At 46.0% G+C, this 123191-nt stretch overlaps 1 protein-coding gene and 1 long non-coding RNA gene across 3 annotated transcripts; one reads left to right on the top strand and one right to left on the bottom strand.

Moving 5' to 3' along the window:
* Positions 1 to 14217: 14217 nt before the first annotated feature.
* Positions 14218 to 29161, bottom strand: LOC138671315 (uncharacterized). Of its 2 annotated transcripts, none has more exons than XR_011319451.1 (3): positions 29050 to 29161; positions 16578 to 16713; positions 14218 to 14239 (listed from the first exon to the last, which is right to left on the bottom strand). It is a non-coding gene; the product is annotated as an uncharacterized lncRNA (long non-coding RNA). The 2 variants fall into 2 exon arrangements; XR_011319450.1 differs by lacking the exon at positions 14218 to 14239 and adding an exon at positions 16193 to 16270.
* On the top strand, positions 29028 to 117002 carry MOGAT2 (monoacylglycerol O-acyltransferase 2). The gene is made up of 6 exons (XM_069759393.1): positions 29028 to 29536; positions 44716 to 44894; positions 93015 to 93219; positions 93412 to 93586; positions 95210 to 95409; positions 116597 to 117002. Exons 1-6 carry the CDS (start codon positions 29443 to 29445, stop codon positions 116749 to 116751), a joined length of 1008 nt encoding a protein of 335 aa, XP_069615494.1. The 5' UTR covers positions 29028 to 29442; the 3' UTR covers positions 116752 to 117002.
* The last annotated feature ends 6189 nt before the right edge of the window (positions 117003 to 123191 follow it).

Genomic DNA, 123191 nt, shown 5'->3' with positions numbered 1-123191 from the left:
GGAGCAGAACAATATTGTATCATACAATTATTAGGTTCTGTAGAAGGACGTAGATCTGGGTATTTATTATGATGGAATATAGGCTGAACTGGATGGACAAATGTCTTTTTTCGGCCTTACTAACTATGTTACTATGTTACTATGTTACTATGTCTGCTTAGGTGATGTAAGGTAGACAGCCAACCTATAATTAACTGTCCTGCGGAGTTTTAAGTAAGGCATAGTCAGTTACTTCCTCGGTGTTCCGGCCACCGGCTACGCGCCTCAGTAGGATGTTGCCGTTCTCCGGGCACGACTCCTACTGGCTCTCCTTTGTGCTCGATCTCGTTTCTCACTGTCCACAATATCCTTCGCTTCGTGTCTCTTTCTTAGGATACCGCTGCGGGTAGTGCAGGCGTGGTTCCGTAACATTCTGTTCTTGTCGCTAGGTACCTGCCAGGTTCCCACACCTGACAGGGACCCCCCCTGAATCTTCTCCCTGCAACACCCCCTGCCTCGGGATGTTGCCTGAATCCAACCCAGTCAGCTTCTGTCTAACTTCCTATCCAACCCCTAGTTTTACCAGTGTGAGGAGGGGCCTAATAAATAAAATCTTTTGCTCCCCCTAGTGGCCGGAGTGTGAAGTGTAATGTGTGCTGGTGATACCTGGTCAGATGAACTCCTTTAGTGCCATCAGACGTACCATCACTCCCCTTAGCGGCAGAGTGACGTTACTGCAACGACCAGATCTCTGGGGCGCTGCACACTGTATACAGAGGTGTTATCAGTCATTGTACAGGAGGAGGAGGTGAGCTGTGACATCACCTATTGTGAATGGTGAATCCTGTGTTATCTACTGTATATAGAGGGGTTATCAGTCATTGTACAGGAGGAGGCGGGGATGAGCTGTATTATCACACATTATGATTGGAGGATCAGCTGTATATAGAGGTGTTAACAGTCATTGTACAGGAAGAGGCGGGATGAGCTGTATTATCACATAGTATGATTGGCGGATCAGCTGTATACAGAGGTGTTATCAGTCATTGTACAGGAAGAGGTGGGGATGAGCTGTATTATCACATAGTATGATTGGCGGATCAGCTGTATACAGAGGTGTTATCAGTCATTGTACAGGAAGAGGTGGGGATGAGCTGTATTATCACATAGTATGATTGGCGGATCAGCTGTATACAGAGGTGTTATCAGTCATTGTACAGGAAGAGGTGGGGATGAGCTGTATTATCACATATTATGATTGGTGGATCAGCTGTATACAGAGGTGTTATCTGTCATTGTACAGGAAGAGGTGGGGATGAGCTGTATTATCACATATTATGATTGGTGGATCAGCTGTATACAGAGGTGTTATCAGTCATTGTACAGGAAGAGGAGGGATGAGCTGTATTATCACACATTATGATTGGAGGATCAGCTGTATACAGAGGTGTTATCAGTCATTGTACAGGAAGAGGAGGGATGAGCTGTAATATCACACATTATGATTGGAGGATCAGCAGTATATAGAGGTGTTATCTGTCATTGTACAGGAAGAGGAGGGATGAGCTGTATTATCACATATTATGATTGGTGGATCAGCTGTATACAGAGGTGTTATCAGTCATTGTACAGGAAGAGGTGGGTGTAACGGGGTCTACTGTGCTGTAGTACCTCTTTCAGCAACCCCCGTGTTTCAGGAGGTCCATTCTGCTTTTGCTGGATTCTGAATGTGGTAGGCCGGGTTTCTAGCTGGTCCCCCTACAATCTTCCGGGATATCTTGTCCTCTCTGCCCAGGGATGCAGCCTGTGGACTGATGCATTTCACATGGAACCTATTATACATAATATATATATATAGCATAACATATTCTTGGTGCTGGGGGTTCTGTAACACGGCTCCCCTTTTCAGCGAAGCGATCGGCATACACAGTCTGATCCTTAACGGATCGGTTTGGGGATGACCGAAGTTTATGGGGTTGGTACAAGTTCCGTTTGTCGACTTAGTCCATCGGCATTACCGTTTTGTTTGCTGGGTCTGTAGTGGATGGTGAAGTCCAGAGGTTGTAGGGCTAAACTCCACTGCAGTAATCTGGCGTTGTCTCCGGAGATCCGATTAAGCCAGACTAGGGGATTATGGTCCGTTAGGAGGGAAAACTGTCGTCCATACAAATATGGTTGTAACTTTTTGAGTGCCCATACTATTGCCAGGCACTCCTTCTCGATGGCCGCATAGCTCACTTCACGGGGCAGTAGTTTCCGACTCAGGTAAGCTACCGGGTGTTCTTGGCCGTCCGGCCCGACTTGGCTTAGTACTGCCCCCAATCCAAACATAGAAGCGTCTGTGTGAACCAGGACACGTTTAGTTGGATCGGGTGCGGCCAATACAGGGGTATTGGTGAGGGCGTCCTTTAGCTGGCGGAAGGCTTCCTCACACTCTGGGGTACAGGTTACCTGGCGGGGTTGGTTCTTATGGGTCAGATCAGTGAGGGGCTTGGCCACGCTGCTGTAATTGGGAACAAATTTCCTGTAATACCCCGCTGTCCCTAAAAACGCCAAGACCTGGGTTTTAGTGCATGGGGTGGGCCATTTAGCTATGGCCTCAATCTTGGCTGGTTCTGGTCTCTGTTTACCACTTCCCACCCAATGCCCTAAATACTGAACCTCTGCTTTGCCCACGTGACACTTGTTTGGGTTCAGGGTGATTCCGGCCTTGTGGATCCTGTCTAATACTGTCTCTAAGTGATTTAGATGCTCTTCCCATGTCGCGCTGTAGATGGTGATGTCATCCAGGTAGGCACACGCATAGTCCTGGAGACCATCCAGAAGCCGGTCAGCCAGCCTCTGGAAGGTTCGCCGGGGCAGTCTTCATCCCGAATGGCATAACTCGAAACTGGAATAAGCCAAACGGAGTGACAAATGCCGACCTGGGAATAGCATCAGGACTAAGGGGAATCTGCCAGTAGCCTTTGCATAGATCGATGGTGGTCAAATACTTTGCCCCGTCAGCCGGTCTAACAAGTCATCCACACGCGGCATGGGATACGCATCCATCACTGTTTTCTCATTGAGCTTACGATAGTCTACACAAAACCGTGTAGTCCCATCCTTCTTGGGCACTAACACTACGGGGGATGCCCAGGGACTATCTGACTCTTCAATGACCCCTAAACGCAACATCTCTTGTATCTCTTGTCGCATCCCTTCTCGTACAGACTCAGGGACGTGGAAGGGGATTGTCGCAGGGGGGTCTGATCCTGGGTCTCAACCTTGTGTTGTGCCAGGTGAGTGTACCCGGGTTTCCCCGAAAACATCCTCTGTCGCTGCCTCAACAACTCCTCCGCCTGCTGTCTCTCCCGGGGACCTAAGTCTTCACCCCAGTGTACCTGGTCCCATGTTTTAGACTGAGTCCTCTCCCCTAAGACATCAGGCAAGGGAAGTCCGGCTAAATCCTCTGCTTCAGGTGCACACATGGCCACTACCTCCCGATAGGGCTTCAGCATATTCACGTGGAACATGTGGATAACCCTGGGGTCGTCACAATCGGCGACATTATAGGTGGTGTCAGCTATTTTCCCCACTACCTGGTAGGGCCCCTGCCAAGCAGCTTGGAACTTGTTCTGCCTAGTGGGCTCTAACACCAGGACCTTCTGCCCTATTTCCAAGGTGCACTCTCTGGCCCTCCGATCGTACCATACGCACTGGTGCCGCTGGGCCACCTGCATGTTCCCACGTACAGCCTGGGTCAGCTCCTGTACGCGGTCCCGGAATTCCAGCACATAGGGTACAATAGGAACCCCTTCTATGATGCCCTCCCCTTCCCAGTGTTCTAGCACTAAGTCTAGGGGTCCCCTTACCCGTCTCCCGTATACCAGTTCGAATGGGGAGAACCCCGTGGATTCTTGGGGCACCTCTCGATAGGCAAACAGGTGGTGAGGCAAGAATTTCTCCCAGTCCCTGTAGGTCCTGGTAAAAGTCCCAATGAGTTGTTTTAACGTCCCATTAAAGCGTTCACACAACCCATTGGTTTGCGGGTGGTACGGGGCGCTTCTAATGGACTTTACGCCGCACAGCTTCCACAGTTGGTTGGTCACCTCTGCTGTAAACTGGGTACCCTGGTCTGAGATAATCTCCCGGGGAAATCCAACCCGTGAGAAAACCTGGAGCAGGGCAGCCGCCACCGTTTCTGCCAGTATGTTAGGTAACGCAACCGCCTCTGGATACCGTGTGGCATAATCTACCACTGTGAATATATACCTTTTCCCTGATGGACTGGGTTTGGCTAATGGCCCTATCAGATCGACCGCTACTCGGCTAAATGGTTCCTCCACAATGGGGAGGGGGCGTAATTTGGCCTTGCATCGATCTCCCCTCTTGCCAATGCGCTGGTAACTGTCACAGGTCTGGCAGTATTGACGGACATCATAGGTTACCCCCGGCCAAAAGAAGTTTTGTGTCAGACGATGCCTGGTGCGACTGACGCCGAAGTGCCCTGCCAAGGGTATGTCATGAGAGATTCGCAGTAATTCCTGCCTATACTTCTTGGGAACTACCAGCTGTCGTTTTATAGTGGGGCTCGTCCCTGTGTGGTGCTGCTCTGTGATCCGGTAGAGGAGTCCCTGCTTCCATATAAACTGTTCCCCTTCCAGTATCCCTCTCCCCTCCTGTGCCTTCCCACGACATCCCTCCAATGAAGGATCCTCAAGTAACTCCCTCTTAAATTCATCTGGGGTGGCCCAAGAAATGTGTCTGGCTATGGGAATACGTGTAGGGCTGGGATGTCTTACCTGGGCCTCCTCTGAGTGTGATTCCGCCTCCGCAGCTCGAGCTTGTCTCCGGGTGGTCACAGGATATGTCTCAGCCAGAGGGGCAACCGAGAAGGCAGACAACATGGGCCCCAAGTCATTTCCCAGCAAGACGTCTGCAGGCAAATCCTCCATCAAGCCGACCTCAACAAGGCCATCCCCAACTCCCCAGTTCAGGTGAATCCTGGCAGTGGGCAGTCGATGTATGGCTCCCCCTGCTACACGGACTGCCACTGTCCGGTCCGTCTTCTCTTGGTCCCGGACAAGATGAGGCTTCACAAGGGTCAAAGTTGCTCCGGAATCTCTTAGTCCCTGCATGCGTTTCCCATTAACCCACACGACCTGTCGATGCTGTTGTCGATTATCTGCCCGGGCTGCCTGCATGGGGTCTACTTCATGCAGCACTTCCTCCATGTCTTCCACCCCTTGGTTAGTTGTAGCCCCCAATGCCGGGTCAGCTTCGCCTTGGTAGCAGTGTACAGCGGCCCGGCGGAAGGTAGCTGTTCCCACCTTTGGCCACTGGGTATGCCGAGTCCGGTTGGGACATTGTCTTTGCAGGTGGCCCATCTGACGGCAGGTGTGGCATCGCGCCCCAGGGGAACTGTGGTAGGCCGGGTTTCTAGCTGGTCCCCCTACAATCTTCGGTGGTTTGGGGCCCTCCAGGTCCATGGGCGGACCCCTAGTGACCATCTTTGATCCGGACAACTGAGGCCTCCTGGCATCATGATGTTCATTGGCCAAACGAGCGGCTTCCTCAAGAGTCATTGGCCGCCTGTCCCGAAGCCATTCCTGTGTCTCGGGGTTTAGTCCATTAAAGAATCGTTCTAACAAGAAGAGCTGGAGGACGTCCTCCTTAGTGGTTGCTTGGCTCCCTTGTACCCACTGTAGCAGTGACCGCCGTAATTTACAGGCCCATTCAGCGTGGGTATCGGTTACTCGTTTTATAAGTCCGCGGAACTTTTGGCGGTATGCCTCTGGTGTCAGCGCATACCGGGCCAAGATCACTTCTTTGATCCACTCATAGTCCATACAGTCCTCATCAGGTACCGTGCGATAGGCGTCCGCTGCTCGGCCTGTCAGCTTGCTGGCCAGAATTTGAACCCGTTCCTCCGGCTTCACTTGATGAAGGGCACACTGCCGCTCAAAGTCCTGCAAAAAGCCATCAATGTCTTCCTCTGCCTCCCCCAACTGTCGGAAGGCATTATACTGGATCTTTTTGTGGCTTACTGTTGAAGGTACCTGGTCGGAGGCCAGAGCTCCCCTTGCTCGCTGACTCTCCTCTCTCCGCTCTGCCATCTCCATCTTGGCCAGCTCCACTTTGGTCCGCTCTGCCATCTCCATCTTGGTTAGCTCTATCCTGGTCCGCTCGGCCATCTTTTCCTTCAGATCAGTACGCACATCAGCCATCACCTCTCGTATGATCTCTACTGCAGGGTTTGGGCCATAGAACGCCAGTCTGTTCTTTACCTCCCTATGGAATTCAGTCTCCTCCACGTTCACATTGGGGGGCGCTGCACTGTCATGTTCTATGATGGCTGCTATCAAATCCGCTTTTGTTTTGTTGCTGGCGATTAACCCTCGGGCTTCCACCAGATCTTTTAGTGTAGTCCTCTTTAACTTCTGGTAGTTGTCTTCCATTCATTCCTTTCCTCCTGTAGAAGGGATATCACATCCCGCTGTCTGCCACCAGTGTAACGGGGTCTACTGTGCTGTAGTACCTCTTTCAGCACCCCCCGTGTTTCAGGAGGTCCATTCTGCTTTTGCTGGATTCTGAATGAAGGACGCTGGCTAGGATTTCTTGATTACATGGGAGCATATAAAAGCTGACTGCTACTCCAGGTATTTCCAGTCTAAAAGAACACACTTTATTTACAACACACAGAATATATATCACAGATACACAAGGCAGGCCAATAGAAAAAACAGGCAGACATACGTTACAATAGCCGCAGGGGGCCGGAGCCTGCTGGTATTTACTGGGGGAATTACAAAGGTGGGGGAGGACAGAAGGGGGATATCTTGTCCTCTCTGCCCAGGGATGCAGCCTGTGGACTGATGCATTTCACATGGAACCTATTATATATAATATATATATATAGGATAACATATTCTTGGTGCTGGGGGTTCTGTAACAGTGGGGATGAGCTGTATTATCACATATTATGATTGGTGGATCAGCTGTATATAGAGGTGTTATCTGTCATTCTAATCCTGCCTCTGATGATAAGGAAACTGCAGTAAACGCTTAAGGTACCTTCACACTGAGCAACTTCACAACGATAACGATAGCGATCCGTGACTTTGCAGCGTCCTGGATAGCGATATTGTTGTGTTTGACACGCAGCAGCGATCAGGATCCTGCTGTGACATCGCTGGTCGGAGCAGAAAGGCCAGTACTTTATTTCGTCGCTGGATCTCCCGCAGACATCGCTGAATCGGCGTGTGTGACGCCGATCCAGCGATGTGTTCACTTGTAACCAGGGTAAATATCGGGTTACTAAGTGCAGGGCCGCGCTTAGTAACCCGATATTTACCCTGGTTACCATTGTAAATGTAAAAAAACCCAAAACACTACATACTTACATTCCGGTGTCTGTCGCGTCCCCCGGCGTCCGCTTCCCTGCACTCCTCCTGCGTCCCCCAGTGTCAGCGCCGGCCGGCCGTAAAGCAGAGCACAGCGGTGACGTCACCGCTCTGCTTTACGGCCGGCACTTACACAGTGCAGGGAAGCTGACTGCGAGGGACGCGACAGACACCGAAATGTAAGTATGTAGTGTTTTTTTTTTTACTTTTACAATGGTAACCAGGGTAATCATCGGGTTACTAAGCGCGGCCCTGCGCTTAGTAGCCCGATGTTTACCCTGGTTACCCAGGGACTTCGGCATCGTTGGTCGCTGGAGAGCTGTCTGTGTGACAACTCTCCAGCGACCACACAACGACTAAACAGCGACGCTGCAGCGATCGGCATCGTTGTCTATATCGCTGCAGCGTCGCTTAATGTGACGGTACCTTTACTGAAAAGTCAGAAGGAATCTAAAAAGTTTGGGATTGCTCATTTTGTTTTGTTTTTTAAATAAAGATCATAATAAATATATTACAAAAAATGCCAAACATTAAAAAATACATGTAACACAATAAATCCGATTCAACCAGATCCCGTTTCAATTCCAATCACCGAGTTCTGTTCCTCAGTGGCGTAGGAAGGGGGGGGGCGGGGGGGGCGGTCCGCCCCGGGCGGCACAATGCTGGGGGCGGCCGGCGCTGCAGGAGAAGAAGATAAAAAAAAAAAAGACGCCCCTTTAAATCTTCGGGCGGCGCCGTCCGCCGCCACGACCAGGGCCAGCTCCCCCCACCACCGGACCCCGCCCCCCGCTCTATACTCACCTCTCCTGGTTCCTGCGGCGCCGGCAGCTGCAGCGTCCTCTGACTCTGCGACGTCTCAGAGCAGAGGGCGCGATGACGTCACTACTGTGCGCGCCGCTCTGCCTCTCTGTCCTGAGCGTCGCAGAGCCGGAGAGACGCTGACTGCACCGGACCTGCGCTGGGAACGGGAGAGGTGAGGATTTTACTTTTTTTTTTTTTTTCTTTATGTCTGACTGTCTGGGGCTGGGGCAATGCTGGAGACCATGGGGCAGATTGCTGGACACACTGGGGCAATACTGGAGACCATGGGGCAGAATGCTGGACACACTGGGGCAATACAGGAGACTATGGGGCAGATTGCTGGACACACTGGGGCAATACAGGAGACCATGGGGCAGATTGCTGGACACACTGGGGCAATACAGGAGACCATGGGGCAGATTGCTGGACACACTGGGGCAATACAGGAGACCATGGGGCAGATTGCTGGACACACTGGGGCAATACAGGAGACTATGGGGCAGATTGCTGGACACACTGGGGCAATACTGGAGACCATGGGGCAGAATGCTGGACACACTGGGGCAATACTGGAGACCATGGGGCAGAATGCTGGACACACTGGGGCAATACTGGAGACCATGGGGCAGAATGCTGGACACACTGGGGCAATACTGGAGACCATGGGGCAGAATGCTGGACATACTGGGGCAATACTGGAGACCATGGGGCAGATTGCTGGACACACCGGGGCAATACTGGAGACCATGGGGCAGAATGCTGGACACACTGGGGCAATACAGGAGACCATGGGGCAGATTGCTGGACACACTGGGGCAATACTGGAGACCATGGGGCAGAATGCTGGACACACTGGGGCAGTACAGGAGACTATGGGGCAGAATGCTGGACACACTGAATACTGGAGACCATGGGGCAGATTTCAGGACACATTGAGGCAATGCTGGAGACCCTGGGGCAGACTTCTGGACACACTGGGGCAATGCTGGACACTGGGGCAGATTGCTGGACACACTGGGGGTAATATACTGGACACACTGGGGCAATGCTGGACACTGGGGGTAATATGCTGGACACACTGGGGCAGACTGCTGGACACACTGGGGAAAGGCTGGACACTGGGGCAGATTGCTGGACACACTGGGGGTAATATGCTGGACATACTGGGGCAGATTGCTGGACACACTGGGGGTAATATGCTGGACACACTGGGGCAGATTGCTGGACAACATGGGGGTAATATGCTGGACACACTGGGGGCAGGACTTGAGGCATGGGCAGAATGTAGATACGGGGCATGATTGGAGACACGGGGCAGGATTGGATCATGGGGCAGGACGGATACGATGGAGGCTGGTGGGGCAGGATGGGGAGATCATATGGGGTAGAATGGATACTCATGAGGGCAGAATACGACAACATATGGCTGGAGCCAGGAATGAGATAAACGGGGCCAGGGTGGGGAATATTATTACCATAGGGGATAATTAAGGGATATTGTTACTGCAGTGATGTATTTATTTTATTTTTTGAGTATACTGTTTTAAATGGGTGGGCGGTCCTGTTACTGTGCAGAGTGACACTATATCACCTTTTTTTCTTCATGTGGTGTAATGTAGAAGTTGTGAAAAATTAAGTAATGTGTTCTGCAAGCGGAGCTCGAGATAACTGTGTTATTTCCTGCAGAAACGAGTCCTGGCTGGAAGGAATGATGGCGGTCTGTGCTGGATGAAAGATGAAGGACTTCACCTAGAGACGTCACTGGTGAGTCAGTGTTACCTATACACTGACACTATACACTGTATACTATATAGAGGTCCTGTGTATAATGTCACCAGTGATCTCTGTATTACCTCTACACAGACACTGCATACTAAGTACAGATCTCCTGTGAATACTGGCACTTATGGTGATAGTATTGTGGTTTTTTTTTTATTACTGATCAGTATTGTAGTATTCAGTCACTATGTGGTGGTAATATGTGGTCTGGAAATGGTGTTGTGGTATTTGTCCCTTGTATGTAGTATTATTCGGTCACTATGTGGCCTGGTCATGGTGTGGTGGTATTAAGTCACAGGTGTGGCATGTGGGGGTGACACCATTAGGCCCAGTTTAAGTTCTACAAAACAGGAAAACCATTTTTGGTAACCTTTGTGTGTATTGAGCTGGGGGGGGGGGGGGGGATGGGGGGGGGGGGCGCCAAACTCGGGATCAGCCCCGGGCGGCAAAAGCTCTAGCTACGTCTCTGCTGTTCCTTCGTACCTTTGTGCGTCAGGTCCTAACCATTTTCAGCATCTCCGCTTGCTGTCAGTTAATAATAACATCCCTGTTTGTATCCCGTCTGTACTTTTCTTTTGTGGAGTAAAACGATCAGCATAACTTTCTCCGACTCTGGTGGTTTGTTACAATGTATCGGTGCAAATAAAATGTACTGATCTGGGCTAAACAGATTTCCATTGTCTATAATTACAAAGCACCTGTAAATACATCTATTTCCCCCTGTTATCAGCCATTCTTGGGAGGGGGGACACATCTACTTTTCCATGTAATTGACAAGGACTAAGACCCCCCCACCTCACACCTCCGGTAACAGCATTGGGAATTGGGTGGGTTCCAGCCATTGCTTTACCCCTATAGATAAATACTATCTATTGCTCCCTGTTATCAGCCATCTTAGATTGGAGAGGTGCAGGGCATAAGCATTGGTAAATACGGCTATTGCTCCCTGTTATCAGCCATTTCACTTTAGAGAGTAGGACAGGTTGAACAACACATCTATTGTTCCTTGCGTTGGGTATTGCAGCCCATGGGTGGTCTCCAGCCCCTGTTGTGCCCCCACAGCAGTAACCTACCCTTATGGTTAGTAATAAAAGTATTTATTCATAGGGAATCTAAGACCATATATTATGTGCCGGGGTCTCGCCCACATATTGGGGGCGGCGGGGCTGGTGCTCGCGTGTCACTCATTGCATTACGGGACCCTATAAGCTAATTAGCCCTGGACTCGCTGACGGCCCGGCATCATTGACTATGGCGCGATGCCTCTGCTGCATGACAACCTCGGAGGTCTGCGTTGCTATGTGCGAGCCGCTCCAGTCTGCGTGCACTGCAGCCATTTCTATAATTAACCCTTTACTAGATATGGCATTGTCCCTCACCCTGTCTTATGCAAAGAAATCACCCGTTGCGCCTCTTTCCTTAGACCCCCAGCCCTGGTTTAAAGTGGGGGCATAAAGGCACAAGTGCACATCAGGATGGGAAGCTGTAGCCTCACCGTACGTGTATGTGTCTGCATTAATATCTGCCGTTACCAATGCATACAGTGGATCATATATCGTGTATCTACTATATAATTGTCTAAGGGTCACTTCCGTCTGTCTGTCACGGTTATTCATTCGCTGATTGGTCTCGCCACCTGCCTGTCATGGCTGCCGCGACCAATCAGCGACGGGCACGGTCCGGAAGAAAATGGCCGCTCCTTACTACCCGCAGTCAGTGCATACTCCTCTCCGGTCACCGCTAACACAGGGTTAATGCCGGCGGTAACGGACCGCGTTATGCCACGGGTAACGCACTCCGTTACCGCCGCTATTAACCCTGTGTGTCCCCAACTTTTTACTATCGATGCTGCATATGCGGCATATACTACGTGGCGGGGCAATATACTACGTGGCTGGGCAATATACTACGTGGTTGGGCAATATAATACGTGACTGGGCAATATACTACGTGACTGGGCAATATACTACGTGGTTGGGCAATATAATACGTGACTGGGCAATATAATACGTGACTGGGCAATATACTACGTGGTTGGGCAATATACTACGTGACTGGGCAATATACTACATGACTGGGCAATATACTACGTGACTGGGAAATATACTACGTGGCTGGGTAATATACTACGTGGCTGGGCAATATACTACGTGACTGGGCAATATACTACGTGACTGGGCAATATAGTACGTGGCTGGGCAATATACTACGTGACTGGGCAATATACTACGTAACTGGGCAATATACTACGTGGCTGGGCAATATACTACGTGGCTGGGCAATATACTACGTGGCTGGGCAATATACTACGTGGCTGGGCAATATACTACGTGACTGGGCAATATACTACGTGGCTGGGCAATATACTACGTGGCTGGGCAATATACTATGTGGCTGGGCAATATACTACGTGGCTGGGCAATATACTACGTGACTGGGCAATATACTACGTGACTGGGCAATATACTACGTAACTGGGCAATATACTACGTGGCTGGGCAATATACTACGTGGCTGGGCAATACACTACGTGACTGTGCAATATACTACGTGGCTGGACAATATACTACGTGGCTGGGCAATATACTACGTGACTGGACAATATACTACGTGGCTGGGCAATATACTACGTGGCTGGGCAATATACTACGTGGCTGGGCAATATACTACGTGGCTGGGCAATATACTACGTGGCTGGGCAATATACTACGTGGGCTGGGCAATATACTACGTGGCTGGGCAATATACTACGTGACTGGGCAATATACTATGTGGCTGGCAATATACTATGTGGCTGGCAATATACTACGTGGCTGGGCAACATACTACGTGGCTGGGCAATATACTACGTGGCTCTGTGCCTGGCAATATACTACGTGGCTGGGCAATATACTACGTGACTGGGCAATATACTACGTGGCTGGGCAATATACTACGTGGCTCTGTGCTGGGCAATATACTACGTGGCTGGGCAATATACTACGTGGCTGGGCAATATACTACGTGGCTCTGTGCTGGGCAATATACTACGTGGCTGGGCAATATACTATGTGACTGGGCAATATACTATGTGGCTGGGCAATATACTACGTGACTGGGCAATATACTACGTGGCTGGGCAATATACTATGTGGCTGGGCAATATACTATGTGACTGGGCAATATACTACGTGGCTGGCAATATACTACCTGGCTGGGCAATATACTACGTGGACATGCATATTCTAGAATACCTGATGCGTTAGAATTGGGCCACCATCTAGTGTGTGTGTATATGTATATATATATATATATATATATATATATATATATATATATATATATATATAGTATATATTCATTAATTTCAAAATATATCTTAGTGGAATATATCTCTGCTGCTTCCATTCATACGGACGTAGAGAGAAATTATGAATTTCTGTTTCTCTTCACCACCACTAGGGGGAGCTCAAGAACTTAGCAAAGACAGATATAAATGTTTGCATGCAGTGAGCTCCCCCTAGTGATGGCTGACAGAATTTTTTTTATATAGCAATCTATATAAAAGGTTGAACCCTATATTCCTGCCATAGTTTGGGACACTAAAGGGTGCCATCCAATATAGAATTAATATGATACAATTACTGCTACCCTATTTGCCTATTCTATTCTCATACAGATGCATGGTTATGATCCACCTTGGATCAAACGGTCAGATTAATGCGCTCCCAAATTGGACCCCAGATATTCCGTACTTGCAACCACTTGACGCACCATAAAATCTGAGTATTACCCATTGGCTCCAGGGTGATGCAGTGGAGCCTACCAGGTCCATAAGGGCAAATTATCTAATAATAGACTGCAACCTCAGACCACCTGCTCTTTCAAAAGGGGCATTGGAAATTTAGAATTTAACAAACATCCCCTTTAAAGTCTACTTCCAGGTGGTCCTGAAGCCTCCTTGGCCACATACGATGATGCATATTCTGCATTGAGCATGCTTGCCTGATGGGGCTACTTTTGGGATGCTTGTTGGACTTAAAGGGAATCTTTACCTTCGATCACCATGTTTTTATGTAAAGTATTTTGTGCTTATTAATTATGTAATATCCCTTAATACTGGTTGGTTTTCAGTTTTTTTTTCTGATACAAAGCCCCAAATCTGCTTAATGGACACAAACTTACATTCAAAAATCTGTTTCCTGCATTCACCACTAGAGGGAGCTCAGGAGCTTGCTGCGTACAGATTATACATTAACCCTTTCTGTATGAATGTATCTGGACATCCAGATTGCCGGTGATGACTCGCAATCCGTCTGTTTTGGGTAATCAAAAATAAAAAAAAAATAAAAAGTAATCAAGAATTTGTATTTGAAAATTATAGCAATAAAACTACAGTTTGATACCTTAAAAAAAATAAATTCCAAACTGTTCCATAAGCAGAAAAATGTAACAGTAAAAGCTCTAACAGTATGAAGACCAAAAACAGATATATATATTTTTTAAGTGACCTTTCTTGTAAAAAAAAAAGTAGTAAAACGTAAAAATAGAATATCACCGTCATTGAAATTAAAATCATACCGCACGGTAAATGGTAAAATATTTTAATTTAAACCAATTCCGGATGTAATTTTTTTTGCTCATGCGTAGTAAAAATAAATAAGTAAAAGTGATAAAATTGATGAGCAAACTAAGTAAAAACTACAACCTGTCCTGCAAAAAAAGCATCTAGGGAAAATAATAAAAGTACCAGAATATTAAGACCCCCAGAAGTAATTTCTTCTGGAAAACTATCAAAACATTTAAAAAAAAAAACTCTATAAATTGCTGGGTTTTTTTTTATTTTATTTTGACTTCCAAAAAGTGTAATCAAATGATAAAAAAATATTTTTCAATAATAAAGATAATAATAATATAATTGTAATAAAAAAAGAGCCCTGCTGATGGAAAAATTGTGAAACTTATGGCTCTCAGAAAATGGCAACCCCCCAAAAATGTTTTTTTTTTTCATAGTATTTATTGTACAACAGTAATAATAAAGAAACAAAACCTTAGAAAATTGGTGTCGGCGTAATTATACTGACTCGCGGGATAAAATTAACATTTTATTTGTGCTGCAAGATGAATAGCTTAAAAATTAAACCGTAAAAAAAAAAACAACAACAATGCCAGAATTGCTGTTTTGTTTATATTCCTTCCCATAAAGAGTTGAAAGGAAGATGTGGACAGGAACCGCAAGTGCAGACAGGAACGGAACCACAGGAACTGCAAGGGAAGAAAGGAACAGAACTGCAGGTGCGGCAGGAACGGAACCAATGTGGAGAAAGTGGACAGCAACCGCAAGTGAAGACAGGAACGGAACCGCAGTGAGGACAGGAACGGAACCACAGGTGCAGACACGAATGGAACCACAGATGTGGACAGGAACTGAAAGTGAGGACAGGAAGGGAACCGCAGGTGCGGACATGAACTGCAAGTGTAGACAGGAAAGGAACTACAGATGTGGACAGGAACGGCAAGTGCGAACAGGAACGGCAAGTGCGGACAGGAACGGCAAGTGCGGACAGGAACGGCAAGTGTGGACAGGAAAGGCAAGTGCGGACAGGAACGGCAAGTGCGGACAGGAACGGCAAGTGTGGACAGGAAAGGCAAGTGCGGACAGGAACGGCAAGTGCGGACAGGAACGGCAAGTGCGGACAGGAACGGCAAGTGCAAACAGGAACGGCAAGTGCGGACAGGAACGGCAAGTGCGGACAGAAACGGCAAGTGCGGACAGGAACGGCAAGTGCGGACAGGAACGGCAAGTGTGGACAGGAACGGCAAGTGTGGACAGGAAAGGCAAGTGCGGACAGGAACGGCAAGTGCGGACAGGAACGGCAAGTGTGGACAGGAAAGGCAAGTGCGGACAGGAACGGCAAGTGCGGACAGGAACGGCAAGTGCGGACAGGAAAGGCAAGTGCAAACAGGAACGGCAAGTGCGGACAGGAACGGCAAGTGCGGACAGGAACGGCAAGTGCGGACAGGAACGGCAAATGCGGACAGGAACGGCAAGTGCGGACAGGAACGGAACCACAAGCAAAAAAATGTTTGTTTTTTTTACTTTCCAAATTCACCACTAACAAAAACTTGGATAGCTATGTAACTGTACTGACGTGGGGAATCATATTACCAGGTCAGTTTTATCATGTAGCGAACATAGTAAATGAAAAGCCCCCCGAAACAATTATGGAATTGCACTTTTTTTTTTGCACTTACGGTAGATTTTTTTCCCCCATTGTCCCGGGCATCAGATGATAGAATAAATTATGCCATTCAACTCATCCCGCAAAAAAGAAGCCCTCATAGGGCTATAAGGAAGGAAAAATAAAGAAGTAAAATAAGGGGAGGAAAAAACAAAACTGCTAAAAACTGAAAATTGCAAGGTGTTGAAGGGGTAAAAGCAGACTCAAATAAAATCTACAGAATTAAAAAAAAAAAAAAATTACTCAGTACATAATTTTTTAACTATAGAAACATTTAAACTACTAATATAATATAGAATTAATAATCATATTATTATCATGTGTTTCTTATCATACATGCATCTACCTGTATCGTCTACCTCATCTCTCCTTCCATATATCATCCTGCCCCCCTGCTCTTCCGCTGTCTTACCTCTGGCTGCTATCTGGAGCAATATTAATCTGGTCAGCACTCTGCCATCTGTCACAGCTGTGCCGCCACACGAGTCCCAGAAAACCGACCGCTCCTCCAATAATGTCCGCTCATACATAGAGGAAGAATAACCAAACTACAGGATGCAAGAAAGAAGAAGAATAACATGGAACTCAGTATGTCAGCATAGCATCAATAGTAGCCCAGCATTACTACTACTAATATTATTATTATCTGGGGGCAGTATTACAGTAGTTATATTCTTGTACATAGGGCAGTATTATAGTAGTTATATTCATGTACCTAGGGGGCAGTATTATAGTAGTTATATTCTTGTACATAGAGAGCAGTATTATAGTAGTTATATTCATGTACATAGGGGGCAGTATTATAGTAGTTATATTCTTGTACATAGAGAGCAGTATTATAGTAGTTATATTCATGTACCTAGGGGGCAGTATTATAGTAGTTAATTCTTGTACATAGGGCAGTATTACAGTAGTTATATTCCTGTACATAGGATGCAGTATTATAGTAGTTATATTCCTGCACATAGGGGGCAGTATTATAGTAGGTATATTCTTGTACATAGGAGCAGTATTATAGTAGTTATATTCTTGTACATAGGAGAAATATTATAGTAGTTATATTCTTGTACATAGGGGCAGTATTATAGTAGTTATATTCTTGTACATAGGAGCAGTATTATAGTAGTTATATTCTTGTACATAGGGGGCAGTATTATAGTAGTTATATTCTTGTACATAGGAGCAGTATTATAGTAGTTATATTCTTGTACATAGGGGGCAGTATTATAGTTGTTATATTCTTGTACATAGAGGCAGTATTATAGTAGTTATATTCTTGTACATAGGAGCAGTATTATAGTAGTTATATTCTTGTACATAGGAGCAGTATTATAGTAGTTATATTCTTGTACATAGGGGGCAGTATTATAGTAGTTATATTCTTGTACATGGGAGCAGTATTATAGTAGTTATATTTTTGCACATAGGGGGCAGTATTATAGTAGTTATATTCTTGTATATAGGGGCAGTATTATAGTAGTTATATTCTTGTACATAGGAGCAGTATTATTGTAGTTATATTCTTGTACATAGGAGCAGTATTATAGCAGTTATATTCTTGTACATAGGGGGCAGTATTATAGTAGTTATATTCTTGTACATAGGAGCAGTATTATAGTAGTTATATTCTTGTACATAGGGGGCAGTGTTATAGTAGTTATATTCTTGTACATAGGAGCAGTATTATAGTAGTTATATTTTTGCACATAGGGGGCAGTATTATAGTAGTTATATTCTTGTACATAGGAGCAGTATTATAGTAGTTATATTCTTGTACATAGGAGCAGTATTATAGTAGTTATATTCTTGTACATAGGAGCAGTATTAAAGCAGTTATATTCTTGTACATAGGTGTTATGACCTGGTGGTTAGGAGCACCCGACCTGATAGTTAAACTCATACAGGACAAGCTCTGGGATGTGGGAGCTCTGCTGACCGCAAGCCCTAATCCTATCGCACACACTAAAAATAGCCGTGGAGCGCTCCTGACGCTCCCTAGGCACCTCGTCACAGCCTAAGGACTAGCTAGCCCTAGAGATAGAAAATAAAGCCTAACTTGCCTCAGAGAAATTCCCCAAAGGAATAGGCAGCCCCCCACATATGACTGTGAGTAAAGATGAAAGTCACAAACGCAGAAATGAAACAGGTTTCAGCAAAGGGAGGCCAGACTTACTAAATAGACAGAGGATAGGAAAGGTAACTTTGCGATCAGCACAAAAACCTACAAAAACCACGCAAGGTGTGCAAAAAAGACCTCCGCACCGACTCACGGTGCGGAGGGGCCACTCTGCATCCCAGAGCTTCCAGCTAGCAAGACAAAATCATGATAACCAGCTGGACAAGAAAACAGTGAACAAATAATGACTATCAGGAACTTAGCTTCTGCAGGAGAAGGCAGGTCACCAGAGAGATCCAGGAGCGAACTCAACCAATGCAAAAACATTGACAGCTGGCATGGAGTAACGATCTGAGAGGAGTTAAATAGAGCAGCCAACCAAAGGATAAACCACGTCACCTGTGTAAGGAACCTCAGAAGCAGCAGCTTCACTCATAGCCACCAGAGGGAGTCCATGGACAGAACTCTCCGAAGTACCATTCACGACCACAGGAGGGAGCCCGACAACAGAATTCACAATACATAGGGGGCAGTATTATAGTAGTTATATTCTTGTACATAGGAGCAGTATTATAGTAGTTATATTCTTGTACATAGGAGGCAGTATTATAGTAGTTATATTCTTGTACATAGGAGCAGTATTATAGTAGTTATATTTTTGTACATAGGGGGCAGTATTATAGTAGTTATATTCTTATACATAGGGGGCAGTATTATAGTAGTTATATTTTTGTACATAGAAGCAGTATTATAGTAGTTATTTTTCTGTACATAGGAGAAGTATTATAGTAGTTATATTCTTGTACATAGGGCCAGTATTATAGTAGTTATATTCTTATACATAGAGGGCAGTATTATAGTAGTTATATTCCTGTACATAGGGACAGTATTATAGTAGTTGTATTCTTGTACATAGGGGGCACTATTATAGTAGTTATATTCTTGTACATAGGAGCAGTATTATAGTAGTTATATTCCTGTACATAGGGACAGTATTATAGTAGTTATATTCATGTACATAGGGGGCAGTATTATAGTAGTTATATTCTTGTACACAGGAGCAGTATTATAGTAGTTATATTCTTGTACATAGGGGGCAGTATTATAGTAGTTATATTCTTGTACATAGGAGCAGTATTATAGTAGTTATATTCCTGTACATAGGGACAGTATTATAGTAGTTATATTCATGTACATAGGGGGCAGTATTATAGTAGTTATATTCTTGTACACAGGAGCAGTATTATAGTAGTTATATTCATGTACATAGGGGGCAGTATTATAGTAGTTATATTCCTGTACATAGGGACAGTATTATAGTAGTTGTATTCTTGTACATAGGGGGCACTATTATAGTAGTTATATTCTTGTACATAGGGGGCAGTATTATAGTAGTTATATTCTTGTACATAGGAGCAGTATTATAGTAGTTATATTCCTGTACATAGGGACAGTATTATAGTAGTTATATTCATGTACATAGGGGGCAGTATTATAGTAGTTATATTCTTGTACACAGGAGCAGTATTATAGTAGTTATATTCATGTACATAGGGGGCAGTATTATAGTAGTTATATTCCTGTACATAGGGGCAGTATTATAGTAGTTGTATTCTTGTACATAGGGGGCAGTATTATAGTAGTTATATTCTTGTACACAGGAGCAGTATTATGGTAGTTATATTCATGTACATAGGGGGCAGTATTATAGTAGTTATATTCCTGTACAAAGGGGCAGTATTATAGTAGTTATATTCATGTACATAGGGGGCAGTATTATAGTAGTTATATTCTTGTACATAGGGGCAGTATTATAGTAGTTATATTCTTGTACATAGGGGCAGTATTATAGTAGTTATATTCCTGTACATAGGAGCAGTATTATAGAAAGTTATATTCTTGTACATAGGGGCAGTATTATAGTAGTTATATTCTTGTACATAGGGGGCAGTATTATAGTAGTTATATTCTTGTACATAGGGGCAGTATGATGTGGACTACCAGTATATAATAGCGGATCAGTATGATGTGTGATTGGCGGGATGGGTCTGATTAGTGGGAGATATAATAACTATGTGGTCACTCCATCGTTTGCACTCTCTGGTTATATTGTTACTCTTCACGTCCCGATTCCTTCTCTTTGCATAGAGGATTCTTGTGGTCAGAGCTGGTAAGTAATGAATGGATCCGCTCATGCATGAATTGATTATCCTGGGAAACTGCAGACTTGAGAAAGCAGGGTCTTTGTTTCTTGGGGCCTAGGAGAGGATTCTGGGGGTGCGCAGTCTGCAGTTGCTGTAGTATAGACGCGTCTATAGAGCCATATCATAGATTCGCCAGCAGGTAATATATAAGGTCCCACGTATAACATAGGAATAAGAAAAGATGAAATCTGAAATAAAACCCTCTGTGGAGCAATGTTCACACTATGATGTCTGTACCTCGCTGGGAACTGTAAGCAGATGATCGCGGTGACCGCTTGCAGTCCCAGTGCGTTTTTTGGACCGGTCACATGATCGCTAGATTTCTGCAAAGCATAGTAAATCTCCTGGTCCTACAAGAATCATATTAGTCCTAGCTGTTACTAATGTCAGGAGGACGGATCCCATAGACTCCGCAGCTGCAGGGGAAGAAGTGAACAATAAAGGAAAAAAAAAAAATCATAATTTCCCTAGATATTTTTTTACGATCTCTTTATTTATTAATAAAATATTGGAAACATTTATAAAAAAATCAAATAAAAAAAAAAAAACAGGATGCAGCCAACCAATATAGTAGAGAGGGCGGCAACACAGGTGCAAAATACTGATCAAACAATCACTCACAGCCTATCAATCCATGGAAGGGGCATTGCTCAATACATGAGGCATGAATAGGGCGCTGGTCACACCCAGGCAGGGCCGCCATCAGGACAGTACTGCCATTACAGGCGCATGGGTCCCGGACCGGGTGAGAAGCGCTGCGCGGCCTGTGCAGGGGTGGGGAATCTTTTTTTTTGCAAAGGGCCATGTGGATATTTATACCGTCCTTCGGGGGCCGTACAAACTCGGCCCATAAAGTGCATCCTGACTCTGGCGCTGGTTTCAGGACGTAATCTTTCATTGCATGACCTTCAGTGTTCAGTAGTGAACACTGTGTGTGTCCTAACAGAGCAAGAAGAAATGGAGCTCCCCCTTGGGGCGGCTTCCGGTAGTGAAATTTCAGTAATCATTGCTAGGATTTCCTCGCTATTGACCCCATAACAGTTGTGTCTTCACTCTCTGTGGCAGATGCACCTTTGGGGATAGGACGTCCTAAAATAAATCTTCAAGGTTATCAGTGTTATTATTATCCTTCTGTATTATGTGCCCTGTATCTGATGGAGGGAGGAGGTGTATGGGCCACGTGGGTCATTTCTATTACTGACCTCCACACATTAATGATTGTCAGCCACAAACTGATAATTTATAAAGAAAATGACAGAATCGTGCTGATCCTGATACACAAGTGCACTGACAAGGTAGAGACCCCCTAAATTACATCACGAGATGCCCCCGTGACACAGTCATATGGGAAGTCAGGGGCCCAGAACCACTGGCTACATTATTAAGGCCAGGTTCACATTGCGTCAAGGCAGTCCGTATTTTTAGTATTTTTTAGTGCTCGGAGATTTAGTTTTCATCGCCTCAGCTGGATGATTTACATCTGTTAGCCAGCATAAGTACATGTGGGGATTCCCTAGCAACCAGGCAACCCCCACATGTACTCAAGCTGGCTAACAGATGTAAATCATTCAGCTGCGGCAATGAAAACTAAATCTCCGAGCACAAAAAGATACTCGGAGGACCACTGAGCGTGCACGAGAAATCTCGAGTAACGAGTATATTCGCTCATCACTAATCATTAAGCCTAGCCTCCGTCTCTCTCATGCTGCTCTGCTTCTCTCCACCATGTCTCATGCCTCCCGTAGAGCCTGGACTTCTCCTCACTCGTTCCTCTCACAACCTGACGGTTCTGCTCAGCTCTTCTGATTACCTCAGGGAGACGCTCCTCGCGCCACTCCTTGGCCCCCGCCGCCTTTCTCAACTGTCACTACTCTGACTGACACCAGTCCTGAACCTAACTCAATCTAATCTCCTACTCCACAGTGCCCCCCAGTGTTCTATCACCTAAATCACCCCTAATTAATACTAAACCTTACTCTATTACTATATCTATCCCTAGCCCATAAAGATATATATATAACTTACTCAGTACATATACATAAGCACGCTGTGTACATGTTAATGCACAATAAAACAATATCACTTCACGTGGGAAATGTACCCACTTTATTAGGAAAGTGTGCAAAGGCACCCTTCATACACCCCTTACATATGCACTGTATGGCGATTATGTACATACTGTGTGGCGGTTATGTAGATACTGCATTCTGGTTATGCATGCACTGTATGGTGATCATGCATGCTATGAATGGCAATTATGTATGCACTGAATGGCGGTAATATATGCACTGTATGGTGGTTATGTAGCATGCACTGTATGGTGGTTATATGCACTGTATGGTGGCTATGTATGTGAGTCGCCCTGCCAGGGCCGTGGAGTACCCGGTACCGGGTCTGGTGTTCACAGGGGGGGATGTCACGATGGTGACCCGGTCCGTGGCCCTGGGCGCCCATGTAAAAGGGGAAAGTCTTTAAAAGGGATTTGGTGAATAAAGTTTATGTTCGTGACGCCACCTGTGGTATTCGGTCAGTGGGGACCGACGCTGCTTTAAGGGGTCCGCTGGCGTGATGTTATGGCAGCTAGATGGTGTACCTTCCCACAGGTCAAGTGTGTCCCCAGGGCTCCCGGTGTGTAGGTGGAAGATGGTGAGAGGCGCAGTAAAGAATGAGGACACAGGTTTACAGTCTCTTTACCTGTTTACTGAAGACTTCAGGCAGCCACAGTCCAGGGCACCAGATCACAGGGCAGGCAGGGTCCGGCCGGCTTGGAAGCGAATCCAGAGTCCCCCTTACCAGGTGAAGTTCAAAAGCCTTACTCATGGCGCGGTGGTGGTGTAGTTCCTTACTGCCTATGGATTCAGATAAGGTCCTCACAGTTCGTCTCTCTGTCCCCATATAGGATAGGACAATACCTGTATGACAGGTAACTCGAGCCTTTTTACAGGGACTCTAGCACCCCCGGGCTCCATGTGTTACTGTGTCTCAGGTGTGTGTGGTGGACAGGTAACTGTTCAGCTGTTCTGCCAGTCTCTGATGTAAGATGTGGAGTCCCTTACAACCTCGGTGGTCTGGCTACGGTTATCTGCGCCTCACAGGGATCAGCCTGCTCTTAGCTGGTCTCCCCTGATGCTACGCTCCTGTGCTTCCCTCTCCTTCACGCTCACTGAACAATGGTCGGCTTTCTGTATGTCTCTTTCCAGGAGTTGTAGGCCCCTTCAGACCTTCTGACACTCTGTCGGTCTGCTCTCTTCTGTCTCTCTAACAATCTGATCTCTCTTTCCCTCCAAACCACAATATATAGGGGAGTCACCTAGAAATAGTGGTGGTTACCTGATAAAAGATATCCTTCATTGCTTCCAAACGTAACATCACTCTCCCAGTGAGGAAAGCAATGCTACTGTGATGACCAGGACCCTGTGTGGTGGTTATGTATTCACTGTATGGCGGTTATGCATGTACTGTGTGACAGTTATGTATGTAATGTATGAAGGTCATGCATGCACTGTATGGAGGTTATGTAAGCACTATGTGACAGGTATGTATGTACTGTATTCCGATTCTATCTGGATTCTGTGGCAGGTATATATGCACTGTTGCGGTTATGTATGCACTGTATGGTGGTCATTCAGGCACCGTATGGCAGTTGTGTATGTATGTACTGTACGGTTGTGGAATTTAAACACCGTAGGATATTATTGTGACTTTACTCTGTGGTGGTATCTCATTTGCACTGTATGGCGGTTTTATACATTATACATTATAGTAGTGCTATTGTTTTGCACAGTATGGTGGCAGCCTATTTGTGCAGCACTTTATACATGCACTTTATAATACTATTGTATGGAATATGTAAATCAACATGATATAATACTACATGAAAAATACAAACTAAATAGGTGCCTTCAAGATTCCAGCGACAGTGGTCTTATAACTGGCAACCCTGGCCCAAATGATCAAAAAATACTATGAACTGAACCTGATGTATAATAACATAGATTATATTGTGATATTAAAAGTATAGTTAGAAAAAAATTGTTCAGATGACTGCCATCTTGTGGACACCATGGTGAAGTGCAGAAAACCTGAAATGATACTGAACCAGGACCCTTTTTTGGCTCCTTGAATATCCGCACCACAAACTTCCAGACTGTTTCTAGAACTATAAATATTTACTGGGTAAATACTTATTTAATCATCTTACCCCATAAAACAATTTTATCATATATCTCTGTATACAGGGAGCTCCCCCTAGTTGTGGCTGCAGACAGGATCTTATCATGTATCTCTGTATACAGGGAGCTCCCCCTAGTGGTGGCTGCAGACAGAATCTTATCATGTATCTCTGTATACAGGGAGCTCCCACTAGTGGTGGCTGCAAACAGGATCTGATCATGTATCTCTGTATACAGGGAGCTCCCCCTAGTGGTGGCTGCAGACAGGATCTTATCATGTATCTCTGTATACAGGGAGCTCCCCCTAGAGGTGGCTGCAGACAGGATCTTATCATGTATCTCTGTATACAGGGAGCTCCCCCTAGTGGTGGCTGCAGACAGGCTCTTATCATGTATCTCTGTATACAGGGAGCTCCCCCTAGAGGTGGCTGCAGACAGGATCTTATCATGCATCTCTGTATACAGGGAGCTCCCCCTAGTGGTGGCTGCAGATAGGATTTTATCATGAATCTCTGTATACAGGGAGCTCCCCCTAGTGGTGGCTGCAGATAGGATTTTATCATGAATCTCTGTATACAGGGAGCTCCCCCTAGTGGTGGCTGCAGACAGAATCATAACACGTATCTTTGTATACAGGGAGCTCCCCCTAGTGGTGGCTGCAGACAGGATCTTATCATGTATCTCTGTATACAGGATGCTCCCCCTAGTGGTGGCTGCAGACAGGATCTTATCATGTATCTCTGTATACAGGGAGCTCCCCCTAGTGGTGGCTGCAGACAGAATCGTAATACATATCTTTGTATACAGGGAGCTCCCCCTAATGGTGGCTGCAGACAGGATCTTAGCATGTATCTCTGTATACAGGATGCCCCCCCTAGTGGTGACTGCAGACAAGATCTTATCATGTATCTCTGTATACAGGGAGCTCCCCCTAGTTGTGGCTGCAGACAGGATCTTATCATGTATCTCTGTATACAGGGAGCTCCCCCTAGTGGTGGCTGCAGACAGAATCTAATCATGTATCTCTGTATACAGGGAGCTCCCCCTAGTGGTGACAGCAGATAGGATCTTATCATGTATCTCTGTATACAGGATGCTCCTCCTAATGGTGGCTGCAGACAGGATCCTATCATGTATCTCTGTATACAGGGAGCTCCCCCTAGTGGTGGCTACAGACAGAATCTTATCATGTATCTCTGTATACAGGGAGCTCCCCCTAGTGGTGACTGCAGACAGGATCTTATCATGTAACTCTGTATACAGGGAGCTCCCCCTAGTGGTGGCTGCAGACAGGATCTTATCATGTATCTCTGTATACAGGGAGCTCCCCCTAGTGGTGGCTGCAGACAGGATCTTATCATGTATCTCTGCATACAGGGAGCTCTCCCTAGTGGTGGCTACAGACAGAATCTTATCATGTATCTCTGTATACAGGGAGCTCCCCCTAGTGGTGACTGCAGACAGGATCTTATCATGTAACTCTGTATACAGGGAGCTCCCCCTAGTGGTGGCTGCAGACAGGATCTTATCATGTATCTCTGTATACAGGGAGCTCCCCCTAGTGGTGACTGCAGACAGGATCTTATCATGTATCTCTGTATACAGGGAGCTCCCCCTAGTGGTGGCTGCAGACAGGATCTTATCATGTATCTCTGTATACAGGGAGCTCCCCCTAGTGGTGGCTGCAGACAGGATCTTATCATGTATCTCTGTATACAGGGAGTTCCCCCTAGTGGTGGCTGCAGACAGGATCTTATCATGTATCTCTGTATACAGGGAGCTCCCCCTAGTGGTGACTGCAGACAGGATCTTATCATGTATCTCTGTATACAGGGAGCTCCCCCTAGTGGTGGCTGCAGACAGGATCTTATCATGTATCTCTGTATACAGGGAGCTCCTCCTAGTGGTGGCTGCAGACAGGATCTTATCATGTATCTCTGTATACAGGGAGCTCCCCCTAGTGATGGCTGCAGACAGGATCTTATCATGTATCTCTGTATACAGGGAGCTCCCCCTAGTGGTGACTGCAGACAGGATCTTATCATGTATCTCTGTATACAGGGAGCTCCCCCTAGTGGTGGCTGCAGACAGGATCTTATCATGTATCTCTGTATACAGGGAGCTCCCCCTAGTGGTGGCTGCAGACAGGATCTTATCATGTATCTCTGTATACAGGGAGCTCCCCCTAGTGGTGACTGCAGACAGGATCTTATCATGTATCTCTGCATACAGGGAGCTCTCCCTAGTGGTGGCTACAGACAGAATCTTATCATGTATCTCTGCATACAGGGAGCTCCCCCTAGTGGTGACTGCAGACAGGATCTTATCATGTATCTCTGTATACAGGGAGCTCCCCCTAGTGGTGGCTGCAGACAGGATCTTATCATGTATCTCTGCATACAGGGAGCTCTCCCTAGTGGTGGCTACAGACAGAATCTTATCATGTATCTCTGCATACAGGGAGCTCCCCCTAGTGGTGACTGCAGACAGGATCTTATCATGTATCTCTGTATACAGGGAGCTCCCCCTAGTGGTGGCTGCAGACAGGATCTTATCATGTATCTCTGTATACAGGGAGCTCCCCCTAGTGGTGGCTGCAGACAGGATCTTATCATGTATCTCTGTACACAGGGAGCTCCCCCTAGTGGTGGCTGCAGACAGGATCTTCTCATGTATCTCTGTACACAGGGAGCTCCCCCTAGTAGTGACTGCAGACAGGATCTTATCATGTATCTCTGTATACAGGGAGCTCCCCCTAGTGGTGGCTGCAGACAGGATCTTATCATGTATCTCTGTATACAGGGAGCTCCCCCTAGTGGTGGCTGCAGACAGGATCTTATCATGTATCCCTGTATACAGGGAGCTCCCCCTAGTGGTGGCTGCAGACAGGATCTCATCATGTATCTCTGTGTACAGGGAGCTCCCCCTAGTGGTGGCTGCAGACAGAATCTTATCATGTATCTCTGTATACAGGGAGCTCCCCCTAGAGGTGGCTGCAGACAGAATCTTACCATGTATCTCTGCATACAGGGAGCTCCCCCTAGTGGTGGCTGCAGACATAATCTTATCATGTATCTCTGTATACAGGGAGCTCCCCCTAGTGGTGACTGCAGACAGAATCTTATCATGTATCTCTGTATACAGGGAGCTCCCCCTAGTGGTCGCTGCAGACAGGATTTTATCTTATGTATCTCTGTATACAGGGAGCTCCCCCTAGTGGTGGCTGCAGACAGAATCTTATCATGTATCTCTGTATAAAGGGAGCTCTCCCTAGTGGTGACTGCAGACAGGATCTTATCATGTATCTCTGTATACAGGTAGCTCCCCCTAGTGGTGGCTGCAGACAGAATCTTATCATGTATCTCTGTATACAGGGAGCTCCCCCTAGTGGTGACAGCAGACAGGATGTTATCATGTATCTCTGTATACAGGGAGCTCCCCCTAGTGGTGACTGCAGACAGAATCTTATCATGTATCTCTGTATACAGGGAGCTCCCCCTAGTGGTGGCTGCAGACAGAATCTTATCATGTATCTCTGTATACAGGGAGCTCCCCCTAGTGGTGACTGCAGACAGAATCTTATCATGTATCTCTGTATACAGGGAGCTCCCCCTAGTGGTGGCTGCAGACAGAATCTTATCATGTATCTCTGTATACAGGGAGCTCCCCCTAGTGGTGACAGCAGACAGGATGTTATCATGTATCTCTGTATACAGGGAGGTCCCCCTAGTGGTTACTGCAGACAGGATCTTATCATGTATCTCTGTATACAGGGAGCTCCCCCTAGTGGTGACTGCAGACAGAATCTTATCATGTATCTCTGTATACAGGGAGCTCCCCCTAGTGGTCGCTGCAGACAGGATTTTATCTTATGTATCTCTGTATACAGGGAGCTCCCCCTAGTGGTGACTGCAGACAGGATCTTATCATGTATCTCTGTATACAGGGAGCTCCCCCTAGTGGTGGTTGCAGACAGGATCTTATCATGTATCTCTGTATCCAGGGAGCTCCCCCTAGTGGTGACTGCAGACAGGATATTATCATGTATCTCTGTATACAGGGAGCTCCCCCTAGTGGTGTCTGCAGACAGGATCTCATCATGTATCTCTGTATACAGGGAGCTCCCCCTAGTGGTGGCTGCAGACAGGATCTTAAAGGGAATCTGTCACCCTGGTCGATTTTTATCTATTACTATGGGCATACAGGTAATTGAATTGTTAAACCCGTCTTACCTTTTTGCGTTATTGCTATGGTGTAGACAGTGAGAAATTGATTTATAGTCTTTTATGCTAATGATTTCTTCCATTCTCTGGAGTTTCGGGTCCCTAGAAGAAATCACTGCCTCCTCGCTTCATTATACTATCGCCTCCATCCCATCAGTGTCATACTGACCTGGTCGGCGCTGTGCGAATCCGCGGTTACACGAACACTGGCCGCTCTTGTCTGGGCAGTGTCGGAATTGATCTTCTGTGCAGATACATTGTAGGAAACAATCAGGAAAGAGACCCGTTCATGACCCGGCAGAAGTGTGGACCTGTTCTGGGCTGTGGTGGGTTAATTACGTTGGTTGTGGCTCATCCACGGATGGGTGCGGGGTGCATGGATCTGTATAATCTCCGCTGATAGCGGTAGGGCTGATATCGCACAGATCCGTGCAGCTTATTACACTTCATCCCACAGAGCGAGGCCGACGTTCACATTGCAACACGTCGTCTCGTCCCGGCAGACTTTGGACCCCGATATCCAGCCTGCAGGACACCATTCTCTGCAGCCCGGGCTGACAGCATGGCGATCGAATTTGCCTCTCGGTCCGTTCCCTTACAGCGGAGGCTGCAGACGGCGGCCGTGCTCCAGTGGGTGGTCTCCTTCCTGGCGCTGGGTAAGAACGGACCGATTTTGTGTTATCAGGGAAAAGTTGTATCTAAGCACATTGGGCCCCAGGTATTATTGCATTTGCCTCTTGTTTGCCAAGTTGTTTGTGTTGTTTGCTTTTTCTTGAAATGGCGCTATTTGTTAATCTCTATTGTATATGTGATGACTTTTTTCCTTCAAATGTTTGTAATTGGTTTCTGCTATTTATCAATTGCAGCTTTAAAAAAAAAAAAAAAAAATATGCCCAAATGTTTTTTTTGTACTCGAGAAAACTTCATACAAATCTCGCGTGCTTTTAACAAACATACGACTTTTTGTACTAAAAAGTCATAAAAAAATAAAATAAAGAGCATTTTTTTATTTTGCGCAAAAAATGTAAGAATAATCCGCACGATTTTGAAGAATTTGTGCAAGAAAAATGCGAGAAAAGTGACTTAAAAAGCGCAAATGACGAATTGGGCCCATTGCTTGAGTAGTCTGAGAATTGTATCTAATCCTCTCCTGTGTGATACTGTCTGCTGAGCCGTGTATCTAATCCTCTCCTATGTGATACTGACTGCTGAGCCGTGTATCTAATCCTCTCCTCTGTGATACTGTCTGCTGAGCCGTGTATCTAATCCTCTCCTGTGTGATACTGACTGCTGAGCTGTGTATCTAATCCTATCCTGTGTGATACTGACTGCTGAGCTGTGTATCTAATCCTATCCTGTGTGATACTGACTGCTGAGCCGTGTATCTAATCCTCTCCTGTGTGATACTGTCTGCTGAGCTGTGTATCTAATCCTATCCTGTGTGATACTGACTGCTGAGCTGTGTATCTAATCCTCTCCTGTGTGATACTGTCTGCTGAGCCGTGTATCTAATCCTATCCTGTGTGATACTGACTGCTGAGCCGTGTATCTAATCCTATCCTGTGTGATACTGACTGCTGAGCCGTGTATCTAATCCTATCCTGTGTGATACTGTCTGCTGAGCCGTGTATCTAATCCTATCCTGTGAGATACTGTCTGCTGAGCCGTGTATCTAATCCTATCCTGTGTGATACTGACTGCTGAGCCGTGTATCTAATCCTATCCTGTGTGATACTGACTGCTGAGCTGTGTATCTAATCCTATCCTGTGTGATACTGTCTGCTGAGCCGTGTATCTAATCCTATCCTGTGAGATACTGTCTGCTGAGCCGTGTATCTAATCCTATCCTATGTGATACTGTCTGCTGAGCTGTGTATCTAATCCTATCCTGTGTGATACTGTCTGATGAGCCGTGTATCTAATCCTCTCCTGTGTGATACTGTCTGCTGAGCCGTGTATCTAATCCTATCCTGTGTGATACTGACTGCTGAGCTGTGTATCTAATCCTATCCTGTGAGATACTGTCTGCTGAGCTGTGTATCTAATCCTCTCCTGTGTGATACTGTCTGCTGAGCTGTGTATCTAATCCTCTCCTGTGTGATACTGACTGCTGAGCTGTGTATCTAATCCTCTCCTGTGTGATACTGTCTGCTGAGCTGTGTATCTAATCCTATCCTGTGAGATACTGTCTGCTGAGCCGTGTATCTAATCCTATCCTGTGTGATACTGTCTGCTGAGCTGTGTATCTAATCCTATCCTGTGTGATACTGTCTGATGAGCCGTGTATCTAATCCTCTCCTGTGTGATACTGTCTGCTGAGCTGTGTATCTAATCCTCTCCTGTGTGATACTGTCTGCTGAGCTGTGTATCTAATCCTCTCCTGTGTGATACTGTCTGCTGAGCCGTGTATCTAATCCTCTCCTGTGTGATACTGACTGCTGAGCTGTGTATCTAATCCTATCCTGTGTGATACTGACTGCTGAGCTGTGTATCTAATCCTCTCCTGTGTGATACTGTCTGCTGAGCTGTGTATCTAATCCTCTCCTGTGTGATACTGTCTGCTGAGCCGTGTATCTAATCCTATCCTGTGTGATACTGACTGCTAAGCTGTGTATCTAATCCTCTCCTGTGTGATACTGTCTGCTGAGCCGTGTATCTAATCCTATCCTGTGTGATACTGACTGCTGAGCTGTGTATCTAATCCTCTCCTGTGTGATACTGACTGCTGAGCCGTGTATCTAATCCTATCCTGTGTGATACTGACTGCTGAGCTGTGTATCTAATCCTCTCCTGTGTGATACTGTCTGCTGAGCCGTGTATCTAATCCTATCCTGTGTGATACTGTCTGATGAGCCGTGTATCTAATCCTATCCTGTGTGATACTGACTGCTGAGCTGTGTATCTAATCCTCTCCTGTGTGATACTGTCTGCTGAGCCGTGTATCTAATCCTCTCCTGTGTGATACTGTCTGCTGAGCCGTGTATCTAATCCTATCCTGTGTGATACTGACTGCTGAGCTGTGTATCTAATCCTATCCTGTGTGATACTGACTGCTGAGCTGTGTATCTAATCCTCTCCTGTGTGATACTGTCTGCTGAGCCGTGTATCTAATCCTCTCCTGTGTGATACTGTCTGCTGAGCTGTGTATCTAATCCTATGTGATACTGTCTGCTGAGCCGTGTATCTAATCCTATCCTGTGTGATACTGTCTGCTGAGCTGTGTATCTAATCCTATCCTGTGTGATACTGACTGCTGAGCCGTGTATCTAATCCTCTCCTGTGTGATACTGTCTGCTGAGCAGTGTATCTAATCCTCTCCTGTGTGATACTGTCTGCTGAGCCGTGTATCTAATCCTATCCTGTGTGATACTGACTGCTGGGCTGTGTATCTAATCCTATCCTGTGTGATACTGACTGCTGAGCCGTGTATCTAATCCTATCCTGTGTGATACTGTCTGCTGAGCCGTGTATCTAATCCCATCCTGTGTGATACTGTCTGCTGAGCCGTGTATCTAATCCTCTCCTGTGTGATACTGACTGCTGAGCCGCGTATCTAATCCTCTCCTCTGTGATACTGTCTGCTGTTCTGGCCTCTTAGTGATACAGGAAAGCTGTGACGTCTTCTCTTGTAATGGAGCATTTTAGGAAGGGTCCTGGTGGGGTAGTGGGCGGTTATGGTGGCTCTGTGTCTTCCTTCACAGTCTCTGGAGTTTTCCCTTAATCCTTCATTTATTTTATTGGATGATTAAATACACGGAGCATCGCCTGTATGACCCGACACCGTCTCCTGTACAAGGGCGACATCAGGGGGTCAGGACTCTTCATGAATAATACATGTAATAATGTGTCTGAGACCCCGCACTTATCATGTGGCTGCACCTGCACTCGACCGCATGAGGTGAACATGAAGCCAATCTGCTTCTAAGGTCTCAAATAGTGAAAATTTGCTCGTTAGCAAAATGATGATAAACTACAGTATCTTGGTGTTAGAGTCACACAGCTAGGATTTACCACTAGGGGGAGCTCCCTGTATAAAGAGATACATGATAAGATCCTGTCTGCAGACACCACTAGGGGGAGCTCCCTGTATACAGAGATACAGGATAAGATCCTGTCTGCAGTCACCACTAGGGGGAGCTCCCTGTATACAGAGATACATGATAAGATCCTGTCTGCAGCCACCACTAGGGGGAGCTCCCTGTATACAGAGATACATGATAAGATCCTGTCTGCAGTCACCACTAGGGGGAGCTCCCTGTATACAGAGATACATGATAATATCCTGTCTGCAGCCACCACTAGGGGGAGCTCCCTGTATACAGAGATACATGATAAGATCCTGTCTGCAGTCACCACTAGGGGGAGCTCCCTGTATACAGAGATACATGATAAGATCCTGTCTGCAGCCACCACTAGGGGGAGCTCCCTGCATACAGAGATACATGATAAGATCCTGTCTGCAGCCACCACTAGGGGGAGCTCCCTGTATACAGAGATACATGATAAGATCCTGTCTGCAGTCACCACTAGGGGGAGCTCCCTGTATACAGAGATACATGATAAGATCCTGTCTGCAGCCACCACTAGGGGGAGCTCCCTGCATACAGAGATACATGATAAGATCCTGTCTGCAGCCACCACTAGGGGGAGCTCCCTGTATACAGAGATACATGATAAGATCCTGTCTGCAGTCACCACTAGGGGGAGCTCCCTGTATACAGAGATACATGATAAGATCCTGTCTGCAGTCACCACTAGGGGGAGCTCCCTGTATACAGAGATACATGATAAGATTCTGTCTGCAGCCACCACTAGGGGGAGCTCCCTGTATACAGAGATACATGATAAGATTCTGTCTGCAGCCACCACTAGGGGGAGCTCCCTGTATACAGAGATATATGACAGGACTGTGTCTGAAGCCACCACTAGGGGGAGCTCCCTGTATACAGACACATGATAAGATTCTGTCTGCAGTCACCACTAGGGGGAGCTCCCTGTATATAGAGATACATGATAAGATCCTGTCTGTAGCCACCACTAGGGGGAGCTCCCTGTATACAGAGATACATGATAAGATCCTGTCTGCAGTCACCACTAGGGGGAGCTCCCTGTATACAGAGATACATGATAAGATTCTGTCTGCAGCCACCACTAGGGGGAGCTCCCTGTATACAGACATACATGATAAGATCCTGTCTGCAGCCACCACTAGTGGGGAGCTCCCTGTATACAGAGATACCTGATAAGATTCTGTCCGCAGCCACCACTAGGGGGAGCTCCCTGTATACAGAGATACATGATAAGATCCTGTCTGCAGCCACCACTAGGGGGAGCTCCCTGTATGAAGAGATATATGATAAGATCCTGTCTGCAGCCACCACTAGGGGGAGCTCCCTGTATAAAGAGATACATGATAAGATTCTGTCCGCAGCCACCACTAGGGGGAGCTCCCTGTATACAGAGATACATGATAAGATCCTGTCTGCAGCCACCACTAGGGGTAGCTCCCTGTATGAAGAGATATATGATAAGATCCTGTCTGCAGCCACCACTAGGGGGAGCTCCCTGTATACATAGATACATGATAAGAGCCTGTCTGCAGCCACCACTAGGAGGAGCTCCCTGTATACAGAGATACATGATAAGATTCTGTCTGCAGCCACCACTAGGGGGAGCTCCCTGTATACAGAGATACATGATAAGATCCTGTCTGCAGCCACCACTAGGGGGAGCTCCCTGTATACAGAGATATATGACAGGACTGTGTCTGCAGCCACCACTAGGGGGAGCTCCCTGTATACAGACACATGATAAGATTCTGTCTGCAGTCACCACTAGGGGGAGCTCCCTGTATATAGAGATACATGATAAGATCCTGTCTGTAGCCACCACTAGGGGGAGCTCCCTGTATACAGAGATACATGATAAGATCCTGTCTGCAGTCACCACTAGGGGGAGCTCCCTGTATACAGAGATACATGATAAGATTCTGTCTGCAGCCACCACTAGGGGGAGCTCCCTGTATACAGACATACATGATAAGATCCTGTCTGCAGCCACCACTAGTGGGGAGCTCCCTGTATACAGAGATACCTGATAAGATTCTGTCCGCAGCCACCACTAGGGGGAGCTCCCTGTATACAGAGATACATGATAAGATCCTGTCTGCAGCCACCACTAGGGGGAGCTCCCTGTATGAAGAGATATATGATAAGATCCTGTCTGCAGCCACCACTAGGGGGAGCTCCCTGTATAAAGAGATACATGATAAGATTCTGTCCGCAGCCACCACTAGGGGGAGCTCCCTGTATACAGAGATACATGATAAGATCCTGTCTGCAGCCACCACTAGGGGGAGCTCCCTGTATGAAGAGATATATGATAAGATCCTGTCTGCAGCCACCACTAGGGGGAGCTCCCTGTATACATAGATACATGATAAGAGCCTGTCTGCAGCCACCACTAGGAGGAGCTCCCTGTATACAGAGATACATGATAAGATTCTGTCTGCAGCCACCACTAGGGGGAGCTCCCTGTATACAGAGATACATGATAAGATTCTGTCTGCAGCCACCACTAGGGGGAGCTCCCTGTATACAGAGATACATGATAAGATCCTGTCTGCAGCCACCACTAGGGGGAGCTCCCTGTATACAGAGATACATGATAAGATCCTGTCTGCAGCCACCACTAGGGGGAGCTCCCTGTATACAGAGATACATGATAAGATCCTGTCTGCAGTCACCACTAGGGGGAGCTCCCTGTATACAGAGATAAATAAGATCCTGTCTGCAGCCACCACTAGGGGGAGTACCCTGTATACATAAATACATGATAAGATTCTGTCTGCAGTCACCACTAGGGGGAGCTCCGTGTATACAGAGATACATGATAAGATCCTGTCTGCAGTCACCACTAGGGGGAGCTCCCTGTATACAGAGATATACATGATAAGATCCTGTCTGCAGCCACCACTAGGGGGAGCTCCTTGTATACAGAGATACATGATAAGATCCTGTCTGCAGCCACCACTAGGGGGAGCTCCCTGTATACAGAGATACATGATACAATTCCGCCTGCAGCCAACACTAGGGGGAGTGTTATGGACCTGGTGGTTAGGAGCACCCGACACTACCTGATAGTTAAACTCACACAGGACAAGCTCTGGGAAGTGGGAGCTCTGCTAACTGCAACCCCTAATCCTATCACACAACTAGAAATAGCCGTGGAGCGTTCCTGACTCTCCCTAGACGCCTCTTCACAGCCTAAGAGCTAGCTAGCCCTAGAGATAGAAAATAAAGCCTACCTTGCCTCAGAGAAATTCCCCAAAGGAAAAGGCAGCCCCCCACATATATTGACTGTGAGTAAAGATGAAAGTCACAAACGCAGAAATGAAACAGGTTTCAGCAAAGGGAGGCCAGACTTACTAAACAGACTGAGGATAGGAAAGGTATCTTTGCGATCAGCACAAAAAACTACAAAAGACCACGCAGAGTGTGCAAAAACACCTCCGCACCGATTAACGGTGCGGAGATGCCACTCTGCATCCCAGAGCTTCCAGCTAGCAAGACAAAATCATGATAACCAGCTGAACAAGGAAACAATGAACAAATAATAACTATCAGGAACTTAGCTTCTGCTGGAGTAGACAGGTCACCAGAAAGATCCAAGAGCGAACTGAACCAATGCAGGAACATTGACAGCTGGCATGGAGTAACGATCTGAGTGGAGTTAAATAGAGCAGCCAACCAAAGGATAAACCACGTCACCTGTGTAAGGAACCTCAGAAGCCGCAGCTCCACTCACAGCCACCAGAGGGAGTCCATAGACAGAACTCACCGAAGTACCATTCACGACCACAGGAGGGAGTTCGACAACAGAATTCACAACAGTACCCCCCCCCTTGAGGAGGGGTCACCGAACCCTCACCAGAGCCCCCAGGCCGATCAGGATGAGCCAAATGAAAGGCACGAACTAGATCGGCAGCATGAACATCAGAGGCAAAAACCCAGGAATTATCTTCCTGAGCATAACCCTTCCACTTGACCAGGTACTGGAGTTTCCGTCTCGAAACACGAGAATCCAAAATCTTCTCCACCACATACTCCAACTCCCCCTCAACCAACACCGGGGCAGGAGGATCAACGGAGGGAACCATAGGCGCCACGTATCTCCGCAACAACGACCTATGGAACACATTATGGATGGCAAAAGAAGCTGGAAGGTCCAAACGAAATGACACAGGATTAAGAACTTCAGAAATCTTATATGGCCCAATGAAACAAGGCTTAAACTTAGGAGAGGAAACCTTCATAGGAACATGACGAGATGACAACCAAACCAAATCCCCAACACGAAGTCGGGGACCAACACAGCACCGGCGGTTAGCGAAACGTTGAGCCTTCTCCTGGGACAATGTCAAATTGTCCACCACATGAGTCCAAATCTGCTGCAACCTGTCCACCACAGTATCCACACCAGGACAGTCCGAAGGCTCAACCTGCCCTGAAGAGAAACGAGGATGGAAACCAGAATTACAGAAAAAAGGGGAAACCAAAGTAGCCGAGCTGGCCCGATTATTAAGGGCGAACTCAGCCAAAGGCAAGAAGGACACCCAATCATCCTGATCAGCAGAAACAAAGCATCTCAGATATGTTTCCAAAGTCTGATTAGTTCGTTCGGTTTGGCCATTAGTCTGAGGATGGAAAGCCGAAGAAAAAGACAAATCAATGCCCATCTTAGCACAAAAGGACCGCCAAAACCTCGAAACAAACTGGGAACCTCTGTCCGAGACGATGTTCTCCGGAATGCCATGCAAACGAACCACATGCTAGAAAAACAATGGCACCAAATCAGAGGAGGAAGGCAATTTAGACAAGGGTACCAAATGGACCATCTTAGAGAAGCGATCACAAACCACCCAAATGACCGACATCCTTTGAGAAACAGGGAGATCAGAAATAAAATCCATGGAAATATGCGTCCAGGGCCTCTTCGGGACCGGCAAGGGCAAAAGCAACCCACTGGCACGAGAACAGCAGGGCTTAGCCCGAGCACAAGTCCCACAGGACTGCACAAAAGAACGCACATCCCGTGACAAAGAAGGCCACCAAAAGGATCTAGCCACCAAATCTCTGGTACCAAAGATTCCAGGATGACCAGCCAACACCGAACAATGAACCTCAGAGATAACTCTACTAGTCCATCTATCAGGGACAAACAGTTTCTCTGTTGGACAACGTTCAGGTCTATCAGCCTGAAACTTCTGCAGCACGCGCCGCAAATCAGGGGAGATGGCAGACAAAATTACCCCCTCTTTAAGAATACGCGCCGGCTCCGGAACACCCGGAGAGTCAGGCACAAAACTCCTTGACAGGGCATCAGCCTTCACATTCTTAGATCCCGGAAGGTATGAAACCACAAAATCAAAACGGGAGAAAAAGAGCGACCATCGAGCCTGTCTAGGATTCAACCGTTTGGCAGACGCGAGATAAGTCAAATTCTTGTGATCCGTCAAGACGACCACGCGATGTTTAGCTCCTTCAAGCCAATGTCGCCACTCCTCGAATGCCCACTTCATGGCCAACAACTCTCGATTGCCAACATCATAATTGCGCTCAGCAGGCGAGAATTTTCTAGAAAAGAAGGCACATGGTTTCATCACCGAGCCATCAGAACTTCTTTGCGACAAAACAGCCCCTGCTCCAATCTCAGAAGCATCAACCTCGACCTGAAACGGGAGCGAAACATCTGGCTGGCACAACACAGGGGCAGAAGAAAAACGACGCTTGAACTCCTGAAAAGCCTCTACAGCCGCAGAGGACCAATTGACCACATCAGCACCTTTCTTGGTCAAATCAGTCAACGGTTTAGCAATACTAGAAAAATTAGCGATGAAGCGACGGTAAAAATTAGCAAAGCCCAGGAACTTCTGCAGGCTCTTCACAGATGTCGGCTGAGTCCAATCATAAATGGCCTGAACTTTAACAGGGTCCATCTCGATAGTAGAAGGTGAAAAAATGAAACCCAAAAATGAAACCTTCTGAACTCCAAAGAGACACTTTGACCCCTTCACAAACAAGGAATTCGCACGAAGGACCTGGAACATCATTCTGACATGCTTCACATGAGACTCCCAATCATCCGAGAGGACCAAAATGTCATCCAAATATACAATCATGAATCTATCCAGGTACTCTCGGAAGATGTCATGCATAAAGGACTGAAACACAGATGGAGCATTAGAAAGCCCGAATGGCATAACCAGGTACTCAAAATGGCCCTCTGGCGTATTGAATGCTGTTTTCCATTCATCGCCCTTTTTAATTCGCACAAGATTATACGCCCCTCGAAGATCTATCTTGGTGAACCAACTAGCCCCCTTAATCCGAGCAAACAAATCAGACAGCAGCGGCAAAGGATACTGAAATTTGACTGTGATCTTATTAAGAAGGTGGTAATCAATACAAGGTCTCAAAGAGCCATCCTTTTTGGCCACAAAAAAGAACCCTGCTCCCAATGGTGACGACGACGGGCGAATATGACCCTTCTCCAAGGATTCCTTTATATAACTCCGCATAGCGGCGTGCTCTGGCACAGATAAATTAAACAGTCGGCCTTTAGGAAACTTACTACCAGGAATCAAATTAATAGCACAATCGCAATCTCTATGAGGAGGTAGGGAACCGGATTTGGGCACTTCAAATACATCCCGGTAATCTGACAAAAACTCAGGGACCTCAGAAGGAGTGGAAGGCGAAATTGACAACAATGGAACATCACCATGTACCCCCTGACAACCCCAGCTGGACACAGACATAGATTTCCAATGCAACACTGGATTATGGACCTGTAGCCATGGCAACCCCAAAACGACCACATCATGCAGATTATGCAACACCAAAAAGCAAATATCCTCCTGATGTGCAGGAGCCATGCACATGGTCAATTGAGTCCAGTACTGAGGCTTATTCTTGGCCAAAGGCGTAGCATCAATTCCTCTCAATGGAATAGGATACTGCAAGGGCTCCAAGAAAAAACCACAGCGCCTAGCAAACTCCAAGTCCATCAAATTCAGGGCAGCGCCTGAATCCACAAATGCGATAACAGAATAGGACGACAGAGAGCAAATCAGAGTAACAGACAAAAGAAATTTAGACTGTACCGTACCAATGGTGGCAGACCTAACGAACCGCTTAGTGCGCTTAGGACAATCGGAGATAGCATGAGTGGATTCACCACAGTAAAAACACAGCCCATTCCGACGTCTGTGTTCTTGCCGTTCAGCTCTGGTCAAAGTCCTATCACACTGCATAGGCTCAGGCCTATGCTCATAGAATACCGCCAGATGGTGCACAGCTTTGCGCTCACGCAAGTGCTGATCGATCTGAATGGCCAAGGACATAGACTCATTCAGACCAGCAGGCGTGAGAAATCCCACCATGAAGTCCTTAAGGGCTTCAGAAAGACCCTTTCTGAAAATTGCCGCCAGGGCACACTCATTCCACTGAGTAAGCACAGACCACTTTCTAAACTTCTGACAGTACACCTCTGATCCATCCTGACCCTGACACAAAGCCAGCAAGATTTTCTCTGCCTGATCCACTGAATTTGGTTCATCATAAAGCAATCCAAGCGCCAGAAAAAACGCATCAACATCACGCAATGCAGGATCTCCTGGCGCAAGGGAAAATGCTCAGTCTTGAGGGTCACCACGCAACAGAGAAATAATGATTTTTACTTGTTGAACGGGGTCACCAGAGGAGCGGGGTTTCAAAGCTAGAAACAGTTTACAATTATTTTTGAAATTCAAGAACTTAGATCTATCCCCAGAAAATAAATCAGGAATAGGAATTCTAGGCTCTAACATTGGATTCTGAACCACAAAATCTTGAATGTTTTGTACCCTTGCAGTGAGACGATCCACACAAGAGGACAGACCTTGAATGTCCATATCTACACCTGTGTCCTGAACCACCCAAAGGTTTAGGGGAGAAGAAAGACAAAACACAGTGCAAAGAAAAAAAAATGGTCTCAGAACTTCTCTTATCCCTCTATTGAGATGCATTAATACGTTGGGCCAGCTGTACTGTTATGGACCTGGTGGTTAGGAGCACCCGACACGACCTGATAGTTAAACTCACACAGGACAAGCTCTGGGATGTGGGAGCTCTACTAACCGCAACCCCTAATCCTATCACACAACTAGAAATAGCCGTGGAGCGTTCCTGACTCTCCCTAGACGCCTCTTCACAGCCTAAGAGCTAGCTAGCCCTAGAGATAGAAAATAAAGCCTACCTTGCCTCAGAGAAATTCCTCAAAGGAAAAGGCAGCCCCCCACATATATTGACTGTGAGTAAAGATGAAAGTCACAAACACAGAAATGAAACAAGTTTCAGCAAAGGGAGGCCAGGCTTACTAAACAGACTGAGGATAGGAAAGGTATCTTTGCGGTCAGCACAAAAAACTACAAAAGACCACGCAGAGTGTGAAAAAACACCTCCGCACCGACTAACGGTGCGGAGATGCCACTCTGCATCCCAGAGCTTCCAGCTAGCAAGACAAAATCATGATAACCAGCTGGACAAGGAAACAATGAACAAATAATAACTATCTGGAACTTAGCTTCTGCTGGAGTAGACAGGTCACCAGAAAGATCCAAGAGCGAACTGAACCAATGCAGGAACATTGACAGCTGGCATGGAGTAACGATCTGAGTGGAGTTAAATAGAGCAGCCAACCAAAGGATAAACCACGTCACCTGTGTAAGGAACCTCAGAAGCAGCAGCTCCACTCACAGCCACCAGAGGCAGTCCATGGACAGAACTCACCGAAGTACCATTCACGACCACAGGAGGGAGTTCGACCACAGAATTCACAACAGGGGAGCTCCCTGTATACAGAGATACATGATAAGAGCCTGTCTGCAGCCACCACTAGGGGGAGCTCCCTGTATACAGAGATACATGATAAGATTCTGTCTGCAGCCACCACTAGGGGGAGCTCCCTGTATACAGAGATACATGATAAGATACTGTCTGCAGTCACCACTAGGGGGAGCTCCCTGTATACAGAGATACATGATAAGATCCTGTCTGCAGTCACCACTAGGGGGAGCTCCCTGTATACAGAGATACATGATAAGATCCTGTCTGCAGCCACAACTAGGGGGAGCTCCCTGTAAACAGAGATACATGATAAGATCCTGTCTGCAGCCACCACTAGGGGGAGCTCCCTGTATACAGAGATACATGATAAGATCCTGTCTTCCACCACCACTAGGGGGATCTCCCTGCTTACAGAGATACATGATAGGATCCTGTCAGCAGCTACCACTAGGGGGAGCTGTTGTGAATTCTGCTTTTGGGTTCCCTCTAGTGGTTGTAGGTGGGAATGCAGTTTTCTCTGAGTCGCAGTCCTGGCCAGGTGTATCTGCTGATTGCAGTTCTGACTGGGATATTTAGGTGTGCAGGATTCATTAGCCCTTGCCAGTTGTCAATGTTTCTTGTGAAGGGTTGGATCTATTTCTGGCTTCTCCTGCTTAGCTGCCAATTCAGTAAAGATAAGTGTCTGTTTCTTTTTCTGTGGCACACTTGTTGTGTGCTTGTTTTTGATTGTATTCCTGCTCTGAACGTAGGATTCGCTGGAGTTGCAGATATACCCTCCTACGTCTTTAGTTAGATGGAGGAAGTTTTTGTATATTCTGCTGTGGATATTTTTGAAGGGTTTTAATACTGACCGCACAGAACTCTGTCCTATCCTGTCCTATTTTAGCTAGAGTGGCCTTGTGTGCTAAATCCTGTTTTTCTGCCTGTGTGTGTTTTTTCCTCTCCGACTCACCGCCAATATTTGTGGGGGGCTGTCTATCCTTTGGGGTTCTGCTCTGAGGCAAGATAGTATTCCTATTTCCATCTTTAGGGGTATTTAGTCCTCCGGCTGTGACGAGGTGTCTAGGATTGTTAGGTACACTCCACGGCTACTTCTAGTTGCGGTGTTAAGATCAGGATTGCGGTCAGTATAGTGACCACCTACTCCAGTGAAAGTTTTCATGCTGCTCCAAGGTCACCGAATCTTAACAGGGAGCTCCCTGTATATAGAGATACATGATACAATTCCGCCTGCAGCCACCACTAGGGGGAGCTCCTTGTATACAGAGATACAGTACATGATAAGATCCTGTCTGCAGCCACCACTAGGGGGAGCTCCCTGTATACAGAGATACATGATAAGATCCTGTCTGCAGCCACCACTAGGGGGAGCTCCCTGTATACAGAAATACATGATAAGATCCTGTTGCAATCCACTACTAGGGGAGCTCCCTGTATACAGAAATACATGATAAGATCCCGTCTGCAGCCAATACTATGGGGAGCTCCCTGTATACAGAGATACATGATAGGATCCTGTCTGCAGCCACCATTAGGGGGAGCTCCTTGTATACAGAGATACATGATAAGATCCTGTCTGCAGCCACCACTAGGGGGAGCTCCCTGTATACAGAGATACATGATAAGATCCTGTCTGCAGTCACCACTAGGGGGAGCTCCCTGTATACAGAGATACATGATAAGATCCTGTCTGCAGCCACCACTAGGGGGAGCTCCCTGTATACAGAGATACATGATAAGATCCTGTCTGCAGCCACCACTAGTGGGAGCTCCCTGTATACATAGATACATGATAAGATCCTGTCTGCAGTCACCACTAGGGGGAGCTCCCTGTATACAGAGATACATGATAAGATCCTGTCTGCAGCCACCACTAGGGGGAGCTCCCTGTATACAGAGATACATGATAAGATCCTGTCTGCAGCCACCACTAGGGGGAGCTCCCTGTATACAGAGATACATGATAAGATCCTGTCTGCAGTCACCATTAGGGGGAGCTCCCTGTATACAGAGATACATGATAAGATCCTGTCTGCAGTAACCACTAGGGGGAGCTCCCTGTATACTGAGATACATGATAAGATCCTGTCTGCAGTCACCACTAGGGGGAGCTCCCTGTATACTGAGATACATGATAAGATCCTGTCTGCAGTCACCATTAGGGGGAGCTCTCTGTATACAGAGATACATGATAAGATCCTGTCTGCTGTCACCACTAGGGGGAGCTCCCTGTATACAGAGATACATGATAAGATCCTGTCTGCAGTCATCACTAGGTGGAGCTCCCTGTATACAGAGATACATGATAAGAACCTCTCTGCAGTCACCACTAGGGGGAGCTCCCTGCACACATTGTGAGTTGATTATATAAAGTGCATTCTGTGAGCTCCCCCTAGTGGTGGCTGCAGGCGGTAATAATTTTCTGAATGTTGTGTACTTTCAGTGGATTTGGAGCCCTGTATCAGAAATAGAGAATTCCGTAAACTATAAAGGAAAAAGTTAGTGCAAAATTTTAGAAAAAAAATGGAATACCAAAGGTTGACATCTTGTTAAGTGTAAACTTGAGGACGTGCAATGGCTTCTGCAGCGTAGATAATAACACAGAAGCGATATGTGGATGTGTTTTCTGATATTACCATGATTGGTGTCAGTCGCGCTCTGCTACATCATTTTCAGTATTGAGGGAAGCACAGGAGTCTAGTCTGCATGTGACCACAAGTATGCATTGTAACAAACCCAGCAGCCCTGTGAGAAGAGTTAGATCAGGATGAGTTTTCACCCTTTGCAGATCAAATGACAAACTGCCCATTAGCGGTCAGACTATTATACTGAACAATTATAAGCTGCTGTGACGTTATATGACAATGAGATGATACATAACGTAGATAAGACTACAGTCCCTATAGCAGATCAGCAATGATCCGTGACTTCGGCTCTTCCTCCTGCAGCGCAGACCTGCATCATCCTCTTCTTCGTTCTTCTCTTCACCCGCTTCTGGATCATCAGTGTCCTATATGCAGTATGGTGGTTCATAGACTGGGACACCCCCTACCTGGGAGGCAGGAGGGCCCGCTGGCTGCAAAGGAGCGTCATATGGAAATACGTCAGAGACTATTTCCCTATAAAGGTAAGTGAGAAGAAATTTTTCTATGGAGAAGTAATACTTCACACCAGACCTCCAGCAGCTTGGATTGTGGCCTCTCCACTCTTCCTCCAGACTCTGGGACCCTCATTTCCAAGGTCTACTGTGAAGTTTCCACAATCAGTGATGGTTTGGGGAGCCATGTCATCTGCTGGTGTAGGTCCACTGTGTTTTATCAAGACCAAAGTCAGTGCAGCCGACTACCAGGACATCTTAGAGCACTTCATGCTTCCCTCTGCCGACAAGCTTTATGGAGATGGAAATGTCATTCTCCAGCAGGACTTGGCCCCTGTCCACACTGCCAAAAGCACCAATACCTGGTCTACAAACAACAGTATCACTGGGCTTGATTGGCAGCAAACTCACCTGACCTTAACCCCATAGAAATAGCGACCACAATATTGTGCAGTTTCACCTGTCTTTCACTAGGGGGACTTGTCAGGGAGTCACAAAAACATTGAACTTTAGGAAGGCAAAGTTTGAACAGCTTAGAGATGCCCTTAATCTGGTAGACTGGGACAATATCCTCAGAAATGAGAATACAGATAATAAATGGGAAATGTTTAAGAACATCCTAAATAGGCAGTGTAAGCGGTTTATACCTTGTGGGAATAAAAGGACTAGAAATAGGAAAAACCCAATGTGGCTAAACAAAGAAGTAAGACAGGCAATTAACAGTAAAAAGAAAGCATTTGCACTACTAAAGCAGGATGGCACCATTGAAGCTCTAAAAAACTATAGGGAGAAAAATACTTTATCTAAAAAACTAATTAAAGCTGCCAAAAAGGAAACAGAGAAGCACATTGCTAAGGAGAGTAAAACTAATCCCAAACTGTTCTTCAACTATATCAATAGTAAAAGAATAAAAACTGAAAATGTAGGCCCCTTAAAAAATAGTGAGGAAAGAATGGTTGTAGATGACGAGGAAAAAGCTAACATATTAAACACCTTCTTCTCCACGGTATTCACGGTGGAAAATGAAATGCTAGGTGAAATCCCAAGAAACAATGAAAACCCTATATTAAGGGTCACCAATCTAACCCAAGAAGAGGTGCGAAACCGGCTAAATAAGATTAAAATAGATAAATCTCCGGGTCCGGATGGCATACACCCACGAGTACTAAGAGAACTAAGTAATGTAATAGATAAACCATTATTTCTTATTTTTAGTGACTCTATAGCAACAGGGTCTGTTCCGCAGGATTGGCGCATAGCAAATGTGGTGCCAATATTCAAAAAGGGCTCTAAAAGTGAACCTGGAAATTATAGGCCAGTAAGTCTAACCTCTATTGTTGGTAAAATATTTGAAGGGTTTCTGAGGGATGTTATTCTGGATTATCTCAATGAGAATAACTGTTTAACTCCATATCAGCATGGGTTTATGAGAAATCGCTCCTGTCAAACCAATCTAATCAGTTTTTATGAAGAGGTAAGCTATAGACTGGACCACGGTGAGTCATTGGACGTGGTATATCTCGATTTTTCCAAAGCGTTTGATACCGTGCCGCACAAGAGGTTGGTACACAAAATGAGAATGCTTGGTCTGGGGGAAAATGTGTGTAAATGGGTTAGTAACTGGCTTAGTGATAGAAAGCAGAGGGTGGTTATAAATGGTATAGTCTCTAACTGGGTCGCTGTGACCAGTGAGGTACCGCAGGGGTCAGTATTGGGACCTGTTCTCTTCAACATATTCATTAATGATCTGGTAGAAGGTTTACACAGTAAAATATCGATATTTGCAGATGATACAAAACTATGTAAAGCAGTTAATACAAGAGAAGATAGTATTCTGCTACAGATGGATCTGGATAAGTTGGAAACTTGGGCTGAAAGGTGGCAGATGAGGTTTAACAATGATAAATGTAAGGTTATACACATGGGAAGAGGGAATCAATATCACCATTACACACTGAACGGGAAACCACTGGGTAAATCTGACAGGGAGAAGGACTTGGGGATCCTAGTTAATGATAAACTTACCTGGAGCAGCCAGTGCCAGGCAGCAGCTGCCAAGGCAAACAGGATCATGGGGTGCATTAAAAGAGGTCTGGATACACATGATGAGAGCATTATACTGCCTCTGTACAAATCCCTAGTTAGACCGCACATGGAGTACTGTGTCCAGTTTTGGGCACCGGTGCTCAGGAAGGATATAATGGAACTAGAGAGAGTACAAAGGAGGGCAACAAAATTAATAAAGGGGATGGGAGAACTACAATACCCAGATAGATTAGCGAAATTAGGATTATTTAGTCTAGAAAAAAGACGACTGAGGGGCGATCTAATAACCATGTATAAGTATATAAGGGGACAATACAAATATCTCGCTGAGGATCTGTTTATACCAAGGAAGGTGACGGGCACAAGGGGGCATTCTTTGCGTCTGGAGGAGAGAAGGTTTTTCCACCAACATAGAAGAGGATTCTTTACTGTTAGGGCAGTGAGAATCTGGAATTGCTTGCCTGAGGAGGTGGTGATGGCGAACTCAGTCGAGGGGTTCAAGAGAGGCCTGGATGTCTTCCTGGAGCAGAACAATATTGTATCATACAATTATTAGGTTCTGTAGAAGGACGTAGATCTGGGTATTTATTATGATGGAATATAGGCTGAACTGGATGGACAAATGTCTTTTTTCGGCCTTACTAACTATGTTACTATGTTAATCTATGGGGTATTGTCAAGAGGAAGATGAGAGACACCAGACCCAACAATGCAGACGAGCTGAAGGCTGCTATCAAAGCAACCTGGGCCTCCATAACCCCTCAGCAATGCCACAGGCTGATCGCCTCCATGCCACGCTGCATTGATGCAGTAATTGATGCAAAAGGAGCCGCGACCAAGTATTGAGTGCATTTACTGAACATACATTTCAGTAGGCTAACATTTTGGATTTTAAAATCATTTTTCAAGCCGGTGTTATAAAGTATTCTAATTTACTGAGATAATGACTTTTGGGTTTTCATTGGCTTTAAGCCATAATCATCAACATTAACAGAAATAAACATGTGAAATAGATCACTCTGTGTGTAATGACTCTATAGAATAAATGAGATTCACTTCTTGTATTGAAGAAATGAAATAAATGATATTTTGATATTCTAATTTTGTGAGAAGCACCTGTATATTATGCAGCATGCCCTCTAGTGGTCTGATTCATACTGTGCAGCATGCCCTCTAGTGGTCTGATTTATACTATGCAGCATGCCCTCTAGTGGTCTGATTCATACTGTGCAGCATGCCCTCTAGTGGTCTGATTTATACTATGCAGCATGCCCTCTAGTGGTCTGATTTATACTATGCAGCATGCCCTCTAGTGGTCTGATTTATACTATGCAGCATGCCCTCTAGTGGTCTGATTCATACTGTGCAGCATGCCCTCTAGTGGTCTAATTCATACTGTGCAGCATGCCCTCTAGTGGTCTGATTTATACTATGCAGCATGCCCTCTAGTGGTCTGATTCATACTGTGCAGCATGCCCTCTAGTGGTGTGATTCATACTATGCAGCATGCCCTCTAGTGGTCTGATTCATACTATGCAGCATGCCCTCTGGTGGTCTGATTCATACTATGCAGCATGCCCTCTAGTGGTCTGATTTATACTATGCAGCATGCCCTCTAGTGGTCTGATTCATACTGTGCAGCATGCCCTCTGGTGGTCTGATTCATACTATGCAGCATGCCCTCTAGTGGTCTGATTCATACTGTGCAGCATGCCCTCTGGTGGTCTGATTCATACTATGCAGCATGCCCTCTGGTGGTCTGATTCATACTGTGCAGCATGCCCTCTAGTGGTCTGATTCATACTATGCAGCATGCCCTCTAGTGGTCTGATTCATACTGTGCAGCATGCCCTCTGGTGGTCTGATTCATACTATGCAGCATGCCCTCTGGTGGTCTGATTCATACTGTGCAGCATGCCCTCTAGTGGTCTGATTTATACTATGCAGCATGCCCTCTAGTGGTCTGATTCATACTGTGCAGCATGCCCTCTAGTGGTCTGATTTATACTATGCAGCATGCCCTCTAGTGGTCTGATTCATACTGTGCAGCATGCCCTCTAGTGGTCTGATTCATACTGTGCAGCATGCCCTCTAGTGGTCTGATTCATACTGTGCAGCATGCCCTCTAGTGGTGTGATTCATACTGTGCAGCATGCCCTCTAGTGGTCTGATTTATACTATGCAGCATGCACTCTAGTGGTCTGATTCATACTGTGCAGCATGCCCTCTAGTGGTCTGATTCATACTGGGCAGCATGCCCTCTAGTGTGTCATGATCCCAATGGCAGGGGATCACAAAAGGACAAGCACAAAAACAAAACAAGCTCTAGGGTGATGGAACCTGAGCTGACCGCGATCCTGAACCTAAACACACAACTAGCAGTAGCCGGGGAACGTGCCTACGATGATTCCTAGACGTCTCGCGCCAGCCGAAGGATTAACTTCCCCTATTAGAAGAAACACAGACCTCACTTGCCTCCAGAGAAACACCCCACAGAAATAGCAGCCCCCCACATGTAATAACGGTGAAATGAGAGGAAAGCACATACGTAGTTATGAAAACAGAATCAGCAAAAATGAGGCCCGCTAAAGCTAGATAGCAGAGGATACAAAAGTGAACTGCACGGTCAGCGAAAAACCCTTAAAAAAAAAACCATCCTGAAATTACTTGAACTCATGTGCCAACTCATGGAACATGAGGAGTAATTTCAGCCCACTAGAGCAACCAGCAGCAAGGAATCACATATCTGCAAGCTGGACTAAGACAAAAATTAAGCAAAACGTGGAACAGGAAAATCAAAACTAAGCTTGTCCTGAAGATTACAGATGCAGGTAGCAGAGGTAAAAAGACACACTGAATACATTGATAGCCGGCGAGGAAATGACAAGAAAGCCAGGTTAAATAAGAAACTCCCATAACATGATGGAACAGGTGGACACCAGAGACAGCAGAGAACACAAGTCACCCAGTACCATCAGTAACCACCAGAGGGATCCCAAAAACAGAACTCACAACACTAGTGGTCTGATTCATACTATGCAGCATGCCCTCTAGTGGTCTGATTTATACTATGCAGCATGCCCTCTAGTGGTCTGATTCATACTATGCAGCATGCCCTCTAGTGGTCTGATTCATACTATGCAGCATGCCCTCTAGTGGTCTGATTCATACTATGCAGCATGCCCTCTAGTGGTCTGATTCATACTATGCAGCATGCCCTCTAGTGGTGTGATTCATACTGGGCATTATGCCCTCTAGTGGTTTGATTCATACTATGCAGCATGCCCTCTAGTGGTCTGATTTATACTATGCAGCATGCCCTCTAGTGGTCTGATTCATACTATGCAGCATGCCCTCTAGTGGTCTGATTCATTATATGCAGCATGCCCTCTAGTGGTCTGATTCATACTATGCAGCATGCCCTCTAGTGGTGTGATTCATACTGGGCATTATGCCCTCTAGTGGTTTGATTCATACTATGCAGCATGCCCTCTAGTGGTCTGATTTATACTATGCAGCATGCCCTCTAGTGGTCTGATTTATACTATGCAGCATGCCCTCTAGTGGTCTGATTCATACTGTACAGCATGCCCTCTAGTGCTCTGATTCATACTATGTCATACTATGCAGCATGCCCTCTAGTGCTCTGATTCATACTATGCAGCATGCCCTCTAGTGGTCTGATTCATACTATGCAGCATGCCCTCTAGTGCTCTGATTCATACTATGCAGCATGCCCTCTAGTGGTCTGATTCATTATATGCAGCATGCCCTCTAGTGCTCTGATTCATACTATGCAGCATGCCCTCTAGTGGTCTGATTCATACTATGCAGCATGCCCTCTAGTGCTCTGATTCATACTATGCAGCATGCCCTCTAGTGGTCTGATTCATACTATGCAGCATGCCCTCTAGTGCTCTGATTCATACTATGCAGCATGCCCTCTAGTGGTTTGATTCATACTATGCAGCATGCCCTCTAGTGGTCTGATTCATACTATGCAGCATGCCCTCTAGTGGTTTGATTCATACTATGCAGCATGCCCTCTAGTGGTCTGATTCATACTATGCAGCATGCCCTCTAGTGCTCTGATTCATACTATGCAGCATGCCCTCTAGTGGTCTGATTCATTATATGCAGCATGCCCTCTAGTGCTCTGATTCATACTATGCAGCATGCCCTCTAGTGGTCTGATTCATACTATGCAGCATGCCCTCTAGTGCTCTGATTCATACTATGCAGCATGCCCTCTAGTGGTCTGATTCATACTATGCAGCATGCCCTCTAGTGCTCTGATTCATACTATGCAGCATGCCCTCTAGTGGTTTGATTCATACTATGCAGCATGCCCTCTAGTGGTCTGATTCATACTATGCAGCATGCCCTCTAGTGCTCTGATTCATACTATGCAGCATGCCCTCTAGTGCTCTGATTAATACTATGCAGAATGCCCTCTAGTGGTTTGATTCATACTATGCAGCATGCCCTCTAGTGGTCTGATTTATACTATGCAGCATGCCCTCTAGTGCTCTGATTTATACTATGCAGCATGCCCTCTAGTGCTCTGATTCATACTATGCAGCAGGCCCTCTGGTGCTCTGATTCATACTATGCAGCATGCCCTCTAGTGGTCTGATTCATACTATGCAGCATGCCCTCTAGTGGTCTGATTCATACTATGCAGCATGCCCTCTAGTGGTCTGATTAATACTATGCAGCATGCCCTCTAGTGGTTTGATTCATACTATGCAGCATGCCCTCTAGTGGTCTGATTTATACTATGCAGCATGCCCTCTAGTGGTCTGATTTATACTATGCAGCATGCCCTCTAGTGGTCTGATTAATACTATGCAGCATGCCCTCTGGTGGTCTGATTAATACTATGCAGCATGCCCTCTAGTGGTTTGATTCATACTATGCAGCATGCCCTCTAGTGGTCTGATTTATACTATGCAGCATGCCCTCTAGTGGTCTAATTTATACTATGCAGCATGCCCTCTAGTGGTCTGATTAATACTATGCAGCATGCCCTCTAGTGGTCTGATTTATACTATGCAGCATGCCCTCTAGTGGTCTGATTCATACTATGCAGCATGCCCTCTAGTGGTCTGATTTATACTATGCAGCATGCCCTCTAGTGGTCTGATTCATACTGTGCAGCATGCCCTCTAGTGGTCTGATTCATACTGGGCAGCATGCCCTCTAGTGTGTCATGATCCCAATGGCAGGGGATCACAAAAGGACAAGCACAAAAACAAAACAAGCTCTAGGGTGATGGAACCTGAGCTGACCGCGATCCTGAACCTAAACACACAACTAGCAGTAGCCGGGGAACGTGCCTACGATGATTCCTAGACGTCTCGCGCCAGCCGAAGGATTAACTTCCCCTATTAGAAGAAACACAGACCTCACTTGCCTCCAGAGAAACACCCCACAGAAATCGCAGCCCCCCACATGTAATAACGGTGAAATGAGAGGAAAGCACATACGTAGTTATGAAAACAGAATCAGCAAAAATGAGGCCCGCTAAAGCTAGATAGCAGAGGATACAAAAGTGAACTGCACGGTCAGCGAAAAACCCTTAAAAAAAAACCATCCTGAAATTACTTGAACTCATGTGCCAACTCATGGAACATGAGGAGTAATTTCAGCCCACTAGAGCAACCAGCAGCAAGGAATCACATATCTGCAAGCTGGACTAAGACAAAAATTAAGCAAAACGTGGAACAGGAAAATCAAAACTAAGCTTGTCCTGAAGATTACAGATGCAGGTAGCAGAGGTAAAAAGACACACTGAATACATTGATAGCCGGCGAGGAAATGACAAGAAAGCCAGGTTAAATAAGAAACTCCCATAACCTGATGGAACAGGTGGACACCAGAGACAGCAGAGAACACAAGTCACCCAGTACCATCAGTAACCACCAGAGGGATCCCAAAAACAGAACTCACAACACTAGTGGTCTGATTCATACTATGCAGCATGCCCTCTAGTGGTCTGATTTATACTATGCAGCATGCCCTCTAGTGGTCTGATTCATACTATGCAGCATGCCCTCTAGTGGTCTGATTCATTATATGCAGCATGCCCTCTAGTGGTCTGATTCATACTATGCAGCATGCCCTCTAGTGGTGTGATTCATACTGGGCATTATGCCCTCTAGTGGTTTGATTCATACTATGCAGCATGCCCTCTAGTGGCCTGATTTATACTATGCAGCATGCCCTCTAGTGGTCTGATTCATACTATGCAGCATGCCCTCTAGTGGTCTGATTTATACTATGCAGCATGCCCTCTAGTGGTCTGATTCATACTGTACAGCATGCCCTCTAGTGCTCTGATTCATACTATGCAGCATGCCCTCTAGTGCTCTGATTCATACTATGCAGCATGCCCTCTAGTGGTCTGATTCATACTATGCAGCATGCCCTCTAGTGCTCTGATTCATACTATGCAGCATGCCCTCTAGTGGTCTGATTCATTATATGCAGCATGCCCTCTAGTGCTCTGATTCATACTATGCAGCATGCCCTCTAGTGGTCTGATTCATACTATGCAGCATGCCCTCTAGTGCTCTGATTCATACTATGCAGCATGCCCTTTAGTGGTCTGATTCATACTATGCAGCATGCCCTCTAGTGCTCTGATTCATACTATGCAGCATGAACTCTAGTGGTCTGATTCATACTATGCAGCATGCCCTCTAGTGGTTTGATTCATACTATGCAGCATGCCCTCTAGTGGTCTGATTCATACTATGCAGCATGCCCTCTAGTGCTCTGATTCATACTATGCAGCATGCCCTCTAGTGGTCTGATTCATTATATGCAGCATAACCTCTAGTGCTCTGATTCATACTATGCAGCATGCCCTCTAGTGGTCTGATTCATACTATGCAGCATGCCCTCTAGTGCTCTGATTCATTCTATGCAGCATGCCCTCTAGTGGTCTGATTCATACTATGCAGCATGCCCTCTAGTGCTCTGATTCATACTATGCAGCATGCCCTCTAGTGGTTTGATTCATACTATGCAGCATGCCCTCTAGTGCTCTGATTCATACTATGCAGCATGCCCTCTAGTGGTCTGATTTATACTATGCAGCATGCCCTCTAGTGGTCTGATTCATACTATGCAGCATGCCCTCTAGTGCTCTGATTCATACTATGCAGCATGCCCTCTGGTGCTCTGATTCATACTATGCAGCATGCCCTCTAGTGCTCTGATTAATACTATGCAGCATGCCCTCTAGTGGTCTGATTTATACTATGCAGCATGCCCTCTAGTGGTTTGATTCATACTATGCAGCATGCCCTCTAGTGGTCTGATTTATACTATGCAGCATGCCCTCTAGTGCTCTGATTTATACTATGCAGCATGCCCTCTAGTGCTCTGATTCATACTATGCAGCATGCCCTCTGGTGCTCTGATTCATACTGTGCAGCATGCCCTCTAGTGGTCTGATTAATACTGTGCAGCATGCCCTCTAGTGGTTTGATTCATACTATGCAGCATGCCCTCTAGTGGTCTGATTTATACTATGCAGCATGCCCTCTAGTGGTCTGATTTATACTATGCAGCATGCCCTCTAGTGGTCTGATTAATACTATGCAGCATGCCCTCTGGTGGTCTGATTAATACTATGCAGCATGCCCTCTAGTGGTTTGATTCATACTATGCAGCATGCCCTCTAGTGCTCTGATTTATACTATGCAGCATGCCCTCTAGTGCTCTGATTCATACTATGCAGCATGCCCTCTAGTGGTCTGATTAATACTATGCAGCATGCCCTCTAGTGGTTTGATTCATACTATGCAGCATGCCCTCTAGTGGTCTGATTCATACTATGCAGCATGCCCTCTAGTGCTCTGATTCATACTATGCAGCATGTCCTCTAGTGGTCTGATTTATACTATGCAGCAAACCCTCTAGTGGTCTGATTCATACTATGCAGCATGCCCTCTAGTGGTCTGATTCATACTATGCAGCATGCCCTGTAGTGCTCTGATTCATACTATGCAGCATGCCCTCTAGTGCTCTGATTCATACTATGCAGCATGCCCTCTAGTGCTCTGATTCATACTATGCAGCATGCCCTCTAGTGCTCTGATTCATACTATGCAGCATGCCCTCTAGTGGTGTGATTCATACTATGCAGCATGCCCTCTAGTGGTCTGACTCACACTATGCAGCATGCCCTCTAGTGGTGTGATTCATACTATGCAGCATGCCCTCTAGTGGTGTGATTCATACTATGCAGCATGCCCTCTCGTGCTCTGATTCATACTATGCAGCATGCCCTCTAGTGGTGTGATTCATACTATGCAGCATGCCCTCTAGTGGTCTTACTCACACTATGCAGCATGCCCTCTAGTGGTGTGATTCATACTATGCAGCATGCCCTCTAGTGGTGTGATTCATACTATGCAGCATGCCCTCTAGTGCTCTGATTTATACTATGCAGCATGCCCTCTGGTGGTCTGATTCATACTATGCAGCATGCCCTCTAGTGGTGTGATTCATACTATGCAGCATGCCCTCTAGTGGTCTGATTCATACTATGCAGCATGCCCTCTAGTGCTCTGATTTATACTATGCAGCATGCCCTCTGGTGGTCTGATTCATACTATGCAGCATGCCCTCTAATGGTGTGATTCATACTATGCAGCATGCCCTCTAGTGGTCTGATTCATACTATGCAGCATGCCCTCTAGTGGTCTGATTCATACTATGCAGCATGCCCTCTAGTGCTCTGATTCATACTATGCAGCATGCCCTCTAGTGGTTTGATTCATACTATGCAGCATGCCCTCTAGTGGTCTGATTCATACTATGCAGCATGCCCTCTAGTGCTCTGATTCATACTATGCAGCATGCCCTCTAGTGGTCTGATTCATTATATGCAGCATGCCCTCTAGTGCTCTGATTCATACTATGCAGCATGCCCTCTAGTGGTCTGATTCATACTATGCAGCATGCCCTCTAGTGCTCTGATTCATACTATGCAGCATGCCCTCTAGTGGTCTGATTCATACTATGCAGCATGCCCTCTAGTGCTCTGATTCATACTATGCAGCATGCCCTCTAGTGGTGTGATTAATACTATGCAGCATGCCCTCTAGTGGTCTGATTTATACTATGCAGCATGCCCTCTAGTGGTCTGATTCATACTATGCAGCATGCCCTCTAGTGGTGTGATTAATACTATGCAGCATGCCCTCTAGTGCTCTGATTCATACTATGCAGCATGCCCTCTAGTGGTCTGATTCATACTATGCAGCATGCCCTCTAGTGGTGTGATTCATACTATGCAGCATGCCCTCTAGTGCTCTGATTCATACTATGCAGCATGCCCTCTAGTGGTCTGATTCATACTATGCAGCATGCCCTCTAGTGGTCTGATTCATACTATGCAGCATGCCCTCTAGTGGTCTGATTCATACTATGCAGCATGCCCTCTAGTGGTGTGATTCATACTATGCAGCATGCCCTCTAGTGCTCTGATTCATACTATGCAGCATGCCCTCTAGTGGTCTGATTCATACTATGCAGCATGCCCTCTAGTGCTCTGATTCATACTATGCAGCATGCCCTCTAGTGGTGTGATTAATACTATGCAGCATGCCCTCTAGTGCTCTGATTCATACTATGCAGCATGCCCTCTAGTGGTCTGATTCATACTATGCAGCATGCCCTCTAGTGGTGTGATTAATACTATGCAGCATGCCCTCTAGTGCTCTGATTCATACTATGCAGCATGCCCTCTAGTGCTCTGATTCATACTATGCAGCATGCCCTCTAGTGCTCTGATTCATACTATGCAGCATGCCCTCTAGTGGTCTGATTCATACTATGCAGCATGCCCTCTAGTGGTCTGATTCATACTATGCAGCATGCCCTCTAGTGGTGCGATTTATACTATGCAGCATACCCTCTAGTGCTCTGATTCATACTATGCAGCATGCCCTCTAGTGGTATGATTTATACTATGCAGCATGCCCTCTAGTGGTGTGATTCATACTATGGAGCATGCCCTCTAGTGGTCTGATTCATACTATGCAGCATGCCCTCTAGTGGTCTGATTCATACTATGTAGCATGCCCTCTGGTGGTGTGATTCATACTATACAGCATGCCCTCTAGTGGTGTGATTCATACTATGCAGCATGCCCTCTAGTGGTGTGATTCATACTATGCAGCATGCCCTCTAGTGGCCTGATTTATACTATGCAGCATGCCCTCTAGTGGTCTGATTTATACTATGCAGCATGCCCTCTAGTGGTCTGATTCATACTATGCAGCATGCCCTCTAGTGCTCTGATTCATTATATGCAGCATGCCCTCTAGTGCTCTGATTCATACTATGCAGCATGCCCTCTAGTGGCCTGATTTATACTATGCAGCATGCCCTCTAGTGGTCTGATTTATACTGTGCAGCATGCCCTCTAGTGGTCTGATTCATACTATGCAGCATGCCCTCTAGTGGTGTGATTCATACTATGCAGCATGCCCTCTGGTGGTCTGATTTATACTGTGCAGCATGCCCTCTAGTGGTCTGATTTATACTATGCAGCATGCCCTCTAGTGCTCTGATTCATACTATGCAGCATGCCCTCTAGTGGTCTGATTCATACTATGCAGTATGCACTCTAGTGGTCTGATTCATACTATGCAGCATGCCCTCTAGTGGTCTGATTCATACTATGCAGCATGCCCTCTAGTGGTGTCATTCATACTATGCAGCATGCCCTCTAGTGGTGTCATTCATACTATGCAGCATGCCCTCTAGTGCTCTGATTCATACTATGCAGCATGCCCTCTAGTGGTCTGATTCATACTATGCAGTATGCACTCTAGTGGTCTGATTCATACTATGCAGCATGCCCTCTAGTGGTCTGATTCATTATATGCAGCATGCCCTCTAGTGGTCTGATTCATACTATGCAGCATGCCCTCTAGTGCTCTGATTAATACTATGCAGCATGCCCTCTAGTGGTTTGATTCATACTATGCAGCATGCCCTCTAGTGGTGTGATTCATACTATGCAGCATGCCCTATAGTGGTCTGATTCATACTATGCAGCATGCCCTCTAGTGCTCTGATTCATACTATGCAGCATGCCCTCTAGTGCTCTGATTCATTATATGCAGCATGCCCTCTAGTGGTCTGATTTATACTATGCAGCATGCCCTCTAGTGGTCTGATTTATACTATGCAGCATGCCCTCTAGTGCTCTGATTCATACTATGCAGCATGCCCTCTAGTGGTCTGATTCATACTATGCAGTATGCACTCTAGTGGTCTGATTCATACTATGCAGCATGCCCTCTAGTGGTCTGATTCATACTATGCAGCATGCCCTCTAGTGGTGTCATTCATACTATGCAGCATGCCCTCTGGTGGTCTGATTCATACTATGCAGCATGCCCTCTAGTGGTCTGATTCATACTATGCAGCATGCCCTCTAGTGGTCTGATTCATACTATGCAGCATGCCCTCTAGTGCTCTGATTCATACTATGCAGCATGCCCTCTAGTGGTGTGATTCATACTATGCAGCATGCCCTCTAGTGGTCTGATTCATACTATGCAGCATGCCCTCTAGTGGTCTGATTCATACTATGCAGCATGCCCTCTAGTGCTCTGATTCATACTATGCAGCATGCCCTCTAGTGCTCTGATTCATTATATGCAGCATGCCCTCTAGTGCTCTGATTCATACTATGCAGCATGCCCTCTAGTGGTCTGATTTATACTATGCAGCATGCCCTCTAGTGGTCTGATTTATACTATGCAGCATGCCCTCTAGTGCTCTGATTCATACTATGCAGCATGCCCTCTGGTGGTCTGATTCATACTATGCAGCATGCCGTCTAGTGCTCTGATTCATACTATGCAGCATGCCGTCTAGTGCTCTGATTCATACTATGCAGCATGCCCTCTAGTGGTCTGATTCATACTATGCAGCATGCCCTCTGGTGGTCTGACTCATACTATGCAGCATGCCCTCTAGTGGTGCGATTTATATATGCAGCATGCCCTCTAGTGGTCTGATTCATACTATGCAGCATGCCCTCTAGTGCTCTGATTCATACTATGCAGCATGCCCTCTAGTGGTATGATTTATACTATGCAGCATGCCCTCTAGTGGTCTGATTCATACTATGCAGCATGCCCTCTAGTGGTCTGATTCATACCATGCAGCATGCCCTCTAGTGGTCTGATTCATACTATGCAGCATGCCCTCTAGTGCTCTGATTAATACTATGCAGCATGCCCTCTAGTGCTCTGATTAATATTATGCAGCATGCCCTCTAGTGGTCTGATTCATACTATGCAGCATGCCCTCTAGTGGTCTGATTCATTATATGCAGCATGCCCTCTAGTGGTGTGATTCATACTATGCAGCATGCCCTCTAGTGGTCTGATTCATACTATGCAGCATGTCCTCTAGTGGTCTGATTCATACTATGCAGCATGCCCTCTAGTGGTGTGATTCATACTATGCAGCATGCCCTCTAGTGGTCTGATTCATACTATGCAGCATGTCCTCTAGTGCTCTGATTAATAGTATGCAGCATGCCCTCTAGTGCTCTGATTCATACTATGCAGCATGCCCTCTAGTGCTCTGATTCATTATATGCAGCATGCCCTCTAGTGGTGTGATTCATACTATGCAGCATGCCCTCTAGTGCTCTGATTCATACTATGCAGTATGCCCTCTAGTGGTCTGATTCATACTATGCAGCATGTCCTCTAGTGGTCTGATTCATACTATGCAGCATGCCCTCTAGTGCTCTGATTTATACTATGCAGCATGCCCTCTAGTGGTCTGATTCATACTATGCAGCATGCCCTCTAGTGCTCTGATTCATACTATGCAGCATGCCCTCTAGTGGTCTGATTTATACTATGCAGCATGCCCTCTAGTGGTCTGATTCATACTATGCAGCATGCCCTCTAGTGCTCTGATTCATACTATGCAGCATGCCCTCTAGTGCTCTGATTCATACTATGCAGCATGCCCTCTAGTGGTCTGATTCATACTATGCAGCATGCCCTCTAGTGGTCTGATTCATACTATGCAGCATGCCCTCTAGTGCTCTGATTTATACTATGCAGCATGCCCTCTAGTGGTCTGATTCATACTATGCAGCATGCCCTCTAGTGCTCTGATTCATACTATGCAGCATGCCCTCTAGTGGTCTGATTTATACTATGCAGCATGCCCTCTAGTGGTGTGATTTATACTTTGCAGCATGCCCTCTAGTGGTGTGATTAATACTATGCAGCATGCCCTCTAGTGGTCTGATTCATACTATGCAGCATGCCCTCTAGTGGTGTGATTCATTATATGCAGCATGCCCTCTAGTGCTCTGATTCATACTATGCAGCATGCCCTCTAGTGGTCTGATCTATACTATGCAGCATGCCCTCTAGTGGTCTGATTTATACTATGCAGCATGCCCTCTAGTGCTCTGATTCATACTATGCAGCATGCCCTCTAGTGGTCTGATTCATACTATGCAGCATGCCCTCTAGTGCTCTGATTCATACTATGCAGCATGCCCTCTAGTGGTCTGATTCATACTATGCAGCATGCCCTCTGGTGGTCTGACTCATACTATGCAGCATGCCCTCTAGTGGTGCGATATATATATGCAGCATGCCCTCTAGTGGTCTGATTCGTACTATGCAGCATGCCCTCTAGTGGTCTGATTCATACTATGCAGCATGCCCTCTAGTGCTCTGATTCATACTATGCAGCATGCCCTCTAGTGGTCTGATTCATACTATGCAGCATGCCCTCTAGTGGTCTGATTCATACTATGCAGCATGCCCTCTAGTGGTTTGATTCATACTATGCAGCATGCCCTCTAGTGCTCTGATTCATACTATGCAGCATGCCCTCTAGTGCTCTGATTCATACTATGCAGCATGCCCTCTAGTGGTCTGATTTATACTATGCAGCATGCCCTCTAATGCTCTGATTCATACTATGCAGCATGCCCTCTAGTGGTCTGATTTATACTATGCAGCATGCCCTCTAGTGGTCTGATTAATAGCATGCAGCATGCCCTCTAGTGGTCTGATTCATACTATGCAGCATGCCCTCTAGTGCTCTGATTTATACTATGCAGCATGCCCTCTAATGCTCTGATTCATACTATGCAGCATGCCCTCTACTGCTCTGATTCATACTATGCAGCATGCCCTCTAGTGGTCTGATTTATACTATGCAGCATGCCCTCTAGTGGTCTGATTCATACTATGCAGCATGCCCTCTAGTGCTCTGATTTATACTATGCAGCATGCCCTCTAGTGGTCTGATTCATACTATGCAGCATGCCCTCTAGTGGTCTGATTCATACTATGCAGCATGCCCTCTAGTGCTCTGATTCATACTATGCAGCATGCCCTCTAGTGGTCTGATTCATACTATGCAGCATGCCCTCTAGTGGTCTGATTCATACTATGCAGCATGCCCTCTAGTGGTCTGATTTATACTATGCAGCATGCCCTCTAGTGCTCTGATTCATTATATGCAGCATGCCCTCTAGTGGTCTGATTTATACTATGCAGCATGCCCTCTAGTGGTCTGATTTATACTATGCAGCATGCCCTCTAGTGTTCTGATTTATACTATGCAGCATGCCCTCTAGTGCTCTGATTCATACTATGCAGCATGCCCTCTAGTGCTCTGATTCATACTATGCAGCATGCCCTCTAGTGGTCTGATTTATACTATGCAGCATGCCCTCTAGTGCTCTGATTCATACTATGCAGCATGCCCTCTAGTGGTCTGATTAATACTATGCAGCATGCCCTCTAGTGGTCTGATTCATACTATGCAGCATGCCCTCTAGTGCTCTGATTCATTATATGCAGCATGTCCTCTAGTGGTGTGATTCATACTATGCAGCATGCCCTCTAGTGGTCTGATTCATACTATGCAGCATGCCCTCTAGTGGTCTGATTCATACTATGCAGCATGCCCTCTAGTGGTCTGATTCATTATATGCAGCATGCCCTCTAATGGTTTGACTCATACTATGCAGCATGCCCTCTAGTGGTCTGATTCATACTATGCAGCATGCCCTGTAGTGCTCTGATTCATACTATGCAGCATGCCCTTTAGTGGTGTGATTTATACTATGCAGCATGCCCTCTAGTGCTCTGATTTATACTATGCAGCATGCCCTCTAGTGCTCTGATTTATACTATGCAGCATGCCCTCTAGTGGTGTGATTAATACTATGCAGCATGCCCTCTAGTGGTTTGATTTATACTATGCAGCATGCCCTCTAGTGGTGTAATTAATACTACGCATCATGCCCTCTAGTGGTCTGATTCATACTATGCAGCATGCCCTCTAGTGGTCTGATTCATACTATGCAGCATGCCCTCTAGTGGTGTGATTAATACTATGCAGCATGCCCTCTAGTGGTCTGATTCATACTATGCAGCATGCCCTCTAGTGGTCTGATTCATACTATGCAGCATGCCCTCTAGTGCTCTGATTCATACTATGCAGCATGCCCTCTAGTGGTGTGATTTATACTATGCAGCATGCCCTCTAGTGGTGAAATTAATACTACGCAGCATGCCCTCTAGTGGTCTGATTCATACTATGCAGCATGCCCTCTAGTGGCCTGATTTATACTATGCAGCATGCCCTCTAGTGGTGTGATTCATACTATGCAGCATGCCCTCTAGTGGTGTGATTAATACTATGCAGCATGCCCTCTAGTGGTCTGATTCATACTATGCAGCATGCCCTCTAGTGGTCTGATTCATACTACGCAGCATGCCCTCTAGTGGTGTCATTCATACTATGCAGCATGCCCTCTAGTGGTGTGATTAATACTATGCAGCATGCCCTCTAGTGGTCTGATTTATACTATGCAGCATGCCCTCTAGTGGTGAAATTAATACTACGCAGCATGCCCTCTAGTGGTCTGATTCATACTACGCAGCATGCCCTCTAGTGGTGTCATTCATACTATGCAGCATGCCCTCTAGTGGTGTGATTAATACTATGCAGCATGCCCTCTAGTGGTCTGATTTATACTATGCAGCATGCCCTCTAGTGGTCTGATTCATACTACGCAGCATGCCCTCTAGTGGTGTCATTCATACTATGCAGCATGCCCTCTAGTGGTGTGATTAATACTATGCAGCATGCCCTCTAGTGGTCTGATTTATACTATGCAGCATGCCCTCTAGTGCTCTGATTCATACTACGCAGCATGCCCTCTAGTGGTGTCATTCATACTATGCAGCATGCCCTCTAGTGGTCTGATTAATACTATGCAGCATGCCCTCTAGTGGTCTGATTTATACTATGCAGCATGCCCTCTAGTGGTGAAATTAATACTACGCAGCATGCCCTCTAGTGGTCTGATTCATACTATGCAGCATGCCCTCTAGTGCTCTGATTCATACTATGCAGCATGCCCTCTAGTGGTGTGATTAATACTATGCAGCATGCCCTCTAGTGTTCTGATTTATACTATGCAGCATGCCCTCTAGTGGTGAAATTAATACTACGCAGCATGCCCTCTAGTGGTCTGATTCATACTATGCAGCATGCCCTCTAGTGGCCTGATTTATACTATGCAGCATGCCCTCTAGTGGTGTGATTCATACTATGCAGCATGCCCTCTAGTGGTCTGATTCATACTATGCAGCATGCCCTCTAGTGGTCTGATTCATACTATGCAGCATGCCCTCTAGTGGTCTGATTCATACTATGCAGCATGCCCTCTAGTGGTCTGATTCATACTATGCAGCATGCCCTCTAGTGGTCTCATTCATACTACGCAGCATGCCCTCTAGTGCTCTGATTTATACTATGCAGCATGCCCTCTAGTGGTCTGATTCATACTATGCAGCATGCCCTCTAGTGCTCTGATTCATACTATGCAGCATGCCCTCTAGTGGTCTGATTAATACTATGCAGCATGCCCTCTAGTGGTGTGATTCATACTATGCAGCATGCCCTCTAGTGCTCTGATTCATACTACGCAGCATGCCCTCTAGTGCTCTGATTTATACTATGCAGCATGCCCTCTAGTGGTGTGACTCATACTATGCAGCATGCCCTCTAGTGCTCTGATTCATACTATGCAGCATGCCCTCTAGTGGTCTGATTCATACTATGCAGCATGCCCTCTAGTGCTCTGATTCATACTACGCAGCATGCCCTCTAGTGCTCTGATTCATACTACGCAGCATGCCCTCTAGTGGTGTCATTCATACTATGCAGCATGCCCTCTAGTGCTCTGATTTATACTATGCAGCATGCCCTCTAGTGGTGTGACTCATACTATGCAGCATGCCCTCTAGTGGTCTGATTTATACTATGCAGCATGCCCTCTAGTGGTGTGACTCATACTACGCAGCATGCCCTCTAGTGCTCTGATTTATACTATGCAGCATGCCCTCTAGTGGTCTGATTCATACTATGCAGCATGCCCTCTAGTGCTCTGATTCATACTATGCAGCATGCCCTCTAGTGGTGTGACTCATACTATGCAGCATGCCCTCTAGTGGTCTGATTCATACCATGCAGCATGCCCTCTAGTGCTCTGATTTATACTATGCAGCATGCCCTCTAGTGGTCTGATTCATACTATGCAGCATGCCCTCTAGTGGTGTGACTCATACTACGCAGCATGCCCTCTAGTGGTCTGATTTATACTATGCAGCATGCCCTCTAGTGGTCTGATTCATACTATGCAGCATGCCCTCTAGTGCTCTGATTCATACTATGCAGCATGCCCTCTAGTGGTCTGATTCATACTATGCAGCATGCCCTCTAGTGCTCTGATTTATACTACGCAGCATGCCCTCTAGTGGTGTCATTCATACTATGCAGCATGCCCTCTAGTGCTCTGATTCATACTATGCAGCATGCCCTCTAGTGGTCTGATTCATACTATGCAGCATGCCCTCTAGTGGTCTGATTCATACTATGCAGCATGCCCTCTAGTGCTCTGATTTATACTATGCAGCATGCCCTCTAGTGGTGTGATTAATACTATGCAGCATGCCCTCTAGTGGTGTGATTAATACTATGCAGCATGCCCTCTAGTGGTCTGATTCATTATATGCAGCATGCCCTCTAGTGCTCTGATTTATACTATGCAGCATGCCCTCTAGTGGTGTCATTCATACTATGCAGCATGCCCTCTAGTGGTGTGATTAATACTATGCAGCATGCCCTCTAGTGGTCTGATTCATACTATGCAGCATGCCCTCTAGTGCTCTGATTTATACTATGCAGCATGCCCTCTAGTGGTGTCATTCATACTATGCAGCATGCCCTCTAGTGGTGTGATTAATACTATGCAGCATGCCCTCTAGTGGTGTGACTCATACTATGCAGCATGCCCTCTAGTGCTCTGATTTATGTTGCCCTCTAGTTGCCTGACCCTACAGTCATTTGTTGCTCTCCTCCATTTACCTCCTCCTCTATCTGAAGGTTATAATGGAGAGGATAGCGAACAGGCGACTGCAGATTACAATGCAGAGATTCATAGTCTGATTATAGACACAAGTGGATCTTCATGGGAGCTGTATGCACAAAACGGATGGAGATTTTTAATCAAGATTATCAACAAAATGTCGGCTGCAGAAAGGACTCCACGCACTGTAACCTTATAGTCTCGACAATGGCGTCTAAGGCTCCGTTCACATTTCCGTCTGCAGTCGCGGGGAGGACAGAGACAGAGAGAGACATTTCCTGCCGGAGATGCGCAGATGGAAAATCTGGATACAATGCACAGAAGAACGTTCCCTTTAATGTTTTTCCCAGACGACGGGCCGCCAAAACCCAACGCAACCAGTGCACGATGGACGCAACGTGTGGCCATACATCGCGATCCGCCGGCAATACAAGTCTATGGGCAAACAGCGCATTGTGACGGGGAGTGCCCGACGGAAATGGGTAAAATATATATAAAAAAAAAACTATGAAAAAAAAAGAAACTTTTTATAATTCCTCTCCGTTCTCCAGCACAGAGGGATTTCTAATTTTACAGTTTATAGATCACTGTCTAAGTTATCAGCCACTTCTGCAGTCTATCAGAGGTGGCCAGTCTACAAGTCGAAAACTGTGTTTGCTATAGAGCTTGTAAGTGCTCCTCGGATGCTGCAGCTCGGGAGAGGCTCAGCCCCCAAACTATTCTTCAAGAGAGCAGGGAGGCAGAAGAGAGGGCTGAAGACAAAAAGAGCAGACAAGTCCTGGAAGGCCATGTCCCAAACAGCGTGTCATATCACCTATGGCCACTAGATGTCTCCTGTCTTTATTTCCTGCAGGTAGAGGCCAATTAATGTAATCACTGCTATTAATGTCTGATAATTAATCTGGCCTTCGTACTTGAAGTTATCACCATTTCCAAGATCTCTACTTGCTGTCAGTGAATTGAAAAACCCTTCTTTACATTCATAGCTTGAAGCTAGTCTGGTTAGAGGAGCCATCGGGACCCGGTTGTCCGCTGTGTGCCCCTAGAACTCTGTCCCTGTCTCGGGGTGACATAATATGATGGATTTTTAGATTTTTTTTTCAATGAACTAATCATTATTGATATGAATATGGTTTTAGCAGTCCCGTGCTCTTCCACCAGGGGCACTGTAGATAACCATAAAAGTTATATAGAATTTCACCGGGAAGTGTTCATCCCCTGATTGTGGTTACATAGGACAGGCTACTATTGGCAGCTCAGTACAGATACTTGTATCCGCTGTCACTAAACCCATCAGTCTGGTCATAAGGACGTGAATGAATGATTAGAGATGCTGCTTCCATGTGAAGAATACACTCAAAAACCAGAGCTGAAATCCCCAGTGTATCATCTGCTGCACCATTTGGAAAAAGGTAGTAATCAGGAAGAATTGGGAGGCGATGATTACCCCTGATGAAGGGCTGATCAATGGGACGGGGTGCACAAATCATAGGGCTCCTAAGGTTAACAATCCCTGGATAATATATTTCCTAACACACCATTACAGAAGTAAAAAAAGAAGGTGTAGAGCTCAGATAGTGCTGTATAAATCTGTATATAGTGAGCTCCCTCTAGTGGTGGCTGTATAAATCTGTATATAATGAGCTCCCTCTAGTGGTGGCTGTATAAATCTGTATATAATGAACTCTTTTATTATAAAAATACAAAACTTACAATCAATAGCAAAAATCAAAACCCCAGCAAAAGCAACTGTCCGAGTCCAACATTACCCCCCCAGTCCAAAGCAAAGTCCGAGTCCAGCATAACAGCCCCCAGTCAAACCAACCCCGCAAAAGAAAACAAACTGCCTTCTTCTTTCTCAGAGAAGCTTCCTCCATCTTTCTTTCTTATGTTGTTTTCTGTCCTTTACTTGTCTTTTGATTCTCCAGATCTCCTCCTCCCCAGGTTACATCACCCAAGGAGAGAAGAAACATTTTATTAATACACGCGCACATACACACTTCATACCAAACCTGACAAAGAAAACTCTGGTCCATCGCCCAAAAAGAAACACTATAGCCACCTGGCTTAAACACATCTATCTAAAACACACAATTTTTTTTATTTTTTAAATTTTATAATTTTTTTATTATTAATTTTTCCTTTTTTCCCCCCCTTTTTTTCCTTTTTACACAGCAAATACAACCATAAACAACCTACCACCAAATCCCTCCCTCCCACCACAAAAAAAAAACACCCACACAATACAAAAATAAGCTCACAAAGGAACTCATATCTTCTTGTTTACAAGACAGGTGCATTAACACTGTAAGCCACAGGATCACCACCTTACAATATAATATAATGTTACATAACTCTCTATACACAACACTTACCCAGAGCCAGGATTGGTGCCTGTAAGCCCTATATCAGTAATTCACTTCTGCAAAACAAAAATCTGATCGTGAAAAGCCCCAGCCCGCCACCGGGAAACCGGAGATGACAGGCTTCTACCCTAGCAATCCTTACTCTACCAGCCGACCCTACCTGTCTAGACATCTGCCCCTATTTATCTACCTACCTTTCCCTGTCTCTCCCTGCCTGACCCTACTACCCTACCTAACTCACCGCGTGCCTACCTAACTGTCCCTGGGCTGTCCCTATCCTGTCCCTAACTATCTACCTGTCCCTACTGAGGCTATCTACCTGTCCCTACCATTTACCTGCTTATCTAAGCCCTAGGTACATTAAATGAGAACCCTCTCCAGAGAAGAGAGGCCCTCGCTGCACCTAGCCTGTCATACTCCAGAGAGCGCACCTTCACCAGGCCACCCAGAATGTTCCTAACAACCTCGTCCCGGGGGAGGATTTTCTGCTGAGTTGACACTAAGCACCGTGCGTTCCACGTGTAAAACCTGACGACTAAACTGACTAGAAATAAAGTGCCCCGATCTCGGCCACCCAGGGATCCGAATGCCCCATACGCCCACTCCGTATAGGAAAGGTGTGCCAGCCGAGGCCAGCCTATGGAAGCACCCACCCTGTTGTAGACCCCTGTATTAAAAGGACACTGAAGGAGGAAGTGCTCCATGCTTTCCAGCCTGTCGCAACATCCCTCATGGGGACAACCCCGATCATCGGAGTTCCTACACTTCAGGTTGTCTCTTACATACAGGTTCCCATGGAAGCAGCGCCAAGCCAAGTCCCAAAACTTCAAGGGGACCCGTGTAGAATTCAATAACCTCAGCCCACCCTCCAGATCCCGACTTGGGCAATCTTTGAGCACCAGAGGCTTCTGGAAATGGGTCAACAGGACCCTCCTGTCAAGGAATTTCCTCGACATGGTCCTGATCTCCCACATTCGCAGACCTTACCAGTGGATCAACTTCAGAACCGGGGTAGCGTAAGCCGGGAGATGCCCATACGGTGTGCGCTGGTCCTTCACTTGCCCACCTGTCTCCCATTCCTGGAAGAAGGGCAGAAGCCATCCCCTGCCGGAGAATACCCACGGAGGAGCCCTCTCTGACCAGAGGTTGGCGATGTTAGTCTTGACAAAAGTGTTTACTAGAAACACCACTGGGTTGACCATACCCAACCCTCCTAGTCTCCTTGTGCGATATGTGACCTCCCGCTTGACTAGGTTCAGCCTATTTCCCCATAACATCTGGAAAAACAGGCTGTAGACCCGTGTCCAGAGCGACTCTGTCAACATGCAGACACTGCCCAGGTACCGTATATACTCGAGTATAAGCCGAGATTTTCAGCCCAAATTTTTGGGCTGAAAGTGCCCCCCTCGGCTTATACTCGAGTCACGGTAGCGGTTGGGGTCGGCGGGTGAGGGGGTGAGGGCGCTGAGGTATACTTACCTAGTCCCAGCGATCCTCGCGCTGTCCCTGCCGTCCCACGGGCTTCGGCGCTGCAGTTTCTTCCTCTCTTCAGCGGTCACGTGGGACCGCTCATTACAGAAATGAATAAGCGGCTCCACCTCCCATAGGGGCGGAGCCGCTTATTCATTTCTCTAATCAGCGGTGCCGGTGACCGCTGATAGAGAAAGAAGCTGCAGCGCCGAAGACAGGAGGGGACAGCGCGAGGATCGCCAGGACTAGGTGAGTATAGCATATTCACCTGTCCTCGTTCCAGCCGCCGGGCGCCGATCCATCTTCCCGGCCGGCGCCTCCATCTTCCCGGTGTCTCTGCTCTCTGACTGTTCAGGCAGAGGGCGCGATGACGCATACAGTGTGCGCGGCGCCCTCTGCCTGATCAGTCAGAGCAGAGACGCCGGGAAGATGGAGGCGCCGGAACGAGACGCCGGGAGCTGCAATCAAGGGAGGTGAGTATGTGTTTTTTTTTCTTTATTGCGGCAGCGGCGGCAGAGATTTATGTGGAACATCTATGGGGCACAGTGAACGGTGCAGAGCACCGTATATGGCACAGCACAGCTATGGGGCACAGTGAACGGTGCAGAGCACCGTAGATGGCACAGCACAGCTATGGGGCACAGTGAACGTGGCAGAGCACCGTAGATGGCACAGCACAGCTATGGGGCACAGTGAACGGTGCAGAGCACCGTAGATGGCACAGCACAGCTATGGGGCACAGTGAACGGTGCAGAGCACCGTATAAGGCACAGCACAGCTATGGGGCACAGTGAACGGTGCAGAGCACCGTAGATGGCACAGCACAGCTATGGGGCACAGTGAACGTGGCAGAGCACCGTAGATGGCACAGCACAGCTATGGGGCACAGTGAACGGTGCAGAGCACCGTATATGGCACAGCACAGCTATGGGGCACAGTGAACGGTGCAGAGCACCGTAGATGGCACAGCACAGCTATGGGGCACAGTGAACGGTGCAGAGCACCGTAGATGGCACAGCAATGGGGCACAGTGAACGGTGCAGAGCACCGTATATGGCACAGCTATGGGGCACAGTGAACGGTGCAGAGCACCGTATATGGCACAGCACAGCTATGGGGCACAGTGAACGGTGCAGAGCACCGTATATGGCACAGCTATGGGGCACAGTGAACGGTGCAGAGCACCGTATATGGCACATCTATGGGGCACAATGAACGGTGCAGAGCACCGTATATGGCACAGCTAGGGGGCACAATGAACGGTGCAGAGCACTATATGGTTCACACCTATGGGGAAATATGAACGGTGCAGAGCACTATATGGCACAGCTATGGGGAAATAATGATCTATTTTTATTTTTGAAATTCACCGGTAAATGCTGCATTTCCACCCTAGGCTTATACTCGAGTCAATAAGTTTTCCCAGTTTTTTGTGGCAAAATTAGGGGGGTCGGCTTATACTCGGGTCGGCTTATACTCGAGTATATACGGTATATTAACAAGGGTAGCAAAAAACCCTTAACCAGGCTAACCCTTTCCCTCAGGGTCAAAGACCAACCCTTCCATTGGTCCACCTTCTTGGGCGGCGATCTTAAGTCTGCCCTCCCAATTTTGCTGGGAGTAGTCCCCAGGGCCAAATACGATGCCTAGGATTTTTGCCGATGCCTAGGGCTCTGGAAGAGTGTCCGGGAGACCAAAACTAGGGTCTCCCCCTGATTAATTCTGGACCCAGAAGCCTCCGAGTAGCGATCAACCTCAGACATGACCCACTCCACCTCCTCACCCGAGGACACGAAAAGGGAGATGTCATCGGCATACGTTACAACGCTCAGAGTGGCTTCCGGGGCCACCTGGTCCATCCTGACTCCCGCCAACGGCCCACGCTCAATCCTCCTTAAAAGGAGATCTACCGTGAACACGTATAACAGCGGGCTCAATGGACAGCCCTGGCGGATCCCAGACCCAACCTCAAAAGGGCGGCTAGACCAACCATTTACGAGTGGGAAAGTCTCTGCCCCGCGTACAAGATCTTTAGCCAATTTACAAACCCCCCAGGCAGACCGTACCTCAGAAGGACGGACCAGAAGTAATCGTGGTTAATCCGATCAAAAGCCTTCGCCTGGTCTAAAGACAGCAAGTACCCCTTCCAGTGCCCTGCCCTGCTCCACTGCCTCTCGGACACCGAGCACAGCACTAAACGTACTGCGGCCTGGAACAGAGCAATGCTGGGCCCCCGAAAGGAGCCGGGATGCAAACTTCACCAGCCGTTTGAACAGCACCTTTGCCAGAACCTTCCGGTCCGTATTGAGAAGCGCTATGGGACGCCAATTCTCAATACGGGACGAGTCCTTACCCTTTGACAGTCTAATCAGGGCCGACTGCCTCATTGACTGGGAAAGAGCGCCCGAAGAGAGACACTCGTTAAACACCTCAGTCAAGAGAGGGACCAAGGAGTCCCAAAAGGTCTTATAAAACTCGGATGTTAAGCCATCCGGACCTAGCGATTTCTTAGGCCGAAGCCCATCAATGGCCAGTCACACTTCCTCTTCCCTGATTGGTTCTGTCAAAACGTGAAGCGAGGGGTCATCCCCTGGCTCAGGGATGGCCTCGGCCAGGAAAGCCGACATCACGTTCCGATCCAGATCCCTCTTCCCCAAGAGGTGTGAGTAGAAAGATCTGATCACCTCCAGGATGCCTGATTTGAATCTGTCCAGGGAACCTGTATCGTCGACCAAACCTGTCACCACCTTACAACTCACTGACATCTTACAGTTTCTGTAGGGGTCAGGCGAGCGGTACTTCCCGAAATCCCTGTCAAAAACCAAAGATGTGTGCCTATCGTACTGACACCTCTTGAGTAAAGACTTCACTCTGGAGATCTCCTCACGGTCACCTCCAGCCGAGACGAGATGTTCGAGTTTCCTCCTCAGTTCCTGAAACAGGCAGTACCTGCACAGGCTCCTGAGGCTCGAGAGCTGGCGGAAGAAACTCGCAATCCGATCCTTGAACATCTCCCACCACTCTGACTTATTGCTACAGAGATCCAAAAGCGGTACCTGGCTCTGAAGAAAGTCCTCAAAGGATTGTCTTATCTCTGCTTCTTCCAAGAGGGATGAATTCAGCTTTCATAGTCCCCTTCCCATCCGAGGGGTTTCTGAAACATTCAGAGAAAAAGAAATCAGACAGTGATCGGAGAACTCCACCTCAACAACGGACACTGCTGAAGAGATGGCTTCCTCCTTTAAAAAAAAACCTGTCTATCCTAGACCTACAATTACTTCTATGAAAGGTGAAACCACAGTGACCTGGGGTGTGCCGGATGTGGACATCCACCAGGCGAGTGTCACTAGCTATGCTATTAAGAGTATTACTATCATAAGCCAGCCGGTCAATGGAGCCTCCCCTATCACGAAGCCTTGTGACAGTGTTAAAGTCACCTCCAAACTGACTGGTAAAAAGATAGGGCTTAATCTTCAGGAAGAGACATTTACGGTCCCACTTTGACTGCGGACCATAGATGTTAATGAGCCGAAGCTCCTGTCCCCTCATGAAGACGTCTAAGACCAGGCACCTCCCCATTTCTACCTCGATAACTCTCCGGCATTCAACCGATACAGTCTTAAAAAGGACTGCCACCCCGCTACACGGCTCAGCCGCAAGAGACCAGTACGAAGACCCGCACCTCCACTCGCTCTCCGCCTTGCGTATGGCCCCCATAACTGCAAGCCTGGTCTCCTGCAAAAACAAAATTTCAGCTTCAAAATGAGTGAGAAAATCAAAGGTCGCAAATCTAGCCGCATCAGACTTTATACTAGCGACATTAATGGTCGCTAGAGTCAACGGGGTGGGTGCCGCCATCATGAGTGATCGAGTTAGATGGCCTTTTTCTTCCTCCCACCCAATTTCCTAGCCCGCTCATCTCTGGACGATGAAGCCCGCCCTCTTCTTTTTAGAGACAGAGGTATCCATCCCTCCCTCCTCTTTCTCATCCACCCAGGGTCGTCCCCACCTCGCGAGGAAGACACACCCCCTGGAGAAGGGACTCCCCCGCCTCCCAAAGGCCCTCCCGATGTTACCCCCGGAACCTCATCCCCGACTCCCGTCTCAGCAGGGTCGTCAAGGGCTTGGAACCGTTTGGAGAGGGGGAGTCGGTGGGACCTTCCTTAGGCATCTTGGTCAGGGAAGAAGATTTTCCACCTTTTTTTCTTCTTTTTTTTACTTTTGGCACTCTTGGTACCCTTGTCACCCATTTCTTTTGGCTGTTCCCCTCCATCCTCATCAAAACGTTTATATTGAGAGGCATCTGAGAGATCAGCCGCTTCCTCATTCTCCATCCGTCTGATCTCCTCATTCACCGCTTCCTCCCTCGGGGCCTCATTGACATGGGCCGTCGCCTCGGAGGAGGGGGCAGCCATTACTCCAGTTTCCCGAGGCTCCTCCTGCCCCCTGCCCTCCTGACGCCTTGCCTGCCTCCGCTGGTAAGAGGGGCCCCTAGCCCTGCAATTCCTCATCGGCCCATTAGCTCCTCCCCCGCTGCCACCTCCAACCTCTGCAGAAGTTCCGCCAGGAACTTCCTCGCGGCTCCCCCCTGCCCGGCTGGCCATGGCATTAGAGAAGGAACGAGGGCAGCGGCTGAACGGGTGACCTAGATCACCACACAGGTGACATCGAATGACACCACAGGATGCGGCGAGGTGACCTACCCCGCCACACAAGGCACATTTCTGCACCTTGCAGCCCGCACTGAAGTGGCGAGGATCACCGCACCTGTGGCATACCTTCGGCTGCCCCTGGTAGAAGACCAGAATCCGATCCTTTTCCAGAAAAGCCGAGGAAGGGATGTGGGTGACAGTGCCCCCTGAACGCTTCAACTTTACCATGAAGGTCCAGCCTCCTGACCAGATACCAAAATCGTCCCGGTTCTTCTTCGGGACCACCACAACCTCGCCGTACCGACTCAACCAGGTCATTATGTCAACGCCAGAAAGAGACTCATTACATGTTAAAACGGTCACTTTCTTTGGCCCACTTTGGCGAGAAATTGCTTCCACGGCGAATCCTCGCCAGCCGGGCTCCTCTTTTACCAGCTCATAATTCGACCAAAAGAGCTCCAAGCCCTCCGGCCGAACAAAGCTGATATCAAAGGTGGAGGTCCCAAAAGGATGTATCAGAGCAAAGATGTCAATAGCCCTGAAGTCCATCTTCATGAGGAGCTTCACCACATTTGTCCTGGATGGACACGCTTCATCGCCCCTCCAGCGAAGACGAACCACATTTCTCCTGGAGACCCCCGGCCCGGCTGTCGGGAGGGACCACACGGTCTCCCCCCCCCCCTTTTCTCTTGGAAGGCAGCTAGACCAAACTTATCTAGCCAGTAGGACAACGCCACCTCTCTTCCCTCTACATTGATCGTCTGCTCCCCTTTTTTTGAGGGCCTCCAGGAAACGGCGGCAAAAAGCTTCATTCCCTGGGTCCGGAGATGAGGAAGACCCCTGTGGAACCCCAGCGGCAGCAGCCGCATAACTAATGGCAGCTGCAGGTGAGGGGGACGATGGACCAGCCCCTATATTCCCTGAAACCTCAACCTCACAGTCAACCATCTCCACCTCACTTACCTCAGCCTCACTAGTTTCATTAGAAGTCCCCACGCTGGCACCATTCACACCAACCATACCTCCAGCAGAAACTGCCCCTGACCCTTCACCATTATCACCATCACACACACTATTCACACCACTTGCACCACTTCCGTTCTTATTTACATTTTTGTTTGCATTTTTTTCCCGCTTTCTGCTGGGGTTGTTGCTGTTTGCAGTGCAGCTGCCCCTTTAAGATCGATACTGCAGGGTTTAATTACCACACCCTGCTTTTCAGCAGAGCATGTGCTGGCAGCTGCAGACTGTTGCTCCAGCCTCTCCTGCAGACCATCTCCACGCTCCTGTGTGCACTTCACCACCGGGTCCCCCACAGATACAGGTGACACACATGCAGAGGACCCCGGCGGTGCGACCCCCTCCGGTGAGGGTGCGATCCGGGCCGGCATTACTGCAGCCATTACAGCTGCACCCGAGTTGATAACCGGTGCCGGGGTCCCAGACTTTGACCCAGCATCGGATCTGCATGTGGGGGACCCCGACACCACAGCACACGCCGCCGATGATGCGGCCCCGGCTGACAGCGCACCACCAACACTGCGGGGAGCGGTGACCACCGGCAAGGTACCCACAGCCCCTACCCCCCGAGCGTCAGCGGGTGTAGCAGGCACCAGGCCGTCCCCCGTTTCCACAGAGGATCGGGCCTGGACACCTCCACAGGTTTTATTACTGCCCGCCACAGGGCCACTCTCCAGACCATGCACACTGTCCGGCTCTGCAGCCGCATGCCCACTCTCGCCCCCTCTGCTACCGCCAGCAGAGACGGCGACCTGCGCCATATGACTTGTACTCTCCCCGCTCCCTCGCACCGGACCCACTGCAGGTCCCGGGCCGGGGTGGGCAGCGGGCTCCACACAGCGGGACTGGGGGGTCCCAGGAAGGGGGACAAACACCAACCTCTCCTCCGATGTTTTCTTCCTTTTTTTTCTTTTCTTTTTCCCCCTCCTGGTTGCCTCGTCCCCGCAGACCTCATCCCCAAACTTCAAGTGGGCATAATTTAATGGGGACTCTAGCTGACGGATCTGCTGCAAGACGAGGCAACCCCCACTACTGCTGTTATCGCTGCTGCTATCATCCGCATCACACCCATCATCCTCTGAAATACTATTGTCTGATGGGAGTGGGACCTGCACTGTATCTATCCCACTGTGTGTGGCCTGGAGATCACTTACCAAGCCCCCAGGTGGGTACGGTGCCTCCTCCATCTCCTCATGGTCCACCTCCTCTACCTGGGTCGGACGCCGAGACCCCTCTGGCTCCTTTGCAGCAGCCATGTTGTGAAATCTGTCATCATTTTCCAGCTTTTCCCGGAAGGGGCCGCTGGTGTCCAATATAGCCGCTCTCCGGGCTTCCATGCCCTCAATGCAGATCCCCAGGCTGGATATCCTGGCTGTTAGGGCAGACTTCTCTGTGTGGGAGGCTCTGTTTGCAGCTTGCCTCACCTCCTTCATCTCCTCCCGGAGCCTCCTGAGGGTCTTCTGTTATGGACCTGGTGGTTAGGAGCACCCGGAACGACCTGATGGTTAAACTCACACAGGACAAGCTCTGGGAAGTGGGAGCTCTGCTGACCGCAACCCCTAATCCTATCACACAACTAGAAATAGCTGTGGAGCGTACCTAACATGGCCTAGACGCCTCTTCACAGCCTAAGAGCTAACTAGCCCTAGAGACAGAAAATAAAGCCTACCTTGCCTCAGAGAAATTCCCCAAAGGAAAAGGCAGCCCCCCACATATATTGACTGTGAGTAGAGATGAAAGTCACAAACACAGAAATGAAACAGGTTCAGCAAAGGGAGGCCAGACTTACTAAACAGACTGAGGATAGGAAAGGTATCTTTGCGATCAGCACAAACAACTACAAAAAGACCACGCAGAGTGTGCAAAAAGACCTCCGCACCGACTCACGGTGCGGAGGTGCCACTCTGCATCCCAGAGCTTCCAGCTAGCGAGACAAAATCATGATAGCAAGCTGGACAAGGAAACAATGAACAAATAATTAACTAGCAGGGACTTAGCTTCTGCTGGAGTAGACAGGTCACCAGAAAGATCCAAGAGCGAACTGAACCAGTACAAGAACATTGACAGCTGGCATGGAGTAACGATCTGAGTGGAGTTAAATAGAGCAGCCAGCCAAAGAATAACCTACGTCACCTGTGGAAGGAACATCAGAAGCAGCAGCTCCACTCACAGCCACCAGAGGGAGTCCATGGACAGAACTCGCCGAAGTACCATTCATGACCACAGGAGGGAGTTCGATAACAGAATTCACAACAGTCTTCCCAGCTTCCTCATATTCGCTGAGGTACGTATGGATGCGGGAGCCATAACTGGTAACCGGCTCCCGTGCGGCCCTAGTGCCCCAATCCTTCGGCGCCGCTGCACCTCTGCGAGTACTCCGCTCGCCTCCGGGAGGAGACACCGCAGTGGCCCTCGCCTCAGCCTTAGGGGCTTTGCAGCCCTCCTGGGTTTTCCTGGGCTCCTCCGTGTTTTGAGCCTTGCCGGACCTGGTGATCCTCTTTGCCAGTAGCAATGAGCTCCCACCCTTCGCTGGCTTAGACCGAGGGGTGGGAGACGGGGACTCAGCCCCACAGTCCATCCACTACACCCCTCTCTTTCCTGGGTCAGAGAGGGGGCGGGAATTCCTGGGTGAAAAAAAAACTGGTGACTCTCCTGGAGGCGCACCTTCCTCCACAGACTACAGGCTCCTAGTGGTGGCTGTAGAAATCTGTATTTAGTTAGCTCCCTCTAGTGGTGGCTGTATAGATCTGTGTAGTGAGCTCCTCCTAGTTATGGCTGTGTAAATCTGTATGTAGCGAGCTCCCCCTAGTGGTGGCTGTTGCAGACTCCTTTTGCGGAAGTACATACTATAGTTCAATCTAGGACCTTTTCTCTCTACAGATCAGTAACCATTGCCATTATTTGTATCTACGGCGGATTCATGGTTCATGTATGTGACCCACAAATTACCTTAAATAAATTAATTAAATAGTTAAATAAATAGGGCAGCACACTGCAGCGCCAAAACATGCAAACTTGAAAAAACGAAATTTTAACTGCATTACTGCACTAGAAATATGAAAAATGAGAGCTTTTAGCGCACAAAAATGGCCAATTTTATGTGTACCTCGTAGCCACGTTAAGGCATCTCTCTTATACGAGGTCCTACGCTTAACCTACCTCACTGAGAATAAACGTCTCCATCTGAATGGGTACATGTAAAAACCCATGTACCCATTCAGACAGAGGCGTAGCTAGAGCTTTTGCCGCCCGGGGCTGTTCCCGAGTTTGGCGCCCCCCCCCCATCCCCCCCCCCCCCAGCTCAATACACACAAAGGTTACCAAAAATGGTTTTCCTGTTTTGTAGAACTTAAACTGGGCCTAATGGTGTCACCCCCACATGCCACACCTGTGACTTAATACCACCACACCATGACCAGGCCACATAGTGACCGAATAATACTACATACAAGGGACAAATACCACCGCACCATTTCCAGACCACATATTACCACCACATAGTGACTGAATACTACAATACTGATCAGTAATAAAAAAAACCCCACAATACTATCACCATAAGTGCCAGTATTCACAGGAGATCTGTACTTAGTATGCAGTGTCTGTGTAGAGGTAATACAGAGATCACTGGTGACATTATACACAGGACCTCTATATAGTATACAGTGTATAGTGTCAGTGTATAGGTAACACTGACTCACCAGTGACGTCTCTAGGTGAAGTCCTTCATCTTTCATCCAGCACAGACCGCCATCATTCCTTCCAGCCAGGACTCGTTTCTGCAGGAAAAAACAGTTATCTCGAGCTCCGCTTGCAGAACACATTACTTAATTTTTCACAACTTCTACATTACACCACATGAAGAAAAAAAGGTGATATAGTGTCACTCTGCACAGTAACAGGACCGCCCCCCCATTTAAAACAGTATACTCAAAAAATAAAATAAATACATCACTGCAGTAACAATATCCCTTAATTATCCCCTATGGTAATAATATTCCCCACCCTGGCCCCGTTTATCTCATTCCTGGCTCCAGCCATATGTTGTCGTATCCTGCCCTCATGAGTATCCATTCTACCCCATATGATCTCCCCATCCTGCCCCACCAGCCTCCATCGTATCCGTCCTGCCCCATGATCCAATCCTGCCCCGTGTCTCCAATCATGCCCCGTATCTACATTCTGCCCATGCCTCAAGTCCTGCCCCCAGTGTGTCCAGCATATTACCCCCATGTTGTCCAGCAATCTGCCCCAGTGTGTCCAGCATATTACCCCCATGTTGTCCAGCAATCTGCCCCAGTGTGTCCAGCATATTACCCCCAGTGTGTCCAGCAATCTGCCCCAGTATGTCCAGCATATTACCCCCAGTGTGTCCAGCAATCTGCCCTCAGTGTGTCCAGCAATCTGCCCCAGTGTCCAGCCTTTCCCCAGTGTGTCCAGCAGTCTGCCCCAGTGTGTCCAGCATATTACCCCCAGTGTCCAGCATTGCCCCAGTGTGTCCAGTATATTACCCCCAGTGTGTCCAGCAATCTGCCCCAGTGTCCAGCATTGCCCCAGTGTGTCCAGAAGTCTGTCCCAGGGTCTCCAGCATTGCCTCAATGTGTCCAGAAATCTGCCCCAGGGTCTCCAGTATTGCCCCAGTGTGTCCAGCAATCTGCCCCAGGGTCTCCAGTATTGCCCCAGTGTGTCCAGCATTCTGCCCCATAGTCTACTGTACTGCCCCAGTGTGTCCAGCATTCTGCCCCATGGTCTCCAGTATTGCCCCAGTGTGTCCAGCAATCTGCCCCATGGTCTCCTGTATTGCCCCAGTGTGTCCAGCATTCTGCCCCATGGTCTCCAGTATTGCCCCGGTGTGTCCAGCAATCTGCCCCATGGTCTCCAGTATTGCCCCAGTATGTCCAGAAGTCTGCCCCAGGGTCTCCAGCATTGCCTCAATGTGTCCTGAGATCTGCCCCATGGTCTCCAGTATTCAGTGTGTCCAGCATTCTGCCCCATAGTCTCCTGTACTGCCCCAGTGTGTCCAGCATTCTGCCCCATGGTCTCCAGTATTGCCCCAGTGTGTCCAGCATTCTGCCCCATGGTCTCCAGTATTGCCCCAGTGTGTCCAGCAATCTGCCCCATAGTCTCCTGTATTGCCCCAGTGTGTCCAGCAATCTGCCCCATGGTCTCCTGTATTGCCCCAGTGTGTCCAGCATTCTGCCCCATGGTCTCCAGCATTGCCCCAGCCCCAGACAGTCAGAAATAAAGAAAAAAAAAAAAAAGTAAAATCCTCACCTCTCCCGTTCCTAGCGCAGGTCCGGTGCAGTCAGCGTCTCTCCGGCTCTGCGACGCTCAGGACAGAGAGGCAGAGCGGCGCGCACAGTAGTGACGTCATCGCGCCCTCTGCTCTGAGACGTCGCAGAGTCAGAGGACGCTGCAGCTGCCGGCGCCGCAGGAACCAGGAGAGGTGAGTATGAGCGGGGGGCGGGGGCGGGACCCGGGGGTGGGGGGAGCTGGCCCTGGTCGTGGCGGCGGACGGCGCCGCCCGAAGATTTAAAGGGGCGTCTTTTTTTTTTTTTTTTTATCTTCTTCTCCTGCAGCGCCGTCCGCCCCCCGCATTGTGCCGCCCGGGGCGGACCGCCCCCCCCGCATCCCCCTTCCTACGCCACTGCATTCAGATGGAGACGTTTATTCTCAGTGAGGTAGGTTAAGTGTAGGACCTCGTATAAGAGAGATGCCTTAACGTGGCTACGAGGTACACATAAAATTGGCCATTTTTGTGCGCTAAAAGCTCTCATTTTTCATATTTCTAGTGCAGTAATGCAGTTCAAATTTCGTTTTTTCAAGTTTGCATGTTTTGGCGCTGCAGTGTGCTGCCTTATTTACTTAACTATATACGAGTTGGCGACTCTGGGTTCAGCACCTGTTCACACTCAGTCTATGTTTGGATGTGCAGGTCAGGTTTTTGAAATGTATCCACAAATTACCTGGCATTGTAGTAGAGATCCAAATCTTAGTATGTTCTTGATGAAATATAGTCATTAGTTGCAACTTTAGGAGCACTAAATCTTCTGTAACTCAGGATCAGTAATGTATGTACACAGTGACTGCACCAGCAGAATAGTGAGTGCAGCTCTGGAGCATAATACAGGATGTAACTCGGGATAAGTAATGTATGTACACAGTGACTGCACCAGCAGAATAGTGAGTGCAGCTCTGGGGTATAATACAGGATGTAACTCAGGATCAGTAATGTATGTACACAGTGACTGCACCAGCAGAATAGTGAGTGCAGCTCTGGGGTATAATACAGGATGTAACTCAGGATCAGTAATGTAATGTATGTACACAGTGACTGCACCAGTAGAATAGTGAGTGCAGCTCTGGGGTATAATACAGGATGTAACTCAGGATCAGTAATGTAATGTATGTACACAGTGACTGCACCAGTAGAATAGTGAGTGCAGCTCTGGGGTATAATACAGGATGTAACTCAGGATCAGTAATGTATGTACACAGTGACTGCACCAGCAGAATAGTGAGTGCAGCTCTGGAGTATATAACACAGGGTATGGTTCACCAATAGTTTGATTTCTTCCAAGGTGTTTTTTCCGGCTGTACAGTGACATTTAGGACTTTCGCCTCTAGGTGGCAGTACAGGAGAGGAGCCGTTGGATTCGTCCCTTTGTGGAGTCTCTTCTTTCTTGTAGGTTTCCCCTGTAACTGACCCTAAACAGACGCTCTTCAAGCCCCTTGTAGATGAGCGCGTCTTACCGCCGATCGCTCTCGTATTGCATCTGAAATCCACGGAATCGTCTTAGACACCCTAGTAAATAGCCCCTATTTTTAGTGATAGAGCCGACATTGCCATGGAAACGCGTCGGGTCAGTAATCCATAATGACAGAATTTAGATCAATCTATATAATCCATGAGTCTAATCCATAGCTGTTATCCCGCACCCTCAGTATAACATATGTCTCGGTGGTAAGCCTGCAAATAGCCCCTGTCCTCAGCGGGAAGGTGAAGGTCACAAGTTAAGAGGTGAGGAGCCGATCATCAAGCTACAAAAGCCCCGGGGGCCAAGTCGGACGGAGCCATTCACTTACCATGTAAGCTATGGACCGAGACATGTGAGGGGGTCTCCATCATGACTGTTAGAGGGGTCCGCACCTAATGGTGACCATATACCTAATGGTATTCAAATGTTCAAATGTTCAAGTGTTCAAGTGTTCAAATGGAATGTATCTGGGTCGATAAAGTCATTATTATTATTATTATTATTTATTATTATAACGCCATTTATTCCAAGTCATGAAAGTTTCTAATTTACTTTGTGTCATTATTCCATTTTCAAGATCTCTGCTTGCTGTCAGTCAATGTAAACATTCAATCTGGGGCAGAGCTTAGAAAATGTCCTTGTCCAGGGGTCATAACAACCTCACGCTCTGAGGTCTGGCTGGGAGTTGTAGTTCCACAACAGCCGGAGTACTGTATACTCTAGATTCTGAACTTGCCATCAATATAGGACCAAGAATGTTTCCATTCACTGGCAGCAAGCAGAGGTCACAAGCTGCGGAGATCATGATATACAATATATACTGCAAATACTGAATATTCCAGCCGATAATGTCTGTAAATCGCTGTGGAATTAATGGCGCTATATAAGTGAGTAAAATAAAATATAGAACAAGTGATCAAACAATCAAGTTCAAGTTCCCCTGGAAATAATTAAAAAAAATACATTTAAAACTAAAGATAAAAACTAAAATAATAATCATAAAAATAAATTAAAAAACAAACATTTGAAATAGTAGAAACAATAATAATAAAATATTACAAATATTAAAGATAACAAGAATAACAATAATTGTAATAATAATTAAAATGTTATTAATAATACAAATAACAAAAATAGCCAGAATGAAAATATTAAAAAATATTAAAAATTAGAATAATGGAAATATGAATAATAAAAATTAATATAATAATAATATAAATAATCAAAATAAACAGAATAAAAATCTAATAATAATCGAACAAAAATAATAGCAAAATAATAATTCTAAAGAAAATCTGAATAATACAAATAATAATAAAAATTACCAGAATAAAAATAATAGCAATAATAATAATGAAAATAATAATGTAGTAATGAAAATATGAATAAGAATAAAAATCAGAATAAAAATTGCAAAAATAAGAATATAATAATAATAATGAAAATATTAACAATAATGAAAATAACAAAAATAGCCAAAATAAAAATGGTAAAAATAATAATCATAATAATAATGAAAATAATGAAAATATGAAGAATAGCAAAAATAACCATAATAATAACTATACGACGATAATAAAAGTTTTTATTTTGTTATTAAGAATGGAGATATTTCTAATAAGTATAGTAATGCATCATAACAATACAAATAATAATGGAAATATTAATGATAACAATAATAGTAATATTCATAATGTAAAAACATAATAAAAACACATTTCCTTTTTTTTGTGCATGTGTCATGGCCACAGAAAACTTATTTATCAGTGGGGTAAATACTGTCAAGAAAAAAAAATCTCAAAATACAAGAAATTGACGTCTTCTAGTTTCTGCAACTATGCCAAAAACATTATATGAAAAGTGATCGAAGCGACCACAATGGTTCACACCGAGCTCCATCAATGAAAAAATAAAAAAGTTATAGGTCTCAATTTCAGAACTTTGTAAAAGAAAACTTTGGTGAAACAAATCCAGGTTTTCTTTTACAAAGTTCTGATTTTCTTTTACTACTAAAATAGAAAACAACTGTACAAGTTTGGTATCACTGTAATCGTACCAACCTGGAGAATGATGTTTCCAGGTCATTTTTTACGCACGAAGGAGGAGAGGGAAAAAAAAAACAAAATTGTGCAACTCACAAAATGAAAAAAAAAAAAAAAAAAATTGCCTGGTAAAGACAGAGTTAAGGTCAGTATTGCATCTGCAAGATGCCATGTTGTTCTACTGATCCTTGGGATATGAATGAGGACGTTTCCATTCTCTGACAGCGAGCAGAGGTCTTACAATGATTTGTAAAGTAAGGATCGGTTTCGGATGACCATTAACGCTCCAGTGTTGCACAAAGTTCTGGTTATTAGATCCGCAGGGGCGGGTCCAAGTGTTGACGGACAGACACTGTAATGCTGCCATGTTATGTAGCATATTTGAGAAGTGTTGATGTGGAACTACAAGCCCCAGCATTACAGAGATGCCGGCGATGGTATAGAGAACGGGGCCCCTTTATGGTGCTGACTACGGGGCCCCTTTATTCCATACTCACAGCTTCCTCTGCACAGGATGTTATTGCATAGCAATAATAACAATATGTGAAGGTAAAACATTAATCGGCAACAGGACTCGGCGCAGAAAAAAACATGTTTATTCCTACATCTCCCTGGAGTTCAAGGTTGTGTAATCCGTAACTGGGGGCCAATGATTAACTAATTAGAGAGGCCTGTAATGAAATAAATCGGTGACTGGGGTGATCGTAGGACGCCCCCCTGATCATCAATAGCTCCAGGACATGATGTGCCGACTGGGGGGTGGATCACCGCCTTACCTGGAAAATCAATGTAGAAGGAAGAAATCTGCAACTTTCTAATATACTTTGTGCTTTGATTTCGGACCATTATTCTGATCTCCACTTGCAGTCAGTGAATGGGAACATTCCTGTTTACACCCAAAGGCTGAAAAAAACCTGCACAGAACAAAGACTTTTTCGAAAGGAGAAGCTGTTACTATTGTATCCTCAAAACTTTCCTTTCCTGGATAGTTTGATACATTGTATCAATTGTGAGTTCCGGATCAGTTAGACCGGATACAATTGTAATCAGGGCACAACAGTGAGGGGTGTATGGTCTGTACGAATCCTACAAGATAATATTTCCATTCATTTTCATTAAATTTAAAAAATGGTGCATAATTGAACCTGAGAGCATTTGTATCACTTCCCATAACTCCTAACCTGCTGGGTAAAATAGCATCCACTATATAAATGGCTGATAACAGAGAGCAACAGATTTGATTCATGTGTTTCATAGCCAGCCTGGCCTGAAATGTCTGGTGTCAGGAAATAATAAATTGATCTATGTTGCACTGCAAATGGAGGAAAAGTAGACGGCAAGTGTACTGTCCCTTTAAGATAAAAACTCCGATAGTCACACTTTATATTAGGCGTGGCTATTATATTTCTTTTTGACACGTAATCTTCACATGTTTCATCGGCAAGAAAATGGATTTGTCAGAGGTTACATAAAAATCCAGAATAGACTGTTACGAATGAGACGCACAAAGAAATCGTTATATTGTAGCCTTATCATCCTCATCATGTATGGACCGTTGTGCCGTCTAGGGGAGTGGCACACTAATCCTGCCTGTTGTCTCCCATTCCCACGTTTTCAGAGATGTTTTCGTGGGGGCTGTCATGCGGCCCCCCCCCAGTGTAGGTACAGGGGTGCGGATATGGGAGACAGAGAAAAGAGCAGCTCGGTGACCGAGTGACCCATAGAGTCTGCCCAATACCACCACAATGGCGGACTATGGCAGGAATCCCCCCCAAAGGGCAACTGTAAGAACCAAAATAGGGGCCATTACAGCCACGGGCAGGGCCAGCGTCAGCACCCGGCGCACCCGGGCAAGTGCCGGGGCCCTGAGCACACAGGGGGCCCACTCGCCGCCGGGGATACTGGCGCACTATAGTGCCGGCCCCCGCAAGTGGACCCCCTGCCTGCTCCGGGCCCCGGCACTTGTGATACTTACCTCTCCCGGTTCCAGCGCTGCAGCGTCTTCCGTCCTCTGACTGTGACGTTCAGGTCAGAGGGCGCGATGACATCATCAGTGCGCGCCCTCTGCCTGAGCAGTCGCAGCAGAGAGGGCAGGAAGATGCCGACGGTGAGGAGTCCAGAGCAGAGCGGCGACAAGCAACGAGAGGTAAGTATTTCATTATTATTTTTAATATTTGGAGCAATATATGGGGACATCAGAAGGGGCTCATATATGGAGCATTATATGGGGCTAATTCTATATGGAGTATCTTATGGGGCCAATAATATAGGGAGTATCTTATGGGGCCAATAATATAGGGAGCATCTTATGGGGCCAATTCCATATAGAGCATCTTATGAGGCCAATGATATAGGGAGCATTATATGGGGCCAATTTAATATGGAGCATTATATGGGGCCAATAATATAGGGAGCATTATATGGGGTCAATAATATAGGGAGCATTATATGTGCCTAATAATATAGGGAGCATTATATGGGGCCAATTCTATAGGGAGCATTATATAGGGCCAATTTAATATGGAGCATTATATGGGGCCAATAATATAGGGAGCATTATATGGGGCCAATAATATAGGGAGCATTATATGGGGTCAATAATATAGGGAGCATTATATGGGGCCAATAATATAGGGAGCATTATATGGGGCCAATAATATAGGGAGCATTATATGGGGTCAATAATATAGGGAGCATTATATGTGGCTAATAATATAGGGAGCATTATATGGGGCCAATTCTATAGGGAGCATTATATAGGGCCAATTTAATATGGAGCATTATATGGGGCCAATAATATATGGAGCATTATATGGGGCTAATTCTATATGGAGTATCTTATGGGGTCAATAATATAGGGAGCATTATATGGGGCCAATTCTATAGGGAGCATCTTATGGGGCCAATTCTATAGGGAGCATTATATGGGGCCAATTTAATATGGAGCATTATATGGGGCCAATAATATATGGAGCATTATATGGGGCTAATTCTATATGGAGTATCTTATGGGGTCAATAATATAGGGAGCATTATATGGGGCCAATTCTATAGGGAGCATCTTATGGGGCCAATTCTATAGGGAGCATCTTATGGGGCCAATAATATAGGGAGCATTATATGGGGTCAATAATATAGGGAGCATTATATGGGGTCAATAATATAGGGAGCATTATATGGGGTCAATAATATAGGGAGCATTATATGGGGCCAATAATATAGGGAGCACTATATGGGGTCAATAATATAGGGAGCATTATATGGGGCCAATTCAATATGGAGCATTATATGGGGCTAATTCTATATGGAGTATCTTATGGGGTCAATAATATAGGGAGCATTATATGGGGCCAATTCTATAGGGAGCATCTTATGGGGCCAATTCTATAGGGAGCATCTTATGGGGCCAATAATATAGGGAGCATTATATGGGGTCAATAATATAGGGAGCATTATATGGGGTCAATAATATAGGGAGCATTATATGGGGTCAATAATATAGGGAGCATTATATGGGGCCAATAATATAGGGAGCACTATATGGGGTCAATAATATAGGGAGCATTATATGGGGCCAATTCAATATGGAGCATTATATGGGGCCAATAATATAGGGAACATTATATGGGGTCAATAATACAGGGAGCATTATATGGGACCAATAATATAGGGAGCATTATATGGGGTCAATAATATAGGGAGCATTATATGGGGTCAATAATATAGGGAGCATTATATGGGGTCAATAATATAGGGAGCATTATATGGGGCCAATAACATAGGGAGCACTATATGGGGTCAATAATATAGGGAGCATTATATGGGGCCAATTCAATATGGAGCATTATATGGGGCCAATAATATAGGGAACATTATATGGGGTCAATAATACAGGGAGCATTATATGGGACCAATAATATAGGGAGCATTATATGGGGCCAATTCAATATGGAGCAGTATATGGGGCCAATAATATATGAAGCATTATATGGGGCTAATTCTATATGGAGTATCTTATGGGGCCAATAATATAGGGAGCATTATATGAGGCCAATAATATAGGGAGCACTATATGGGGTCAATAATATAGGGAGCATTATATGGGGCCAATTCTATAGGGAGCATCTTATGGGGCCAATTCTATAGGGAGCATTATATGGGGCCAATTTAATATGGAGCATTATATGGGGCTAATTCTATATGGAGTATCTTATGGGGCCAATAATATAGGGAGCATTATATGGGGCCAATAATATAGGGAGCACTATATGGGGTCAATAATATAGGGAGCATTATATGGGGCCAATAATATAGGGAGCATTATATGGGGTCAATAATATAGGGAGCATTATATGGGGTCAATAATATAGGGAGCATTATATGGGGTCAATAATATAGGGAGCATTATATGGGGCCAATAATATAGGGAGCACTATATGGGGTCAATAATATAGGGAGCATTATATGGGGCCAATTCAATATGGAACATTATATGGGGCCAATAATATAGGGAACATTATATGGGGTCAATAATACAGGGAGCATTATATGGGGTCAATAATATAGGGAGCATTATATGGGGTCAATAATATAGGGAGCATTATATGGGGTCAATAATATAGGGAGCATTATATGGGGTCAATAATATAGGGAGCATTATATGGGGCCAATAACATAGGGAGCACTATATGGGGTCAATAATATAGGGAGCATTATATGGGGCCAATTCAATATGGAGCATTATATGGGGCCAATAATATAGGGAACATTATATGGGGTCAATAATACAGGGAGCATTATATGGGACCAATAATATAGGGAGCATTATATGGGGCCAATTCAATATGGAGCAGTATATGGGGCCAATAATATATGAAGCATTATATGGGGCTAATTCTATATGGAGTATCTTATGGGGCCAATAATATAGGGAGCATTATATGAGGCCAATAATATAGGGAGCACTATATGGGGTCAATAATATAGGGAGCATTATATGGGGCCAATTCTATAGGGAGCATCTTATGGGGCCAATTCTATAGGGAGCATTATATGGGGCCAATTTAATATGGAGCATTATATGGGGCTAATTCTATATGGAGTATCTTATGGGGCCAATAATATAGGGAGCATTATATGGGGCCAATAATATAGGGAGCACTATATGGGGTCAATAATATAGGGAGCATTATATGGGGCCAATTCTATAGGGAGCATTATATGGGGCCAATTTAATATGGAGCATTATATGGGGCCAATAATATAGGGAGCATTATATGGGGTCAATAATATAGGGAGCATTATATGGGGTCAATAATATAGGGAGCATTATATGGGGCCAATAATATAGGGAGCACTATATGGGGTCAATAATATAGGGAGCATTATATGGGGCCAATTCAATATGGAGCATTATATGGGGCCAATAATATAGGGAACATTATATGGGGTCAATAATACAGGGAGCATTATATGGGACCAATAATATAGGGAGCATTATATGGGGCCAATTCAATATGGAGCAGTATATGGGGTCAATAATATATGAAGCATCTTATGGGACTAATTATATATGGAGCATTTTATATGACCTACTATATATGGAGCATTATATGGGGCCCATTATACATGGAGCATCTTATGGGGCCAATTATTTTTGGAGCATTATATGGGACCCATTCTGTATGGACCAATGTATGGGACTCAGTATACTGTATGGGGCCGATCATATACTGTATGGAGCATTATATGAGGCCCATTATATATGGAGCAATAGATGGGGCCCATCATATACTGTATGGAGAATTATATGTGGCTCACTATACTGTATGGAGCATTATATGAGGTCAATTCCGTATGGAGCAATATATGCGGCTCATTCTGTATGGAGCACTCTGTGGTGCCCATTATTCTGTATGGAGCATTATATAAGGCCCATTATACTGTATGGGGCAATATATTGGGCTCATTATTCTGTTTGGAGCAATATATGGGGCTCATTATTCTGTATAGAGGACTATGTGGTGCCAATTATACTGTATGGAGCACTATATGGGGCCATTATACTGTATGGGGTAATATATGGGGCTCATTATTCTGTATAGAGGACTATGTGGTGCCAATTATACTGTATGGAGCACTATATGGGGCCATTATACTGTATGGGGTAATATATGGGGCTCATTATTCTGTATAGAGGACTATGTGGTGCCAATTATACTGTATGGAGCACTATATGGGGCCATTATACTGTATGGGGTAATATATGGGGCTCATTATTCTGTATAGAGGACTATACTGTCCGGTTTCTGAGCTAATGTAGAATGTACAATAGATATCACTCATGTAATGTAAGAAGTGAAATCTTTGGCATTGTGCTATACCTATATTTCACTGCCGTATCCGTGCATTATGAATTGTGGTATGTGTTAAAGGGGCCCACTGGGACTCTTTCGCCCAGGGCCCATGAAAACCTGGAGCCGGCCCGGCCACGGGGCAAGTGGCCCGGCCGATCAGATCGTATCAGTGGTCCGACTAATGGTAGCCGCATCCATCAAACAGAAGGCGGATGGTGACCAGTGCCTAACATTGTAGTCTGTCCTTTATGGAGTTTTTTTATGCTATTTTTTTATTTATTTATTGGATTGTGTTTATTTATTTTATTATTTTTGCAATTTTTATTTTTTCCCACCATTCTCTTTGTCATGCGGCAGCCTTATGTCTATGGAATGGATAATCTTTTTTTTTTTTTTTTACCTACTGTAATTTGGCGCAAATTCTATCAGGATCATGCACTTTCTTTTTTTTCCGCCAGGAAAGAGAAGAGAAACAAAATTGCTGTAAAAAAATAAAACCACACAAAAAAATGTTCCCTGGTCCTGCGATGGAGGTCACCGGCTGTGATACGGGCACACTGGCTCCTATTAAAGACATAGGGGCTGCAAAGGGTCACTGCAGATAAATCTCATGGGGGCAGTCAAGCTGTTAGGTTACACACATGGGGGGCTGTTATGGGGACACACAAGCCCCCGGCCTGTGCTTGTGAGAAGATCCACATTTGCTTTGTTTTGGATACGTAACTTATTGGGTGACTGGAGGCTTAATGACGGGGAGGAGGATTATGTTCGTGGTTTTAGTGTAACTAACTGGCTTTGGACACTAAAACAAAACATTTGACCCCAAAAGATTCAGGTTCATGGACAAACCAGTGAGGACGGGGTGAGAGTAACCCTGTCAGCTCTGGAGAGGAGTGCAAAGGGAGATGGTCAACAGCAGATACAAGTACACAGTGACTGCACCAGCAGAATAGTGAGTGCAGCTCTGGGGTATAATACAGGATATATCTCAGGATCAGTAATGTAATGTATGTACACAGTGACTGCACCAGCAGAATAGTGAGTGCAGCTCTGGGGTATAATACAGGATGTATCTCAGGATCAGTAATGTAATGTATGTACACAGTGACTGCACCAGCAGAATAGTGAGTGCAGCTCTGGGGTATAATACAGGATGTAACTCAGGATCAGTAATGTAATTTATGTACATAGTGACTGCACCAGCAGAATAGTGAGTGCAGCTCTGGGGTATAATACAGGATGTATCTCAGGATCAGTAATGTATGTACACAGTGACTGCACCAGCAGAATAGTGAGTGCAGCTCTGGTGTATAATACAGGATGTAACTCAGGATCAGTAATGTAATGTATGTACACAGTGACTGCACCAGCAGAATAGTGAGTGCAGCTCTGGTGTATAATACAGGATGTAACTCAGGATCAGTAATGTAATGTATGTACACAGTGACTGCACCAGCAGAATAGTGAGTGCAGCTCTGGGGTATAATACAGGATGTAACTCAGGATCAGTAATGTAATGTATGTACACAGTGACTGCACCAGCAGAATAGTGAGCGCAGCTCTGGGGTATAATACAGGATGTAACTCAGGATCAGTAATGTAATGTATGTACACAGTGACTGCACCAGCAGAATAGTGAGTGCAGCTCTGGAGTATAATACAGGATGTAACTCAGGATCAGTAATGTAATGTATGTACACAGTGACTGCACCAGCAGAATAGTGAGTGCAGCTCTGGAGTATAATACAGGATGTAACTCAGGATCAGTAATGTATGTACACAGTGACTGCACCAGCAGAATAGTGAGTGCAGCTCTGGGGTATAACACAGGATGTAACTCAGGATCAGTAATGTAATGTATGTGCACAGTGACTGCACCAGCAGAATAGTGAGTGCAGCTCTGGGGTATAATACAGGAGGTAACTAAGGATCAGTAATGTAATGTATGTACACAGTGACTGCACCAGCAGAATAGTGAGTGCAGCTCTGGAGTATAATACAGGATGTAACTCAGGATCAGTAATGTATGTACACAGTGACTGCACCAGCAGAATAGTGAGTGCAGCTCTGGGGTATAATGCAGGATGTAACTCAGGATCAGTAATGTAATGTATGTACACAGTGACTGCACCAGCAGAATAGTGAGTGCAGCTCTGGGGTATAATACAGGAGGTAACTTAGGATCAGTAATGTAATGTATGTACACAGTGACTGCACCAGCAGAATAGTGAGTGCAGCTCTGGAGTATAATACAGGATGTAACTCAGGATCAGTAATGTATGTACACAGTGACTGCACCAGCAGAATAGTGAGTGCAGCTCTGGGGTATAATACAGGATGTAACTCAGGATCAGTAATGTAATGTATGTACACAGTGACTGCACCAGCAGAATAGTGAGTGCAGCTCTGGAGTATAATACAGGAGGTAACTCAGGATCAGTAATGTATGTACACAGTGACTGCACCAGCAGAATAGTGAGTGCAGCTCTGGAGTATAACACAGGATGTAACTCAGGATCAGTAATGTAATGTATGTACACAGTGACTGCACCAGCAGAATAGTGAGTGCAGCTCTGGGGTATAATACAGGAGGTAACTCAGGATCAGTAATGTATGTACACAGTGACTGCACCAGCAGAATAGTGAGTGCAGCTCTGGAGTATAATACAGGAGGTAAGTGAGGATCAGTAATGTAATGTATGTACACAGTGACTACACCAGCAGAATAGTGAGTGCAGCTCTGGGGTATAATACAGGATGTAACTCAGGATCAGTAATGTATGTACACAGTGACTGCACCAGCAGAATAGTGAGTGCAGCTCTGGAGTATGATACAGGAGGTAACCCAGGATCAGTACAGGATCTGTAATGTAATGTGTGTGGGATGACTCCTCATTATTTCCAGATTATTTCATATTAGAGGTGAAAATTCACATCAAGAAAAATGTTGTGTTTTTTTTTTTTTTTACAGTTGATTAAAACGGCAGATTTGGATCAGAATCAGAACTACATATTTGGCTTCCATCCACATGGCGTCCTCATAGTTGGAGGGTTCGCAAATTTCTGCACTGAGGCCACTGGATTTTCTGACCTGTTCCCGGGAATTACACCGTACCTCCTGATGTTACCACTTTGGTTCCGTGCGCCATTTTTCAGGGAATACATTATGAGTGGCGGTAGGTACTATACAGGGATCACGGATATTAACACATTTTTTATTTTAACCTTTTGGGTTTAGTGAATATTTTTTCACATAATGATAACACACAGGTGAAGTTGGGGACGGAGTCACATGGAACATTTGTCCTGGGTATTAGGTGTCAGGAGGGGGAGAGACATCAGGAGCTAAAGCCAGTGATATCTTCCAGGATTAATCCCATCTGACAAAGAATGTGCGACCTACCTGCTAAGGAAAAAGAAAGGTGGAACCGCTGTGGTCATCGCTGTGGGCGGAGCGGCGGAATCTCTGGACGCTCGTCCTGGTGCTTTCACCCTACTGCTGAAAAACCGGAAAGGATTCATCAGACTTGCCATTGAAAATGGGTAATTTCATATGACCACTTATTTTTGCAATTTTTATAACTGCATTCAAAATTCTGCAGCTTCAGAGCTGAAATCTTCCTACATTCTTTGCTTTTTTCAGGGTCAACACAACAGCCTTTTTTTTATCTACTGAATTAGAGAAAGTGGGGTGGACATATGACCTGTGCATTGGAGTAGCTCCCAATTAGGCCAGTCTCACATGTCCAGATTACTCCGGTACCGGACAAAATCGGTACCGGAATTATCCGTGTCCGTGTGTGCGTGTGCTTACGCTGAACATCAGTGTGGCACACGTGCGGCAGCCGTGTGCCGCCCGTGTGCCGACTGAAGACCACACGGACCGTGCAGGAGACAGCGCTACAGTTAAGCGCTGTCACCTGCATCTGGTGCTGAAGCCGCCATTCATTTCTTCTCTCCAGCATCGTTCGCTGGAGAGAAGATATGAAAAATCTGTTCATTTTTTTTTTTGTCGTTTTAAAAAAAGATCCCTGTCCCCAAACCCCTCCCACCACCTGTGCGCCCCCCACCCCCCCCACCCCCCCGCTGTTAATAAAATACTTACCCGGCTCCCTCGCTGGTGCTGCTTCCTCTCCTCGCCGCAGCTTCTCCTGTATGAGCGGTCACGTGGTGCCGCCCATTACAGTGATGAATATGCGGCTCCACCCCTATGGGTTGTTAAAACAACAACAACAACAAAAATTCATATCTTCTCTCCAGCGAACGATGCTGGAGAGAAGAAATGAATAGCCGCTTCAGCACCACGCTGGGGGGACAGCGCTTACAGTAGCGCTGTCTCCTGCACGGCACACGGACTGCACACGGACAACATCCGTGTGCGGTACGTGTTTTACACGGACCCATTGACTTTAATGGGTCCGTGTAATACGTGCGCTCCCACGAACACTGACATGTCTCCGTGTTTTCCAAACGGACACACGGTCCGTGAAAACACGCTGACATGTGCAGAGACACATTGATTTTAATGTGTCTACGTGTGTCAGTGTCTCCGGTACGTGAGGAAACTGTCACCTCACGTACCGGAGCCACTGACGTGTGAAACCGGCCTTACACAGTGTCGCTGTACTGGTCTTACCCAGGATTCCAAATCAGAACCTGTAGCATGAAAGGCAGCAACATTATTAATTAATCACCTGTTGTACGCCTAAATACAGGAAGGTTTTTTTCTCCCTCTAGATCATATTGGTATTCTTCTTCCTTACAGGCACATTGTACTGGTACACGGATGTACGTCTCCATATACTGTATCTGTTTTTTATCATTTTTTCTTTTAACTCTGAAAAGTTCATATAAATGTAACACTTACATACTGTATGCCTATGGTAAAATGAAAGTTTAAAAACGACATATCTTATATAGTTAGGTTTATGCTGAAAAAGAAAAAGGTTATGTCTCTGAATGTGAGAAAATTCATCTGGTCACCTGAGCAAAAAAAATCAATTTCCATTAGTAAAGAGATTAAATGACAAATTTACTGTAAAATGTATTTCCATGTACCGGTATTAGAAAATTGGAGGATTATAGGCAAAAAAAGGAAGAATCATTGGAAGCACTTAGTATCTTGAATGAAGCTTCAGTCTGACCCTGGCTCTCTTCTGTGTCCAGCGCGTCCTTGGTCCCGGTCTTTTCCTTTGGGGACAATGAACTCTTCGACCAAGTGGAGAATCCCAGAGGATCATTGCTGAGAAGCGTCCAGGAGAAGATGCAGAAGCTCCTGGGTGTGGCCTTCCCCCTGTTCCACGCACGGGGCGTCTTCCAATACAGCTTTGGACTTATCCCGTATCGGAGGCCGATCAACACCATTGGTAAGTGGTGGGCATGGGGGAGGGGAGTGAATAGTTTTATTATAATAATTACATTAAAGGGGTTGCGACATGCTGGCAAACCCTGGTGATATGCCATTTACATGGTGTACATGTATTTTTATATGCCACGAGGTACCCAGGTTATACCAGCTCTACATATCTAATTATATACAGGAGATACCCAGGTTATACCAGCTCTACATATATAATTATATACAGGAGATACCCAGGTTATACCAGCTCTACATATCTAATTATATACAGGAGATACCCAGGTTATACCAGCTCTACATATATAATTATATACAGGAGATGCCCAGGTTATACCAGCTCTACATACAGTCATGGCCAAAAGTATTAACACCCCTGCAATTCTGTCAGATAATACTCAGTTTCTTCCTGAACATGATTGCAAACACAAATTATTTGGTATTATTATCTTCATTTAATTTGTCTTAAATGAAAAAACACAAAAAGAATTGTCCTAAAGCCAAATTGGATATAATTCCACACCAAACATAAAAAAGGGGGTGGACAAAGGTATTGGCACTGTTCGAAAAATCATGTGATGCTTCTGTAATTTGTGTAATTAACAGCACCTGTAACTTACCTGTGGCACCTAACAGGTGTGGGCAATAACTAAATCACACTTGCAGCCAGTTGACATGGATTAAAGTTGACTCAACCTCTGTCCTGTGTCCTTGTGTGAACCACATTGAGCATGGAGAAAAGAAAGACCAAAGAACTGTCTGAGGACTTGAGAAACCAAATTGTGAGGAAGCATGAGCAATCTCCAGGCTACAAGTCCATCTCCAAAGACCTGAATGTTCCTGTGTCTACCGTGCGCAGTGTCATCAAGAAGTGTAAAGCCCATGGCACTGTGGCTAACCTCCCTAGATGTGGACGGAAAAGAAAAATTGACAAGAGATTTCAACGCAAGATTGTGCGGATGTTGGATAAAGAACCTCGACTAACATCCAAATAAGTTCAAGCTGCCCTGCAGTCTGAGGGTACAACAGTGTCAACCCGTACTATCCGTCGGTGTCTGAATGAAAAGGGACTGTATGGTAGGAGACCCAGGAAGACCCCACTTCTTACCCCGAGACATAAAAAAGCCAGGCTGGAGTTTGCCAAAACTTACCTGAAAAAGCCTAAAACGTTTTGGAAGAATGTTCTCTGGTCAGATGAGACAAAAGTAGAGCTTTTTGGGCAAAGGCATCAACATAGAGTTTACAGGGAAAAAAAAGAGGCATTCAAAGAAAAGAACACAGTCCCTACAGTCAAACATGGCGGAGGTTCCCTGATGTTTTGCGGTTGCTTTCCTGCCTCTGGCACTGGACTGCTTGACCATGTGCATGGCATTATGAAGTCTGAAGACTACCAACAAATTTTGCAGCATAATGTAGGGCCCAGTGTGAGAAAGCTGGGTCTCCCTCAGGTCATGGGTCTTCCAGCAGGACAATGACCCAAAACTGTTGTGAATTCTGTTGTCGGGCTCCCTCTTGTGGTCATGAATGGTACTTCGGCTGGTTCTGTCCATGGACTTCCTCTGGTGGGTGTTTCTGAGTTTCCTTCCACAGCTGACGAGGTCAATTCGTTAGCTGGCTGCTCTATTTAACTCCACTTAGATCTTTGCTCCATGCCACCTGTCAATGTTCCAGTATTGGTCTAGTTCACTCCTGGATCGTTCTTGTGACCTGTCTTCCCAGCAGAAGCTAAGTTCCAGCTTGTATTTCTTTGGTTTGCTATTTTTCTGTCCAGCTTGCCATTTTTACTGTTGTCTTGCTTGCTGGAAGCTCTGGGACGCAGAGGGAGCGCCTCCGCACCGTGACTCGGTGCGGAGGGTCTTTTTGCCCCCTCCGCGTGGTCTTTTTGTAGGTTTTTGTGCTGACCGCAAAGTAACCTTTCCTATCCTCGGTCTGTTCAGTAAGTCAGGCCTCACTTTGCTAAATCTATTTCATCTCTGTGTTTGTATTTTCATCTTTACTCACAGTCATTATATGTGGGGGGCTGCCTTTTCCTTTGGGGAATTTCTCTGAGGCAAGGTAGGCTTTATTTTTCTATCTTCAGGGCTAGCTAGTTCCTTAGGCTGTGCCGAGTTGCATAGGGAGCGTTAGGCACAATCCACGGCTATTTCTAGTGTGTTTGATAGGATTAGGGATTGCGGTCAGCAGAGTTCCCACGTCCCAGAGCTCGTCCTTTATTATCAGTAACTATCAAGTCATTCCGTGTGCTCTTAACCACCAGGTCCATTGTTGTCCTGACCACCAGGTCATAACACAAAACACACTTCAAAAAGCACTAGAAAATGGTTTGAGAGAAAGCACTGTAGACTTCTAAGGTGGCCAGCAATGAGTCCAGACCTGAATCCCATAGAACACCTGTGGAGAGATCTAAAAATGGCAGTTTGGAGAAGGCGCCCTTCAAATATCAGGGACCTGGAGCAGTTTGCCAAAGAAGAATGGTCTAAAATTCCAGCAGAGCATTGTAAGAAACTCATTGATGGTTACCGGAAGCGGTTGGTCGCAGTTATTTTGGCTAAAGGTTGTGCAACCAAGTATTAGGCTGAGGGTGTCAATACTTTTGTCTGGACCATTTATGGAGTTTTGTGTGAAATGATCAATGTTTTGCTTTTTGCTTCATTCTCTTTTGTGTTTTTTCATTTAAGACAAATTAAATGAAGATAATACCAAAGAATTTGTGATTGCAATCATTTTCAGGAAGAGACTGAGTATTATCTGACAGAATTGCAGGGGTGCCAATACTTTTGGCCATGACTGTATATAATTATATACAGGAGATGTCCAGGTTATACCAGCTGTACATATATAATTATGTACAGGAGAAACCCAGTTTATACCAGCTGTACATATATAATTATATACAGGAGATGCCCAGGTTATACCAGCTCTACATATATAATTATATACAGGAGATGTCCAGGTTATACCAGCTGTACATATATAATTATATACAGGAGATACCCAGGTTATACCAGCTCTACATATATAATTATATACATGACCGCGTATGGCCAATAAAGGATCCTTTCCGTAAAGCATCCCCCACCCCCAACTACCTTGCCCCTCTTAACCCCTCCATCTATTACCCAGGAAAACACACCACCACGTTAATTTCTTTTTGGATAATTTGGCCACAGCGGCCATTTTATTAACAAACAAATACATAAATAACAACATGTAAACAGTAAATATATAAAACCTCGAGGGGGGGGCTCTTGGAGCTAAAAAATCTGGCTCATAATAGGCAGAGAGCCTACCCAAAATTTTTACAAAAAACACGTATTTACCCTCAGCCGTAACCACCAGCTCGAGGGCACCATGTAACCCATTTCGGGCAAACCAACCACAAAGCTCCCGAGGTAAACACCCCATCCAGAGCCCGTACCAAAAGCCAGATCAACCCTATCAGCATCATCACCAACTCCAAGAACCCCACCCCCCGCCACACACGAACAGCCCTGACCACCTCAGGCTCGTGAGTGCCCCACCACCGCCAAAGCTCTTTCAACTCCTTCCTGTAGACCGAGCGCCCATAAATCCATCCCGATCTCGTTAAGATGCACTCCATCATCCCTCCAAAAATTACCGACCCCAGCCTCCAGCTCGAAATGCCTCACGGCAATACCCCCATTCCGGGACACAAAACTCGCCACCATCCTGTTCAATTTTACCCTGGCTCTGTTAATCCCTTTATGGGAACGGGCCTCCCGCCACGTCTTCCGCGGCACAATGTCTGACCACACAGTCAGCATACCGGGAAAAGATACCCACAGCCTCAACAAGTCATAACGGATATCCCGAATGAGTTCCCTCACGGGTTTTGCCCCCAAATCATTACCCCCCAAGTGAACCACTAAAATATCCGGAGGGCGATCCAGACGGGCGGCGCGGGAGAATTCCGGCAAAAAACTACGCCACGACATACCACGAGTCCCCATCCAACGGATGATCACTGCCTCTCGGCCGAAACCCAGTTGCCTACCATTCGCGCGCGCATCGGCCCGGAGGGCGCCCCAATAAACGAAAGAGTGTCCGACAATCCACGCCAAAAGAGGGGTACGACCTGAAAAACACAACCATAATTAACAATCCGCAAAGACGTCCCTTTTCACCCCGCATTGTTGATTTAATGCCGCACATAAGACAGGTAACGATTAGAACTCCATCTGCCTATTTTCTTGATCACCTCCGGCCCAAGGCCCAAACCATCGGCCTCAGATGCGGCCCCAATCCTAAAAGAATGCGAGCCGAAATTTTCCGGGTTAACACCCAGCAAACCCAAGCCCTTCTTCAAAATGGCTACAAACTGGAAACGTGACAAGAAATCCCCCTCTTGGTGTTGCAACAGAGGGCCTGACCTGACTGATGACAAATTCCAATATGCCTCTAAGCAGCGTTGCGGACACATCCCGCTACCCGCCACCCTTCCTAGCACTACTTTCTTTCCCCTACCTAGCTGATCCGTCTTTGAACGCCTTATCCAAAAGGCAACTCCCCCTTCCCAAAAAACCACATCTTCCGCCAAAAGACCACCTGACCTGTCCTTGCTCGGGGAAACCAATTCACCCAGACGCAAAGCACCAAAAAACGCTAGAGAAAAGGCCAATTGAAACAGTACCACCTCAAACTGAGATGAACAAATGACGCCCAAGGCCTCCCCTAACCGCTGCAACAACCCAAAAGAAATGGGCCTGCGCTTATCAAAAGTCGAATTACCCTTACGAAAACCTTTCAACGCCTGCCGTATAACAAAGTCCTTTGTGACGTCCCTCAATCCTTGCAACTGAAAACCAAAAGCCAAACCTGCTATAAACTTGTTTAACCTAGACACGGACCAACCCCACTCCACGACCTTACCTACCAGTGCCAATAACGCCATTGCCCTGTCGCTATCTGACTCAGCCGAGCCGCATTGAAACAACCAACTTTCCCACATGGCCCATGACGCCGCATAATCTGACCATGTCCTGTTTGACACCGAGGCTTGGATCAATCGGCCTCCCCTTCCGTAACCACCTGCCACAGATGCAAAGGACATGCTGCTCCTGCCGCCTCCGAATCTGGAGCCAAATCCCGGAATCGGTCCCACTGCAAACGAGACAAAGCATCAGCTATATTGTTCTGAACTCCTGGCACGTGCACCGCCGTAATCCATGCATTCAACTCCAAGCATCTCAGTACCAACTCCCTGACCAACCTAATTACTGGAGGGGAAGAAGAAGATAAACTGTTAATCACGGCCACCACGCTCGAGTTATCGCAATGGAAACGTACTCGCCGATCACGAAAGCTGTCACCCCAAACAAACACTGACACCACAATCGGGAACAACTCCAACAATGCCAAATTCTTGGTGAGCCCCTTCTTTCGCCAATCCTCTGGCCACACCCCGACGCTCCATTTTCCTCCACAGTAGGCCCCATAACCAACTCCACCTGCTGCGTCTGTGTAGATCTCGCAATCAAAAGCATTCAGATCCTCCTGCTGAATAAGCGACCTGCCATTATAGCCTTCCAAAAAACGTTGCCAAACAAGAAGGTCCTCCTTATGCTCTCTACCCAAACGAATAAAATGATGAGCCGACCGAACTCCAGCCGTCGCCCTGGACAATCTGCGGCAAAATATCCTGCCCATTGGCATAATACGACAAGCAAAATTCAGGCGGCCCAGCAGCGACTGCAACTCCTTCAATGAAGTCTTCCGCAATTTTCCAATCCGACTCACCTCTCGCTTAAGCAACTCCAACTTATCATCAGGCAACCTACACTCCATTTTCTCAGAATCAATGAGAATCCCTAAGAAACTCAAGACCGTGCAGGGGCCCTCCGTTTTTCCCTGTGCCAAAGGAACACCAAACTGTCCGGCCACCCATTCCATGGTCCCAAGTAAATGACAGCACACTGCTGAATCCGGTGGACCAACAAACAAAAAATCATCCAAATAGTGAATGACAGAAGGAACGGCCGATACATCTCTCACTACCCACTCTAAAAAGGTACTGAAAGTCTCAAACAATGCACAGGAAATAGAACATCCCATAGGCAAACACCTATCCAAGTAAAAACCACCCTCCCACCAACAACCTAACAAAGGAATGCTCTGCGGGTGCACCGGCAAGAGCCTAAATGCCGACTCGATGTCCGTTTTCGCCAGCAATGCTCCAGGCCCGTACATTCGCACCCACCGAACAGCCGCATCAAACGATGTGTAAACAACGGAGCACAACTCCTCCGCAATCCCGTCATTAACCGAGGATCCTTTGGGATATGAAAGATGCTGAATTAGCCGGAACTTGTTCGGCTCCTTCTTGGGCACCACCCCAAGCGGGGAAACAATTACACCAGCCATGGGCAACGAACTAAAAGGCCCCGCCATTCTTCCCAGCTCAACCTCTTTTGCCAATTTAGCCGAAACCACCTCCGCATGCAAGCCAGCTGATCTCAAATTTTTTGTAGAAAAAGGAACAACATGCATCGGGTGAGGGATCTTAAACCCCTCAAGAAAACCGTCCCTAATAACCTCCGCCTTTTTAACATCCGGGTATCTACTTAGATAGGGGGCCATCTTTTGAACCCTCACCGGAGTCACCCCCTTGACCGCCACCCACTGATGGCTTACCACGTGATTTCTTGAAACACTTAGCGGCTCCGTGAGAGGCCCCGTTGCAATGGGAGCACACGTGTTTAAATTTACAAGTGGTGCCATACTTGCACTGGCCCTCATTAAACTGCCAGCATGTCCCAGATTTTTCCTTTGAACCCTGAGACCCGTGTCCTCCACTTTGTCCTGACTGCTGACTGCTACCCCCCCTCCCCCCTGAAAGGACTGCCCATAACGCACCGGAGCCATCACCTTCAGCCACAACCCGATGTCTTTTTGGTCCCACCTTATCTCCGGCCTCACTGCTTTTCGCTGCCTGAACTGTTCATCGTATCTCAGCCAAGCCTGGCCCCCGTAGGTACGATGCGCTTCACCAATAGCATCCAAATAACAAAACAGGCCCGAGCAATTCTCGGGGAATTTCTCCCCTATAACACTCGCTAGAATGGCAAAGGCCTGCTGCCAGTTAACGAACGTCTGAGGAATAAGGCGCCAACGCCTCTTTTCTTCCTCTTCCTTTTTGCTGTCGTCTTTCTTTCCTTTATCCAAGTTAAATTTTTCTAAAGGAAGGAGAGAGAAAATCTCTACGTATTCATCTTTCCAAATCTTTTCCTTGACTTCTTTCTTCAAATGGGCCCCCAGCGGACCCTCAAAACACACATATACCTCGCCTTTTGCCCTGTCGTCTAACTTAACGGTATCACCTTTTCCCGTTTCCGTTTGTACCGACACCGACACCCCCGCCACAGGAACAGGTGTCCCGCTACCCGAGCTCGCAATCTCGTTCGAACCCCCTGCTACGCCCCCGGCAACCGACACCCAGGCACCAGCGGGCGACGATCCCACACTGTTAGCAAATGAGCTACCCCCGCCCCCATCCAATCTACGCAAAATCTGCGACATACCCGCTAAAAGTTCTCTGACCCCCGGGACCTCATTACAGCCCCCACCCCGCTCCACCACACCCGAAACACCCGGCACTGGGGAAAGACTGGACATGTACTCACGTGGCTGCGCAGGTGCTGTGTCCCCACCAGCCGTGCTTCCTGAATCCTGCTGGTCCATTTCGTCGTGATGTTCGTTCCCGGAATCATCGCTGCCGCTCATCTGCCCCAGGCCCGCGCCCCTGGCCTCCACGTCACCAGGGGGGACCGAGACTGGCGAAGGCGACCGGTCCCTCGACCTCCTGCTGGATCTGGATCTGTCCGGCTCCGTGATTCCTCTGCCTCCAGCCGCTGGACTGTCTCCTCTGGACGCCGCTCCTGCGGCCCGACCGCGACCCGCTCCTAACCGTGATGCCGCCGCTGTCCTGCCCGATAGTCTGCTCTGCCGTCCTGTCGCAGAGCCAGGTGCACTGGGGGGATGGGATCCGGGTGCCCCCGCCGCCATTGCGCCCGCCGCGATACTCCCCGGCTCCTGCCTGGTGGATGCTGCCGCCGCCGCTGGGCTCCTTCCCCGTCCCCCTGCTCGTGTTGCCGCCACCGCGGGAGGTGCTCCCCGGCGGGTAGAAGCTGCTGCTATCGGTGCTGCGGCGCCGCCGCGCCCTCTGCTAGGCCGCACCGGAAGTGCGGCCCTGACATCCTGTGCAGCGCCGGCGTCCTGCCGCGTCTGCACCGCTCGCCCAGCACCGCGCCGCCTCGCGCCGGCAGGGCCGCCAGGTGGATTCCTGCCGGGGGAGGGGGCGGGCAAGGTGGATCGGCCGCGTCCCCCAGCCCCCGCAGGGTTCCTGGAGGGGCTCCACGGCCTGCGCCTGCCGCGCGGTGTAGTGTCGGGGGACAGCCTGTCTGGCGGCCTAGACCGCCTGGTTCTGCTGCCCTGGCTCCCGCTGTCCTGGCTCCCACTGCCTCCGAGCAGCCCTGTGAGCTGCTCCTCCAGCCATCCGGCCCTCCTGGAACTGGCCTCCCGACGAAGCTGAGCTACCAGGCTGTCCACAGAAGACATGGTGAGAGGGATGTGGCAGCAGGTCCACTCACTTCGCCCGTCTAAGGTAACTGATCTCCCCTTTTCCCGCACTTGAGGAAGGTTGATGAGGTTTAACAATGATAAATGTAAGGTTATACACATGGGAAGAGGGAATCAATATCACCATTACACACTGAACGGGAAACCACTGGGTAAATCTGACAGGGAGAAGGACTTGGGGATCCTAGTTAATGGTAAACTTACCTGGAGCAGCCAGTGCCAGGCAGCAGCTGCCAAGGCAAACAGGATCATGGGGTGCATTAAAAGAGGTCTGGATACACATGATGAGAGCATTATACTGCCTCTGTACAAATCCCTAGTTAGACCGCACATGGAGTACTGTGTCCAGTTTTGGGCACCGGTGCTCAGGAAGGATATAATGGAACTAGAGAGAGTACAAAGGAGGGCAACAAAATTAATAAAGGGGATGGGAGAACTACAATACCCAGATAGATTAGCGAAATTAGGATTATTTAGTCTAGAAAAAAGACGACTGAGGGGCGATCTAATAACCATGTATAAGTATATAAGGGGACAATACAAATATCTCGCTGAGGATCTGTTTATACCAAGGAAGGTGACGGGCACAAGGGGGCATTCTTTGGGTCTGGAGGAGAGAAGGTTTTTCCACCAACATAGAAGAGGATTCTTTACTGTTAGGGCAGTGAGAATCTGGAATTGCTTGCCTGAGGAGGTGGTGATGGCGAACTCAGTCGAGGGGTTCAAGAGAGGCCTGGATGTCTTCCTGGAGCAGAACAATATTGTATCATACAATTATTAGGTTCTGTAGAAGGACGTAGATCTGGGTATTTATTATGATGGAATATAGGCTGAACTGGATGGACAAATGTCTTTTTTCGGCCTTACTAACTATGTTACTATGTTACTATGTTACTATGTTACTTTCCCAAGCCCCCACCTCCCTTTTTGCATAAATCCCCACCCCAAATCCTACTCTTCCAATCCCCGGGCCCCTTTACTCAATAACACCTTTATTTTTTAAAAGAAAACCTACTGCACTGCTCCCATGGCAACGCAGTCATGTGGGGGCCTCCTTTTAGCTGAGCCCCATACAGCCCCCCCTCTGGAGATGCCCAGGTTATACCAGCTGTACATATATGATTATATACAGGAGATACCCAGGTTATTCCAGCTGTACATATATAATTATATACAGGAGATGTCCAGGTTATACCAGCTGTACATATATAATTATATACAGGAGAAACCCAGTTTATACCAGCTGTACATATATAATTATATACAGGAGATGCCCAGGTTATACCAGCTCTACATATATAATTATATACAGGAGATGTCCAGGTTATACCAGCTGTACATATATAATTATATACAGGAGATACCCAGGTTATACCAGCTGTACATATATAATTATATACAGGAGATGCCCAGGTTATTCCAGCTGTACATATATAATTATATACAGGAGATGTCCAGGTTATACCGGCTGTACATATATAATTATATACAGGAGAAACCCAGTTTATACCAGCTGTACATATATAATTATATACAGGAGATGCCCAGGTTATACCAGCTCTACATATATAATTATATACAGGAGATGTCCAGGTTATACCAGCTCTACATATATAATTATATACAGGAGATACCCAGGTTATACCAGCTGTACATATATAATTATATACAGGAGATGCCCAGGTTATACCAGCTCTACATATATAATTATATACAGGAGATGCCCAGGTTATACCAGCTCTACATATATAATTATATACAGGAGATGTCCAGGTTATACCAGCTGTACATATATAATTATATACAGGAGATGCCCAGGTTATTCCAGCTGTACATATATAATTATATATAGGAGATACCCAGGTTACACCAGCTGTACTTATATAATTATATACAGGAGATGCCCAGGTTATACCAGCTGTACATATATAATTATGTACAGGAGATGCCCAGGTTATACCAGCTCTACATATATAATTATATACAGGAGATGCCCAGGTTATACCAGCTGTACATATATAATTATATACAAGAGAAGCCCAAGTTATACCAGCTGTACATATATAATTATATACAGGAGATACTCAGGTTATACCGGCTGTACATATATAATTATATACAGGAGAAACCCAGTTTATACCAGCTGTACATATATAATTATATACAGGAGATGCCCAGGTTATACCAGCTCTACATATATAATTATATACAGGAGATGTCCAGGTTATACCGGCTATACATATATAATTATATACAGGAGATGCCCAGGTTATACCGGCTGTACATATATAATTATATACAGGAGATGCTCAGGTTATACCGGCTGTACATATATAATTATATACAGGAGATGCCCAGGTTATACCGGCTGTACATCTATCATTATATACAGGAGATGCCCAGGTTATACCGGCTGTACATATATAATTATATACAGGAGATGCCTATTTTATACCAGTTGTACATATATGATTAAATTCAGACAATACCCAGGGTATAGCAGCAGTACATATATGACTGTATTCAGACAATACCCAGGTTATACCAGCTATATATAATTACATACAGGGATGCTGCAGCTCTCCTACAGACGTGTCTCGGTGTTATTGTGCTGAGTTGTAGGAAACCTGTGCAGTAATTGATTGTTTCGCACTCTGATATTCCGCGCACGGACTGGAGGATGACACGTGTCCTCCCAGTGTGGCGGAAGGAATGAGTGACATATGGCAGCACTGGAACATTTTCAGCAATGAGACAATGGTCACATGACTGAGGAGGCAGCCGATGAATCCTGCCGTCCAGCTGACCGGTCGCCGGCAGCCATGACAGCGGGGCTGATTGATCGATGTATAATTCCACCTGTAACCAGGACTAATGTGACAAACAAACGGTTCAGTGCACACAGTGTCCTATCAGATACTATTACACAGTATTAATAGCAGCACATCACGGTGCTAATGGGCCCAGAGGACAGGAGGCAAGGGATGAGCACACAGTCTGCTGATAAACCGTTATTCCAAATGATATGCTGCTATAACCTGGGTATTGTCTGTATAATTATACATGTACAACTGCTATAACCTGAGCATCTCCAGTATTGAATTATATATGCACAGCTGGTATAACCTGGGTATCTCCTATATATAATTATATATGTACAGCTGGTATAACCTGGGCATCTCCTGTATATAATTATATATGTACAGCCGGTATAACCTGGGCATCTCCTGTATATAATTATATATGTACAGCCGGTATAACCTGGGCATCTCCTGTGTATACGGTAATTATATATGTACAGCTGGTATAACCTGGGCATCTCCTGTATATAATTATATATGTACAGCTGGAATAACCTGGGCATCTCCTGTATATAATTATATATGTACAGCTGGTATAACCTGGGCATCTCCTGTATATAATTATATATGTACAGCTGGTATAACCTGGGCATCTCCTGTATATAATTATATATGTACAGCTGGTATAACCTGGGCATCTCCTGTATATAATTATATATGTACAGCCGGTATAACCTGGGCATCTCCTGTATATAATTATACATGTACAGCTGGTATAACATGGGCATCTCCTGTATATAATTATATCTGTACAGCTGGTATAACCTGGGCATCTCCTGAATATAATTATATATGTACAGTTGGTATAACTTGGGTATCATCTATATTTAATTATATATGTACAACTGGTATAACCTGGGCATCTACTGTGTATATATATATACTAGCTGAAGAGCCCGGCGTTGCCTGGGCATAGTAAATATCTGTGGTTAGTTATAGCACGTCACTTCTCTTATTTTCCCATCACGCCTCTCATTTTCCCAATCACATCTTTAATTTTCCCCCTCACATCTCTCATTTTCTCCCTCACACCTCTCATTCCCCCCTAAAACTTGTCATTTCGACCTCACATCTGTCATTTTCCGATCACTACACTATTTTCCCTCACGCCTCTCATTTTGCACTCACACCTTTTCATTTTCACCTCACACCTCTCATTTTCACCTCAGTATATACATGTTTGTCATCTCCCTTATATATAGGATACACCTGTATGTCATCTCCTGTATATAGTATATACCTGTATGTGATCTCCCCTGTATATAGTATATACCTGCTGTGTGTCATCTCCCCTGTATATAGTATATACCTGTATGTCATCTCCTCCTATATATAGTATATACCTGTATGTCATCTCCTCCTATATATAGTATATACGTGTATGTCATCTCCTCCTATATATAGTATATACCTGTATGTCATCTCCTTCTATATATAGTATATACCTGTATGTCATCTCCCCCTGTATATAGTATATACCTGTGTGTCATCTCCCCTGTATATAGTATATATCTGTGTGTCATCTCCTCCTGTCTATAGTATATACCTGTATGTCATCTTCTATATATAGCATATACCTGTATGTCATCTCCTCCTGTATATAGTATATACCTGTAGGTAATCTGCTCCTGTATATAGCATATACAGTGGGGCAAAAAAGTATTTAGTCAGTCAGCAATAGTGCAAGTTCCACCACTTAAAAAGATGAGAGGCGTCTGTAATTTACATCATAGGTAGACCTCAACTATGGGAGACAAACTGAGAAAAAAAAATCCAGAAAATCACATTGTCTGTTTTTTTTATCATTTTATTTGCATATTATGGTGGAAAATAAGTATTTGGTCAGAAACAAAATTTCATCTCAATACTTTGTAATATATCCTTTGTTGGCAATGACAGAGGTCAAACGTTTTCTGTAAGTCTTCACAAGGTTGCCACACACTGTTGTTGGTATGTTGGCCCATTCCTCCATGCAGATCTCCTCTAGAGCAGTGATGTTTTTGGCTTTTCGCTTGGCAACACGGACTTTCAACTCCCTCCAAAGGTTTTCTATAGGGTTGAGATCTGGAGACTGGCTAGGCCACTCCAGGACGTTGAAATGCTTCTTACGAAGCCACTCCTTCGTTGCCCTGGCGGTGTGCTTTGGATCATTGTCATGTTGAAAGACCCAGCCACGTTTCATCTTCAATGCCCTTGCTGATGGAAGGAGGTTTGCACTCAAAATCTCACGATACATGGCCCCATTCATTATTTCATGTACCCGGATCAGTCGTCCTGGCCCCTTTGCAGAGAAACAGCCCCAAAGCATGATGTTTCCACCACCATGCTTTACAGTAGGTATGGTGTTTGATGGATGCAACTCAGTATTCTTTTTCCTCCAAACACGACAAGTTGTGTTTCTACCAAACAGTTCCAGTTTGGTTTCATCAGACCATAGGACATTCTCCCAAAACTCCTCTGGATCATCCAAATGCTCTCTAGCAAACTTCAGACGGGCCCGGACATGTACTGGCTTAAGCAGTGGGACACGTCTGGCACTGCAGGATCTGAGTCCATGGTGACGTAGTGTGTTACTTATGGTAGGCCTTGTTACATTGGTCCCAGCTCTCTGCAGTTCATTCACTAGGTCCCCCCGCATGGTTCTGGGATTTTTGCTCACCGTTCTTGTGATCATTCTGACCCCACGGAGTGGGATTTTGCGTGGAGCCCCAGATCGAGGGAGATTATCAGTGGTCTTGTATGTCTTCCATTTTCTAATTATTGCTCCCACTGTTGATTTCTTCACTCCAAGCTGGTTGGCTATTGCAGATTCAGTCTTCCCAGCCTGGTGCAGGGCTACAGTTTTGTTTCTGGTGTCCTTTGACAGCTCTTTGGTCTTCACCATAGTGGAGTTTGGAGTCAGACTGTTTGAGGGTGTGCACAGGTGTCTTTTTATACTGATAACAAGTTTAAACAGGTGCCATTACTACAGGTAATGAGTGGAGGAAAGAGGAGACTCTTAAAGAAGAAGTTACAGGTCTGTGAGAGCCAGAAATCTTGATTGTTTGTTTCTGACCAAATACTTATTTTCCACCATAATATGCAAAAAAAATGATAAAAAAACAGACAATGTGATTTTCTGGATTTTTTTTTCTCAGTTTGTCTCCCATAGTTGAGGTCTACCTATGATGTAAATTACAGACGCCTCTCATCTTTTTAAGTGGTGGAACTTGCACTATTGCTGACTAACTAAATACTTTTTTGCCCCACTGTACCTGTGTGTCATCTCCTCCTGTATATAGTATATACCTGTATGTCATCTCCTCCTGTATATAGTATGTACCTGTATGTCATCTCCTCCTCTATATAGTATATACCTGTGTGTCATCTCTCCTGTATATAGTATATATCTGTGTGTCATCTCCCCTGTATATAGTATATACCTGTGTGATCTCCTGTATTAGACCTCGTTAACACGTTATTTGCTCAGTATTTTTACCTCAGTATTTGTAAGATAAATTGGCAGCTTGATAAATCCCCAGCCAATAGGAAGCCCTCCCCCTGTCAGTATATATTAGCTCACACATACACATAATAGACAGGTCATGTGACTGACAGCTGCTGTATTTCCTATATGGTACATTTGTTGCTCTTGTAGTTTGTCTGCTTATTAATCAGATTTTTATTTTTGAAGGCTAATACCAGACTTGTGTGTGTTTTAGGGCGAGTTTCGTTTGTCAAGTTGTGTGTGTTGAGTTGTGTGTGGCGACATGCATGTAGCGACTTTTGTGAGATGAGTTTTGTGTGGCAACATGCGTGTAGCAACTTTTTGTGTGTCGAGTTGCATGTGACAGGTTAGTGTAGCAAGTTGTGTGCAGCAAGTTTTGCGCATGGCGAGTTTTGCGCGTGGTGAGTTTTATGTCTGATGCCTTTTGAGTATGTGCAAGTTTTGTGTGAGGCAACTTTTGCATGTGTTGCAAATTTTGTGCATGTGGCAATTTTTCCGCGTGTGCAAGTTTTGCGTGTGGCGAGTTTTCCATGAGGTGAGTTTTGCACTTGTGGCGAGTTTTGCGTGAGCCTATTTTTTGCATGTGGCGAGTTTTGCGCGTGGCGAGTTTTGAGCGGCGACTTTTGTGTTTCGACATTTATGTGGCGAGGTTGGTGTATGTGTGGTGAAATGTGTGCTGAGGGTGATATGTGTTCAAGTACGTGGTAGTGTGTGGCGCATTTTGTGTGTGTGTTCATATCCCCGTGTGTGGTGAGTATCCCATGTCGGGGCCCCACCTTAGCAACTGTACGGTATATACTCTTTGGCGCCATCGCTCTCACTCTTTACGTCCCCCTTGTTCACATCTGGCAGCTGTCAATTTGCCTCCTACACTTTTCCTTTCATTTTTTCCCATTATGTAGATAGGGGCAAAATTGTTTGGTGAATTGGAACGCGCGGGGTTAAAATTTCACCTCACAACATAGCCTATGACGCTCTCGGGGTCCAGACGTGTGACTGTGCAAAATTTTGTGGCTGTAGCTGCGACGGTGCAGATGCCAATCCCGGACATACATACACACATACATACACACACACATACACACATACACACATTCAGCTTTATATATTAGATATACAGTGGGGCAAAAAAGTATTTAGTCAGTCAGCAATAGTGCAAGTTCCACCACTTAAAAAGATGAGAGGCGTCTGTAATTTACATCATAGGTAGACCTCAACTATGGGAGACAAACTGAGAAAAAAAAATCCAGAAAATCACATTGTCTGTTTTTTTAACATTTTATTTGCATATTATGGTGGAAAATAAGTATTTGGTCAGAAACAAAATTTCATCTCAATACTTTGTAATGTATCCTTTGTTGGCAATGACAGAGGTCAAACGTTTTCTGTAAGTCTTCACAAGGTTGCCACACACTGTTGTTGGTATGTTGGCCCATTCCTCCATGCAGATCTCCTCTAGAGCAGTGATGTTTTTGGATTTTCGCTTGGCAGCACAGACTTTCAACTCCCTCCAAAGGTTTTCTATAGGGTTGAGATCTGGAGACTGGCTAGGCCACTCCAGGACCTTGAAATGCTTCTTACGAAGCCACTCCTTCGTTGCCCTGGCGGTGTGCTTTGGATCATTGTCATGTTGAAAGACCCAGCCACGTTTCATATTCAATGCCCTTGCTGATGGAAGGAGGTTTGCACTCAAAATCTCACGATACATGGCCCCATTCATTCTTTCATGTACCTAGATCAGTCGTCCTGGCCCCTTTGCAGAGAAACAGCCCCAAAGCATGATGTTTCCACCACCATGCTTTACAGTAGGTATGGTGTTTGATGGATGCAACTCAGTATTCTTTTTCCTCCAAACACGACAAGTTGTGTTTCTACCAAACAGTTCCAGTTTGGTTTCATCAGACCATAGGACATTCTCCCAAGACTCCTCTGGATCATCCAAATGCTCTCTAGCAAACTTCAGACGGGCCCGGACATGTACTGGCTTAAGCAGTGGGACACGTCTGGCACTGCAGGATCTGAGTCCATGGTGGCGTAGTGTGTTACTTATGGTAGGCCTTGTTACATTGGTCCCAGCTCTATGCAGTTCATTCACTAGGTCCCCCCGCGTGGTTCTGGGATTTTTGCTCACCGTTCTTGTGATCATTCTGACCCCACGGGGTGGGATTTTGCGTGGAGCCCCAGATCGAGGGAGATTATCAGTGGTCTTGTATGTCTTCCATTTTCTAATTATTGCTCCCACTGTTGATTTCTTCACTCCAAGCTGGTTGGCTATTGCAGATTCAGTCTTCCCAGCCTGGTGCAGGGCTACAATTTTGTTTCTGGTGTCCTTTGACAGCTCTTTCGTCTTCACCATAGTGGAGTTTGGAGTCAGACTGTTTGATGGTGTGCACAGGTGTCTTTTTATACTGATAACAAGTTTAAACAGGTGCCATTACTACAGGTAATGAGTGGAGGAAAGAGGAGACTCTTAAAGAAGAAGTTACAGGTCTGTGGGAGCCAGAAATCTTGATTGTTTGTTTCTGACCAAATACTTATTTTCCACCATAATATGCAAAAAAAATGATAAAAAAACAGACAATGTGATTTTCTGGATTTTTTTTTCTCAGTTTGTCTCCCATAGTTGAGGTCTACCTATGATGTAAATTACAGACGCCTCTCATCTTTTTAAGTGGTGGAACTTGCACTATTGCTGACTGACTAAATACTTTTTTGCCCCACTGTATTTACAGTGGGTACGGAAAGTATTCAGACCCCTTTACATTTTTCACTCTTTGTTTCATTGCAGCTATTTGATAAATTTAAAAAAAGTTCATTTTTCCTCATTAATGTTCACTCTGCCCCCATCTTGACTGAAAGAAAACAGAAAAATGTAGAAATTTTTGCAAATTTATTAAAAAAAGAAAATCTGAAATCTCCCATGGTCCTAAGTCTTCAGCCCCTTTGCTCAGTATTGAGTAGAAGCCCCTTTAGAGCTAGTACAGCCATGAGTCTTCTTGGGAATGATGCAACAAGTTTTTCACCCCTGGATTTGGGGATCCTCGGCCGTTCTTCCTCGCAGATCCTCTCCAGTTCCGTCAGGTTGGATGGTGAACGTTGGTGGACGCCATTTTCAGGTCTCTCCAGAGATGCTCCATTGGGTTTAGGTCAGGGCTCTGGCTGGACCAGTCAGGAATGGTCACAGAGTTGTTCTGAAGCCGCTCCTTTGTTATTTTAGCTGTGTGCTTAGGGTCATTGTCTTGTTGGAAGGTGAACCTTCGGCCAAGTCTGAGGTCCAGAGCACTCTGGAAGAGGTTTTCATCCAGGATATCTCTGTACTTGGCCGCATTCATGTTTCTTTCAATTGCAACCAGTCGTCCTGTCCATGCAGCTGAAAAACACCCCCATAGCATGATGCTGCCTCCACCATGTTTCACTGTTGGGATTGTATTGGGCAGGAGATGAGCAGTGAATGGTTTTCTCCACACATACCACTTAGAATTATCTCCAAAAAGGTCTATCTTCATCTCATCAGACCAGATAATCTTATTTCTCATAGTCTGGGAGTCCTTCATGTGTGTTTTAGCAAACTCTATGCGGCTATTATATCTCTTGCACTGAGGAGAGGCTTCAGTCTGGTCACTCTGCCATAAAGGCCTGACTGGTGGACGGCTGCAGTGATAGATGACTTTGTGGAACTTTCTCCCATCTCCCTACTGCATCTCTGGAGCTCAGCCACAGTGATCTTGGGGTTCTTCTTTACCTCTCACCAAGGCTCTTCTCCCACGATTGCTCAGTTTGGCTGGATAGCCAGGTCTAGGAAGACTTCTGGTGGTCCCAAACTTCTTCCATTTAAGGATTATGGAGGCCACTGTGCTCTTAGGGACCTTGAGTGCTGCAGGAATTCTGCTGTAACCGTGGCCAGATCTGTGCCTTGCCACAATTCTGTCTCTGAGCTCCTTGGCCAGTTCCTTTGACCTCATGATTCTCATTTGGTCTGACATGCACTGTGAGCTGTGAGGTCTTATATAGACAGGTGTGCGCCTTTCCAAATCAAGTCCTATCAGTGTAATTACACACAGCTGGACTCCAATGAAGGAGTAGAACCATCTCAAGGAGGATCACAAGGACATGGACAGCATGTGACTTACATATCGCATATAGCTGCTTTGATAGCAGCTGAAGGCCGCTATCAAAGCAACCTGGGCTTCCATAACCTCTCAGCAGTGGCACAGGCTGATCGCCTCCATGCCACGCCGCATTGATGCAGTAACTGATGCTAAAGGAGCCCCAGCCAAGTACTGAGGGCAATTACTGATCATACATTTCAGGAGGCCAACATTTCGGATTTGAAACTAATTTTTCGTGTTGGTGTTATAAAGTATTCTAATTTACAGAGATAATGACTTTTGGGTTTTCATTGGCTGTAAGCCATAATCATCAACATTAACAGAAATAAACACATCAAATAGATCACTCTGTGTGTAATGACTCTATAGAATACAGTGGGGCAAAAAAGTATTTAGTCAGTCAGCAATAGTGCAAGTTCCACCACTTAAAAAGATGAGAGGCGTCTGTAATTTACATCATAGGTAGACCTCAACTATGGGAGACAAACTGAGAAAAAAAATCAAGAAAATCACATTGTCTGTTTTTTTAACTTTTTATTTGCATATTATGGTGGAAAATAAGAATTTGGTCAGAAACAAAATTTCATCTCAATACTTTGTAATATATCCTTTGTTGGCAATGACAGAGGTCAAACGTTTTCTGTAAGTCTTCACAAGGTTGCCACAGACTGTTGTTGGTATGTTGGCCCATTCCTCCATGCAGATCTCCTCTAGAGCAGTGATGTTTTTGGCTTTTTGCTTGGCAACACGGACTTTCAACTCCCTCCAAAGGTTTTCTATAGGGTTAAGATCTGGAGACTGGCTAGGCCACTCCAGGACCTTGAAATGCTTCTTACGAAGCCATTCCTTCGTTGCCCTGGCGGTGTGCTTTGGATCATTGTCATGTTGAAAGACCCAGCCACGTTTCATCTTCAATGCCCTTGCTGATGGAAGGAGGTTTGCACTCAAAATCTCACGATACATGACCCCATTCATTCTTTCATGTACCCGGATCAGTCGTCCTGGCCCCTTTGCAGAGAAACAGCCCCAAAGCATGATGTTTCCACCACCATGCTTTACAGTAGGTATGGTGTTTGATGGATGCAACTCAGTATTCTTTTTCCTCCAAACACTACAAGTTGTGTTTCTACCAAACAGTTCCTGTTTGGTTTCATCAGACCATAGGACATTCTCCCAAAACTCCTCTGGATCATCCAAATGCTCTCTAGCAAACTTCAGACGGGCCCGGACATGTACTGGCTTAAGCAGTGGGACACGTCTGGCACTGCAGGATCTGAGTCATGGTGGCGTAGTGTGTTACTTATGGTAGGCCTTGTTACATTGGTCCCAGCTCTCTGCAGTTCATTCACTAGGTCCCCCCGCGTGGTTCTGGGATTTTTGCTCACCGTTCTTGTGATCATTCTGACCCCACGGGGTGGGATTTTGCGTGGAGCCCCAGATCGAGGGAGATTATCAGTGGTCTTGTATGTCTTCCATTTTCTAATTATTGCTCCCACTGTTGATTTCTTCACTCCAAGCTGGTTGGCTATTGCAGATTCAGTCTTCCCAGCCTGGTGCAGGGCTACAATTTTGTTTCTGGTGTCCTTTGACAGCTCTTTGGTCTTCACCATAGTGGAGTTTGGAGTCAGACTGTTTGAGGGTGTGCACAGGTGTCTTTTTATACTGATAACAAGTTTAAACAGGTGCCATTACTACAGGTAATGAGTGGAGGAAAGAGGAGACTCTTAAAGAAGAAGTTACAGGTCTGTGAGAGCCAGAAATCTTGATTGTTTGTTTCTGACCAAATACTTATTTTCCACCATAATATGCAAATAAAATGTTAAAAAAACAGACAATGTGATTTTCTGGATTTTTTTTTCTCAGTTTGTCTCCCATAGTTGAGGTCTACCTATGATGTAAATTACAGACGCCTCTCATCTTTTTAAGTGGTGGAACTTGCACTATTGCTGACTGACTAAATACTTTTTTGCCCCACTGTATATGAGATTCACTTTTTGTATTGAAGAACTGAAATAAATTCACTTTTTGATGATATTCTAATTTTGTGAGAAGCACTCGTAGATGTATGTAGCATGCTGCTATAACCTGGGTATCTTGTGTTATAACATTATTTAATATCGTTTATATGTTTCTTTTCTTTTGCAGTTGGGAAGCCGATTCCAGTTTCCGAGAATCCTAACCCCACTAGTGAGGAGGTGGACCGCCTGCACAAGCTCTACACGGAGAAACTCTCCGAACTCTTCGAGGAGCACAAAACCAACTACAACGTTCCGGCCGACAGACACCTGACCTTCATGTGACGACTCCTGGGATTCCTGCTGCTGCCGCTCGCTGATCTGATCATTGCATTAATAATAATTAATCATAATTACATTACATTAATGTAATCACTCCGTTAATGACATCCTGGGGATCGTAAAGTAATTAACGCTAAATTTTCTAAAAACAGGGAGAAACGTAACAAATTTTCTAAAAAAAAAATTCTGAATATTTCTGTAATTTTTTTTGTCTAGATTTTTTTTTCTTAAATAAAAAAATATTTTTCAATATACTTTTTTTCAGTCCATCATTTTTTTTCTTGCGTAGCAACATCAGTGAAATAATTCCACTGTTCTCCACCAGGCTATAGAGTTTAGAGGTCACTTTTGGCTATACCCTGGAATCCTCACATTAAAAATGTACATATTCGCTCATTTTTTTTCCTCCTTTTTTCATGAACCATATCTGTATTATTCCATCACCGTATGACGTCCAAACTTATAGGTTTTTCATATTTAAATAGTGAAAAGAATTTCAGCGTTTTGCAAAAAAAATAAAAAATTATTTGTGTTGATATTTTCCGAGACATACAAGTATTTTATTTTTCCACTGACAGGGCTGCTGCCTTCATGTCTTCGTTGATATTCCTTTTGATCGTTTTTAATTCATTTTCTTTTACCCCAAAACTTATAATTCTGAAGTTTTTTTTTGTTTTTTTTTAAATCTTTGTTTTGCTTTCTCGGTGATCCAAAAATGTTTATATTTCGTTTAATCTGTAGCAATACCAAATATACCGTAGTTATTTTTGTATTGGGAAAAGGAGATCGATTCAAACTTTTTAAAGTTTTTGTTTATATATATATTTTTTTAACTTTTTTTTATGCTTTTAAAAAACATTTTTTAAACTTTTTTTTTTTTCCGATCATTTTTTCAGTATTGCAGTATGTAGTGAATAGCCTCCTATGAAGCCCCGGTGACATCTGCCGTTACAGCTGGCACCTGTTCTGAATAGTGCAGGCTCAGCTACTGAGCCTGCTCTGTACAACTACACACGTCTTGTGACTTATCAATACTTTTTATGTAGCGAAAAGGTTAAAGTGAATGAAGCAGAGCTGCAGTACCAACCACAACCTGTAATGTTGTGTGGCGCTGTTTTTGGAGGTCCGCAGGTATATGCTTTCCTAATCCTGGACATCCCCTTTAAGACATACCTTGGTGGAATTTTTAGCAACTCAGCAGAGTCTACCTCGTGACTTACATTTTTTAGGCATTGGGACGGCTCCTTCCATGTCCTCACTTGACTTTCCTTACTTATAGCGTTTTTCATATAATCCTATAACAAAACCCCCGTTCTATTCCTCGCAGGACTTTCTAATGTCAGTGACAGTCTCATGGCGATTAAGCCGACTTAATGCAGCTACGGTCCGTCTCCCACAGTGCACGCGGGATATGGGGTCTGTCTCCCACCACCAGATTATCCTATAGATTTATGGGGGGAGGGGACATTGCTTTGGGACCCCTCGATCTTAGTAAATATCATCTTCAGCTAATATTTTCGTTAATGGTTAATTGCCACCTTCATTTGATACTTCCTATGTTAGATGCCGCGTCCATGTTTTCCCTGCCTTCCCACCACTACAGACCGACCTTAGCTTCTATTTAAAGGGAACCTGTCACCCCGAAAATCGCGGGTGAGGTAAGCCCACCGGCATCAGGGGCTTATCTGCAGCATTCTGTAATGCATTCTGTAATGCTGTAGATAAGCCCCCGATGTTACCTGAAAGAGGAGAAAAAGACGTTATATTATACTCACCCAGGGGCGGTCCCGCTGCTGGTCAGGTCGGATGGGTGTCTCCGGTCCGCTGCGGCGCCTCCTATCTTCATTACAAGACGTCCTCTTCTGATCTTCAGCCACGGCTCCGGCGCAGGCGTACTTTGCTCTGCCCTGTTGAGGGCAGAGGATAGTACTGCAGTGCGCAGGCGCCGGAAAGGTCAGAGGCCCGGCGCCTGCGCACTGCAGTACTTTGTCTGCCCTCAACAGGGCAGAGCAAAGTACGCCTGCGCCGGAGCCGTGGCTGAAGATCAGAAGAGGACGTCTTGTAATGAAGATGGGAGGCGCCGCAGCGGACCGGAGACACCCATCCGACCGGACCAGCAGCGGGACCGCCCCTGGGTAATATAACGTCTTTTTCTCCTCTTTCAGGTAACATCGGGGCTTATCTACAGCATTACAGAATGCTGTAGATAAGCCCCTGATGCCGGTGGGCTTACCTCACCCGCGATTTTCGGGGTGACAGGTTCCCTTTAAGATTACAGATAAGTAAAGTTTCTGGGACAAAATGCAAATGTTAATAGGACCCCATCTAGTTTTTGGAGTTCTCTAAAGGTGTGAAGCAAAGGCCAGGGGACCACCACGGTGCAGGAAGACTACTGTACACAAGATAAGGTGCAAACAACAAAGGATAGATTTATTGGGAGACAGGGAATGGAAGGGACAAGGAAGGTGCAAACAGGGGTTTACAATAGCAAAAGATAATGCACATGAGTTATCTTGTCTGTAAAATAGCACAGTGCTTCAACAATTACAAACTCAGAATCTGTCTCACAAGCAACTTTACACAATAAAACAAATATCGATGCTACTCTACATATAACCTCCCTGGCCTTTACTACGCAGGCCACACGGCTACTGTGCTCTAACTACTGGAGCCTGCACTAGGCCCTAACAGGTGCACCATAAAGGAACAAACTCACGGTGATGTTGACACAGGTCTAGTCCCAGGGGGCCCCCCGAAGTCCAACACGGTGGTGCGAACAGATTCCTGTCAGCTCTGCAAAGCGTGGTCTTCTCCTTTCTTCTGGATCCTAGGGATGCTCCTGGAAACTGTAAGTAGCCTTCTCAGTATCTTCGTGGCTTCACAAACTAGCACAGAACAGCCACCTTTGCTGTAACCGGGAAAGTCTATTTCACAAACGCAGTTCGTCTCAAGCCGTGTAATCTTTCTTGCAGCCAAAACTCTTTTTTGCAGCCAAAACAAAACACAGTTCTCTCTAGAAACTTCTTCTCACACACGCTGCTTCAGCTCCACCCCTGCACACAGCACTGACCAGTTCATAACAACCATAAGAGCAGGGGGGAAAGCAGAACATACCATCACACCAGACAAGGGGATGCAGCCTCTTAAAGTGACAGCGTGTTTCTTATTGTCCATAACAGCACCACCATCTTACAGGTGCGGAGGGGCGTCCTGGGTCCCGTCACACACCTCTGCCCCCCTATAATGAGGCGGACATATCATTGGTGCAACCTGTGCAGCCGCACAGGGGCCCAAGAGGTAAGGGAGCCCATTTCTACCTCCAAAGCAGGTGCAATTTTGCATTTTTAGGAGCTCTTGGGCTGGAAAGGAACCCTACATTGTTCTTGCACAGGGGCCTTCTTCGGTCTGTGTCCGCCAGTGGTTTATATACTATTATTGTGGCTTCAATACATTATTATCTCTGCACACTCCTCTCCATGAAAGTCCTCCGGCTCCTGATCCTCCATTCAGCCTGTGCCGGTGAGTCTGGGACTGGTACATGATGACATCAATACGCACACTGCACCGTCCGAAGCAGCGCGCCAAGGGAACAGGGAGAGGTGAGTATTATTAGTATTATTTTATTATTTTATTATTTATAGCTGTGGGGTCCATCATACTCAGTGGGGGGTGGACTGCGGGGACATCATATTGAGTGGAAGCTTTGGGAAATATCATACTGAGTGTGGGGTGGGCTGTGGGGACATAATGAGTGGGAGCTGTGGGAACATCTTAGCGAGTGCGGGGGCTTGCATTGAGGTCCATCATACAGAGTGGAGGCCGGCATTAGGCGCCATCATACTGAATAAGGGGCTGTGGGAGCATCATACTGGGGGGCAATCATACTGCGCAGGGCTCTGTGGGGACCAGGGTACTGTTTTGGGTGGGTCTGTGGGGTATCATACGGAGGGGGTGATTATATTATGTGGGGGTCGTGGGAGCATTATACTGAGTGGGTGCTTGTGCCGGCAATAATACTGTGTGGGGGCAGTGGGAGCATCATACTGAGGGGTCTCTATATTGTGTAGCGAGTTATTGGGGTATCATACTGAGTGAAAGCTTTGGGGGCATTGCATCCATTGTACTGACAAATGTGGGGATGTTATGTACTTTGTGGGTGAGTGGGGGCATTTTTGGAAACCTCATACTCTATAATAGCCATGGTAGGGGTTTTGTGGGTGAGAACACGGAGGGGCTTCAGTAGGAACTTAGTTACGGTGTACATGCCGCAATACATGTCCCTACCTGTTTATAAAAGGCTGGAGACAGGACCTCGGCTACTCTGCCAATTTTTATTTATTTTTTCAGAAGAGGGGCCCAATTAAACCTTTTTTTTTGCCTTGGGGCCCCATGAAGTTGGTGTGTGCCCATACTTCTAGAAAATATATTTTTCCTCTTGGATATAAACAGAGGGGGCAGATTAAGTGTAGACAGTTCATGGAATGGGGGCATAGCCTGAAAACCAGAGGGGCTGTGGAACAAACATGTTCAGTGACGTGTAGAAATGAGCAAATCCGACAAAATTTGCTTTCCCGTGACTGCTCCTTCAAGTGCGCATCGAGGCAGCAAGGAGGGCGTTTGTGGTCCTGGGTCATTATGGGTGGGCACCGGTCATTTTGGACTTTGTATATACTAGATGTTCAGGGGGTCCTCACTAGCACAATGATTGTTTCTATGTGCACTTGTTAGTTGTTGACCTTGCTGTATATGATGGGGCACCTATGGGTTGCTCCCATACCCCTCACTGGACTTTGCCCATCCTTGTACATTTTCATGTTTCCTCCTTATTTGACCCTGATAATTTGTATGTTTGATATTTGTCACTTATACATTTTCCCAATAAACTTGTACTTTTTTAATTGGAGGTTTGTGGTTACTCCAGTGTCTGGTGGTTTCACAAGTTTTCAATATGTATCGGAGAACTCCACCGCTTTATTCTCTTTTCATGGAATTATAGGGAGAACACCTTAAATTATTGTGGGTATGTTCTCAACCCAGATATATGACCTGTGCTACATGAATATTGTTATAGATCGTGCCCACTCTGCAGAGCTTCAGACCCTAAGCTGCAGGGACGGGAGCAGCAGGGGAACAGGGAGAGGTGAGTGCATTGTAGGGGGCATTATACTATTTGGAGGGCTGTGTGGAGGACATTATGCTATTTAGAGGGCTATGCGGGGGGTATTATATTTTTTGGAGAACTATGTGGGGCCATTATACTATTTGAAGGGCTATGTGGGGCAATTATACTGCATGAGGTTCAATTATACTGTTTGGAGGGCTATGTGGGGGACATTATACTGTTTGCAGGGCTATGGGGGCTCATTATACTATTTAGAAAGCTATGTGGTGACATTTATAGTATTTGGAGAGCTACGTGGGGGCCATTATACGCTGTGGGGTCCAATTATCCTGTTTGGAGGGCTATGTGGGGGACATTATACTGTTTGCAGGGCTATGTGGGGGTCATTATACTATTTAGAAAGCTATGTGGTGACAATTATAGTATTTGGAGAGCTACGTGATGGCCATTATACGCTGTAGGGTCCAATTACACTGTTTGTAGGGCTATGTGGGGGATATTATACTGTTTGCAGGGCTATATGGGGTCATTATACTATTTAGAAGGCTATGTGGGGGACATAATACTGTTTGCAGGGCTATGGGAGGGTCATTATACTATTTGGAAAGCTATGTGATGTCCATTATACACTGTGGGGTCCAATTATACTGTTTGGACGCTTATGCGAGGCCCATTATACTGTATGAAGGGCTATGTGAGGGCTATTATATTTTTTAAAGGGCTTTGTGAGAGTTATTATACTATTTGGAGGGCTATGTGGTGCCATTATACAATTTGAAAAGTTATGTGGGAGCCATTATACAGTGTGGGGGGCAATTATACTGTTTGGAGGGCTGTATGGGGGCAATTATACTATTTGGAGAGGTATGTGTGGGCCATGATACTGTATGGAGGGCTATATTGGGGCCATCATACTGTGTTGGGTCACTGTGGGGCATCATACTGTGCATGTGGAGGGTACTGTGGAGTTATTCACTGTCGGGGTATCTTATTGTCTTTGGGGGCACATTTGTTGGCATCATACTTTTTGGGGACCATGGAATAGCTATTATATTGCGTGGGAAAGCTAAGGGGCCTCAGTAGGAGCAAAATTACTTTCTAAGGGCTGTAAAGTTTTGAGCTACTGTGAGCCATCCAAATATTACTTTATTTTTGGACGAGGAGCCCAATTAGGACGTCTGCTATGGGGCCCCATGATTTCTAAGTATGACCCTGAACATAACGTCTATCATTCTGACCCAATCAACCAACAACAAGGCGAACCACCTCCCCCTGTAAAACCATTTGGGCACTGCATTCGCTAATATCCATGACATCTAAG

The sequence above is a fragment of the Ranitomeya imitator genome, chromosome 3, assembly GCF_032444005.1.
Source record: "Ranitomeya imitator isolate aRanImi1 chromosome 3, aRanImi1.pri, whole genome shotgun sequence".
Taxonomy (NCBI): Eukaryota; Metazoa; Chordata; class Amphibia; order Anura; family Dendrobatidae; genus Ranitomeya; species Ranitomeya imitator.
This window is presented reverse-complemented; position numbering and strand designations above follow the sequence as displayed.

Bases quoted from the DNA above. Each gene is read 5' to 3' on its own strand.
- MOGAT2 (XM_069759393.1), top strand. From the start codon at position 29,443: ATGGCGATCGAATTTGCCTCTCGGTCCGTTCCCTTACAGCGGAGGCTG. The intron at 29,537-44,715 runs GTAAGAACGGAC...TTCCTCCTGCAG, and splicing joins GGTCTCCTTCCTGGCGCTGG to CGCAGACCTGCATCATCCTC. The intron at 44,895-93,014 runs GTAAGTGAGAAG...TTTTTTTTACAG, and splicing joins GAGACTATTTCCCTATAAAG to TTGATTAAAACGGCAGATTT.